At 43.6% G+C, this 144179-nt stretch overlaps 4 protein-coding genes across 22 annotated transcripts; 2 read left to right on the top strand and 2 right to left on the bottom strand.

Annotated features, from left to right (window-relative positions):
• Nucleotides 1-31549: 31549 nt before the first annotated feature.
• Nucleotides 31550-33571, top strand: COMTD1 (catechol-O-methyltransferase domain containing 1). Its single transcript, XM_055425381.2, has 7 exons — nucleotides 31550-31743; nucleotides 31889-32016; nucleotides 32259-32364; nucleotides 32453-32571; nucleotides 32672-32726; nucleotides 32980-33113; nucleotides 33319-33571. Exons 1-7 carry the CDS (start codon nucleotides 31650-31652, stop codon nucleotides 33469-33471), a joined length of 789 nt encoding a protein of 262 aa, XP_055281356.1. The 5' UTR covers nucleotides 31550-31649; the 3' UTR covers nucleotides 33472-33571.
• Nucleotides 33572-35978: 2407 nt separating this feature from the next.
• VDAC2 (voltage dependent anion channel 2) lies at nucleotides 35979-51041 on the bottom strand. The gene is made up of 10 exons (XM_055425380.2): nucleotides 50907-51041; nucleotides 50649-50703; nucleotides 49541-49609; nucleotides 48705-48754; nucleotides 44461-44613; nucleotides 44314-44366; nucleotides 43050-43277; nucleotides 41895-42045; nucleotides 37796-37853; nucleotides 35979-36544 (listed from the first exon to the last, which is right to left on the bottom strand). The coding sequence occupies exons 2-10, from the start codon at nucleotides 50677-50679 to the stop codon at nucleotides 36453-36455; spliced, it is 885 nt and encodes a 294-aa protein (XP_055281355.1). The 5' UTR covers nucleotides 50680-50703; nucleotides 50907-51041; the 3' UTR covers nucleotides 35979-36452.
• Nucleotides 51042-78612: 27571 nt separating this feature from the next.
• Nucleotides 78613-127679, bottom strand: SAMD8 (sterile alpha motif domain containing 8). The gene is made up of 6 exons (XM_055425379.2): nucleotides 127429-127679; nucleotides 103552-104141; nucleotides 92704-92799; nucleotides 89375-89492; nucleotides 83379-83529; nucleotides 78613-83198 (listed from the first exon to the last, which is right to left on the bottom strand). The coding sequence occupies exons 1-6, from the start codon at nucleotides 127600-127602 to the stop codon at nucleotides 82894-82896; spliced, it is 1434 nt and encodes a 477-aa protein (XP_055281354.2). The 5' UTR covers nucleotides 127603-127679; the 3' UTR covers nucleotides 78613-82893.
• A 1573-nt stretch (nucleotides 127680-129252) lies between these two features.
• LOC129555684 (dual specificity protein phosphatase 13B) lies at nucleotides 129253-142492 on the top strand. 19 transcript variants are annotated; one of them, XM_088842034.1, is made up of 10 exons: nucleotides 129259-129486; nucleotides 129613-129753; nucleotides 130308-130525; nucleotides 132001-132053; nucleotides 134655-134750; nucleotides 135833-135927; nucleotides 138603-138692; nucleotides 139561-139734; nucleotides 141139-141359; nucleotides 142047-142492. In XM_088842034.1, exons 1-10 carry the CDS (start codon nucleotides 129278-129280, stop codon nucleotides 142247-142249), a joined length of 1500 nt encoding a protein of 499 aa, XP_088698160.1. In that variant the 5' UTR covers nucleotides 129259-129277; the 3' UTR covers nucleotides 142250-142492. The 19 variants fall into 19 exon arrangements, with proteins under 19 accessions (XP_088698173.1, XP_088698160.1, XP_088698158.1 ...); XM_088842032.1 differs by having other exon boundaries at nucleotides 134655-134849; XM_055425375.2 differs by having other exon boundaries at nucleotides 129361-129486; nucleotides 129630-129753; nucleotides 134655-134849.
• Nucleotides 142493-144179: the final 1687 nt, after the last annotated feature.

The following is a 144179-nucleotide window of genomic DNA, read 5'->3' as shown; positions in this document are numbered from 1 at the left end:
ATCGAGATAAAATTCACATATCCCATGAGTATACTCATTGAAAGCATTCAATTCATTGCTTTTGGGTCGAGTCACAAAAATGTGCAACTATCACCAAGTCATTTCAGAACATTCACAGCATTGAACAAACAGATCCCCAAAGTTCTTACTACCCTCAAGTCTCTGTCCTGTCTCTTCCAGAAGGTTTCTGCAACTTTCATGCCAGTTTTCCTGTCCTGATACAAGTTCCCGTATCATTTATCATTTACACACACACACACACAGTGCCACCTCACTGGCCACCCCATCACAGAATGGTGATCTTCCAAGCCCAGACTCAGCAAGAGACCTGGAGGCAGGAAGCCGTGAGCACCAGGGGTCAAAAGGGAACCTTAAGTCATCCAGAGTTGAAAGAGGAAGTGAGAAATCCAGGGGGTGCTGAGGAAACTGGACCTGAGTGGGCCCCTAACACTGAAAGGGCTGCAGATGCCCCCATCCAGAAGGATGGGTGCCTCCCCCTCCGCCCTCCTCCCAGACAGGAAAGTCATCACCACCCCTTTCCTGTCCTCCTGCCCCGCTCCTGAGGCCTGCAAGTCACACGAGCCACTAAGCCCATCCAGTCACACCTTTCAAAGCAGTAGCTTCCTTTATTCGAAGACAAGAGACGTTTCCACCGTGGGCAGACGGGCCAGGAGCCCTTTCTCCTTCCTGTCCTCCCTTCCCAGGGAATCAATCTTCTTAAACTTTATCCTCCCAGAGACCATCTGGATGAAAACTGCTCAGGAAATTCATTTGGGTACTAAACCCAGCGCTCTCATCCATCTTACCCTGTCAGAGCCCAGCGCTTCAGCCTTAAAGAAACCTTACAGCTGGGGCCGCCACGGGCCTCCTGGCCACAGGAGCAAACCCTGCCTGCACTCAGAGCCACACCTTGCAGACATGTGAAACTGTAAACCACTTTGCAGTTGTGTCCAGCTCTCACCCTCCCTCTAGACCCTAGGTCTCACTCTGCTGTGTCACCCAATTGTAATATACAGAGAAGTAATGTGGTACAACGGGAAGAATGCACAGAGGCTCAGGGCTGGAACCGTTTTTGTCTGCTGTGTGACCTTGGCCAAGTGGCCTGATCTCTCTGAGTCTCAGTATCCTCATCAGTAAAATTACGGTTAATAACATATGGTTGTCATGCCCTCCTCCAGGGGATCTTCCCAACCCAGGGACCAAACCCATGTCTTTAATGTCTCCTGCATTGGCAGGCAGGTTCCTTACCACTAGCACCACCTGTGAAGCCTACTTTAATTCTCTTCAAAGTCCTTAAGTCTACCTAACATCAGTTCAGTTCAGTCGCTCAGTCGTGTCCGACTCTTTGCGACCCCATGAATCACAGCACGCCAGGCCTCCCTGTCCATCACCAACACCCGGAGTTCACTCAAACTCATGTCCATCGAGTCGGTGATGCCATCTAGCCATCTCATTCTCCGTTGTCCCCGTCTCCTCCCACCCCCAATCCCTCCTAGCATCAGACTCTTTTCCAGTGAGTCAACTCGTCTCACTGAGGTGGCCAAAGTATTGGAGTTTCAGCTTCAGCATCAGTCCTTCCAATGAACACCCAGGATTGATCTCCTTTAGAATGGACTGGTTGGATCTCCTTGCAGTCCAATGGACCCTCAAGAGTCTTCTCCAGCACCACAGTTCAAAAGCATCAATACTTCGGTGATCAGCTTTCTTCACAGTCCAACTCTCATATCCATACATGACCACGGGAAAAACCATAGCCTTGACTAGATGGACCTTGGTTGGCAAAGTAATATCTCTGCTTTTTAATATGCTATCTAGGTTGGTCATAACTTTCCTTCCATATTAGAGAGTAATGTGTTGACTGGCTGCCTCTCCTCCCCACTGGAATGTAAGTTCAGTGAGGGCAGGGACCATGTCTGTTTTAGTCTCCACTGTATCTCCAGTGCTGGAACAGTGCCAGGCTCATAAAAATCACTCAATAAACACTGAACCAATGGAGGAATAAATGGCTGAGTGCATGAACCAGTGCTCATCTCAGATGCTGGGGAAATAGGAGTTATTACTGTTGTTATTTGGAGGTGCTGAGAGAGGCATGAAGGGCCTGAACATTTGGGAAGAGGTGGACCTAAAGGGAAGAGAGCTCAGATGTGACTCAAAGCTACCTGCAGCCTGTCTGGAAGTCACACTCCACACACCATGACATCTGGCCAAGGCAGATATTGGTCCCCAAAGAACTCCTTGGCCTGAGAGGCCCTTGAGCCATACCCACTGCCTCCAGTGTCTTCTGGGAGCTGGGTCAGGGGAGGTAGGGGATTAGGATGGGCCTGGTCCTGAGGATGGACAGACCCTCCCACCCTCACCTGGACAAGACGGCCAGCTAGCCCTAGCGATGGGGTGGAGATAAGGCTCTGTCCCCTCAGGCAACCCAAGCAGCAGAAGGGACTGGTCACCAGAACTGAGTATGCGGTGGCCACCCAGACCAGATGGGGACCAGGCCAGGCCCAGGCGAAGGAACCAGAGGACAGGGTCATGAGTCTGTAGCCCTGAACTGTGCCCCCCAGGGTCTGGAGTTTCCCAGTTCAGAACAGGCTGGGCCTCAGAGTCACGGAAAAAAACAGCAGATCTGTGTGGAAAGCCCAGCTCCATCCCTTTAACCATGTGACCTCATTTAACCTCTCTGAGCCTCAGTGTCCCCATCTGTCAAGTGGAAATAATAATATCCACCTCAAGATGCTTATTAATAATAATAATAGTTATCAATCACTTGCCAGCAGTTTGCTATGTGCTGGGTGTTATATCATAGCCTTTGAGCCTCGAAACAGTCCTTTCATTTGGCATTTCTACTCCTACTTTACAGAGGAGGAAACTGAAGTTCAGAGAGGGTAATAAACAGCCAAAGGCACACAGCTGGGAAGAATCAGAGCTAAACTGCACCCAAATCTGCTGGTTGTAAAGCCCCATTTTAACTACCATCTGGAGCAGTGGTCCCCCACCTCCAAGATCTAATGCTCCATGATCTGAGGTGGAGCTGACGTAATAATAATAGAAATAAAGTGCACAATAAATGTGCTGCACTTGAATCATCCCAAAACTATCCCCCTACACCCTATCCATGGAAAAACTGTCCTCCATGAAACCAGTCCCCTGTGCCATAAACCACTAATCTAGAAGATGCACTTAAGCCCCCAGCACATGGCCAGGCACACAGATTCCCAATCAATGTGAATTTTCTTCTCCTCCTTTGAGCCTCCAATCTGGAGGCAGGTGAGCCCAGCTGTGAGGGCTGAAGGGGCAGGAAGCCATGTGGCTCTTAGGCTGGGCTGAAGCAACAGCAATAGCCCCTACCTCACTCTCAGCCAAGCACAAGCAGCCCATTTGGCTTCCTGCTTCCAGTGGGTTGCAGGAAACCCCTTCCCAACACCTCCTCCCCAGCCCGGGCAGGCTGGGGTCATCCCTTCAGAGGAAGTTCAGCCAGGTCAGGCCTGCCCCTTTCCCACAGCCCCAGAGTCACCCTCCACAGCTTTCCCACTCACCTCCAGGCCAAGAATCCCCCAAGGCCCCCACCCAGGGCCCATGGGGTTACGCTGCCATGGGTGTTGCTCCCTTGATAGGGGACAGCCTAGTTCACATACGACCCACACCAATAAATCAGGGAGGGGTGGGGTGGTAGGGAAATTCATAAATCCATATCAAACGGCCCCCAAATTATGACAGATGACATGGCAGTCATAAAATTGCACAAGCAAAACTCACCAAGTCATTAATTTCATGGCCGTAGAAAATAAACAGACACATTTTTTCGCAGCCCTAATAAATTTTTAAAAACTCAAAGAATGGTCCATCTGCTTCGAATAATTTTTAATTTCCTATTCTGTCTCATTCCCATTAGCTATTCCACTGAGATATTTGCTAAATTCTTTCATTTACCTCCTCCCATCTGTATTCAATTACCCTATTCCCAAATAGAGTGAGTTTTTGTTTCTCCTAAGCGCGGGACAAAATACCCCCGCCTGTACCTTAAAGCAAATGTTATGTGTGTTTTATTATCTGTTAGACCGTATGAGTCATTCTAACTCGATTGCTTGTGCAGAAAGGCTTGGAGAGCAATCTGATTTTGATGTTTTCTGGCTTGGGTGGAAAACACCTGCCCGATTCTCAAAGCTAATCTATTAACGTGGTAAATGCTGTAGCAGATGTTCCTGAGTGAGTGAGGGGCCGCGCTGGGCTGTGACCAGGCCCAGAGTGTCGGGCACACAGTGGAGATCAGAGGCCAGCGACACCACTGGGGGCTGAGCTGTCACAGTTTCCAGCTGGCCCCTGGACTCTGGTCGCCTGGTGTCTCCACACTGCCTCCTAGGACTCTCAGAGGCCACTCGAGACGGAAAGACATTTCAAGGTCATCTGCATCACCTCGACTAGACCCGTGTTTTTTATAGAAGACTGAGGCCCAGAGAGGAGGTGTGATTGCTCCAATCACAAAGCATACTGAAAAAGGAGAAAATCCTTAGAGGCTCTAGTGGTTACAGGGAGCTGAGACAGGGAGAGGGGCAGAATTCTGTGAGCACCTTTTTCACCAGTGCCTTCCACTCGTTTAGGGTCTTTTCTGTCTATAAGTCTTTGCAAGTCATCATTCCTCAAGGAGCTGGGCCAGGCGTATGATAACAGATGGGAAAACTAGGAAGCGAACTGAGGGGCCAAAGCCTTGTTGGGGCAGGAAGGAATGGGGGGAAGTTGGTTTCAACACAGTGATGCAGGGGAACCCACAAGCCCCAGGAACATGGATGTTCAGGCCAAGCTACAGACATGGGGAGGATTTGGGCTTAAACTCAACATAGCAGAAAACTGGAATCATGGCATCCGGTCCCATCACTTCATGGCAGATAGATGGGGAAACAATGAGAGACTTTATTTTCTTGGGCTCCAAAATCACTGTGAATAGAGACTGCAGCCATGAGGCTGGTAGGCACTTACTCCTTAGAGGAAAGGCTATAATAAACCTAGACAGCATATTAAAAAGCAGAGAAATTACTTTACTGACAGGGGTTCATCTAGTCAAAGCTATGGTTTTTCCAGCAGTCACATATGGATGTGGGAGCTGGACCATGAGGAAGGCTCAATACCGATGCTTTTGAACTGTGGTGTTGGAGAAGACTCTTGAGAGTCCCTTGGACTGCAAGGAGATCCAACCAGTTTATCCTAAAGGAAATCAGTACTGAATGTTCATTGGAAGGACTGATGCTGCGCTGAAACTCCAATGCTTTGGCCGACTCACTGGCAAAGACCCCAGTGCTGGGAAAGATTGAGGGCAGGAGGAGAAGGGGACAACAGAGGATGAGATAGTTGGACTCAATGGACATGAGTCTGAACAAGTTCTTGGAGTTGGTGATGGACAGGGAAGCCTGGCGTGCTGCAGTCCATGGGGTGGCAAAGAGTCAGACATGACTAAGTGACTGAACTGAACTGAAAGCCTCACAGGGCACAATCCAGGTAGATGCACTGTGAGTGTCCACAATCCCTGCAGGCCTCATTATCTCCATGGATGCTGGTGGCTTCTTACTATGGGCACCTGCAACACTGCCTGAGACCTTTCTCTGGGCTTGGATCATGGTCAATAGATCCCCAGGACAGGACAAAGGTACAGGGATTTGACACCTTCAGGAGCAGCCTTAACAATGATGAAGGGGAGCTGGTGTGTATCTACCCCAGCTTCCTTCCCTCTTGGATGTGACAGTTCTAAAACAAGTCTATACCAGTGATTCTCAACCATACAATTTTGCCTCCCAGAGGACATTTGGCAACATCTGAAGACATTTTGGTTGACTGGCTGCCACTGGCATCTAGCGGGTAGAGGCCAGGATGCTGCTGAACATCCAACAATGCCCAGGAAAGCTCCGTATAATCAAGAATTATCCAGCCCAACAGTCCATAAGGTCCCACAGAGATGGACATGACTGAAGTGACTTAGCATGCATGCATGCACATGTCAGTAGTGCTGAGGCTGAAAACAAGGAGAAAACAGTAGTTTTAAATTCATGGATACCAAATAATGTAAATCCCTTACCAGATATATTATTTTGAAATATTTTTTTACCATTCTATGGGTTGTCTTTTCTCTTTATTGATGTGGCCAAAGAATCACGAAAGTTTTTTAATTTTATTAATAAGTTCAATCTATCTCCCTGTTCTCTACCCTCTCATAAAGGTGCCCAGTGGAATTGAGTCCCAGATGCCCACAGCAATGACCAGCTCATTTAGACACAGTCTCCTGACTTCTCTCCCCTCCCTGGACCCTTTCCCCACTCCCCTTCCAGGACTTCCTGAGACCACCTCCCACATAACTGCTTTCACTCAAATCCTGGTCTTGCATGGTCTGCTGCTTGGGGCACCCAACTTAAGATCCTCCATTACTATAGTCCTGAGGACAATCTTGGAAGGGTCTTGAAGACTTGGGTTTCTATTTCAGTTATTTACACACTCAATACACACATCCAGTCCCAGTGACACCCATGCTGAACGTGACTTCTTGAGGACGCACACATGGGGGCACACCAGATCAGCTTGGTCAGGAATGTCCTTTGGTCCTACTCTCGTGGACCAACTGATTGGAGATATGCTCCTCTTGTAAAGAAATGCGAGACTTGATTCAGCGCAATCTCTGTCAGAATCCTAACTGACTTCTTTGTAGAAATTGGCAGGCTGATTCTCAAGTTTTTGTGGAATTATAAGGGACCAGGGATAGCCAAAACAAACTTGAAAAAGAACAACAAAGTAGGAGGACTCATACTTTATGAATTCAAAACTTGCTACAAGGCAACAGAAATCAAGATAGTGTGGAACTGCACAAGGCTAGATATACGAATCAAGGAACTAAAATTGAAAGTACAGATACATCCATATATCTATGGTCAACTGACTTTTGACAACAGTATAAAGATCAGTCAATGGAAAAAGCATAGTCTTTTCAACAAATGATGCCAGGACAATTGGATATCCACCATGCAAAAGAATGAACTTGAACCCTTACCTCACACCATATACAAAAATTAACCCAAAATGGGTCAAAGACCTAAATGTAGGAGCTAAAACTTTAAAACTCTTATCAGAAAACATAGGGGCAAATCTTCATAATATTGAATTTGGCAAAGTATTCTTAGATGCAACCCCAAAATAAGAAAAAAAGAGATAGATTGAACTTATTAATAAAATTAAAAAACTTTTCTGCTTCTATGGACACTATCAATAAAGAGAAAAGACAACCCATAGAATGGTAAAAAAAAATATTTCCAAATAATATTATATCTGGTAAGGGATTTACATTATTTGGTACCCATGAATTTAAAACTACTGTTTTCTCCTTGTAAGTTTAAATTGCATGCATTGACCCTCTATATCTGAAAAGATTACTTTTTGCCTCAAAGTCAGTCAATATTTTGTCTGATAGTAATATAACTATGCCTCTTCTCTTTTGGTTACTATTTTTCTAATAGTTTTTCACTCTTTTACTTCCAGTTTTTTATCTGTCCTCATGTTTTACATATGTCTCTGGTTAGTATTTTTCTGATAATTTTTCATTGTTTTACTTACAATTTTTTATATGTCCTCATGTTTTAGACATGTTTCATGTGAGGAGCACTTGGTTATTCTCTTTTTAATCTAATCTGATAGCACACAAATTTCAACTGGAGAGTTCAGTCTATTTATACTTACAGAGCTTACAAATATATTTGACCTTATTTCTATGATCTTGTTTTGTTTTTAATTTGTCCTGCTTCCTAAGAATTTATTTTCATCTTCTTTGCATTGGTGGTGGTGGTGGTTTAGTCGCTAAGTCATGTCCGACTCTTGCGATCCCATGGACTGTAGCCTGCCAGGCTCCTCTGTCCACGGGATTCTCCAGGCAAGAATACCAGAGTGGGTTGCCATTTTCTTCTCCCGGGGATCAAACCTGGGTCTCCCACACTGCAGACAGATGCTTTACCCTCTGAGCCATAAATATTTTTTAATTAAGGTATGTACGTTTTTTGACAGAAAGCTAATGCACACTTAACAGACTATCAGTCAGTTCAGTTGCTCAGTCGTGTCCGACCCTTTGTGACCCCATGAATCACAGCACGCCAGGCCTCCCTGTCCATCACCAGCTCCCAGAGTTCACTCAGATTCATGTCCATCGAGTCGGTCATGCCATCCATTCATCTCATTTTCTGTCGTCCCCATCTCCTCAAGCCCCGAATCCCTTCCAGCATCAGAGTCTTTTCAAGTGAGTCAACTCGTCGCATGAGGTGACCAAAGTATTGGAGTTTCAGTTTTAGCATCAGTCCTTCCAATGAACACCCAGGATTGATCTCTAGAATGGACTGGTTGGATCTCCTTGCAGTCCAAGTGTAAACCAAAAAAAATTTTTTTAGCTGCTCTGTGCTGCTTGTGGGATTTTAGTTCCCTGACTAGGGATGGAGCCCAGGCCTTCCACAGTGAAAGTGCCAAATCCTAACCACTGGACCACCAGGGAATTCCCAAAATATAACTTTTATATGCACTAGGAAACCAAAAAGTTTGTGTGACTTACTTTATTGAGGTATTTGCTTTACCTTCGTGGTGTGGAACTGAAGCTGCAACATCTCCAAGGTATGCCTATAAGTGAAAATGTCCTTATTTCTACCCTTATTATTATTTCTTGCATTTTTGTTGATTCACATGCTATAAAATTCACCCTTTGAAAGTGTACAATTAAGTGGCTTTAGTGTATTTGTAAGGTTTAACAAACCTCACCACTGGGACTTTCCTGGTGGTCCTGTGGTTAAGAATCCATCTTCCAATGCAAGGGATTCTAGTTCAATCCCTGGTCAGGGAACTAAGATCCCACATGCCATGGAGCAACTAAACCCAAGTGCCACAACTAGAGAAGTCCACGCATCACACCAAAGAGCTCCCACAGCCAAAAAACAAAACAAACAAAAAATCACTATCTAATTCTAGAACATGTCATCACCCAAAAAGAAAGCCCATGTTCATCAACTGTCACTCCACATTCAATTCCAGCCTCTGGTAACCACAGATCTACCTTCTGTCTCTATGAATTTGCCTATTCTGGACATTTTATAGAAATGAAATCATACAATTAGTGACCTTTTGTACCTGGCTTTTTTTGCTTAGCATAATGTTTTCAAGTTTCATCCATGCTATTGCATGGATCAGAATTTCATTCCTTTTTAATGCAAGTAATACCCTATTGTATGGATATATCACATTTTGCTTATCCATTCATGAAAAAGTGAAAGTGTTAGTCGTTCAGTTGTGTCTGACTCTTTGTGACCCCAAGAACTGTAGCCTGTCAAGCTCCTCTGTCCATAAAATCCTCCAGGCAAGAATACTGGAGTACAAAGCCATTTGCTTCTCCAGGGGATCTTCCAGAAATCAAACCAGAGACTCATGTACTGCAAGCAGATTCTTTACCGTCTGAGCCACCAGGTAAGCCCTTATCCATTCATAAACTGGTGTATATTTAGATTGTTTAGGTTGTTTCTACTTTTTCACTCTTATAAATAACACTGCTATGAACATTTGTGTACAAGTTTTTATATGGACATATATTTCAATTTTCTTTAGTACATACCCGGGATCTGGATTTATTCTTAAAAGATCAATTATCTTTTAAGAAATTATTTCAGTCTGATTAGGGACTGGGGTATATAGTCCTTGGTTGGTGTGAATTTTCAAAGTCCTTTAAAGTCATTATTATTCTTTCATTGTTACTATTTATACTATTATAACTAAGAGACTTTTAGTCTAATTTCTTCTAATTATAGAAGCTGTGAATGACACAATGTTTTTTTCAATCCATTGACCTCTAGGTTTTGGGCCCAGCACATTCCCATTGTACCCTCTCCTTATGGTACAATTTTTTTTTCTGTTGGATATTTTTAAGATCTCTATTTGCTATTGGTATTCTTTAATAAGAGTATGATGTATTTGTATATGGACTTCCGTTTACTTACCTTGATATTCTCTAGAATTGCTGAATCTGAAGATTCATGTTTTTTAATAATCACAGAAAATTCTCAGCTACTACCTCTTTGAACATCACCTCTCTCTCATTATTCCTCTAATCACTTTCTAAAAATCTTATTAGACATATATTATACCTTTTCATTCCATCTTCCATGTCTCTCAACCTTCTAACCTCTTCACATTTTCATTTTTCTTTCTGTGCTACATTATGATCTATCTTCCAGTTTACTAATTCCCTCTCCAGCTGTGTCTATTCTATCTAGCTGTTCCATTGAGTTTTTAATTTTATATGTGATATATTTAAATTCCCAGAATCTTTGTTTGGTTCTTTTTCAACTCTTCCTGGGCATGTTTATCATCCCTTGTTTCTTCCTTGTCTTTCTTGTGCCACAGAAGCTCAAGCTATAGACTGCCAATTAGGCAGATAATTAGTAGAAATTAGGTAGAAGTCCTCAAGGTGTCAGCAGTCTTATTTCCCTAGACTGAGGTTTCCAATTTGTTCCTGGCCTCTCAATTCCCTTATTTTCTTAAAGGTTCTTCCATTAACAGAAAACAATTTCAATTTTCAAAAATATTTTTTCTAGCATCCTTAGATGATTTGTAGCTGATATATTTATATATATATATATATCTTTCACCATCATATAGATTTTAAGTCCCTTTGTCCTTTTTCCAACACCCATGCTTTCAGAGACTATTAAGCATCTACTATATGCAGGTCAGGAAGCAACAGTTAGAACCGGACATGGAACAACAGACTGGTTCCAAATAGGAAAAGGTGTACGTCAAGGCTGTATATTGTCACCTTGCTTATTTAACTTATATGCAGAGTACATCATGAGGAACACTGGGCTGGAAGAAGCACAAGCTGGAATCAAGATTGCTGGGAGAAATATCAATAACCTCAGATATGCAGATGACACTACCCTTATGGCAGAAAGTGAAGAGGAACTCAAAAGCCTCTTGATGAAAGTGAAAGAGGAGAGTGAAAAGGTTGGCTTGAAGCTCAACATTCAGAAAACAAAGATCATGGCATCTGGTCCCATCACTTCATGGGAAATAGATGGAAAAACAGTGGAAACAGTGTCAGACTTTATTTTTTTGGGCTCCAAAATCACTGCGGATGCTGATTGCAGCCCTGAAATTAAAAGACGCTTGCTCCTTGGAAGGAAAGTTATGACCAACCTTGATAGTATATTAAAAAGCAGAGACATTACTTTGCCAACCAAGGTCCGTCTAGTCAAGGCAATGGTTTTTCCCGTGGTCATGTATGGATGTGAGAGTTGGACTGTGAAGAAAGCTGATCGCCGAAGAATCGATGCTTTTGAACTGTGGTGTTGGAGAAGACTCTTGAGAGTCCCTTATACTGCAAGGAGATCCAACCAGTCCATTCTAAAGGAGATCAATCCTGGATGTTCATTGGAGGGACTGATGCTAAAGCTGAAACTCCAATACTTTGGCCACCTCATGCGACGAGTTGACTCACTGGAAAAGACTCTGATGCTGGGAAAGGTTGGGGGTGGGAGGAGAAGGGGACGACGGAGAATGAGATGGCTGGATGGCATCACCGACTCTGTGGACATGAGTTTGAATGTACTCCGGGAGTTGGTGATGGACAGGGAGGCCTGGCGTGCTGTGATTCATGGGGTCGCGGAGAGTCGGACACGACTGAGCGACTGAACTGAACTGATGTGCCAAGAAGTGTGCTGGGAATTCAAGAGAGAGCAAGACAAGGCCCGTCCCTGCTCTCAGGGTTTCTTCTGGTCTATGGAGAAACTAGACACTTAACCAGGCAACTGTAGCCCACAGTCAATCAGACCTCTGATGGGGTAGGTGTTAGTAAACAAGTCCATGCTGATATACGTGGAGGCCAGGAACACTCTAATAATCACATTGATCCTCTTTAAATTCACAGTCAACATTTATTTAAGGGGGAGGAATACCTTACAAAGCAAAACTCAAGTTATTTTCCTACATTAGAAGGCAATAAGGTGACCTGTCTGGTGGTCCAATGGCTAAGACTCCAAGCTCCCCATGCAGGGACCTGGGTTCAACCCCTGGTCAGGGAATTAGATTTTGTATGCATGACTAAGAGTTTGCATGTTGCAACTAAAAAAGATTCTGCATCTCTCAGCAAGCAACAAGGATCAAACATGCTACAACTAAGACCCAGCACAGCCAAGTAAATAAATACTAAAAGGAAGAAAAAATCAACCATTTAACTTTCAAAAAAAAAAAAAGGCATTAGAGAAGCTGTCTGTTATCATGCAAGCACATGATGTTGCTGGAACATCCATCTTTTGTGAGGAGGATTCAGCCTCCACTGCAAGCTAATTAGAAAACTGATTATCTCAGCCACATACAGTAGCCTCATAGAGGGATGTTCTGGTAAATTACATTTCCACTGATGTTTTAGTTGCTTTCCTAGCCATCCCTTCATTCTCATGTTCTGAGTAAATACTGCTACATAATGAATAGGTTCAAAATAGTGGGTTTGGACTTTCCTGGTATTCCAGTGGTAAAGAATCTGCCTGTCAATGCAAGGGACATGAGTTCAATCCCTGGTCTGGGAAGATTTCACATGCTGCCAGGGCAACTAAGCTCATTTACCACAACTACTGAGCCCTTGCTCTGGAGCCTGTGAGTTCTAACTACTGAACCCACATGCCCTAGAGCCTGTGCTCAGCAACCAGAGAAGCCACCACAATGAGAAGCCTGCACACTGCAACTGGAGAGTAGCCCCAGCTTGCCAAAACTAGTGAAAGCCCACACACAGCTACAACGACCCAGCACAGCCAGAAATAAATAAATAAATAAATAATTTTTAAAAAATAATGGCTTAAAATGATAACTATATGTCATGGTTGAATTATACCCCCCCAAAAGAGATATGTACATCATGAGGAACGCTGGGCTGGAAGAAGCACAAGCTGGAATCAAGATTGCTGGGAGAAATATCAATAATCTCAGATATGCAGATGGCACCACCCTTATGGCAGAAAGTGGAGAGGAACTCAAAAGCCTCTTGATGAAAGTAAAGGAGGAGAGTGAAAAGGTTGGCTTGAAGCTCAACATTCAGAAAACAAAGATCATGGCATCTGGTCCCATCACTTCATGAGAGATGGATGGAAAAACAGTGGAAACAGTGTCAGACTTTGTTTTTTTGGGCTCCAAAATCACTGCAGATGCTGACTGCAGCCAGGAAATTGAAAGACGCTTACTCTTTGGAAGGAAAGTTATGATCAACCTTGATAATATATTAAAAAGCAGAGACATTACTTTGCCAACAAAGGTCCGTCTAGTTAAGGCTATGGTTTTTCCCGTGGTCATGTATGGATGTGAGAGTTGGACTGTGAAGAAAGCTGATTGCCGAAGAATTGACGCTTTTGAACTGTGGTGTTGGAGAAGACTCTTGAGACTCCCTTGTACCGCAAGGAGATCCAACCAGTCCATTCTAAGGGAGATCAATCCTGGGTGTTCATTGCTAAAACTGAAACTGCAATACTTTGGCCACCTCATGCAACGAGTTGACTCACTGGAAAAGACTCTGATGCTGGGAAAGGTTGGGGGCAGGAGGAGAAGGGGACGACGGAGAATGAGATGGCTGGATGGCATCACCGACTCTGTGGACATGAGTTTGAGTGAACTCCGGGAGTTGGTGATGGACAGGGAGGCCTGGCGTGCTGTGATTCATGGGGTCGCGGAGAGTCGGACACGACTGAGCGACTGAACTGAACTGAACTGAAAAGAGATATATTAAATTCTCAACCTCACTACTTCAGAATGTCATCTTATTTGAGAAACAGAGTCATTACAGATTTAATTAGTCAAGATGAAGTAATACTGGAATACTCGGAAAAGTAAAAAAGTGTTAGTTGCGCAGTCATGTCTGACTCTTTGCAACCCCACGGACTATAGCCTTCCAGGTTCCTCTGTCCATGGAATTCTCCAGGAAAAAAATACTTGGGTGGGTAGCCATTTCCTTCTCAGGGAAGCTTCCTGACCCAGGGATGGAACCTGGGTTTCCTACATGGCAGGCAGATCATTTATGTCTGTGCCAGGGACCCCTAATCAAATGTCACAGTGTCCTTTATATGGACACAGAGACACAGCGAGAACATAATGTGAAAATGGAAGCAGAGGTCAGAGTGATACATCCACAGGCCAAGAAAAGTAAGCACTACCTACAACCACCAGAAGCTAGGAGGAAGGCAAGAATGATTCTCCCTCAGAGCCCTCAGAAGGAACAAGCCAACACCTTGATTTTAGACCCGAGCCTCCAGTTTGTGGTCATTTGTGACCTACGCAGCCCTAGGAACCTCATATATGATCATTTCTTCCACTCACGGATCTGGAGGTTGCCTGGACTGCAGGCAGTTCTCACTCGGTCCATCATGCATCACAGGCAGAATGGCTGAGACTGGGGTCATCTCAAAGGCTTCCTCAAGTACATGTCTGACACCTGGGCAAAGGAGACTCAAACAGCTGGGGATGGATGAGTTGGGGGCCCTGAGGCACCTCTCTCATGCTATGTGGTCTCTGCACATGGCAGCCTCTGTAGAGATGGACTTCTTACAGGGCAGCTTTCAGCTCCAGGAGAAAGTTCCCAAGAGAATCTGGGAGATGCTACCTGGCCTTTTCTAACCAGCCTCAGAAGTCAGAGGACATCACCTCCATCACATTCTCTTCAAGGAGGGTCACCTAGGCTCAGGGTGAAGGGACCACTTCTTTATGAGAGGAGGGTCTAAGGACTCACAGACACTTTTTGAAGCCTCTGCACCAACTCAGTCAAGGGCACATCCAACCTGGGGGAGACAGCACGGTCTGCTTCCCTGAACCCCCAGGAACAAGGAGTTAGCCACATGAGCAGGGCGTGAGGCAGGCCCTGAGCCTCCAGCTGATGCCGCAGCACCGCCTCCTTCATCCTCACTCACAGCCTCCATGCCCGGCAGAGCCCAGGGCTCACTCATTCAGTCAAGGCTCGGCACCAGGTTCTGGAGAACAGACTCTGCCCAGAGAGCACCCAGGGCAAAGGTGACCCCCAGGCTCCTCGCCGCCCACACCCACAGGTGCTCTACGTTCCTGACAGAGGACCTTCTTTTACTCCTCAGTCTGGGGCCATTTCTGTCCCTGCCTTCCCCACGAATCCAGGGTAGACAGGAGGCCCCTCACACAGGGCTCCCCCCCAATACACACACATCAACCCCCGAGGTTTCACGGCTCAGTCTCAGGGTCTGGAGCAGTGATTCTTCCCCCAGATAACCCCAGCAGTGGCTCACCAATTCCTTATGTTCTGATGACTCTTTAAATTCTTCCCCCTACCCCACCCCACCTTCTTGTTCAGGAGACAAAGGCATTTCTGGTATTGCTGCTAATCAAGAAGGTTACTTTTCTGTCAAGGGAAATATCCAGCTTTCTGACCACTTAAAGTACTTAGTCTGAAATGCGCGCGCGCGCACACACACACACACACACACACACGCACGCATAAATGCCACCTGCCTTTCTTCAAGAGGCCTCTGCTCTCCAGAAAAGGCGAAACAAAGGTTTACCTAAGGTTGCATCACCCTGCCTCCAGTCCTGCCTCCACCCTCAGAGGACCCTCCACACCATCAGACTGGTCTGTGTGGGGACAGAAGGGCCCACTGACTGAGCATCCATTACAGGTCAGTGCTGAGCCATTTGTCCCAGCGAGGGAGGTGTCCCAGTCCACTCCATCACACGTGAAGAGGCTGAAGCTGGTGTGGGGGTGGGGGCGGGGGATGAACTAGTCTGTGTCTGAGCTGAGGTTCATTGCTATGCTTGTCTCAAAGTTTATCTCTAAAACCTGTCATCCTTCTTTCTTCCTCCCCCACTCCTCCTCAACGTCTGCCTCTGTCTCCCTCTCCTTCCATCCCTCTATTTCTGTTTCTGAGCTTTCTCTCTTGCACTGTAACCCCACATCCAAGAGACTAGAACTGTTTAGAGGCCAGAACCTTCTCCAAAATGGGTTCAGTCTTCCCCTTGTCCTTGGTACCAGAATCTGGCCACACTCCATTTGGCAAGGACAGTGGCTACCTGCCACCTCCTTCTCTCCACCCCACAAGGGACCTTTCCTGAATCTCCAAGCTGAGACCTAGGGTGGGTGCATAGAGAGAGAACGACCAAAGACCAGAATGGCAAGGGAGATTATTTCCAGTGGCCAGAGTACAATGGGACACACACAGTGGAGACAGGAGCTACATTTTCATCAATTATCAAAATTCCTCCCAACTTGAAAGCTCAAGCTGCCCTTTGCCAGCTGTGTGGCCTTAGCTATGTCACTCATCTGAGCCAATAATAATAATCCCTACTTTAGAAGATTGCTGTTATGATTCAATGAGATAAAGACTGTTGGTTTATTTGGAAAACTTTGGGCTGCAAATAAAAGAAAATTCAACCAGGACTTGCTTGAGCAACAAAGATAATCATTTCACATACTGAGATTCTAGAGGCAGTTTTCAGGTTTTGTGCAATGATTCAGAAATGCCATTTAAAATCAGTTTCTTTCTATATTTCTGCTTCACTATCATTAGATTTTTTTTTAAAAATGTATTTATTTGGCTGCATTGGGTCTTAGTTTCAATATGTGGGATCTTCATTGTGGCACACAGGTTTAGTTGCCCTAGAGCATGTGGAATTTGAGTTCCCTGACCAGGGATCAAACTGCATCCCTTGCACTGGAAGGTGGATTTTTAACCACTGGACCATCAGGGATGTCCCTCCTTGGCTTATTGTTTACATCTCATCTTGTTTCCTCATGATTGAAAGATAGCTGTTGCAGCTCCAGACATCACATACCATATTCAAAAAAGGGAAGAAGGGAAGGGGAATAATAATAAGTACTCCTGGGACTTCTCTGGTGGTCCAGAGGCTAAGAGTCCATGCTCCTTGGGTTCAATCCCTGGTTAGGGAACTAGATTCCCACATGCCACAACTAAAGATTCCACACGCCACAGCTAAAGATGCCACATGCCACAACAAAGACCCAGGACAGCCAAATAAACGAATATTTTTAAATAACAATAATAATATACACCCCTTCAGGTAATGGATGAAGGTGATCCAAGATCCCACCTTGAGACAGGTTTCACTTACTATGAAACTCATTCTCACCTCAGATGCTTCTGCCTTTTGAAAAAGCCTTCAGAGAAAAGTCCCCAATAGTAGGATTCAGCGGTAGTCCCCAGTGGTGGCCATTTTACACCACACCAACCAGTCATCAGCTGCGGTCTCCCCAGGTCACACCGGGTGGGCTGGCCTTAAGGCTCTCATTTGGCTGAAGACTCGTCTCCAGCAAAGGGGCAGCTGGGAGATGGGGAAACCAGTGGGTTAGAAGGAAAACAAGCAGGTCTCCTGCCCAGATTCCCGAGCCACCCCCAACATTCCCAGCCACAGAGTGCAGTGTGCAGGAGCAGAGATCCTCCCCCGCCGCAACCTTACTTTCCTGGTTCATAAACTGGGTGTGCAGGACAAAAGGGTCCTTTCCAGCTCTGCATGTCCAAGCTTCTGTGATTCTACTTCCACCTCACCCCACAGTTCCAACCAGGCAGTCCCCTTCCAGTGACGGATTCAGGTGACCCAAGGATCCCACCTTGAGAGAATCTGCCTGCAGCATGGTCATTTACATGAAACTCATTCTCAAGGTTTCCCTGGTGGTCCAGTGGATAAGAATCCGCCTGCCCGTGCAGGGGAAACGAGTTCAATCCCTGGGCCAGGAGAATCCCTCATGCTGCGAGGCAACTAAGCCTGTGTACCATGACATGACTCTAGAGCCCACGCTCCACAACAAGAGAAGCCACCACGATGAGAAGTCTGCGCACCACAACTAGCCCCCACTCTCCACAAGTACACAAAAGCCCTTGAGCAGTAACAAAGACCCAGGGCAGCCAATAATTACAAATGAAAAAAAAAAAAAAATAAGGAAACTCATTCTCATTGCAAATGCTTTTACATTTTGAAGAAGCCTTCAGAGAAAAGTCCCAATGGTAGAACCCCACAGACATGTGGCACTGGCTTCCTGGCACTTCAGGTCATATCGCAGACCTTCAGAGCTGGAAGGAACATGAGAGAGGCTCCCCTAAACCCCAGCTATACAAGCGGGGAAACTGAGGCCCAGAGTGGAGAAGTGATTTCCTCACTGTCGCACAGCAGAGCCAGGGCCAAGCATTCCTGACCCCAAGCCTCTTAGCACTCCAGGAGGAGTCCCCAGAATGGAAGGCTCTTTTTTGTGTATGGTGTTAGAGAGTGTTCTAATCTCATTCTCTTACCTTAACCCCCAAATGGATTAAAGACCTAAATGTAAGGCCGAACAATATAAAACTCTTAGAGGAAAACATAAAGACAGGACACTCTCTGACATAAATCGCAGTAAGATCTTTTCTGACCCACCTCCTAGACTAATGAGAATAAAAGCAAAAAATAAATAAATAGGACCTAATTAAACTTAAAATCGGAGAAGGCAATGGCAAGCCACTCCAGTACTCTTGCCTAGAAAATTCCATGGATGGAGGAGCCTGGTAGGCTGCAGTCCATGGGGTCGCTAAGGGTCGGACACGACTGAGCGACTTCACTTTCACTTTTCACTTTCACACATTGGAGAAGGAAATGGCAACCCACTCCAGTGTTCTTGCCTGGAGAATCCCAGGGACGGGGGAGCCTGGTGGGCTTCCGTCTATGGGGTCACACAGAGTCGGACACGACTGAAGTGACACAGCAGCAGCAGCAGCAGCAGCAGCAATTAAACTTAAAAGCTTTGGCACAGCACAGGAAACCATAAACAAGACAAAAAGACAACCCTCATAATGGGAGAAAATATTTGCAAATGAAGCGACTGACAAAGGATTAATCTCCAAAATATACAAACAGCTCATGCAGCTCAAAATCAAAAAACCCAATCAAAAAATGGGTGAAAGACCTAAATAAGCACTTCTCCAAAGAAGATATACAGATGGCCAACAAACATGTGAAAAGATGCTCAACATCACTTATTAGAGAAATGCAAATCAAAACTAAAATGAGATACCTCACACCAGTCAGAATAGCCATCATCACAAAATCTACAAACAATAAATGCTGGAGAGGGTGTGGAGGAAAGGGAACCTTCTGGTACTGCTGGTGGAAATGTAAATTGATACAGCCTCTATGGAAAACAGTTATGTAGGTTCCTTAAAAAACCAAAAATAGAACTACCATGAGACCCAGCAATCCCACTAATGGGCATATACCCAGAGAAAAGTGTAATTCAAAATGATACATGTACCCCAGTGTCCATAGCAGCACTATTTACAATAGCCAGGACATGGAAACAACCTAAACGTCCATCAACAGAAGACTGGATAACGATATATGCAATGGAATGTTACTCAGCCATAAAAAGAAATGAAATTGAGTCCCCTGTGGAGACGTGGCTGGACCTAGTCAACATACAGAATGAAGTAAGTCAGAAAGAGAGAAACAAGTACCGTATATTAACGCATACATGTGGGAACTGAAAAAACTGGTATAGACACTCTTATTCACAAAACAGAGACAGAGACACAGACGTGGAAAACAAACACGGACACCAAGGGGAGAGTAGGGGTAGGATGACTGGGAGATGGGGATTGACACCTATACACTACTGATGTGTGTGTTCGTCCCTCAGTTGTGCCTGGCTTTTTTGCAACCCCACGAACTGTAGCCCACCAGGCTCCTCTGTCCATGGAGTTCTCCAGGCAAGAATACTGGACTGGGTAGCCATTCCCTTCTCCAATACATTGTTGATACTAGGTATAAAACAGGTAACTAATGAGAATCTCCTAGTGTTGTTGTTTAGTTGCTAAGTCATGTCTGACTCTTTGCAACCCTATGGACTTCAGCACACCAGGCCTCCCTGTCCCTCACTACTGAAGAGCTCTGGAAACTCGACTCAGTGCTCCGTGGTAACCTAAATGGGAAGGAAATCCAAAAAAGAGGGGATATACGTATACATATAGCTGATTCACCTTTCTGTACAGTGGAAACTAACAACACTGTAAAGCAAACTAGACTCTGATAAAAAAAATTTTTTAAAAAGCTAAAAAACAAAAACAAATAAGAAAGGAGGGTTCAGACCCAGAGTCCCTGTCTCAGGAGGGTTCTTCAGAAGCAGAGCCTGAGTCCGGCATTCCCATTCAGATGATTTACAGCAGTGGGGGGCATGTAGGGTGAGAGTTGGTGGGGACAGGAAGAGGCTCTGAGGAACAGGGGAGTGAGGGAAGCAGGACAGGGGAGCAGTAAAAGCTAGGCCAGAACAGGGTCTCAGCTGGGGTTGAGCCATCGCCTGGTCCCTTCAAGGGTTCTGAACCCTTAAAAGCATCAGAGTTCATCCTACCTTGAGGCTCAGGGTGGCCTTTGGCACCACATCAGCCAGTCAGGGTCACAGTCTGTCCAGATCGTGCAGGGAGGCCGGGCCTTCCGGGAATGGCTCTTGTTAGGCTGAGGGCCCATCTCCAGGGAAGGGGCAGCTGGGAGTCATTAACAACAACTCTCTACAGCTGAGGGACAGGGAAACCAGAGAGTTGCTGCTGCTGCTGCTGCTAAGTCACTTCAATTGTGTCTGACTCTGTGCGACCCCGTAGATGGCAGCCCACCAGGCTCCGCCGTCCCTGGGATTCTCCAGGCAAGAACACTGGAGTGGGTTGCCATTTCCTTCTCCAGTGCATGGAAGTGAAAAGTGAAAATGAAGGCGCTCAGTTGTGTCCGACCTTCGCAACCCCATGGACTGCAGCCTACCAGGCTCCTTTATCCATGGGATTTTCCAGGCAAGAGTGCTGGAGTGGGTTGCCATTGCCTTCTCCGAACCAGAGAGTTAGGAGGGAAAAAAAGCAGATCTCCTTCCCAGATTCCTGATCCATTCCTGGCATTCCCAGCCACAGAGCGCAGTGTGCAGGAGCAGAGGCCCGTCCCTGTCATAACCTTACTTTCCCGGTTCATAAGATGGGTGTGCAGAACCAAAGGGTTCTTTCCGGCTCTGCATGTCCTAGCTTCTGTGATTCCACTTCCACCTCGCCCCACAGTTCCAACCAGACAGGCGCCCTGCCCCCCAGAGTCCCACTCGTCCAAGCAGTTGAACAATGAGTGAGACCAAAGTAGGGCATCCACTCAATCAGGCCTGAACCCCACAAGGCAGGTAAAGGCAACAGTTTCTTGGCGTGTGTACATCTCCAGCCTGCAGAGCGGGCCTGGGGAGTCAGTATTTCTTGAAATGTAAGTACCAAGACCACACTGGGTTGTCAGTGAATTCATTATCCCATTACGCAGACCTGAATTATTCAGCGCTCTTGAGGCTGCCTGAGGAATGTGCCCGAGCACAGTCGATGCAGCATTAGAGGGATGAATGGAGTCAGGCCCAGGGCATGGTTGGTGCCGGGGTGATGGATCTGCACCCAGAGAGGCTGCCAGGGCTTGCAGGCACAAAGCTGCTTGGCTGGCAGGACCTGGGCACTGGGTGTTCCTGGGGCCTGGGAAGGGAGTCACGTACATACCCATAGTCCTCCTCATTGCCTAGGAAACTGGCAGAGTGTATCTTCAGAGCCCTACCTGCTCCAAAGGGCCCAGGGACAGAAGATCCAAGCGCCACCTCTTCCTGGCTGTGTTACCTCCAGCAGGTCATTCACCTCGCTGAGTTTTAGTTTCTTTTTCTGTAAACAATACAGTGATGGTGCTGAGTCAATACCCACTCTCTCTTTTCAAGTTTAATGATAGAACTGATTTCTCAGTAAACATATTATCCTCTGGAATATAGACTATTTCCAGGCTCAAGTGTGGCCATGTGCCTAAGTACTAATCAAAAGGATGCGAGTACAATAGCCTATGAAACTTTGAAGAAGTGTCCTTAAAGGAAGGAGGTTAGTTCTATTTTGTCCCTTCCTTTTTCCTGAAAACTGGATTGAGGTGTGATGGCTGGAGTTCAAGCAGTCATCCTGTTCAATGAGAAGACACCACATGATGAGGATGACAGCACAGCAGAGGAGAAGCCCGAGTCCCAATTGACCCTGGAACCTCCTCTAAGTTGCATCTATATAAAACAGAAATCAACTTCTCTCTTAGATTTTTCTGTCTCTCACAGCCAAATCCAACCCTATCTTGTTGGGCAAATTCAAGGGTGAAATGAGACATTATAGGAAACTTGGCCACCTCAATAGGTATTTGGGCTTCCCTGGTGGCTCAGATGGTGAAGAATCTGCCTGCAGTGTGGGAGACCTGGCTTCGGCCTCTGAGTTGGGAAGATCCCCTGGAGGAGGGCACGGCAACACACTCCAATATTCTGCCTGGAGAATCCTCACGGACAGAGGAGCCTGGTGGGCCCCATGGGGCTGCAAAGAGCCAGACACCACTGCGTGAGTAAGCACAATGGCTGTTCTCCGCTAGGACACTCTCAGGGGTCAAGAACGATACGCCCTGAAACCAGAGAACCTGGGCTCAAACCTCAACTCTACCACTTACAAGCGGTGCACATGTGAACGTTGCTTAACCTCCCTGGGCTTCATCTTTCTCATCTGTAAGATGGGGATAAAAATGGGACCTTCCCCCTTATAAAATTTATGCGAGGATTAAGTGAGTTAATATGAAGTTAGGAGAAGTGACTGGCATACAGTGATTGCTATGTAAGTATCAGCAGTTAGGATCTTTTTTTACATATCCAAGTGGATTCCCTGCATAACTCAGGGACATGGGTCCCCAAAACATCTCCCAAAGCTTCACCTCAGTGTAGATTTTCCAGTCAAGGTGACTGTGTTCTCAGGGAAACAATGCCAGAAGTATACTGCAATTCAACCATGACATGAATGGCTTGAACTTGGGCTGGGCAGCAGAGTCTGAGGTCCTGATTTGGAGCCCACAAGAGCAACTGCTCTTTGAAATCCAGATGAAATTCTTATTCAGGAAGAGAGAGAGAAAAACAAAAGCCCATTATGGGCTGTGTACCCTGAACAGGTGTCTCTCCTCTGTGAGCTTCTGGGGAGTGGATTGAAGCAGCACCATGGACCAGCAGCACAAAGATCAGTGTGGAATATGGGGGGACCTCTCTGGATCTGAGGCATCAGGGAGTGGTGGGGACTGGGGCAAGGGCACATGACCCATGGGGGATGGGGGAGGCACTACACGGCACCTGCCAACCTGCCCTGCAGCAACATGGGCCCAGTGTTGGCAAATCTGCTGCTCTTTCAAAAGAAATGGAAATCAAATCTGAATTATATGTGAAGTTTCTGATTGTTTCATGTTGGCTCCATTCAAAGAAACAAAATACTGATCAAGGCAAACAGAGTATGTCTCCAGGGCAGCTCAGGGGCCACCAGAAGTCAACGAGCACTGAGAGGTCTCCATGCAATGCAGTTGGAATACCTGAGTCCCAGGCTCTGTGTCCGGGTGTCTTGGGGGAAGTGGGTATATGCTTGAGAGTGGGGGTGGAAGAAAGGGGCTCGTCATCCCCAGGGAGGCAGGTACCCAGACCCCTTGCCCCCTCCCCATCTGGGTTTAGGATGATGGCAGTGGGGTGGGCAGAGGCGGGAGGTTGCTCCGTGACCTCAGGTAATACTCTGACTCCCACAGCTCCAGGTCCCTCCTCTGAGAAACAGACTGGGAAGTCTGAAGCTCAGGCACGAGGCAGTGACCGTGGTCCACCTGCCCCTGTTGAGGTCCTGCCCCATGAGGGTCTCTGCATTCATGGCTTTGGGGATGCCTGGAGCTCCTTGGGATCTGTGTGTAGCTTGGACTGTTGACCCTGACTCTTTCCTCCCTGACCCATAATAGCCACACCCTTTGCCACATGATCTCACAGGGGCTGCCCCATGGAGGGTGTGGAGTACATACACTTGCCCGCCATGAGGAGCTTGGCCAAGTGACTTGCTGGGGCCGTGGGAGCATCAGCACAGCTGACTGAGGCAGAGGCTTTCAAAGCACCTGTGTGGTTGGCCTCTTGCACCTGTGCTGTCCTCTGGGAAAGAGCATCTTCAGGTAGCTGCTTGTTGCAGAAAGCAATGAAGTGAAGTGAAAGTCACTCAGTTGTGTCCGACTCTTTGCAACCCCATGGACTATACAGTCCATGGAATTCTCCAGGCCAGAATACTGGAGTGGGTAGCCTTTCGGTTCTCCAGGGAATCTTCCCAACCCAGGGATGGAACCCGGGTCTCCCGTATTGCAGGCGGATTCTTTACCAGCTGAACCACAAGGGAAGCCCAAGAATTCTGGAATGGGTAGCCTATCCCTTCTCCAGCGGATCTTCCCAACCCAGGAATTGAACCGGGGTCTCCTGCATTGCAGGTGGATTCTTTACCAACTGAGCTCTCAGGGAAACCCTGTTGCAGAAAGATGTGGACCCAAAACCTGAAGCAGAAGCAGTCCAGATGAGCCTCTGACCCAGGAGCTAGAAAAGCAGGTGGCCATTTTGGAAGTTGCTGAGACTTGGGGCTGGTGCACAACACCCTGCAGCAGAAACCTGACCGCTATGCTGGGAGGTCGTGGGCTTCCCCGACCCTGACCCCACCTGGTCCTCCACTGTCCTAGAAGCCCCTGCACCCTTGCATGTGTGCTAAGTTGCTCAATCGTGTCCAACTCTTTGGGACCCTATGGACTATAGCCTGCCAAGCTCCTCTGTCCATGGGATTCTCCAGGCAAGAATACTGGAGTGGGTTGCCATTTCCTTCCCCAAGGGATCTTCCCGACCCAGGGATGGAACCAGCATCCTGTGTCTCCTGCATTGGCAGGTGGGTTCTTTACCACCATTACCACCTGGGATGCACTGGCACTTCTGGCCGTGACACAAACAAAGAGACTCACTTTGGCATGGGGAGACCCCAAGCCATACAGAACTGGAACCAATCCCCACATCCTAGGTGTGAGACCCCAGATGGCCCCCATCTATAGAGGGTGGGTGATCATGCCTACCTCGCTGGGGATTAAGGGTGGGGGGCCTTGATGAGACACCACAAGCCTGCAGCAGGTGAGGGTGGGATGCCTGGTACTGGCATTTGCACTTGTCAGGTGAGAGAGGGATGGGGCAATCCCTCTGAGAAAACCCCCCCTGAGGAAAATGAGGTCTTACCTTGAAGAGCATGATTTCTAGTTCAGTGTGGAATCTGTAATTCTATCCTGAAAAAAAAAAAGCAAACGGTTATCTCAGCACCAACTGTCAACCACCCCTGGGCACAGACCATCCTGCTAGAGTGTCTGTATCAGTTAGGAAGGCTTTGAAAGTCAAATGAAAGAATATATAGCTAATCATTGTTTAAGCACAAAGGGCTCCATTTTCTCACATAACAAGGAGGCTAGAGGTAAGCAGCTGCTGGTGGTGGTTCAATTTCTGGGCAATGTCATCAAGGACCAGTCAGCAACCTCATTGTTTTTATTTATTTATTTTAACCTTTAACTTTGTTGCCTCATGGCCACAAGATAGCTGCTACAGTTTCAAGCATTTCATCTTTACACAGCATGGGACCATTCTCATGAAAACCCCTCTGAGCAGAGGCTCCACCACAGCCACCCTTGGCAGGAACAGACACCTCCACCTCCGTCACACTTATTGTCACACTCTCCTTCCAACCGCAGACTCACAAGTTACATTTGCATGTGAGTTGTGTGCAGTACATTTGATTGTGGGCACCAGGTCCCGTGCCTGCAGGGGAGTCTGGGACATGTGTATTTGTCTTAATTTAGGGAAGAAAGGACTCATGACATAGGCCACCATTTCAAGGTGGAGAGAGAAGAGCTGCAGGGTGACTTTTCTTTGCTGGTTCTCAAAAGGACCGCATGAAGTCTTCACCACCGGCCGGCTCCTGAGGATCAGCTGAGGTGTCTAGCAAAAGCCATGATGCCCAGGAATGGTTGTGATAGTGGCACCCCAGCCATCCCTCAAAAGAAAGCAGGTAATGCCATGAAACACACATCTGTCATCCACTGGGGACTCCTGGAGACACCCAAATGCCAGGTCCTGGGCTGAACCTATGAAATCATATCACAGGTCAATCCCTGGCACATGGTGGAAACCTCTCGAGAGAACTCAGTGAACTTCCCAGAGATACATGAGCGCTGGACTTGGGCCCAGTGATGAGATGATAAACCCTTATGTGCAGCTGAGATGGGGACAGGTTCACATCCTGGCTCTGCCATTTATAGGTCACCTGACTTCTGGGACCCTCAGTTTGCACATCTGGAAAATGGGGACAGTGCTAACTACGCTGAGAGGGTGGCTGTGAGAAACATGCCTACCGCCCATTCTGTCCATGCAATAGCAGGGAATCCTCGGTATTTAAATACCCAACACCGTGGTTCTCAAGGAAAGAGGGAAGAGAATCAGGAAGGGGTATTTTAATCGTTACAACAACTCTGAGAGGTTGGAGAGTGTGCTGAATTTTGCCACCCTCTCATTATCTCCACCACCACTATTACTCTCACGGTCGTCATCTTGAGCGGCAAGGAGGACTTTGCAGATGGAACTAGAGTCACTAACCAGCTCACCTTGAAATGGAGAGATTATCCTGGATGAGCTGGATGGGTCCCCAGGAATCACGTGAACCCTGTTCTGTTCTGTTCAGTCGCTCAGTCGTGTCCGACTCTTTGCGACCCCGTGGACTGTAGCCTACCAGGCTTCTCCGTCCATGGGATTCTCCAGGCAAGAATACTGGAGTGGGTTACCATTTCCTTCTCGAGGGGATCTTCCCGACCCAGGGATCGAACCCGGCTCTCCCACATTGGAGGCAGACGCTTTAACCTCTGAGTCACCAGGGAAGCCCATGAAAAGTAGAAAAGGAAGGCAGAATGAACTGAAGCACCAGAAGTATTCGAGGTGCCTTTGCTGGCCTTGAAAGAGAGGGGTTTTGTGAGAAGGGACTAAATTTGGCCAAGAACTGGAGACCTTGAAGGAGGGCCCAGAGCCCAAGCAGAGCTGCACCCACAGATGCCACCTTGCCTAGCACACGGTGAGACCCCAGGCAGAGGATCAGCCTGGCCTAGCCTGACTCCTGGCCTACAGAACCATGAGATTAAAAATGGCAAGCTTTTTTAAAGTCACAAGTATGTGATAGTTCATTACCCAGCACAGAACACTAAGACAGAAGGGTCATGCCCAATTTTCTAGCTGAGAAACTCTGAGCTCAGACAGACACAAAGTGAGCGGTGGACCAATCAGTGTTTGAACCCAAGTCCCTCTGACTTCAGAGCCCATGCTCTCCCTTCCCATTCAGCCTGTCCAGGAGAGGAAACAGGCATAGAAGAGAGGGCACTCCCAGCACTGGCTCCACAGCATCTCAACACAGAGGAGGCAAGAATATGCCATGGGGCCCCAGAGGCCCCTGACTCACGGTCTGTCTGCATCAGCCCACCCCACCCACCGCAGTCCCCAGAATCTGTGGAGTCACACGGACTCTGGGGGCTTTCGGAGTCACTTTTGGAGTCACTGTCCAGCAAAGTCACTGTATCACTCACCCAGCTGTGGTCAGACTCCAGGCCACAAGCTTCTCTGTGAAGAGGAGGCCCAAATACAGCAAGCCCCGGACAGAGGCCCACAGGCACCACCTCTGGGAGACCACAGCTGCTGGGGAAGAGCCCACAAGGGCAGGAAGAGGACTGAAGGGCCCCCGGGTGGAAGGAGGATTCCTGGGGCAGAGTCTTGGGACTGGGGGCCATCAGCCAGCCAGTGAGGCCTTTGTGGCCCTAACAGAATCCACTTCTGTGTCCTCATGTCTCTGATCTGTGTTCTAAATCAGAGGAAACAGTTGTCCTGTGGGCCAGATCAGACACGAAGACCAAAATGTATTCAGTTCAGCTGACACAGAACTTCAGAAAAAAAAAAAATCTAACCCAAATGTTTCAAATTGTGAGGTTTCACATTAAAAGCCAGATTTCCAACCTCTTTTGAAAAATCAGAAGCTCCGGTCGCAACGCGCACTACTTCCCACATGTCCATGCTGGCTGGAGCTGAGTGGCCACCACACCTTCTGATGGGGCGTGAGTTCTGGAGTGCCATAGTCCCTACTGCCCTCTGCTGCCCTCCATTTGCCTGCCTGCCTGACCCCTGAAGATAACTGAATTTCCAATCCTTTAGGCCCAACTTGATTCCATGACCTTACTCTTCTGCCCCTGCCCTGCCCAGTCCTGGGGGTCCCTAGGGGAAGGTGCCCAGCCTCTGTGATGTTAGCAGGGCCGGGAGATGGAGGAGTGCAGAAGCCTTTTTCAGATCCGTCTTTGTGAACAGCTGTTTCCAGTGACCCAATCTGGCTAAGAATTTGGCAAGGGTCAAACCCCTTGATTTCCTGATGTCAATCTGACAGCACATATGGGCACCCGTCCTCCCTACCCTCATGAGCCTGTGGGCACCTTGGTGCTTAATGCCGCAGTTGCACTTGGCCAAAAGGGCAACTGAGAGAGGCAGAAAAGACCCTCCCTCTCCCTCACCCCTGGGGGCAGCTGCCCACATCCATGTGGCCCTCTGGGGAGGCCCAGCTCCCACCGCCATCACTGGGGCCACCTCCAAGGAAAGTAATCAAAACCTACTTTGTCTTTAGCCCCCTGGTCTTCGAGGAAAAGGCACTCTAACAGTTTCAGAGGCGACACTTTGCTCCCCTCACTGTGAGCTGAGATACGGGCACTGTAATGGAAGAGACAAGAAATGAGTAGCGACTGGGGGAGGGAGTGGAAAAATTAAATTTTGCGTGATCAGCAAGGTTTCAAACAATCGCTCGCCAACTGAAGTGGGTGCCACGTCTATAAGTCATTCTGTTTTATAGACCATTAGGATCTCCAGAGAGAACCTGCATGGAGACCACTGCTTTTTGTTGAAATTAAAATGTCAGAGAAAAAGAAATAGAACAAAACAGGGAATCTGCAATTAATTACCAGGCCATAAAAATTCAATAATCAGGAGGCAGAGCAGCCGCAGGCCCAGAGGTATCAGAGCCAGCGTAACAAGAATGGAATACATTAATCTTTTCAAATTAGTTTTTTAATCTGACGGGGATATATGGTGACATGCCTCCCCTCTCCGGCTGCCCCCCACCTCCACAGGCTCCAGTCTGAAGCCAGGCTTGGGGAGGGAGGCTCTGGTGTGAGCTGGGGGGTTGCCCAAACCCAGACCCCCAGACAGGAAGGAGAGTGAGGGTTTGCAGGCCAGGCTGAGCCCAGGGCCCCAGTGCCACCTGGTTTGGTGGAGAGGTCTCAGTGGAGATGCCAGGAAAGCACTTCTTGGGAGTCTGGTTTCCTCTGGGTCAAAAGAGCTCACTGTGGGACCAGGGGGTCAAAGGGGTTAACAAATCAGGGCTGGGGAAGTAAGTGTGGAGAAGTAGTCTTTCTGAGCTTTGGTTTTCTCCTCCAGAAAATGGGAATAATATTTTGGCCACGTGATGCAAAGAGCTGACTCACTTGAAAAGACCCTGATGCTGGGAAAGATTGAGGGCAGGAGGAGAAGGGGACGACAGAGGATGAGATGGTTGGATGGCATCACCGACTCAATGGATATGGGTTTGGGTGGATTCTGGGAGTTGGTGATGGACAGGGAGGCCTGGCATGCTGCTGTTTATGGGGTCCCAAAGAGTCAGACAGGACTGAGTGACTGAACTGAGCTCACAAGGAGGCTAGATGATAGTGCCTGGTACTCAGTGAAATGCCCCTCACTGTTACTATGTGTACTGTCCTGACAGGCAGTTCTGGCAGCCAGGAGCCAGAGGCTTCCCCAGCTCTGTATTCAGAGTGCATTTATTTAGCACTTGCTGTGTGCTCAGCTGGGAGCTGGTGGCGGGGAAGAGAACAGTGGCCTCAGTCCTTACCCTGGAGAATAGTCAGGTCAGAGAAACATTTATGGGGACAAGCGGGATGCAAAAGATCAAAAGGCAAGGGGAAACGCACTACCCTTTCCAGCAGGCCGCTTGCCTGGCGATGGGGAACTGGGAGGAACTAGGAGGGCTGACTGGAACCCACCCAGCATCCAGACAACAGGCTCCTCCCTTAACCCCTCCGGGGGGGCAGCAGGCTGATTGGTTAAAGGATTAGCCCCACCCTTGGGTCTGTAAGGCGATCCCGCCCTCCACTCCTTGCGGTCTACCCACGTGCCCAGGCTCCCACATCTCTGGTCAGTTCTGGGCTCCGGGCCTCTTCAGTTCGCCCTGGTCTTCAGCCTCAGCCAAGCCGCCCCCGCACCAGCCCCGGAGCAAACCGGTCTCTGAGCCTTGCTGGGCCGAGCCTCGCCAGGGAAGCTCCCCACAGCGGAGCTTGTCTGCCCAGTGTGTTTTCCGAAGGGCTAGTGTCTGGGGACAGCCTTGGAGCAGCGGCCGATGGCATTTGACTCATTTAAATCTAACACTTATAGCCCACTAAGTGCCAGGCTCTGTGTGAATCTTTCACCTGGATTTTTTCACTTCATTCCCCCACCCCCACACCAGGGAGGTTGGGACTATTAAGAACCCCATTTTACAGAAGAGGAAATTGTGAAGCTGGGATTGCTCACCAGTTCCCTGTGGCTTGTGGTCTCTGGGCTCAGCGTCATGAACACAAGCCAGGATAGCTTCTCTCATTCGCCCACCCCATTCGGCACACAGCTGGTGCTCTCATCGCTGTTCAGCGGACAGTGTCCCTGCATCCCTGCTGAACAGACCTGCAAGGGGAACTCACCTGCCCTCTGATGTCCCCCTCCTCAAGATGTCTTCCCTCCAACAACTTGTGACCATAACTACGGCTACCATTTCTGGAGCACCTACTGTGTGCCAGGCTGTGTGATCTAGTGTCATTAATGTTAAGACAACGGTCCCAGTTTTACACAAAGGAAAAACAGAGGCTCAGAGAGACTGATGGGTAGGAGATCTCACACCCAAATCCAGCTGGAACCCAGGATTCTAGCTAAGGATGTTGTCTCAGCACCCCATCAACCGGACCTGCCCCAGGGCTCCTGAACCCCTATGGCTGTGTCCCCCCAAGACATACATTCCTTCAACCTGACATCCTTGGTGACTTCCCCCAAGAGGCCTCCTTTGATTCTCTCAGTCATTCCCAGGGCTCCTTTAATTTCTATCATTTTGTACCTGTTACTATCCTATTATACCGACAGTCTACTCACCCACTCACATATGCCCCAAGGGGTTCTCAGAAAAAACGGTAGCGATGAGGAAGAAGCATAGCCAGAAAGTGAAAGTGAAGTCGCTCAGTCGTGTCCGACTCTTTGAGACCTCATGAACTGTACCTGCCAGGCCCCTACATCCATGGGATTTTCCAGGCAAGATTACTGGAGTGGGTTGCCATTTCCTTCTCCAGGGGATTTTCCCAACCCAGGGATCGAACCTGGGTCTCCTGCATTGCAGGCACACTCTTTACTATCTGAGCCACTTCAAAATTTCATCTGGGACTTAGGCCCCTAGACCTCTGGCGTCGGGAGGGAGAAACCCAAACACCCGATGTAGTGCTTCCTCCCTGCCCGGCGCAGTTGCTAAAACGGCCACCAGATGACACCAGAACCCCTCGGGGCGGGGGCTTGCAGTAAGGCCATGTGGCCGCCAGATGGTGGTCGAGACCGCGGCTCCGAGGACACTGCCCCGGCAAGGCGGAGCCGCGAGGGCCCGCGGGTCTTGTGGCGGTCCCAGTAACTCCAGAGCAAGTGACCTGGACGCCAGCTGCCTCCGGCCCGCACCATGACCCATCCAGTGCCCCGAATCTCTGTGCCCGCCGCGCTGGCCCTGGGCTCGGCCGCACTGGGCGCTGCCTTCGCCAGCGGCCTCTTCCTGGGTGAGTAGAGCCGGGCCTTTGGTACCCAAGGCAAAGGCCTCGCGGGGAGGCGGGCGGGCGCAGAAGCGAGGCTGACTGCGGCTGAGGCTAACCCCTGGCACTCTGGAGACCCAGGCTCTGACCCGGCACCACCCCTCCCCGGCAGGGAGATGGTTCCCTCCTTGGCGATCCCGGCGAGAGAAGCGCCTGCTGCCCCCTGAGGACAGCCCCCTGTGGCAGTATCTGCTGAGCCGTTCCATGCGGGAGCACCCGGCGCTGCGGAGCCTGCGGCTGGTCAGCAGGGCAGGGAGCGGGACAGGGCGCCCAGCTCGGGCCGGGAGGGGCCCACGTGGCCGTGTGACCTTGGGCTGCGGCCGTGTCCCTTTCTGGGCTTCCGGGCTCCCCAGGCCGGGCACAGTGAGCGTTCGAAGGATCCACCCTTAAGCCACGCCCACAGCCACGCCCCTGGGGCTCTAAACTTAGGGCGCAGAGGGTGACTGGCAGCGCTAGTGCTACCCTCTCCTCCCTCGACGCAGCTGACCCTGGAGCAGCCGCAGGGGGATTCCATGATGACCCGTGAGCAGGCCCAGCTCTTGGCCAACCTGGCTCGCCTCATCAAGGCTAAGAAGGCACTGGACCTGGGTAGGCACACGGCCGGGGACACCGGAGACTGGAGTCACCGGGCTGTCACCCTACTCTGGTCTGAGCCTGTCCGTGTCCATTTCCCCAGGCACTTTCACAGGCTACTCAGCCCTAGCGTTGGCTTTGGCCCTTCCCCCGGCCGGGTGCGTAGTGACCTGCGAGGTGGACGCAGGGCCCCCCGAGCTGGGGCGTCCCCTGTGGAGGCAGGTAAGTGTCCCACACACCTGAGCCCTCGTCAGGCCCCTAGAGCCCGACCACTCCCAGCTCCGGGAGAAGGGACATGCTGACTCTGACCCCGCTCCTGCAGGCTGAAGAGGAGCACAAAATCGACCTTCGGTTGAAGCCCGCCCTGGAGACCCTGGGTGAGCAACGGAGTGGAAAGGGCCTGGGCGCCATTTCCCTAATGGGACCACCCGGCGCGAGCCAGTGACCCGGTCCGCCAGGCGGGCTTGAGCAGTGACAGCCCCCCGCCACCCGGTCCGCGGCCACATGCAGGGTGGCAGGCCGGCGCCCTCGAGTACCTGAATGGCCACAGCACCTGGGCCGGCCTGGGCGGGGGCTGCTGGCTGCTGGGGCCTGCGAACTCAGCCACCTCTGCCCCTCCTCCCCCGCAAGACGAGCTCCTGGCCGCGGGCGAGGCCGGCACCTTCGACGTCGCTGTTGTGGACGCCGATAAGGAAAACTGCACCGCCTACTATGAGCGGTGTCTGCAGCTGCTGCGACCTGGAGGTGTCCTCGCTGTGCTCAGTGTAAGGGGCAGCCCCCGGGGGTAGAAGAGACCCTCTTGGCCCGGGTGCATCTTTTCCTCTGGCTTCTCCTCGCTTTGGCGCTCCAAAACCACGCCTAGTCACTTAATCTCCTCCCCCAGGGATTCCAACTGAGTTCCCGGGCTTTCCATTCTGCCGTGCTCAGGCTCCCCAAGCCCCGCCCCCACAATGTCCCGCCCCTCCGCAGGTCCTGTGTCAGGGAGAGGTGTTGCAGCCTAAACCACAGGACAAGGCGGCCCAGTGTGTGCGAAACCTGAACGAGCGCATTCTGCGGGATGCCAGGGTCCACATCAGCCTCCTGCCCCTGGGCGACGGCCTCACCTTAGCCTTCAAGATCTAGGGCTGGCCCCTAGTGAGTGGCATCAAGGGAGGGGCCCTGGGAACCCTAGCCATTCCACACCTGCTTTGAATCTGACAATAAAGTGAGGCCTGGGACACGATCTTCTTGTGCTTCAGTGGTGTAGGGAGGGAAGGCCACTTCTTCACCAAAAGGGAACCTTTGGCCACAGATAATTCATCCCCTCCCTGGCACACTCCTGAGGACCCTCTGGCACCAGAGGGGCTGTGGCCTGACCACAGGAGCTTCCAGCTGACTGGAGGCAAGATATCAAGTTTTAACTGACCTGCCCACCATGCAACTGGTTAGAAACCCCAGATCCTCATGGAAATTTACCTCCAGGGGACTTAAGGGCTAGAAGATTGATAGAGGCCTCTTGGACTCCCTCTTTACATGGAGGAGAAGCAAATGAATGAAGTTACTGTTCAATGAAGCTAGGACACTAGTGGAGAACAAACTGGCATCTGGTGGCAGGAAAGGATCCTTGCACTGTGTATTGTTGCAGACTACACCAATTCTGCTAGCCATGTGCCCATGTCTTCACAAAACTGAACTTGGCTTCACCTGTGCAGTGGAGGCCCTAGTCAACATCACCTGAGACCAGGCCACTTGACTGAGGACTTCAGGGTTGACTGGAGTATATATATTCTGTCCTCCCCCGAAGTCCTGGAGGAACATAAGACATGGGATCACTGACCAGAGGTGTGAAGCAGACAGTCCAATAGGTAGGAAGCAATTTTTAACAAGTTCCTCAGAGGGAGACAAAGAGAATGTTAGGTTTTCTAAAAGCCTATGTAAGCTGAGGGGGAGAGGGAGCCAGGTGCTTCACTCTTCTGGTTTAAACCTGTTTACACCTCCCCAATCTGTAGGAAGATCTTACCTCTACACCACAAATGAAGATCAGGCTCGTATACGAAGTGTTCTTTCCACTAAAACCGCCTCAGGCTTCAGGCAAAAATAGCATCAGCCTAGAATACAATTAGGTTTTGCCACCACATTAGCCCTGAAGTAGAAGTAAACCTGGAAGAGGCTAAAACCAAGGCCACAGGAGCCTCATAAGCCCACAGCTGGCAACTTTCATAACCCTTTGGCGTCTCGGATATACCCTGTATTTCAGACAACCCTCAGGAACCTGGTTGAAAACCTATTTTCCTCTCTCCCAATCATAAAAGCATACTAGGATGCACATGGGTGAACAAGTCCATTTTACTATTAAGTATAGACACTCTCAATTTAGCTTGCAGACATCTTTTGTTTTTCTTCTTTCCTAGCAATACGTCCTGCATGACTCAAAATAAACTGGCTCAAATCCCAACTTATTGCCATGTCTTATAGAGTGGGCCATTCCAGCCAGTCCCTTAGGACAAACAGTAAAATCAGAGGGATCTCTTTCCCCCACATTCCATCTGTGTGGACAGCTTATCTGGGTTTCTCTTATCGGATTCTTCTTGACCTAGAAGTTTTCAGCATGTATCACTTTTTGGATAATGAGTCCAAGTACTACATTTTCTTATTTGTTCTCTGACTACAAACTATACCACAGATCTAGTATTATGAATGTGTTGAACAAAACTCTTCCCTAACCTTCAATGATGTTATATTGTTCCAACTCTCCTCCCATCAAAATTCCCCTTTTCTACTTTTCCAACCAGAATCATCTATTAACTGCTATTATTCAGTTCAAGTTCAGATTAAGGCCAATGGCTACCTAGCTTGAAGCCAATCTGCTCACAAACTTAGGCCCAAGCTTTTCAGTGTCTACCTGGAAAGAAATGAGTTAGACCTCTCACTGGGGCCCATACAGATTGTCTGGGTACTGACACTGTCTACTCCTTATTCCACTTCCCTACACCAAGTCCCATCGCACCTAACTAGAGCCTGGATCATTTCCATAGCAATAGCCCAAAGGGGTCAGAGAAGGCAATGGCACCCCACTCCAGTACTCTTTTGCCTGGAAAAACCCATGGATGGAGGAGCCTGGTAGGTTACAGTTCACGGGGTCGCTAAGAGTCGGACACGACTGAACAACTTCACTTTCACTTTCATGCATTAGAGAAGGAACTGGCAACCCACTCCAGTGTTCTTGCCTGGAGAATCCCAGGGATGGGGGGAGCCTGGTGGGCTGCCATCTATGGAGTCACACAGAGTCGGACACGACTGAAACAACTTAGCAGCAGCCCAAAGGGGTATGGTGTGTATATACAACCTTCAGCACCATCCCTTCGTTTCTCTTTCTTCACCACTTACTCACTAATCCTTCCTGCAGTTATTAATGATCCAATGTAATCTTATATGATTTCATATCTTCAGTTTGTAAATTTGTATATCTTCTTATTTTACTGTAGTCTAAACATTTTATGGAGTTATTCTTGGGTCAGAGGACTCTGTGGCACATATTTAAGAGCAAAATAAATGCTCACTGGAAAAATATAGTACTAGCTTGATATCCTACCAGGAATATTTGACCCTAGCTGCCAAGTTTTAACTCTGCAAATACTTGGAGTCATTAATAATGTATACTCATTTTATTCATAATTTGTAATGTTTCAGGATACTGAAAGTAATTCTAATGATGGTTGAATTTAACAAAAAATTTAACCTTAAGACATCCACTGATCCATCTCATTCAACGGCAATATTCAATGTTAAAAGGAACATAAAAACAAACATGCACACAACTGCACAGTTTTCATAAATGTCTATTTCATTATTGGTGGGTAGCGCATTTAACAGTTAAATACATTTAAATAATGTATAGGTGACTGCATGACTGCAGTATTGGTAACTAGATAGACAACCAATTCAACTAGAAACCAGCTAACAAGTAACTGTCTAAATATTTAAAATACAGCTCTTGTTTAGATCATCCTTTGTTCTGATCACCTTCGGGGGGTGGGGTGGTGGGAGAAGCCTGCTGGTCACACTGGAAATATATTAAGGCCAAATCTTCTGATACCCATTTCCAGAGGTTTCTTTCAGCTGAATTAAGCCTCCAATTCCAGGGCAAGCCCAAGTTTGTGGCCTCCAGCATTAATGCTCTTCCCATCTACCAGGGCAGACAGTGTAAGCTTCACACCTGTAAACAAAAGCAGACAACCATCATGTACCTGCAACAACTCATGGGAGTCAGCAGTCACCTCACAGCCTGTCACTTTTTCTCAGCTTGTCAGATGACCTATAGTGCCAGCCACCAGAGGGCACCTGAGAGTACCTGAGAGACCAGACAATTCATTTGGCACGATCCTGAGCAAGGAAAGCATCAAGTCACAGAGCATAAAAATGTTAATAAAGCTGAAACAGGAAAAAAAAAACCTCAAAATAGCTCTGAAAATACAATCATGTTCAATGCACTATCCAGACTAAAAGACAATCTGGACCTCAGGAAAGGAAAAGCTACAATTAAGACACATTTTGGGACAAGTAGGGAGATCTGCATATTTACCATATATTAGGTATTATTTTAAATATTTTAAATATTATTTTTAAACTGTTCATTTCTTTAGCTGTGAAAACGGTACTGTAGTTACGATGTCTTTAAAGTGATGCAGTTAAAAATGTCTTACTCTCATATGTATGCTAGGGCTGATGTGTCTGTATGTTTGCAAAATATACATTTAATTTGTAAGAATATGTGGGTAAAAAAAAGAGAAAAGATTATGTATACAGACAAGGAAGGAGAAAACAAACACGGTAAATGTTAGTAACTGGTCAATGTAGGGAAGATGAGTGTTCATGGCACCATTCTTTTCTTCAGGTTTCAGAACAGTCAAAGTATGGGGAAAAGGTTCCAAGTGCTTCAGAACCTTGCTATTCAAATGCTGGTTCAAGAACCAGTGACACTGGCATCACCTAGGAGCTTCTTAGAAAGACAGAACCCCATACCCCAGATCTATGTATTCTAATAAGATTCCCAAAGTGATTCAGGCACCCTTTATTAGAGAAGTACTGCTCTGGAAAACAAGCAAGGCTCAAATTATTACATAAAGTAAATGAGATTCTAGAGATCAAACAACCAAAGCAATGAGTGAATAATGACTGGAGAAATAAAAATTACTACATTTCAGGCACAAGTGAAGAAAGTAAATAACCAGTCTTGTGCTTATGAAGGACAATGTTAGCATGCTAAACCATTTAGGGAAATGTCATCATCGCTACAACTTCCAAATAGCCCAGCATTAAAAAAAATAATAATAATAAAATATTGTAGCAAAAGGTAAACGTGTTCACTGTACTTTTGTCAGTTCTGTATGTTTGAAAGGTTTACAAAAGAAGCTGAGAAATGAAAACTGATTTTGAAAATACTATCAAAACAATCCTTAAAACTTACCAGGCCTCAGAGTTTGAGTATAGCCCACTCCAATTAAACTAGAGTTGTTGACTTTTGCCTAAAATGCAAAAACAAATGTAAGACAAATTTTTGAATGGAGAGACAAAGGCCCTAGGTATTTCCCTATCATGCAATCAAGACATGTTCACTTTTCCATGTGAGATAATAAAATTTAATATTGTATTAAGTTAAGCAAAAACATTTTCATACTGTTCAAGCCAAGAATACTGAAGTGGTTTGCCATTCCCTTCTCCAGTGGACCACATTTTGTCAGAACTCTCTGCCATAACCTGTCCATCTTGGGTGGCCCTACATGGCATGGCTCATAGTTTTCTTGAGCTAGACAAGGCTGTTGTGGTCCATGATGTGATCAGTTTGGTTCCGTTCCATTCCGTCGCTCAGTCGTGTCTGACTCTTTGCGACCGCGTGGACTGTAGCCTACCGGGCTTCTCTCTCCATGGGATTCTCCAGGCAAGAATACTGGAGTGGGTTACCGTTTCCTTCTCCAGGGGATCTTCCAGACCCAGGGATCGAACCCGGGTCTCCCGCATTGGGGGCAGACGCTTTAACCGAGCCACCAGGGAAGCCCAAGATCAGTTCGGTTAGTTTTCTGTGATTGTGGTTTTCATTCTGTCTGCCCTCTGATGGATAAGGATAAGAGGCTTATGTAAGCTTCCTGATGGGAGAGACTGACTGAGGCGGGAAACTGGGTTTTGTTCTGATGAGTGGGCCATGTTCAGTAAATCTTTAATCCAATTTTCTATTGATGGGCGGGGCTGTGTTCCCTCCCTGTTGCTTGACCTGAGGCCAAACTATGGTGGAGGTAATGAAGATAATGGCAACCTCCTTCAAAAGGTCCCATGCACTGCTGCACTCAATGCCCTCAACCCTGCAGCAGGTCACCACCAACCCACGCCTCGGTCACAAAGGTCCGCCTAGTCAAAGCTATGGTTTTTCCAGTAGTCATGTATGGGTGTGAGAGTTGGACTCTAAAGAAAGCTGAGTGCCAAAGAATTGATGCTTTTGAACTATGGTGTTGAAGAAGACTCTTGAGAGTCCCATGGACTACAAGGAAATCCAACCAGTCAATCCTAAAGGAAATCAGTCCTGAATATTCATTGGAAGGACTGACGCTGAAGCTCCAATATTTTGGCCACCTGATGTGAAGAACTGACTCATTGGAAAAGACCCTGATGCTGGGAAAGATTGAAGGCAGGAGAAGGGGACGGCACAGGATGACATGGTTGGATGGCATCACCAACATGATGAACATGAGTTTGAGTAGGCTCCAGAAGTTGGTGATGGAGAGGGAAGCCTGGCGTGCTGCAGTCCATGGGGTCGCAAAGCCGGACACAACAGAACGACTGAACTGAACTGAAGCAAAAACCAGGCCCCACTTAATTCTTATCTACTAAACTCAAATTGTCAGCAGGACACAAAACTCTTGCCATCTTTGAGGATGTATCTACAGACCCTAAATTGTCCACAGAGCACAAAAGCCTAAGTACTCTCATAAAAATTGTTCTTGCTGAATCTAACACAACAAAACCACACCAGAATGTGAGCAATCGAAGTTTACCAGGCTCAGTAACTACACAACATGACATACACACCACCTTCAAAATATGGCATGTGTATAGTTTAAATTTGTAACTATGACACACACTACTTTCAAGGGTCTTCCTTAAGAATCTAAACCATGCATGTTCTAAATCTCCAAATGATAAGCACTTCCTCTGAAGAAAAACAGACTGACTACAACTTCTTGACCTCACTTTTTCCTACACCTCTCATGAACAAACCTGGGTCCTAGCAGCATATAACGAGACTGTGCTTCAGAAGATGTTCCAAAAGAACACTGTTGACCAGTCCAGATCCCTACCCTACCTGTACATTTCCACTATTTTAGGATTTTAGTCACAGATTTTCAAAGGCTACGAGGAATTCTGGAGAGCAAGACATGGACAGAAGCTACTAGCTCCATTCTCTCCCACTTTTAAGACCATTAGGCCACACCAGAGGTCTATGGCTATAATGGGATCATCTCATCCCAATCTCCATGGCCTAGGTTGCCTAGTCAGGTACCTTTGCTCTTCAGCATTTTGAGTGCCATGGAAACAAAAAGGTAACACGTAGTCTCTGACTTACAGGCAAAGGTCATGACAATAATGACACCTGTACTCACTTGGCACTATAGCCAAGTCTTCATGAGCCTCCAATGCCCATGTGAGTTAGTTATCTAAGGAAGAAATGCCCACCAGTAACCATCTTGTGCCAAAGCAATCAAGTGTGCTCAGTTGTTCAGTCATGTCCAACTCTTGGTGACCCTGTGGACTGCAGCCCGCCCAGCTCCATGGAATTTTTCTAGGTAACAATACTAGAGTGGGTTGCCCTTCCCTTCTTCAGGGGGTCTTCACAACCCAGGGGTCAAACTTGCATCTCCTGCATTAGCAGGCCGATTCTTTACCACTGCACCTCTTGGGAAGCCTGCCAAACAAATCAAGAGCCCAGACAATAAAATAGCTCCTACTATTTGAGGAATCAACCAAAAAACTGATGGAGCATTATGCAAGGCTTTGGGGGTGATGCTTGATTATGGTAACAGCAGCACAATTTAGGTGGGATATGCTAAATACATTTCCAAATTAATCCTCAGAAGTCATTCACTGATACACAAGTCCCAAGCTGCGTTCTTCCCATTATAGACTGTGAAAGAGTTGCATCTTCTGCTGGTATTAAACCTGTGAGGGTGCCAGAGACATACATTTGAAAAGAACAGCAATGCAGCTACCACAGCATAGTGTGAATCCTGAGGGTTTTACTGCTAAGGTGTAGTTAGAAACAGAGGGGGAAAATAAATGAATCACTATTTTGCCAATGGGAAAAGCATTCTGGGTGCTTGTCATTCTCTCTGATAACAACTCTGCTAAGAAACAAGAATAGGGTTAAAACTTAATTGCCTAAATTATTAAAACATATTGTCCCCAGGAATGAAGATCATTTTATGTAACAGAAGTAACTCTCATGAAGGTTTAATTCTCATCCCAGTACAAACAGTGCCTGACCTGTAACCAACCAACACACAGAAAAGTTGCTGATCTGCCTGAAATTGGAGCCGTTGCTCCACACCCTCAGACACTGCACTCCCTCCTACCACAATCCACTATGACTGAGGGAAGAAACAGCAGAGAGTCCAAGGACAAGACTAGGGTGGCCATGCAACTCAGTTAACCTGAGGTAAAGGGGAGGAAGTTCCTGTAGGACTTCCAGTGCTAACCCTGGGATAGTCGGTCCCAGGCAAAGCAAAACGAGCTACCTGGACACCCTAGACAGGAGGGAAATTGAAAGACTTGCATGTCTTTCAATGGACTTGCATGTCCAGTCCTGGACTATCCCTCCTTTCTTCCCTCCCTAGCAGTGGACTAAGTCCTTCTCCTCTACAAGCTTTAGTTTCTTCACCTGCAAAACAGCATGTGTACCACAGGCTGCTGAAACAAAATCAGAAGATATTTTGTAAACCATTAAAGTCAGACACAAAGTAACATAATACTACTAGTTCCCAACAAGAATAAGAACTGCCCAGGGCCCAAAACATTGGCATCCCTGGGCCTGGACAGGATTGGGGCTCATAGTTACCATATATACTATTTCAGTGGGCTTCCCAGGTGGCTCAGAAAGTAAAAAAATCTGCCTGCAATGCAGGAGATCTAGGTTTAATTCCTGGGTCGGGAAGATCCCCTCGAGAAAGGAACGGCAACAGTATTCTTACCTGGAGAATCCCATGGACAAAGGGCCTGACAGGCTACAGTCCATAGGGTCACAGAGGGTCAGACATGAATGAGCGACCAACACTTTCACTTTTCATACTACATCAGTAGCTTGGAAGTTAATTAAAACACACTCCTGCGGCCTGGATATCAAACATCTAACATTATATCCACAGAAAAACTAGCATTCCAAGCTCTAATCTCAATCTGTGTATAAACTGTGGTTCACAATTACAATTTTAACTACAGTTACAATTTTCAACACAATCTAATATACCCAAAGATTAAGTCCCACAATGAAAATCCCATTCTAAACCCACAAGAGTACTTACAGAAATGGAAGCAGTGGGATCCAATTGATATTTAGCTGCAATTCCAAAGCGAGTGCAGTTGGTTCCCGATGTCCAAGCAAGGTTTACTGAAGTGTCAAGATCTTCACATACTTTCTGATAAATTGATCCTCCAAACTCTGTACCATCATTGCTATGAGATATTTTAAATTAGTCCATCTAGACTGGACAATGTAATAATGCTAAGGCACATGGCTGACACTATAGCATTACATTTAAATAAAAGCCATTGCTTACACGTGTCTCTAGTGTTTCACTAAAAACTTTTTAAGTTTTAAAAACACGAATTGGTCAAATAAATCATGGTATATCCATTCAGCAGAATTACCATACAGCCACTAACAATCATTAAGAATACATAATGCTATAGGAAAATGATCATAATATATTAATGTAGTGGAGATCATAATATATTAATGTAAGGTTCTTTCTGGCATGTATTTTATTTACATACATATAAAAAGGTGAAACATCAAAGCATTAATAGTTAACAAAAATTATACATCTAGGTGGTGGGATTATGGACAATTCTGGTTTACTTCTTTTACTTCTGTTACATTATCAATGCATCATTTTCGTAGGGGAAAAAATTCTTTAAGTCCTTTCCACATATACATTTACTTTGGGTTAAGAAAAGACTATACACTTTAGGCAATCCTATCAAATGAGCACCTTACACATCACAATTTACTGAAAGCACTAGTACAATCTGGCGTATCTTAGCTTTTTTTTCCCTGGCCACAGTGTGCAGCTTGTGGGATCTCAGTTCCCCGCCCAGGGACTGAACTCAGGCCACGGCAGTGCAAGTGCCAAATCCTAACCAGTAGACTACCAAGGAAACCCCGTCTTAGCCTCTTCCAAAAATCCCAAAAATCCCAAGCGCGTCAAGCCTCATGTGAAATGAACGTTTACTCTCTCAGCACCAAAATTCAGAGTAACATTTTTTATACAGAGTAACATTTCTAATACAGAGTAACATTTCCATACACTTCTGAAAGGGGACTCAAGAAATGCCCAAAGATAATCTTTTTATGTTAGGAGAACTCCTTTAGGTTGTACCAAGATTCAGAGATGACAGGAGACAGCAACACCACTCTGAGGTCCCACATCATAATATCCCAAAAAAGAAATACTCACACATTAGTGTGTAGCTGGAAGTCCCCAGTCCTGTAGCCCACTGCAAAGTTATTCCTTGTCAGCTTTGATTTGGCACTGTCAAAGGTCATCTGGTACCCAGCAAGCCAGCCCTCATAACCGAAGACAGCCGAACCATGGATTGCAGGTCCAGCAAAATCAAAGTCAACATCACAACCAAGGTTTATACATTCCCTCTTGTAAGAAGACTTGATTTTACCACTTTTCTTTCTAGAAAAATAACAAACTGACTTAAAACTGATGCCAGTAAGAAAGATTTACAGACAGAGGGTAGGATTTACAAAACAGATTTAAATGAACCTCACTATAATGAGGAGAAGAGACACACTTCACTGTTTTATTGAGGTTCACTTTATAGTGCTTCCCCACACACACATAAATTAAGGGTTTACAGCAGTCCTGCATCAAGCAAATCTGTTGGTGTTTTTTCCAATAGCATTTGTTCACTTTGTGCCTCTGGGTCATGTTTTGGTAATTCTCACATTTCAAACATTTTTATTATTACTGTTTGTAACAGAGATCTGTGGTCACTGATCTTTTGATGTTACTACTGAAGGCTCAGATGAAGGTTGGCATTTTAAGTATTTTTAAGTTAAGGCATCAGTTCAGTCACTCAGTCGTGTCTGACTCTTTGCAACCCCATGGACTACAACACGCCAGGCTTTCCTCAAACTCAAGTCCATCGAGTCAGTGATGCCATCCAAATTAAGGTATGTATATTTGTTTTTCCCCCAACATAATGCTATTTTACACGTACTAGTCAATAATCTAGTGTAAATGGAACTTTTATATGCACTGGGAAACTAGAAAATCTGGAAGACTTGTTTTTTCACAATACTCATTTTACTACAGTGATTTGGAACCAAACTTCCAATATCTCTAAGGTATGCCTCCAAACGGGTAGCAAGATAATCATAAGAAGCTAAAAAAAAGACAAAAAAACCCCCCACAACTCAATGAACTAAAAGACAACGGCACCTGGGGTGACTACATTGCCACCAATATAGGAAGAATGCTTTGCAGAGCCGCTATCAGTCACAAAAACCTATTAAAAAAAAAAGTTCATTCCAAGTTAGTGCCACAATGATAAAAGGCAAACAGCTGAAGGCAAGCCAAGAACCATACTGCTCATGCTCCAAAGGCAGAAACAGAAATTTGCCAACACACGGGCATCTGAATATGCACCTTCCTTAAATACACTGAAGAAAGCTTTAAACTTAAAGCAGATAAAAATGTCTGTGCTTACCCTGTGTTTGGTGAAAAGGTAGTATCAAATGTCAGTTTCAAACCTTGGCAAATCTATTTCAAGAGAAAAAGATTTTTTCAGTTTATTTCCTTTTTGAAACACAAAAATAAAAATAATTAATACTAAAGCACATTTTCAAAATGTTACCTGGTCTTCAATGGCGATTTCTGTTCCCAGAGTGTTATCAGTGTTCCACTTTTCTGTGAAAGTCAGACCATACTCACACCATTTATATTTGGTCTCCAAGGTCCCAGTAACTTTACCAGTGTCTGTATTAGATGAACCAGATGTTGAGAATTCCTAACAAGACAATAAAAAAGTTCAGGAACTTTCTCGTAAGCCTACAACAGTAAACTTTCTAACTTACACAAACCCCACTGAAACCCTTAGTAATGCACTAATCCCTTTTTCTAGCTTCCCAAACACTCCTAACCCTCTGCTGCTGCTAAGTCATGTCAGTTGTGTCCGACTCTGTGCGACCCCATAGATGGCAGCCCACCAGGCTCCTCTGTCCCTGAGATTCTCCAGGCAATGCTACTGAGTAAATACAAGAGTGACAAACTAGCCTGTTAATTACCGACTACCATCTTGTTACCGCTGACATTTTCAACCAACAGATCAAAAGTTACTTGAATATGATTCTCAAGTGAACAACAAACTATAACGTTTTTAAGGATATTTCTGCTAAAGTGATTCTGAGTTTCAAAAAAAAAAAAAAATCAGTGGGAGGGGACAGGGATAGTGAATGGGTATTTTAGAACTGCTTCCAATCTACCTGATATTTAATGAAACACTAAATAGTTCAGTATGGCTAATCATAGACTCCATCCATTGAAATCAGTTTACACACAATTTACTACGAAATGGTCCCTGAAAATCCCTAAAAAGAAAGCACTCCACTGAAAGAATCTATGACACAAAGTTTTTAATTCTTTGGTAACCTCAATATTCTGTTTTTCTGACATAGTTTTCATCAGGTTCTATGCCTTTCCAATCACCTTTAACATTTTCAATTAAAAAAATTGGTGGAAGGAAAGTCCCTATAACTGGTTCATATCATCCATAATATAAACTATTTGAAATATATCATATAATCTTGTTTGTAGCAAATATAAATAACATGCCAATCCTTAACTTTACACCAACTGAAAAGGAAGGTATAATATGGAAAGAACTTACCAGAAATTTAAAATCTGCTACAGATAATCCAGAAATCTAATCTTTATGAGCTTAGTATACAGGCAAGCAGTTGAACTCTTCCAAGATAAAATACTAAAATGCCTTGAGGGTTCTAATTTGACTACCAATGTTATACTCTATATGGGAAAGCCAAATTTAAAAATGGCTGATCTGAACCTTTTAGAAATAAGAAGAGAATTTCAACCTGAAGTTGTGATACTTGCAGAATGCGGAAATATCCAAAACTGTATCCATCGGAGAAAAGACCAATCATCTTTCACTTACAAAACATCATTTGTGTAACTGCTGCTCTGCAGTGACACAGACTCAATTCTTTAGGTCTTCTATACTATCTCCTGAAATTAGACGCTTTCATTAACAGAAACTGAGTCAAAGCTTGGCACTCAATGCCCACAGTAAAAAGCACCAGATTGTGTTAGCAAAGAACACTGGATATAAAATTAGGAGACCTGATATCAAATTCTGGCTGGCATTTACTAAATGAGTAACATTAAGGAAGACACTTTTCCGGGTCTCAGTTATCGCAACTTAAAAAGTTTAAATCTCCTACCTCTGGAGGATTAAATGGGTCTGATTCTGTGAAAGTTTTGCATATTTTCACATGCTCTACACAAAAGGATATTAAAAAGCAGAGACATTACTTTGTCAACAAAGGTCCGTCTAGTCAAGGCTATCATTTTTCCAGTGGTCACATATGGATGTAAGAGTTGGACTCGAAAGAAAGCTGAGTGCAGAAGAATTGATGCTTTTGAACTGTGGTGCTGGAGAAGACTCTTGAGAGTCCCTTGGACTGCAAGGAGATCCAACCAGTCCATTCTAAAGGAGATCAGTCCTGGGTGTTCACTGGAAGGACTGATGTTGAAGCTGAAACTCCAATACTTTGGCCACCTGATGCGGAGAGCTGACTCATTTGAAAAGACCCTGATGCTGGGAAAGATTGAGGGCAGGAAGAGAAGGGGACGACAGAGGATGAGATGGTTGGATGGCATCACCGACTCAATGGACAGAGTTTGGTGATAGACATGGAGGCCTGGCGTGCTGCGATTCATGGGGATGCAAAGAGTCGGACACGACTGAGCGACTGAACTGAACACAAAAGGAATACATTATTAAAACAATATAAAATATATAGAGCTGTGTTCTAATAGATACTTGAAATGTAAGTATGTTTTAATATCTATTCTTAACCCTGAGTGACAATGATTAATTCTTGAGGTCCCACCCACTGCCACCCAACAGCCCATAGACTGAGCTATGTCTATATGTATATACATGCTGAGTACATGCCTAGGGAGTGCTCAAGACACAAAACGACGATCACACTATGATCTGGGACCAGAACTGGGTCAGATGACACCACCGGCAGAGCTTATATCTTTCATTCCTCATGAAGACACTTAGGCTTCTACATTCTGGGGTAACCTAGACATCTTTGCAATTCAGGTGAGAAAACAGAATCAGGCATTCATGGGACTACTTGGGGCCAGGTACCTATTTTAACATCAGTACAAGGTTTTTGAAATACATACATTAAATGTAAATTAAAACATGCTGTATCTAATCAAGCTTCTATAAACCCTTCATGTTCTTAAGTCTAATTTCATAAAATTCCTGTCCACAATAAGCCTTTTCTTTCAAACAAAGATTTTGATTTATTAAACAATCTAGTACTAGATATACTGCTCTGATTATTCCCCAGTATAAAGTTGATTTTGTCCCTTCAGCCAGCAAGTAAAATTTTAAACACTGGAACTGAATCTTCTACTTTTTTTAAGATGGGCTTTTGTGTTTCGCAACTTGTTTAAAAGGGGCCAACAAGTTAAAAGAATGAACACAAACAAACACCAAGTCACTGCTCTCTGTAAGCTGTTACCTTGGGCTAGTAACTCACTCATCCACACTGAATACTCAGGCTTCCTTTCTGACCAAAGAAACCAAATAGATGTATAAAACCCCAGTATCCAATATAAAACCCCAGAAATCCAAATCTAGGCATTAAGAAACTACAAAATTATTAATTTAAGTAAATACCAATTGCGTACACTAAGGGAGTTAACTACAGAAAGAATTTATCAAAATAATCAATAACATTCAATATGCACACACTATACCCATCCCCTAAAGAATCTCAAAAAATTTTAGTAGAAAAAAAATTACACAAAATTTAATTTTACTTTACTCTCTTTGAAGGAGTTTGTTAGGCAGAATCAAGACATCCAAATATCAAAGTATTAACCTCTTTGCTGCTGCTGCTAAGTCGCTTCAGTTGTGTCCAACTCTTTGCGACCCCATAGACAGCAGCCCACCAGGCTCCCCCGTCCCTGGGATTCTCCAGGCAAGAACACTGGAGTGAGTTGCCATTTCCTTCTCCAATGCATGAAAGTGAAATGTGAAAGTGAAGTCGCTCAGTCTCCTCCGACTCTTAGCGACCCCATGGACTGCAGCCTACCAGGCTACTCCGCTTACGGGATTTTCCAGGAAAGAGTACTGGAGTGGGTTGCCATTGCCTTCTCCATTAACCTCTTTAAAAATACTCAAATTTAAGACTCTCTAAATTCACAAAATACAAGTGGAAATTTCCCCCAAGGAGGGATGCTAGATTATAATCGTTATATAAATAATTAGTACACTCAAATTAAAAGTTATTGAATATTTTTATGCCCAGGACTCTTTTTTTCCTTTTTTCAAAAGATATTTATCTATCTATTCATTTGCCTGTATTGGGTCTCAGCTGCAGCATACAATATCCTCTTTTTAGTTACAGCATGCAGAATCCTTTAATTGTAGCATGTGGGATCTAGTTCCCTGACCAGGGATCAAACCCAGGTCCCCTGCACTGCGAACATGAAGTTTCAGTCATGAGACCATTAGGAAGTCCCCCTGAATGCTTTTCAAAGGTATTAAATGGGTTACAAAAAAGTTTAACAAGTTTCCTACCTTCAGGCTTGCAATCTTACTGAGGAAACAGAATACCACAAGGACTGTCTTTTCTGAATTTCTTGTGCATGGCAAAACACATGAAAATCAGAAATCTTATCTAAAGCCAAAATAAATCAAGATAAAATTCTCTTAAAATGAAATTATCTTTTGCCTCTTCTTTAAAATAAAATGGGTAGACATTTTATGACTATTTTATGTGTTGAAAAGTTACATAAAAGTTTGTCAGAACTTATCAAATACCTAACACTCACCACGCCGCTGCACGACTTTGTTTTCACATCCAGTTTCACCAACCCAAAACCTTCAAGTAGAAAGCAAAAAAGAACAAAATGATTCTTTTGTACAAAAAGATGCATACCAATGGTTGACTCGACATTAAAAAAAAAATTCACATATTTAGACAAAGATAAATATGTGTTAATACACAGTATTTAAATGAAAACGATTGTAATTATTCTATAAACTAACAAGGACACAACATCTCCAGGAAGTTTTGCCTAGTGTGTCAATGTGTATTTGGCACCCACCCTCAAAAAGGCTTTCAAATCATTTTTAACAAAGCAGGTACTAAAGAATGTTTTTCAAACCTAAATATCAGATCAGACAATCAATTCAATTTAAATATGAGAATTGTCAAAAACTTATTATAATACAGGCATTTACAACATTTGTCCCAAAGGCATACCGCACTTTGGGATTAATAATCTAAACAACTTCAAAAAAGCTAAAAGGATAAGGAGGGTGGGGTATGGAAGAAAATCTTCAAGAAAACCCAAATCTATTTGAAAAACCCCATAATCCTTTAGGAGTAACCACCATAATATCCAAAAACAGTAAAAAACATAATTCTAGTCAACCAAGGCCTAAACTGTATCATTGAAAGTAAAAGCATAATTTTTTTTTCCTTAAAGGTAAATTTCTTGAACTAAAGAATGAAAAAATGGAGAAAACTGGGATGGAGGGGGAATGTAGATTGTTATGGTACTCTTTCACCAGGAAAGTTATCTGAGGAAATTATTAATTTCACCAAGCAGTCCAAACTTACACATTTTCACTTCTAATCTAGAATTTTTTAAACAGTTCTTACCAAATCCTTTGTTGAAAATATCTCTGGCAGCTTTGCCAAGGTCAGCATATGATGGAGGAATACACATTGCTGGTGGGAAGAAACATTTCTGTATTAATGTCCTTGTTCTCCCAGTCTGCCCAAAAACTAGCTTAGAACCCACTGCTATCATTAAATCCAAGCAGGCCAACTTGGTTTTGAAACCACTAGAAGCTACAATAAAACTACATGAGGGAGATATCAGCACCAAAGGCTTATTTCTAAAATGGATCATAACAAACTTGGGAAACTCCCTCCAGACTGTCTATTCCTAAATTTACACAGGGCTTATAACCTCACTTCCTAGGACGGGACTAGTAGAAAAAATCGAACACATACACATATACGTAAAAATATATCTGCCAAAATTCACTGGAATGGGCCAATTTAACCAAATGAGATAAAATAAAATACTAAGACATGTCCCCTTCCCTCCCTCATTCATCCTTTAGTATCCGCACTGAGGCCAAAACAATATTCTAGAATGGAAAGAGAAAAGTAATTCATATTTGGGCAACCTAAACACTGGAACTTAGAAAAATGCAGCTATCTATGTTTAACTCAAGCGTCTGCATCAAATAAACATCCAATACACTTTAAACATATTAATATGACATTCAAGTCCTCGGCCAATGCTATGAGGCTTAAGGGCAAGCAATCTGAGCTCACCACACCAGCTCATTCATTCTACATAGCACGTCCACGCCCTTAGGAGCACATGTAATGACCTTGCGCTCTCAGAAGGGGGGTTACTACTTCCTCTAAAAAAGTGACCGGCCCAATCCTCCAAAGGCTGAATCCGACAATTAATAACTTTTTGCTTCTGAGTTCATCAAACGCACGTCCAAAAACTGAAGGTGAATGCGGCCACAGGCCAACTCCCCAGGCCTAGTCCCCCTATCCGAAATCCACGCCATTCACGCCCTCCTCCGCAGAGCCAAGGAAGTCAGACAGTGGACTGGATACCGAAAGGGGTGAGTTTACAAGCCCTTGGAAAGATTCGAGGAAAGAAGCTGCGGTTTTCTGGTCAACAGGCTTCGGCCGCCCGGACACCGCAGCCCCACCCCGCAGAGAACCCCGCTCGACTTACGCCGCGCGCAGTTCTGTCCGTAGGTCGCCATGGCGAGGCAGTGGGGAGAGGTGATCTGAGGGAGGGACAAGAAGTGCGGTCAGCGGTGGTCAAAAGCGAATCGAGGGGCCAGAAGGGGGTCTCGGAAATGGGGAAGAGGGGCCGCGGGGCAGCGCGGCCATCTTAGGGAGTCAGGGCCGACCCCGAGTCCGACTCGGGCGTCCTGCTTGGCCGCCGGGGCCTAGGCCTAGGGCCCGAGTGAGGCGGGCGTGGTGGTACCTGGTGGTCTCCGGGGGGGAAGGGGAGGCGCCGCTGCCGCTCCGCTAGCAGCTGAGGCCGCTCGGCTCGCTCGGCGTCGGGCTGCAGCTGCCGCGGCTGGAGGGCGAAGTGAAGGAGACACCGTTCCGCCCGCCGCAACCCTGTCCTCCCCCCGCCAGGACCCTGCCGCTGCCCTGGGGCTGTCCGCCGCGCCTGTCCCCGCAGCGCCGCCCGCTGCTCACTCCAACCTGCTCCGAAACGACCACGTGTCCCGAGCGCACCCGTTCCCCTGGGGTGGGCCGCCTCGGTACCTCGGCGGGGGCCAGAAAAGTAGAAGCTGCCGGACCTTGGGTCAGGCAGCGACGAGGGCAGCCCCAGAGGCGAGGGGGCGGGGAACGGCGGAGGCCGCGCGGGGGGTAACGCGCGGGCGGGGGATGGGGTGGAGGCCCCGCGCGCGCACGTCACGGGCGGGGCGGGGCGTCAGGCGCGTGCCTGCGCGGGGCTCGGCGCGACTGGGCGCGGCTGCACACCCCGCGGTCACGTACCACTCTCCAACTCCCTTTCTCCCCTGTGGTTCGCACACCCTGCAGAGCCAATCCCCAGTCTAGGAAGGAGTCAGCTGAGCACTACCTCTTTCACACCGAGCGTGTGCAGCGTGCGCTTCTGAAAAATCCTCTATGTCTCCTGGCCCAGGGAGAAAGGAGTGGAGCACAGGCGCACGTCCTGCCCCTCGGGCACTCCCTATCTTCGTCCCGCCTCCCACCGCGGTGTAATTGCCCTGCTGAGCAGCACTCGACGTGAGACGCTCTCTTGGGCTGCCCCTCCCTGAACAAACTTGAGCATGTCTCGGGGTGCCCCGCCTTGCCTCGGTCCCCCGCCCCCACCCGGGCTAAGGCCCCTAGGGTACCTTTTCTGCCTCCTCTGTCCCGGTTAGAGGTAAGACTGCCTTACACGCTCAGAGAAGTGAAGTCGCTCAGTTGTGACCGACTCTTTGCGACCCCATGGACTGTAGCCTACCAGGCTCCTCCATCCATGCGATTTTCCAGGCAATAGTACTGGAGTGGGTTGCCATTTCCTTCTCCAGGGGATCTTACCGACCCAGGGATCGAACCCGGGTCTCCCTCATTGTAGGCAGACGCTTTACCGTCTGAACCACCAGGGAAGTACAACTAAAGATGTTTTAATGAATCAATCCTGCTGGAAATTTTAGGAAACATGCTGACCAAGCATTAGAACGCTGCACTCAAGTTCACTGGGTGTGCAAGAAGAGTGGGAAGAACCAAGGGAATAAGAAAAAATGAGCCGTCTAAGATCCAATACTTTGGCCACCTCATGCGAAGAGCTGACTCACTGGAAAAGACTCTGATGCTGGGTGGGATTGGGGGCAGGAGGAGAAGGGGACGACAGAGAATGAGATGGCTGGATGGCATCACCGACTCGATGGAGGTGGGTTTGAGTGAACTCCGGGAGTTGGTGATGGACAGGGAGGCCTGGTGTGCTGTGATTCGTGGGGTCGCAAAGAGTCGGACACGACTGAGCGACTGAACTGAATGAGATGTAAGTAGAGTCAGTTTAGGCTTCGGAATCTATCGCCATTATCCGCAATTGTACCCCAGCTTCTTTTAAGTTTAAATGAGATGAAGTGGTCTTTAATAGCCACTAACTACTCATGAGACGAGTTGACTCACTGGAAAAGACTCTGATGCTGGGAAAGGTTGGGGGCAGGAGGAGAAGGGGACGACGGAGAATGAGATGGCTGGATGGCATCACCGACTCTGTGGACATGAGTTTGAGTGAGCTCCGGGAGTTGGTGATGGACAGGGAGGCCTGACGTGCTGTGATTCATGGGGTCGCGGAGAGTCGGACACGACTGAGTGACTGATCTGATCTGATCTGAACTACCATAGACGATGAGCAAAATTTTTTTCCTTCCCAGACTCTGGCTCTGAAAGTCACCTCTGCTCAAATGCTGCCAAGGTTCCATATCCTCCTAAACCAGGAAAAATGGATAATTACATAGGCTTCCTCAATGCAAACCTGAATAAAAAGCTGCAGGCTATTGGATTTCCCTTCTAGAGCAACCCCAACCAGCAGTCTTGCTTCGTCGTGGTTGGGATTACTCATTGTAAAGGGTTAGAATAAGAGTCTTTGCTGGTAAGAGTTCAAGCACTAGAAGAAGTGAAGTGAAAGTCGTTCAGTCGTGTCCGCCTCTTTGCAACCCCATGGATTGTATACTCCATGGAATTCTCCAGGCCAGAATACTGGACTGGATAGCCTTTTCCTTCTCCAGAGGATCTTCTCAACCCAGAGATTGAACTCAGGTCTCCCATATTGCAGGTGGATTCTTTACCAGCTGAGCCACAAGGGAAGCCCAAGCACCAGAAGCACTGGTTAATTCCTTCATTCAAGCACAAACAGGTTGGTCTGAAATCAGCCTGGTTCCACAAGGAATTGGTCTGCTCGGGCCATGTTTGATGCTACTGTGAGGCTCCTGGCAGAGAATGCCATCCCATCACAACTGCAGCATAATACACCGCCTCCCAGAGAAACCTAGACTCTGCTCAGGTACCTTTGTTACTTACAGTAGGGCTTATTCACTCTGTGAACTGTCTAGCATTTATAACCCCCAAAGAATTTTACTCTGCCACATAACATAGATTTGAGGCTTCACCCTCTACAACTCCAAGGAATGTACACAATACATAATAACCAGGAGCAGAATCATGGCAATTTATTTCAAAGTTGTATTCAGTAAATATGTCTGAGTGTTCACATCCAAAGCCCTTTGGATCAAAGCATCAGTAGCAGCCACCACTTGTGTCACTCACAAGGGAAGCAAAGTCCATTCAGACACAGCTCCTCCTCTCAAGGTACTTAACAGTCCAGCATGTGGCAAGGTGTCAAGAACTGGGAAGAGTTCAAGATTTTCTCTGGGTGTAAGCTAGCAGGTTAGCCTGCCATAGTTTCACAGGTTCACAGATGCTGGCGAAAGACTTGAAACTCGAAGGTCAGACAAAGGACTTTATTACTTACGGCTCAGTATGCGGCATAAGGTCTGTGTTCACATCAGTTCTCCTTGCCTTCCATGTTCCACCGAGGTAATGCTAATCACCCTAGGTAGAAACTGCATACCATGTGTTTGTGTCACAGTTGAGGAATTCTAAGCTTAGAAAACCTCCTTCTTTTTAAGGAGCTGCTAACGGCCACCTCATGCGACGAGTTGACTCACTGGTAAAGACTCTGATGCTGGGAGGGATTGCGGGCAGGAGGAGAAGGGGACGACAGAGAATGAGATGGCTGGATGGCATCACCGACTCGATGGACATGAGTTTGAGTGAACTCCGGGAGTTGGTGATGGACAGGGAGGCCTGGCGTGCTGTGATTCATGGGGTCACAGAGTCGGACACGACTGAGCTGAACTGAACTGAACCTGCCCAACCTTTGTCCAAGAGACATACATTACATTATTATACTTCAATGGAAATAAAATCTGCCTCTTGTCCCAGAATAAGTTACTACCCCTCTCTCCCAAGACTGTTTGCTATGCAAACATTCTTGAGGAGATAGTTTTAGATAAAAGCTGTCACTCATAAGACACATAGAAATAAAATGGAAAATTGTCCTACAAATTAGGATGGAGAGTTCAAAAGTTGCAAGCACGATGCTAAACATAAGCAAAGAGAATTATGAGCACAGTCAGGCTGAGGAGACTCTTGCACTAAAGTTTGAAAGTAGGCCTTATCAAAAGTGGAAAGCCAACATATCAAGGAAAGAAAAATTCTAGAAAGAGGCATATGCAAAGTCATACAGGAACTTGAAATGGCAAGAATTGTTTGGAAACCACAAGTAATTAAGTAAAGCTGGAAAAGCCTATAGAAAAAGTTGCAGGATTAGTCTAAAGATACTGGCTGGAGGTGAATGCCTAAGGTCCTGAAAGCAGCAATTGAGGAGGAGCGTAGGGTGCCTGGGCGCAACAGCTTTGACTTGAGCAGTTGTGAGGACAATGGTGCCACTCACTGTTGGAAGGACTGTGGGAAAGAGGGACAGGTGTGAGGATCAAGAGGATGATTCCGTTTCAAATAGAGGAGCCAGGGACCAGCAACTCTAACCAGAGTTTTCCTATAAGCAGTTACAAAGCCCAGGGAAAAGGTCTGGATAGGAGGCATTGGCATGAAAATTTTAGTTTTAATTATGATTCAGATACACAGATGACACCACCCTTATAGCAGAAAGTGAAGAGGCACTAAAGAGCCTCTTGATGAAAGTGAAAGAGAAGAGTGAAAAAGTTGGCTTAAAACTCAGCATTCAAAAAACTAAGATCATGGCATCTGGCTGCATCAGTTCATGGCAAATAGATGGGGAAACAATGGAAACAGTGAGGGACTTTGATTTTTTGGGCTCCAAAATCACTGCAGATGGTGACTGCAACCATGAAATTAAAAGACACTTGCTCCTTGGAAGAAAATCTATGACCAACCTAGACAGCATATTAAAAACCAGAGACATCACCTTGCAACAAAGGTCTGTCTAGTCAAAGCTTTTCCAGTAGTCATGTATGGACGTGAGAGTTGGACCATAAAGAAGGATGAATGCCAAAGAATTGATGCTTTTGAACTGTGGTGTTGGAGAAGATTCTTGAGAGTCCCTTGGACAGCAGGGAGATCCAACCAGTCAATTCTAAAGGAAATCAGTCCTGAATATTCATTGGAAGGACTGATGCTGAAGCTGAAACTCCAATACTTTGGCCACCTGATGTGAAGAACTGACTCATTGGAAAAGATTCTGATGCTGGGAAAGATTGAAGGCGGGAATAGAGGGGGACGACAGAGTTGGTCAGATGGTATCACCAACTCAATGGGCGTGAGTTTGGGCAAGATTTGGGAGTTGGTGGATGGACAGGGTAGCCTGGGGTGCTGCAGTCCATGGGGTCACAAAGAATCACACATAATTGAGCAACTGAGCTGAACTGAATTGAGACACAACCAGTGGAATCCTACAATGTTTGTCCTTTCATGTCTGCCTTATTTGCCTTTGGATAGTATCTTCAAGGTTCACCATGTTTTAGCATATGTCAGAACCTTTCTCATTTTTAAGGCTAAGTAATATTCCATTGTATGTATGAATTGACTGGCTGAATTATAGGTGTGACTAAAGTCAGTAAGCAATGTGATAGGAATAAACTAGTAGAAATCTTAGAATTGGTTGTTTCAGGGAAAAGCTAATGAAGAAAACTGACAAAGACTGGCCAGGTTAAAAAAAAATACTTAAGGGGAAGTACTTTCTTGGAAGCCTCAATGGGAGAGGGGGTGCTGAGCAGTGTCACATCCTGAGGAGTGGTCAAGTGAGGTCAAGACTGACTATTACTATTACTGTGTAACCAATCACCCCGAAACTTAATAGCTTCAAACAACGAGCATTTTAGTACCTGAAACTTCCCATGGGTTAAAAATTAAGCTTAGCTGAGTAGTTCTGGCTCAGGGCCTCCCATGAGGTTTTACCTGGGCCTAGTCATTTGAAGGGTTGATTGTGCTAACAGATTGGCTTCCAAGGTGGCTCCCTTGTACAGCTCTTGGTAAGAAGCCTCCACTCCTCACCACATGGCTCTTTGCATAGAGCGACTGCTTGAGTGTCTTCCTGACAAAGCCCCTGGTTCCTCCCAGAGCCAGTGATCCCAAAGAGAGACAAAAACCACAATTTCTTACATGATCCCACCTCAGAAATCGTACTGTCACTTCTGCCTTATTCTATTTGTTAGAAGTGAGTTAACTAAGACCAGCCCACCCTTAAGGCAAGAGAAATTTGTCTCTTCCTTTTGAAAGCAGTGTCAAAGAATTTGTGTATATATTTTAAACTATCATAGTCAACACTCTGATCACATTACATTTCTTCTACACAGAAAATACACTGCTGCTGCTGCAGCTGCTAAGTCACTTCAGTCGTGTCCGACTCTGTGTGACCCCATAGACGGAAGCCCACCAGGCTCACCTGTCCCTAGGATTCTCTAGGCAAGAAAACTGGAGTGGGTCACCATTTCCTTCTCCAATGCATGAAAGTGAAAAGTGAAAATGAAGTCACTCAGTTGTGTCCGACCCTTAGCGACCCCATGGACTGTAGCCTACCAGGCTCCTCCATCCATGGGATTTTCTAGGCAAGAGTACTGGAGTGGCTTGCCATTGCCTTCTCCGGAAAATACACTAACTCCCTCCTAAAACCTCCCTCAAATCTCCACATTAACAGTATCAGCAAGAGGCTACTCTGGTGTAGTTTCTTTAAGTACAGCAGTTCCAGTACAGTTCCCCTTAATCTGAAGATCTATGAACTAAAGAGAAGTTGCCTACTCCCACACATACACATATCCAACACACACAGAGTAGGTTAGGCACACAGAAACTGCTAAAGAAATCCCTGGTCAAAGGGGGGAAACAGGACATACAGTGGAGTCCACAGCAGTTCTGAAATCCCACCGGGCCAATCGTTCCTTTATTACGACTCAGTCCTGTTCCTGACCGTGCCAGATGACGTCACAAGGGGAGAGCCAGCCCTAGATGTGCACTTTGTCTTCCTGCCCCAGGAAGGAAGTGTGAGGGGACACACAAGCTCCATCCTCCCTCACATAGCTCACTCCTTGACCATCTCATAGCAGTGTGTCACTGGCAGTTCAATCCATGCTCCAGAGAAACAACTCTGAGGACAAAGTCCATGCAGGCCCCAGAAGCAGTCCTAGGGCTGTTTCAACAGGGAAAATTGAGCTTCTGTATTCAGAGTTTGGTCTGGATATGAAGAGGGTGAGCATGGCTTTGATGGCTTTGGTGAGCGTGTTTCCTTGGCCCTGCAGACTCCTCACCCTGGAGGAATAGGCACAATCTGAGAAGGGTTAGAGTGTTGTTGTTGTTCAGTTCCTAAGTCGTGTCTGACTCTTTATGACCCCATGGACTGCAGCATGCTAGGCTTCCCTGTCCTCCATTATCTCCTGGAGTTTGCTCAAACTCATGTCCATTGAATCCGTGATGCTATCTAACCATCTCCTCCTCTGCCACCCTCTTTTCCTTTTGCCTTCAATCTTCCCCAGCATCAGGGTCTTTTCCAATGAATTGGCTCTTCGCATCCAGTAGCCAAAGTATTGGAGCTTCAGTATCAGTCCTTTCAATGAATATTCAGGGTTAATTTCCTTTAGGATTGACTGGTTTGGGTTAGAGTGGAGCCCCCTCAACTATGAGGCTCAGGTTGGGGGCTCCTCTTGCTCAGGTTTAAGGGATAGGCACTGGGAATCTTTATGCAATTGAAACACACATTTATTGAGGTGAGACAAGTGAAAGAGACAGAAAGAACCCTAAGCTGTGATTATGGTTAGAATGTGGAATGTCGGAATCTAAGATTTAGCAGTGGAGCGGCCTGGGTGGTGAGCGGCCATGGAAGGATGAAGTAGAAGTGAAGTTCCCTGGAGTTGAAGGTGGTCAAGGACAGGTGAGGCTTGGTGGTTGGAGCTGTTCGCTCCCCACACACCCAACATACAATGGTGGAAGAGGTCCAAGTTGCTGGCAGGGATACAGAAGTTACTAGAATGTTCCAAGGATTAGTAGTAGGGAGGAAAACTGAGTCAGGTCCCAAAGTCCTCAGGGAACACAGGAAGCTGGTCATAAAGGATGGCCACAGGAAAGAATGGTAGAACTGATGGCACAAATCTCAAAGGAGATGATTTTATAATAGGGAGGAGGAATTAAGACTGTGGCCACCCTTCCTGTCCCCAGGTGCGGCCCAAGGATGTTGGACAACATAGGAAAATGAGTAGTTTTCCTTGGGATATGCTGTATCAATGGGAAATGGTGGTTTTTTGCTATGGTGAGCAGAGTGAACCTGAGGACTTAGGGCAGTTTGTTTATAATGGAACAAGGTTCTAGAGGGCTCCGTGGGATGGGGAGGCAGGAAAGGTAGCAGTGGGAGGACATACCAGGAAGTAGGAAGCACAGACAGGACTGAGATGGAAACCAAGGAGAGCACAGATGGACAGAGGGACTTAAAATGCTTGGGGGACCCGCAGCTGGGGGTGAGGGTCATCTTAGGATCGACTGCTCTCAAAAGTCAGGCCGGTACCTGTTGCACATAAAGGACTGTGTGCCTGGTTTTGTGCATGCAACACTGAGGCTGCCATTCTCAGGCACACTGAAACATGAAAACCTCTGATCTGCACTGTCCATCAAGTCCCAGCAGTCCCTGGAGGAAAAGAAAAAAAGTGTTAGTCGCTCAGTCAAGTCTGACTCTTTCCAACCCCATGGACTGTAGCTCACCAGGCTCCTCTGTCCATGAGATTCTCCAGGCAGGAATATTGGAGTGGGTAGCCATTTCCTTCTCCAGGAGATCTTCCCAACCTAGGGACTGAACCCAGGTCTCCTGCATTGCAGGCAGATTCTTTACCATCTGAGCCACCAGGGAAACCCTGATGGGAAAAGAGAAGCATTCTAAAGCTCTCCGGACGCATGCCCTGTGGATCCCATTCTGATTTAGTATATAGTATAAAATGTGATGATTAAAACAGGTAGTAGAGTCATAGCTTAACAGTCAGGACACAATTAAGTGCAAGTTTCATGCTGTTCCTCTCAACTGATATCCCAGTGGTCTGGGTTCTGGGTTGGTATAGAGACTGATATAAAAGAACTTTGCTATTTGTCATCCAGTCAGCAACCTGTGGTCTTGACCAGAGTTCTAATTAGAGCCCTGATGAAACAGTTTAGTTTCTTGAAAAAGTTCACACCTTCCTCTGTAAGAAACTTTAGCCCAAAGTGACAGGAAAAATGCAGACTCCTGGTCAAGAAACTTCAGTGGCTCCCATTTATCTGTTGGATAAGGTCCCCAGTATAAGGAAGATGGACCACGATCCTACTCTCCTTCATCACAGTCATGTTTCCCTCCTGCTGCCTGTACTAAAAATCAAGTCACATATTCCCAAATCACAGTGCTTTTAGTAACATGGTCTTTGCTCTTCAGCCACCTGGAATGCTTCCTGTCCTCACCATTTTTGAGTTAAACCCTCTGAATCTTTTTAAAGCCCAACTCAAATGTATTCCCACCAGTTTTTCTTGACCTACCTGTTAAACACGTTCATTTTCCTCCCTCTGAAATTCTATGGCATTGTTTATCTTATGGCATAACATATTCCATATCCCCCAATATTTTATTATGAAAATGTTCATACATGCAGGAAAGATGAAAGATTGTTTAGTGAACCCCAACATATCTGCTACTTAGATTCTACAATTATCACTATGCTATATTTGCTTTATCCCATATCTTTCCATATATCCATTCACCAACCCATCTTCCCTTTTTGATGCATTTCAAAGTCAGTTGCAGACATTAGTATACTTCACTCCTAAATCCTGTAGCATACCTACAATATTTGTGTTTTTCTTTAAAGTAAAATTTACCAATATATCACGTTTTTTAAAAAATATTCTTCCTCCTACCTTTCCTATCAAACTCTTTAATGGTGGGAATCATTTCTTACTTTATCCGCCCACCCAGTATCTAATAGTGACACTAGAAAGGATGCAAAAAGAAAGCGAAAGTGTAGTCGTTCAGTCATGTCTGACTCTGTGACCCCATGGACTGTAGCCTGCCAGGCTCCTCCATCCAGGGGATTTTCCAGGCAAGCATACTGGAGTGGGTTGCCATTTTCTTCTCCTTGGGAATTTCCCCAACCAAGGGATCAAATCCGGGTCTCCTGCATTGTGGGCAGACTCTTTACTGTCTGAGCCACCAGGGAGTCCCTAGAAAGGATAAACACAATCAAGATAATCACAGCTAACATATATCAAGCACTTCCTTTGTGTCAGGTACTGTTCTAAACACTTCATATGCTTTATTTAATTCTTAAAATAACCCTATGAACACAGGTACTATAAAGAGGCCTGTTATACCTGTTACAAATGAGAAAAACAAGCCTATAGAGGTTAGGTAACTAGCCCAGTACACACAGATAGCTTTACCTGCTGGAGACAAAATTTAAACCCAGCTGTGAATCAGGGCACACGCTCTTAACCATTCACATTCTGTCCCCATTGTCAAAACCTTACCCCTTGCAGGAGACTAACCATATATATGGAATGTTCGAAGAGCCCACTGCTTTGGACCGGCCTTGTCATGGCCCATTAACAGAGATAGCTGCCTTCAAAAATTTTCCCTGGCGTGAGCTCCATAATGAATGTAAAAGGGGAGAGGGAAGCTAGCTTGTCCATGGTCTTGTCACTGAGTCACCAAGAATGTCTCATGACACATCCCACGGCTGCCTCTGTCTACTGTGTGGCTGCCCTGTGTCTCTGGGGCTGGTGTAACAGGCAGTGAAAGGAGGATGAGGGAGAATTCGGAGGCCTAGGAAAGTCACAAGGGCAGCTTAGCTGGCTGCTGCCTGGACACTCAGTACAGAGGGAAGCCAGGAAGAACAATAGGCCATTATTTCTGGCTGTAGGAGGCTGGTCAGTTTGATACTGGGTGAACCCACCACCCCTCCCACCAATTTCGGTTCTCCTAGACCTTGGATTCGAAGTAAAGCAACTGTATTCCAAATGATTCACATGCTGTTTCTGGAGACAGGGGGCAATCCCAGGACGGGTTATGGCAGTAAGTAATCAGCGATGAACTTTGATGGTCACTCTTGCTGTAGTCACCACTGCACACCACTGCCAGATAATACAACTTGAGTGCAGATTCCCTTCTTCAGACCCCTCTCTAAAGCAGCCCAGGTTAGATACAGGTTGAAGCCCTTCACCATATGGCCCATACCTAAGTATCTAAGAAATCACAGAGTTTTGTTGAATACTAATTACACAGACCATTAATAAAATTTACATACACAGAGCTCTGTAGTCAAATAGGTTTGGGAACTGCTGTATTAAACCAAGGTTAACTCATTTCTTCAAGTGGAGCTTTACAGAGCTTTAAATTATTGTGCATGATGAGTCTCTGAAAGGAGAAAAGAACATGTTCCAGTTTTTTTTTTTTCAACAAGGATATTGAGAACCTAGTGTTCCATTGAAAGTGTGCTATCTCAAATGTCATTCTTAACATAGCTACCCCTGAAATTTAACCAGTTTTTCTAAGGCTATAATGGCAGCCATGGAAATGTAACTGTTCATATCTGCTGCTGTGAGGAGCATGGCAGATTCACTGCTCTAGCTCCAGTGAAGCCACACAAGCTGCTGCTGATGACCAAGCATGACAGGGGTATTCATGCAGGTCCATCCCTGCAAAACACGGGACTCCTCTCACAAGATGCCCCTTTGACCTTGGCGAAACTTCCTTAGAGGTGTATTGCCACCTGGAACTCTTCCTACCCTGTCTTCTTCCTGTATCAAAATCTGAAGCTGCTTCTGCTTTTTGTTCTTTGTCTGTCTCCGGAATATCCCTCAGCAAACCTCTTGTACTTTTAATTCCAACTTGGCATCTGCTGCTCAGAGTATGTAAACTGGCAAACCTATTTCAAATGTGTTTCTAAAGCCTTTCCAGATTCAGCTCCTCCTTGGAATCTCACATCACTTTCATGGCATCTGCTTTTTATGGTCTGCACTGAGAGGCCTCCTGATACAGAAAGGAAGCTCACAGCCTCTAGAAGACAGCATCCCAGGTTCAAATCCCAACTCTGTCACTTGCTAGTAGTATAACCTCAAGGAATTTCTCCAACAAGCTGCAAAATGGGGGGATTATACCACTATTTTTCAAGGCTTATAAGAATTAAATGAAAAATTACACTTAAACCGCTGAGCATATAGCAGGTACTCAACAGACTCAATGGTAATAATGGTTTATAGTCATTTGTCTTTTTTATACTTTCCTTATCAGGTTTATAAAGTCTTGAGGATGGACAGTGTAATCTTTAACTCCCCTGAAGAGCCTTATTCAGAGTGAACTAACAAATAGCTGTTAAACTGAGTGGAAAAAAAACGATTCCTTGCAGAAAGAAAGGGGCATCTCAGGGAAAAGGGGCAGAAGAGCCAATTAGGAAAGTCAACCAATGGTACTAGAAATGTAAATATTTGGAATACATAGTACAGGTATAAGATAGGACATGTTTATATAATATATAAAAATATACATATATAAAAGAATCATGATTTCAGAAATAACTGCCTATGAGAGAGCCAGGAAGTCTAAAGGTGTGCTCCCAGGCTCTTGTGCATAGGTTGGCACTCTGAGCCCTGTGAACACAATCACGAAGAGCTATTTTAGCAGTAAAAACCTCATACCCACGCTTAGTGCAACCAGGAAGAAATGGAAGAAAAGTGAAAGAAGGCAATTGCAAAGATTGATAATAGTAAGCATCATGTCAAAGCATGGACACAGAACACAGAGAACCAGGGTGGGCTTTCCTGCCTAGCTCAGAGCACTGCCTTCTCATTCAGTACATGGTATCAGGTCGTGTTGGTTTTAAGGTTTCCCCATGGACCCTGACTTGGTAGGGGAAATTTCACACAGCACAGCAGCGGTAGCCCCTCAAAGTAACCTGTTGTGGGGTTGGTGTGGGAGGAAGCTACTGGAATTCTTAGATCTTCTGCCTGTGTGCTCAACTGTGGCTCTGCATCTGGGGAGGCTCAGGAAAGGGCATAATCTGTCCCACGAGTTCATTGTTGCTCTTTGATGGGAGGGGAGGCCTTCACACTAGCCTCAGCTCTTCCTAAAACCTCACTGTGCTGTGCTGTGCTTAGTCCCTCAGTAGTGTCCGCCTCTTTGTGACCCCATGGACTGTAGCCCGCCAGGCACTTCTGCCCATGGGGATTCTCTAGGCAAGAATACTGGAGTGGGTTGCCATGCCCTCCTCCAGGGGATCTTCCCAACCCAGGGATCGAACCCAGGTCTCCCGCATTGCAGGCAGATTTTCTACCATCTGAGCCACCAGGGAAGCCCAAAACCTCATTAATTCTTGAAACCCAACTCTAGTATATTTGAGCCAACAGCAGAAAAGCTGTAGGTAGCAGCCTAAGGGGGACAGGCCAGCACTAGTGGCCTCTTTCCTCCCCCAGTAGGCAAGTGTGTTCATCTGTAGCAAGGTTTCTTCCCTTCAAACAGGATGACCTCTATGGCCCATCTAAGGCCTCCCAATGCCCCATGAAAAAGTTCTACACATGATATGTATATAGAAGTAAGCAATTGGCAGGAAGGGGAATCACCAGCAGGGGTGCCTGTTAAAGGAGTGAGGGCTGCTGCTACATATGTTCGCTTACAAGGAAAAACCATCAAGCTCATGCATTTCAAATCTAGAAGCCGAAGTGTACCAAGGACATCTTCACTGCCTTCAAAACAGCACCCATTTTCTTTGCGCTTTCAGCGATTTTATGAGACAAGCTACAACGAAACTTTTTTTTTTCTTTTTTTACCAAACACTATTTGAATGAATCACTCTGCCCTCTGCAGTGCCAAGGATTTCATGTATAGTTAATTCAGATTAACTAGGTCCAGCTGACAAGAGTTGGTTTGACTGAATCATAAAGCATATTAAAAGAAATTCAGTTTTATTACCTTTAGGAATCTAGTGGGACTGTGCTAATAAATTGTTCCTCAGTATAGGTCTTAAGGGAAATCTGTTTTAATGAACAAATGAGAATATTTTCTAATTCGGTCATCAATTGTGTATATGGAAATACTTGAAATGCTTGCTCTTGCTTATGTGGCAGGATTTCAGTTGAACAAATCCCGTGTTTATAAGTGGTATAAAATGAACTACGCAAATTGGTATTCCTTCACAAATTAGTGCAGTCCCAATTAACAAAGCAATGAAATGAAGTTACTGTACTCAACACTCAGAAGGAACACTCAGGTTTCATATCGGATATTCTTCCGGCTGGAGTAGGTGGCAGGGGGGGATCTCTATTCTTTCAGATTTTGTAACACACATTCCTTCTTCTCTCCCCTCCTTCCTCAAATGTTTATTAAGCAACTAGTATCTGTGAGACACTGTGCCAAAGACTAAGTAGAGATCAACATTCTCACAGTCTAGAAAGAGAGACGACATGAACAAGTATTGTAAAGTGCTGCCTGCGCAAGAATTGCTCTATGAACAGAGGACGGTGGGGTTAAGAAGGGACTGTCCTGAAAGCATCAGGAAGGCTTCAGAATTCAAAGGATTCTTAACAGTAGAAGGTGTGTGTGTGTGCAGCAGACAAGAAGGGGAAGGGCACTGCATAAGGAAGGAATGCCCAGGCGTGAACACGTAACATGGCATGTGCAGCAAACTGCAAATGGTATGACAAGGATGGAAATGACCACAGATGGGATGTTAGGGGAGGAGGCAGCAGCAAGAGGGGTTTCCTAGCAAGGCCAGGCTGGAGAGGTCAGCTGAGGCCAGATCACAAGCTACCAGACATTGCCTGCTCAGGCTCTACCTCCTTCATGAAAATACAAGTGTGAAATGATACACATAGAAAGTCCAGATTAAGGGAGGGGCATGGGCTGGCTGTCCTCAGTATTAGGTCCATATCACAACTGGAATAAATATCATATTTAGGATGATGGGGAGCATCAATGAAATAAGAATAAATCTGGACCCTATTGCTTCACCCTGTCACAGGCAGAAATCTAAACTTATGATTTCTTAATTAAAAAATTTTGACAGCATATGTGTTGGTCCTTTGCAGTTCAGTTCAGTTCAGTCGCCCAGTTGTGTCCGACTCTTTGCGACCCCATGAACAGCAGCACACCAGGCCTTCTTGTCCATCACCAACTTGCAGAGTCCACCCAAACCCATGTCCATTGAGTCAGTGATGCCATCCAACCATCTCATTCTCTGTTGTCCCCTTCTCTTCCTGCCCTCAATCTTTCCCAGCATCAGCGTCTTTTCAAATGAGTCAGCTCTCCGCATCAGGTGGCCAAAGTATTGGAGTTTCAGCTTCAACATCAGTCCTTCCAATGAACACCCAGGACTGATCTCCTTTAGGATGGACTGGTTGGGTCTCCTTGCAGTCCAAGGGACTCTCAAGAGTCTTCTCCAACACTACAGTTCAAAAGCATCAATTCTTCTGAGCTCAGCTTTCTTTATAGTCCAACTCTCATATCCATACATGACTACTGGAAAAACCATAGCCTTGACTAGACGGATTTTGTTGAGTAATGTCTCTGCTTTTTAATATGCTGTCTAGGTTGGTCGTAATTTTCCTTCCAAGGAGCAAGTGTCTTTTAATTTCATGGCTGCAATCAGCATCTGCAGTGATTTTGGAGCCCAGAAAAATAAAGTCAGTCACTATTTCCACTGTTTCGCCATCTATTTGCCATGAAGTGATGGGACCGGATGCCATGATCTTAGTTTTCTGAATGTTGAGCTTTAAGCCAACCTTTTCACTCTCTTCTTTCACTTTCAAGAGACTTTTTAGTTCCTCTTCACTTTCTGCTGTAAGGGTGGTGTCATCTGCATATCTGAGGTTATTGATATTTCTCCCAGCAATCTTGATTCCAGTTTGTGCTTCCTCCATCCCAGCGTTTCTCATGATGTACTCTGCATATAATTTAAATAAGCAAGGTGACAATATACGTACTCCTTTTCCTATTTGGAACCAGTCTGTTGTTCCAATTCTAACTGTTGTTTCCTGACCTGTATACAGGTTTCTCAAGAGGCAGGTAAGGTGGTCTGGTATTCCCATCTCTTTCAGAATTTTCCACAGTTTATTGTGATCTACACAGTCAAAGGCTTTGGCATAGTCAACAAAGCAGAAATAGGTATTTTTCTGGAAATCTCTTGCTTTTTTGATGATCCAGCGGATGTTAGCAATTTGATCTCTGGTTCCTCTGCTTTTTCTAAAACCAGCTTGAATATATGGAAGTTCATGGTTCACGTATTGCTGAAGCCTGGCTTGGAGAATTTTGAGCATTACTTTACTAGTGTGTGAGATGAGTGCAATTGTGCGGTAGTTTGAGCATTCTTTGGCATTGTCTTTCTTTGGGATTGGAATGAAAACTGACCTTTTCCAGTCCTGTGGCCACTGCTGAGTTTTCCAAATTTGCTGACATATTGACTGCAGCACTTTCACAGCATCATCTTTTAGAATTTGAAATAGCTCAACTGAATTCCATCACCTCCACTAGCTTTGTTCATAGTGATGCTTCCTAAGGCCCACCTGCCTTCACATTCCAGGATGTCCAGCTCTAGGTGAGTGGGAGTGATCACACCTTCATGATTATCTGGGTAGTGAAGATCTGTTTTGTATAGTTCTTCTGTGTATTCTTGCCACCTCTTCTTAATATCTTCTGCTTCTGTTAGGTCCATACCATTTCTGTCCTTTATTGAGCCTGTCTTTGCATGAAATTTTCCCTTGGTATCTCTGATTTTCTTGAAGAGATCTCTAGTCTTTCCCATTCTATTGTTTTCCTCTATTTCTTTGCACTGATCGCTGAGGAAGACTTTCTTATCTCTCCTTTCTATTTTTTGGAACTCTGCATTCAAATGGGTCCTTTTAATTCCAGGCAAAACCAAGCAACAGTGCACCAATGACTCACCAGTGAGATTCCACTTAAAATACAACAGCCTCAGAGCCAAGACCAGCCTTGTGAAAACAGACTTCAGGACAGTATGGAACTGGGTATTGGCCAAGAATCCTGGAAAAACACACTCTGAGCTGTTAAAGATGTAGAGTCAGGGCTTTCAAGACATAGAAGACCAATGGGAGGGGGCTTTAGAAATAAAATGTAAGGTATATGGGTTGTCAACTGCCACAGAACAAACCATACGGAAACTTAGTGGCTTAAAACAGTTATGTCTATGACTCTACGCACTGACTGGTCAGTTCTTCTGGTCTCCCTTGGGCTTACTTACGCAGCTGCATGGGTGAGGTGGGGAGTAAACTCAGCTGGGACATCTTGGCTAGTGGGGCCTCTCTCACCTCACAAAATCTTTCATCCCAGGCTCCTTTGTGGGATGGCAGTTTCAAGTCAGCATCCCAAGAGGGTGAAAGTGGTAGCTTCCACAGTCACATAACAGCAAATCTACCACATTTTATTAGTGAAAGCAAGTCACAGACAGAGCACCTTCAAGGGCTGGGGAAACAGACTTTGTGTCTCAATGGATGAAACAGTGAAGTCACAGAACAAAAGCTCAGGCACTCTACCACAGAGGACTTGGTGACATGGCAAAAACACCTGTATGATGTGGGGTGAGTGCAGAAGGGCTGAAAAGCAAGAAAACCAAGAAAACCTTCCCCAGGCTCCGGACCATGCAGAGACAGAACACTGGAAAAACTGAGTGGCTGAGTGGACAAACTTCTGCAGATTCAACCAAAGCCTTCAGAGAGTGCAATTGAGAGCATAATCTAACAGAACGGCCAAATAGGGCCAGCAAGAGAGCCCTGTATCAATAGGGCTTACTGCTCACCCACACACCCTGCTCAACCACACACCTTAACTCTCCAATAGAACTCACTTTTAGGGAGGTTTGGTTCGAGAATGGTAATTTGCCGAGTAATAGTATAACCTCAGGACATCCCTGATGGCGCAATGGATAGGAATCTGCCTGCCAATACAGGGGACATGGGTTCTATCCCTAGTCTGGGAAGATTTCACATGTCATGGAGCAACTAAGCCCGTGTGCCACAAATACTGAGCTTGTGTTTGCTAAGACCCATAAGCCGCAACTACTGAAGCCTGAGAACCTAGAGCCTGTGCTCTGCAACAAAAAATGTCACTGCAATGAGAAGTCAGTGCACTGCAACTAGATAGTAGCCTCTGCTCTCTGCAATTAGAGAAAGCCATGAAATTAAAAGATGCTTGCTCCTTGGAAGAAAAGTTATGACCAACCTAGACAGCATCTAGTTAAATACCTTTGATAAGGTGGGTATCATTTTCCAGTTTCAAAGTACTTTCACAATATGAGCTCCCTGGATCCTTATAATCATGATGATGAAGCTATATTACACTTATGATGTTCCAAGTACTGTTTTATATCTTTTGCATGTATTAACTCATCCGTCCGTCCGTTCCGTCGCTCAGTCGTGTCCGACTCTTTGCGACCCCGTGGACTGTAGCCTACCAGGCTTCTCCGTCCATGGGATTCTCCAGGCAAGAATACTGGAGTGGGTTACCGTTTCCTTCTCCAGGGAATCTTCCCGACCCAGGGATTGAACCCGGGTCTTCCGCATTGGACGCAGACACTTTAACCTCTGAGCCACCAGGGAAGCCCGTATTAACTCATAAATACTCATAATAACCCTAGAGGGTAAGTACTGTCATCAGCTGAAAACTGAGAGACAAAGAGGCTTAGGAACTTCACAAGGTTAACACGGCTAATAATTAGAGGAGCCAAGATTTGAATCCAGGCACTTGGCTTCAGAGCCCATGCCCTTAAACCACTGTACTATTCTGCCTTCCACTATATCAAAGGAGGAAACTAAGACAGAATGGTTTGGTGACTTGCCCAAACTCACCCACAGTCTCACTACATCAAAACTAGAAAACAGAACAAAGTTCCTTCCCCTCTAAGTCAAGACCTATTACAGTGTTATAGTTGAGCTTATCAGCCTTTTCTATTTTAAATAATTTTCCCAACAGGAAGAAATATAAAGGATGAGAGGTGGAGCCCAGAGTGGGAAGCCAAAGGCAGTACTCATCCTGAATATACTCTAAAACATGCTACCCTATGGCTGGGAAATGAAAGTGTAATGCATTTTATACATGTTGATATTTTCCTTGAGAAGACAATGGCTACCCTTAAGTATAGAAGCAGAGGAAGGATGAAGCTATGAAAATGGGAACTCTTAGTAAACTAACCCCAGAAACTAGTTCCCAGGAAAAGGGGTTTGGCAAAGGGAGAGCCCAGGGAGTTTATGCTTCCAGTGCCAATGCACGAAGGCACCAGGCAGTGTGCAGGGAGCGACGGCACAAACACGTTACTTTGCTCTCAGATGTCATTCACCCCCACTCAACTACTGCCCAGGAGAAGGCACTTCCTCTCCCCAGTGCCTACATTAGAAGCCCAGTCTGTTGCTTTCCCTTTGAAGGCCTCCCTGAGAATGCAGTTACCAATTTCCAGGACCTATCAAATGGGCTATCCCTCTCTACCAAGCCTTGGTCCACTCCAAGGCTTAACCCAAGTTAACCCATCCCATCCCCTGGGATGCTGCAACTCAGAAACTCCTGACTTAGAGTGGCAGGGTTGTGGTAAGGCTAGACTCTCTAGCTCTGGCCAATGAGAACAAACTATTTTATCAAGACTAGGTCTCTCTCATCTCCAAGTCTTATCATCATTGCAGATGTTTTCCTCCCTAAGTGTTCCCCATGGACACTTAGGATTCAGAATATTGTCAGTTGCTTTGTGAACTGGTACGTTATCTGCTCTTGAATATCATGACATAATTGGGTTAGCAGATCTATTTCTGGCCACCAGAGAAACAAGAGTTCAAGGTGGAAAGGGGAAGGATAAAACTGTCCCTGTTCATGGATGACAAGACTACCTATGTAAAAAATCCTAAGCAATCTACAAAAGAACTTCTAGAACTAGTACGTGAGTTTGGCAAAGTCACAAGATAAAAGATCAACATCCCCAAATTAAATGTGTTTATATATACTAGTAATATACAATCAGAAATAAAAATTAAAAGATGAAATGGGGGAATAAAAAGCTAAATATGATGTTTAGGGCTTCCCCAGTGGCTCAGCAGGTAAAGAATCTGCTTGCAATGCAGGAGACACAGGAGATGAGGGTTTGATCCGTGGGTCGGGAAGATCCCTGGAGGAGGAAATGGCAACCCACTCCAGTATCCTTGCCTGGAGAATTCCATGGACAGAGGAGCCTGGCAGGCAACATTCCATGGAGTTGCCAAGAGTCTGACACCTAAGCAACCAAGTACAAAGATAATGCTTACAATCTTCAGTGAACTTTCATATCCACCTAAGAGGAGGGAACGAGGGAGCTTTGTGAACACCTGTATTCTCACCCCACCCAATCATGAAATGCTCTCAGGGAAGGGCACCCAGCTTTGAAAATAGGCTTTTCAGGTGATTGACTCCAAAGAGAGAACCAATCCGGGAGCATTTGCATTACCTGGAAACCTGTCAGAAATGCAAGTTCTGCATTGCCCCATCAGTGGAATCAAACTCAGAAGGTAGGATCTAGCGTGTTGTAACAGTCTATCGCACTTTGTTCCAGACAGCGACTTCCGCAGTTCATTCTCTGCCTGTGACAGAAGCACACTGGCTGCTGAAGTGTGCAGCGCCCTCTGCTGCTGCCCAGCTGCAAAGGCCAACCTCTGAACTAAAAACAAGGTGCTCATCACTCTAGTTTGATGGCCTGTGAAGTTTTTTATTCAAGTGAAAAGAAAAATCCTGTTTCCTACCACATCCACTGTGGCTTCATCCCACTGTAGCATTTCTGAGCTCAGAGTGCATTCTCCTATGGCTCTGCTGAAGTTTTCATTTCCTTCTGCATCCTTCATTCTTCTGTGCTCCTGCTAAAGGACCCCAGAAGAGCTTGGTGAAACTGTCCCCAAGGCCAGGCAAGTTGCCCCATAAAGAAAAAGGTGGTGGATGAGGACTTCCCTGCCTTAGCCCAAGGGCAATGTCACTTTCACTACAATGACTTAGCGGGAAACAGAAGTCTCTCCCCTAAACAAAACCAAAATCTCTCAGTGGCTTCCTGTAACACTGGAAACAAAAATCTAGTTTGCACCAGGGCCTTTGAAGCCTTCATGATTACAGCCCTGGCTACTTCTCTAAGTTCATTTCTAATCACCCTTTCACTTCTCACTCTTAAGCCAAACTGGCCTTATAATTGTTTGCAGAACATGCCAAGCCTGCCCCAGAGGCCAGCGCTGTTGCTGTTCCCTCCCTCTTAGATATCCCTCCCTCCTAGATATGGATCCTTCCTCATTTTTTTCATGCCTCTGTGCAAGTCACCTCTGCAGGCCTTTTAGTGCCATCAGACAACAAATGCTTCATTTCTTTCATCATGGATGTGTGTGTAACAGAAAGACAATACTACTTTTGGCTACCTAGAAAGTCAGTTCCCACCAGCCGAAGACCACCAGGAACACACGTTAGTCAAAGTTAGTTTTCTAAATTAAACTCCCTGTAGCAAGAGAGACTGAACAGCATGCAGAAGAGTGGGGAATCTCAGTAAGAGGGTTTTAGGAGGGACTTGTACAGGATTTGGGCTTGTGTTAGGTGATGTTACAGAGGGTTCAAGAAAACAAAAAGGGTACTATGTCAGATTGAGTGTTTTCAGAAAGCTGGAGCAATTCAGTATCTTATTAACTAGTTTTCTATTTTTTCCCCGACACCAAGGGGAATCTTAGTTTCCTCTTGTGGGGATCTTAGTTTCTGACCAGGGATCGAACCCATGCCCCCTACAGTAGGAGTGTGGTCTCTTAACCATTGGACCACTAGGGAGGTCCCTCATAGTTACTAGTATTAATCAGGAAAGGGGGGTGTATTACTATTTTGTGGTGCACAGTGTTCACTCAGGCTGAATTATGACTAAAGAAGGCCCTTCATGTTCATGCAGAGTCCTCATCTGCTATTGCTCTTCTGTAACATTATATTCAGTGAAAGTGTTAGTCGTTCAGTTATTTCTGACTCTTTATGACCCCATGGACTGTAGTAGCCCGCCAAGCTCCTCTGTCCATGGAATTCTATAGGCAGAACTGAAGTGGGTTGCAATTCCCTTCTCCAGGGGCTCTTCCTGACCTAGGGATCAAAGCTGGGTCTCCTCCATTGCAGGCGGCAGCTTTACTGCCCGAGCCATCAGGGAATACTGTTGTAACTAAGCTAATTGACAGCTAACAGGGGTGCTTTTTTCTTTCTCATATATTTCATGGTCTGGAAAGTATGTGTCCTGAAGGCAAGGACTTTGTTTTGCTTAGCACTGAAGCACAGTGCTTAAACATTATTTGGCATATAGTAGATGTTCAATAAACGTTGGATAAATATTCTTTCAAAACATTTTGCATACCTCAGGTCCAACACATCTACAATGCAGCCCTATATCTGGGACAGGTAAATTTGAGCCCTGCAATGTCTCGTAAGTGATGGTAGAGCCAACAGCAGCCGCTGGTGGGCAGACAATAATAACAGTTACATTTTACAGATATTTAGGACAAGGAGACCAACTGGGTCCTCTGGACTGTCCCTCAGACCAGACAGGACTTAGCTTCCATCAGTTCTCAGGGAAGATCATTACCATGAAAAACCCTACTCCAATGATAAACAACGCCAAGTTAAATACTATGCTACAAATAGAATGGGAGAAACACTCAACTTAATGATCATCTTTCTTTTCCCATCCAACATCTTATAGCAATATGTACTATATTTTAGCAAAATATAGGACATAATCTGTGATTTAGTTAATCTTCCAGAAAGATTTGCATGCTAATAAAGTTGTCACCATTCTACCATTTCCTTATTATACTGCAATTTAAAAATAATTTTGCAGCTTGTTTACACAGAAAGGGAATTGAGGTACCATTTTTAAACTGATCAAGTTGGGAAAAATACAAAAGTTCAGTAGTATTTTATTTTGGCAATGGTGTGGATCAATAGACAAACTCATACATTGCTAGTGGAAAAATAAACTGGTACAACTTCTGTTGAGGTCAATCTGACAATATCTAACAAGACTTAAAGTGCACAAAACCTGACCCAAAAACTTTCCTTTTAGCAATTCTACAGAGAAATTTGTATGCAGGTTAAGTAACATGTTATTTACTGCAGCGTTGTTTGAATGGTAAACAATCTAAATGTCTATATCTCAGGGAATGAGTAATAAATTACAGTATCTATGCAATGGGGAGAACACTAAGAGAAAAGTTCCCCTTGACACTGGGGAGATGGCCTGGTAACCATCAGCCAGAACCTGATGTGACTAGAAACTGGTCTGGCACTCACAGCTAGGCTTTACTGTTTTCCTGCTAAACACAAAAAATTTCCCAGAACATCAACATCAGACGAGATATGAGACCATGACAGATCAAGTGAAAACAAGACTATTTAGCAATGGTGTCTGAACACATATAAAAACATGAATATTATTGTAACTACAAACACAATCAAACATCCCTCTATCCTGGCTGATATGAGTGGCTGCTGCTTCTTTATCAATTAACATTAGCCTCAATTCATTCCCCCTGCCTTACTGTTAGGATTTATTTTAAAACACACAATCAAAGAAGTGCTCCAGCATCCTGAACACATCTAATCCACAGCAAATATGAATTTCCTTAAAACTTGCCCCTTAAACCAACTAATCTAAACCCCAGTCCGATAAGTTCTTTCCAACACACTCCAATTGAGATGCCCTGTAGTTCCCGATGGTGTGTGTTCTTACTCACTGTAATGAGCAATAAGCTCTATTCATCCAACTAAGGTGTGTCCCTAGAGGGGAAGGCATTGGCACATGTGAAGCGAAATAAGCATGGTGCAAAACCATGCATATGTGTGCATATATATGTATATGCTGCAATTTGCATAAAACAATGCAAAGCCAATTTAAAAAATATATTGTATATGCATAGAAAATAGCTCAGGAAAAATTCAGTAAAAACGGTCGTCTCCTGGAAGGAGAACTAAAGGCTGGGGCACAGGGGTGGGAAGGAGTCTTCAGTATACACAGTTTGTTACCATGTTCACAATTTATTTACTTGAAATTAATAACTTTTAAAAATAAGAGTAAGAGGCTTCCTTGGTGGCTCAGTGGTAAAGAATCCACCCTCCAATGCAGGAGACATGGACTTGATCCCTGATTTGGAAAGACCCCACATGGAGCAGAGCAGTTAAGTCTGTGCACCACAACCACTGAGCCTGCGCTCTAGCCCAGAAACCACAACTACCGCAGCCCATTCTCCGCAACAAGAGAAGTCACCACAGTGAGAAGCCTCAGTACCACAACTAGGGAAAAGCACGCATGGCAATGAAGACCCACCACAACCAACAGACAATCTTTTAAAAAAAGACTAAGAATCACAGGCACTGCTGTGGGGTCAATACTGAAGAAAGTTCAGAATGCTGCCTGGACAGTTAGGTGTATCACATTTCTGCACATCTGCAGGTGAGATTGCCACCATGTTCAAGTCCTCAAACTGCATCCTTACTGCCAAAATGCTCTCCAACTAAGCCTCCAGAATCAGTCTTTGTGGAAAAATAGGATCAAATTTCATGTACTCTGACGTCTTATTGATGAAGGCAGCTGATGAGTCTGTTTATCAAAAAACCATTAGGTAGGGAATGAATTGAGGCTAATGTTAATTGATAAAGAAGCAGCAGCCACTCATATCAGCCAGGATAGAGGGATGTTTGATCGTGTCACACTGGTCAGAATGGCTACCATCAAAAAGTCCACAAATAATAAATGCTGAAGAAGATGTGGACAAAAGGGAACACTTCTACACTGCTGGTGGGAATGTAAGCTGGCACAGCCACTATGAAGAACAGTATGGAGGTTCCTTAAAAAATGAAAAATAGAACTACCATATAATCCTGCAATCCCATTCAAAGGCATTTATCTGGAGAAAACCATACTTTGAAAATCTGCACACACCCCAATGTTCACTGCAGCACTACTTATAATAGCCAAGACATGGACACAACCTAAATGCACTGACACAATAAGAGAAAGAAAACATGGTACATATATACAATGGAATTTTACTCAGCCATAAAAAAGAATGAAACAATGACATTTGCAACAATATGGGTGGACCTAGAGATGGTCATACGAAGTGAGGTCAAAGAAAAGACAAGTATCATATGGTATTAGTCACATGTAGAATCTAATTTTAAAAATGATACAAATGAACTTATTTACAAAACAGAAATAAAGCCACAGACACAGAAAACAAATTTATGGTTAGCCAAGCTGAAACTCCAATACTTTGGCCACCTCATGCGAAGAGTTAACTCACTGGAAAAGACCTGATGCTGGGAGGGATTGGGGGCAGGAGGAGAAAGGGATGACAGAGAATGAGGTGGCTGGATGGCATCACTGACTCGATGGAGGTGGGTTTGAGTGAACTCCGGGAGTTGGTGATGGACAGGGAGGCCTGGCGTGCTGTGTTTCATGGGGTCGCAAAGAGTCTGATTCGACTGAGTGACTGAACTGAACTGAATTGAAAGAGAAAATGTGGGGTGGTGAGAGATGAACTGGGAGCTTGGGATTGACATACACATACTACTATATATGGAATAATCAGCCAATATTCTGTTGTAACCTATATGGGTAAAGAACCTGAAAAAAAAGAATATACATAAAACTGAATCACTTTGCTGTACACCTGAAACACAATGTTATAAATCAACTATATTCCAACTAAAAAATATTAGGTACAAGTATTCTCTTTAGATTGGGATACAAGGCTCTTACAACTGAAATATGAACAGGTACGTCAAGGTGGTTTTGTATCTCTGGCTCTCTTGGGGAGCCCTGTGAACTGAGTACGTAATAGCATTTAAATATCACGGTACTCCAGCAGCTCTTTTTCTAAGTTACAGCTGAGGGTGATCACTGAGCTCCTCTGAGGCATTCTCTTATGGCAGCACCATCCTCAAGTTTCCAGAGTTGGCTCCCACACCACTTAATACTGGGCAGTTCAGCATTTCAATAGGTTAGGTGCACTGGCACAAGACAGACCATTTTGGATACAAAGTATACCATATCCTACATTCACATAACACCAGCCGACAGCCGTGGGCAGCTCATTTGTTTGGTGTCTTGATCTTCCCTGACTGGGGACAAAGGCCTCCTACAAACTGTGCCTAGTCCTGGTTCCCCGACCTACCTTAGGGTCTCTCTGGCCTTTCATCTCCAGTGATTTTTTTGTGTACTTTCCATCATCTTTCCTTTCTTTTAGACTTATACTTCTGCCCTTTACTAACTCCTGCTTCACAGAATTACTCATACCTGTCCAAACAATTTAGACCCTGGCAACAGTCATTCCTAATGCTTCCATTTAAAATAAAATCATATACCCTGTCAACAATTTCCAAACATATTCTCAAATAAATCCAATTTTTTGCATCACAGTTAGAGCCCTCTAAACCTTTCATCACACCCTAATGGATTTATCCTTCAAGGAGGGTTCAGTTCAAGGTTCACAGGTTTAGTGAATTTTTCTTGGATCCTCAGTCCCCAGTGAGCCATTCCTCTCCCACGCTACTACTAAATGAAGAGAGTAAACTCTTCTACTGCCTCAGTGGTTTCCAAACATTTACTTCCATTATTCTCAACCCTTTTTTCAAGGGATAGCCAAATATGTAAAACACCAACACTGGAGGAGCTCAGTGATCACCCTCAGCTGTAACTTAGAGCTACTGGAGTAGCGTGATATTTAAATGCTATTATGTACTCAGTTCACAGAGCTCCCCAAGTTGGGGAGCTTCAACTCCCTTCCAGTACCTGAGATGTTCACCCAGGCAGTTTTAAAATACTGCTCTATTCTGCCAATGAATGCTGTTAGTTCCATTTTTAGGTCATCTTAACCTAAGATTATTAACTCCCTAGAGTACAGGCCCTGTGTTACTGACCTAAATTCAAGTAATAGTTCAGTATGATATACCAAGTACTGAGTCCTTAAGGCTATAATACTTTCATAATCTGGCTCTTAACACAGCCTATGAGGTAGGCACTTCCCCCTATATTTTACACATAAGGTTAAGTGAAGCTGGAAGAAAAGGCCCAATTTAATCTGCAGCAGAGCTTCAACCCATACTTAGGTCCTCAGAGTCTAAATCCACCACATCTTCCATTCTACCAAGCTGCCTCTCAGTCTGTTTTGGACAATTCTTTTCCAGAGTCCCCAAGATACCAGCTGGTGCCAGCACCAGAGAGGCTACATTAGTATTGATCATGAACACAGTCATGAATTAATAAACTCACATGGTCCTGTTGGAGAAGGAAATGCAACCCACTCCAGTATTCTTGCCAGGAGAATCCCAGGGACAGAGGAGCCTGGTGGGCTGCCGTCTATCAGGTCGCAGAGTCGGACACGACTGAAGCGACTTAACATGCATGCATGCATGCATTGGAGAAGGAAATGGCAACCCACTCCAGTATTCTTGCCTGGAGAATCTCAGGGACAGAGGAGCCTGGTGGGCTGCCGTCTGTGGGGTCGCACAGAGTCGGACATGACTGACGCGACTTAGCAGCGGCATGGTCCTGTGACAATACTGTTCCCAAAGTTGGCTCCCACACCACTTACTGCAGGGCAGTTCAGCATTTCAATAGGTTAGGTGCATGGGCACAAGACAGACCATTTTGGATACAAAGTATATCATATCCTACATTCACATTACACCAGCCAACAGCAGTGGGCAACTCATTTGTTTGGTGTTTCCATGGCTCTGAGTTGCTGGGCTACCCCTAACAACTATTTTCTCTTTTCCTATTTATCATTATCTCCAAAGCTGATCCAACAGGATGATGGTACCTTCCTATAAAATCTACAATTAAACCCAAAACCAACAAACACAAACTTTAATGTGCCCAGGAATAAGTAGCTGTTTGCTTCCCATTCCTCCTTCTCAACTTAATCTACAATTATTCTTAAACCATCAGGAATATTACTTTTCTTTCCCTAGTTGCAGAAAAGAAAGGAGAAAGGGCAAATGGCTTATCTAATGGACAACTAAGAAGTAGTACATGCCAGGGACTAGACAATACATTAGTATTTAAAGTTGCAGGACCCAATCATTTGCAAAAATAAAAAATTCACTTTATAAAAAATAAAGAAGCTGCATTAGTAATGCAAAGACATTTAAAGAAGAGACTACAATCCAATTTTCAAATGTTTTATTTTTAGTGTTTTTAAACATTTTAATACAACAAAGATATAAAATAATATATATTAGTTAAATCTGGATTTAATTTAGAATTGAGATATTTACTTATATACAATACTGTGCTTCAAGGTATGGCTACCACAGAAACTTTCACATCTTCAAGTAATACTAGTTTCTCTGCACATTGGGTGACATTTAGGTAGAATTCATAGAACAAAACATGCCCATTTAGCCCAAGCTAATTTTGCTTCCCCCATTAAGTACCAGTCTCCACTTCTTTTGTTTCATATCAGAAATACTTCAATTGTCCTAACAAGTCACAGATTCTTTGAATAAGAAATTATTAAAATTGAACATTTTAAAGATGGTATTACTAACGGGTAAGAATGCTTCACTAGTTCAGACAACCCAGTAGTTCAGATTGAAACAGAGCTGAAATAACAGCAAAGTTAACATAATATTCCTCTCCTTCCATATTAGATACAAAACTTTATGCATAAACATGGAGTACACAGAGAAAAAGTCCTTGGCTAATATAAGGTAGAACCATAGTCTAAAAAAATTAACTTTTGGGGAAGCTGAATTATGGCTTATAGATCGCACAGATGTTTTAATTCAACTTAATGCAAAATAATAGGCCACATTTTAGTTACTTGAAATTGGTGGTCTTTGCTGGGGGTGAGGAATAAGCGAGAGGGGCACCAAAACCTATTTCCATAGTAATTTCAGTCATTCAAAGCTACTAAAAGAGAAGGAAAAAACCCTCAACCTCTTTCCTTTCTCACTGGTCACTTGTAGCAACAGTCTGACTTTTGATGTTACTAACAATTTCCTCTATCGCAGTAAGGGGTAATTCAGATTAAACATTTCACAAATGCACACTGTAATGGCCAAGTAAAGATGGCATTAAAGTTGACATGCTTTGTTGGCTCTGAAACTCTCTAAATGAAACCAATACTGTTTAAGAAAGCCATGGGACTATTCTAAAAAAGAGTTATCCTATCTCAAATGCCTGCAAAGAACTGGAAAATGATTGTTATTATAATTACTTTTAGTAAGGGATAATTTAAGTCTACAAGAAGACAATCAAAGAACTAAATTTATTCAGTTAAAGAATTTAAAACAAGAATATGGTTAATGTTCTAAAACATTACGGGACAAGAACTTTAAAAAAGTTTACTATGAAACTGACAATGAAATTGCTTTTTTACTGAATACAGTCAAAGTAGGTTAATGTTATGAATATCACTTTGAATATAAATTAACACTTTCCAAACAGGTGTCCTCAAAACACAAGGTCTCATATTAGCTATAAAAGGATTTGGCACCTCTGTCCTTATTATTTCAAGTAAGAATTTTAAGCAGGTACAGGGTAGGGAAGAATGCCACTTGCAGTGCCAGAGTTACATTATCAGCAGGTCTCTAGCGTGGAGTTCTTCCTGTGAACAGTCCACACTCCTTTAACTGATTGGTTCTGTGGCTGAGTTCACTACGTTCTGAATTAAAGTGATACTAATAAATAGACCCAGCATACGGAAGGTGTTTTTTTTACCCAAGCAATTCTGGCTACAGAGGACTATCAAGAAGATAGGCATGTTGAAAATTCTGCAGCATAGCCAAAAAAAGTTTCTCCCAAATTATGTTGTGATAATAGCAAACTTGCCTTCTTCTAAACCTGATATTCTCTATAAACTGCAACTAACCTTCAGTAACACTGTCCTGCAAGGAATTTAAAAAAAAGAATAAAAGGTAATGCTGCTCCTAAGAAGACAGAAATTGCATGGAAGACTTTCAGTATAACCTCCAGTTTGCATCCCTGAACAAAAAATTGCCTTGGTTCCCTCTATATTGAAGTCTCAGTGTTTAATGAGGTGAACCTCTCACATGTTTGGAACTGCATACAAGGTAAAATATCTGTAGATCTAAGGCATGCAGCTTCTCTACCTAGCCACAGTCACAGTCAAAATGTAAATTCTACTTTCACTATGGTTTTAACAAACTTGTTACAAGAAAAAAGATACAAAGACAAAATCTGGAAATTTCTGGACAAAATAATAAGTAACAAAAATATAAGTTTTATATTAAAAAAAGAAATGGAAAAGAATGTTGTCTCAAAGTTTTCCAAGGAAGAGACCTGGAGATGATTAATGTATGTAAACACTGCCGTGTAATAGTTATAATAATAAATTATAAACTTAGCTTACCTTTTCTTCAAAACATATATGGTAAAAGGAAGGCTGGGAAGTTATTTTATACTTCTCATTGCAGTCTGCTGTTAGGCAGTATCAATAGCTCTGCAAAGTTAGTTGTAATTTTTTTTTTCTCAAATAAAATCCATATGAAGAAAAGAAGACTGCTATTAGGAAATTTACCATTAAGTATTCAACATTCTTGAATTAATGATGCCACGGAATTTTTCCAAACATTTTTCCAAAAGCCAACATCAGTCCCTTCCTAGCTAAATTCAGGCTGCTTCTGTCATTTGGAAAAAGTGGATGTTATGTATCTTTTGAATTCAAGGGTCAAACTACTCTAACTGCATAGGAAACATCCTTCAACCTTCATGATTATGCAATTTCCTTGGATGAAATGTTGGCATTTTCATCCCCAGAATATGACAGAATCAACAATTTAAGGTATTATCAGATTCTAAAGTATGAGATTTAAAAGCATAGTAAAACTAAATTATCTCGTGACATTTTCTCAAGTGAAAAATAAAAAAACAATATTCAGAGAAGACCCAAACTGGGGTCACTCAGCACTAGCTGAAACTTGCTAGCATTATATTTGTTTCCTGCCCAATCCACTCAGGCTCCTCTATAACTTATAGGGGGTGGTAATATGACTCAAAGTGCAAAAATAAAATATTTCACTATATAAACAGCATGTATTTCTGCTAAGTGGCCTAATTTTAGACCTTAATATGCCAGCACCTTTTCTAAGTCCTTGCTTTAAAACTGAATGCAAAACTACACAATTAATATTCCAAGTGGCTAAGCTCATGAATTGGGGTTCAACTTCTAATTCTAGAACCATCCTACTATCAGAACTACTGTACAAAATTATTAAAAGTTTAAGTGACAAAGGTTATCACAGAGGTCAAATTACTTAAGGTACTAAATTTCTAGTGTTGTAAACAGCAACTAAGTTACATTATTCCTGACTGCCAAATTAAAGCTAAATAGAAAGAATGTATGTACACATTGTATTTAAAAATAAAAAACAACAAAACCTTTTCATATCCAAATATGTCTGAGGCTGCTTAGTTCTGATGGTCAAAATGAGAAATTTCAAAAACCAAATAGTTATATTATGCCTGCAACCTGTTATAAATTTCAGAAAGAGAAAAATTTGCATGCAAACATCCCCATTTAAGAACATAAGAACTTTATCTTAACATCTGATAAAAACTCTCATTTTGCTCATTAAATAATATCATTAAAAAGCATAAAATTGGCCTGTCATCTATCCAGCTAACAGTCACAGCACAAAGTTATCATCACTAAAATTAAGCCAATTTTATTTTTATGGATGCAGACATTTTTTCTCTCATGAATACTTACTGATGATCATACTAAACCCTTAGAACAAAAACAGAACTGAACCTTGTTAATTTTGGTGAAAAAATGCCAGCGTTATATTTGTACTTTGTCATCTTATGTAATATGGCCTCTCTCATTCTCGTTTCAAGGATCCTGGTATATTCAGTATACTTTTCTTACACACAGTTCAGAAGGCAAAAATTAATTTGTCAGTAAAATGGATCACTTTCCAGAGTTGCATTTTTTTAGAAAGACACAGAGATTAGTTCAAAGAACAAGTACTGCTCATTGGGTAGGGGTTTTTCCTTTGAAGAAAATAAGAAGCCTAACAAATTATTAGTATTCTTCTCAATATTTCTTGCGTAGAGTCCTACTGGAACTTTTTTTTTTTCTTTTTACATCTTTCAACCAGCAAACTGCTTAAGTTGATTAGCTTAAGTTCAATAGGCAAATACTCAAAAGATAAAGCTAAGAGCCTGACTTCAATCATAATATTAAGTCTGCCTAAAGAGAAGGGGCAGAAAACATCTACTTAAACTTCTGTTTGCCAGACAGGTAAGGACTCTTGATTGTTCTTGTTTGCTTGCTATGGTCACAGCCTTGCTGAGGACACAGAACTTTGTCAACATACAGGCAAAAAAGCAAGACATTCAGGAACAACCTGGGAGGAGAAAACAAAGTTACTTTCAAAAATGACTGCATCTTTAGTCATGAGCCCATTACAAAGACAGTCTTCATCCAATTAGTCTTTTCATTATTGCTGGTTTTGAAAATGGCCAACAATATTCATTTGGGACTGTACCATTAACATTGCATTCAAAAAAAGAAAACATGGGAAACCAAATTCTTGCTCTCCTACTCTGCTGATATGCTCTGGTATTGGCTAGAGTATGGTAGTACAAAAAGAGTCTCGTTGTGATATAAAAGGCAATAAACACATCAATGGAATAATGTTCATGGGCAGCCAAAATGAAGAAGATTCCAAAGAGGTTGAGAACCCAAGATAAAGTGTGCAAGAAATTCCAGCTTCTTGGTGTATCTGAGAAAAGGACAGAAAGATCATTTTAAAATCATTTCTTCCAACATTTCTTCCAATGTTTCTCAGTCATACGTTTCCTAGATCTGTTTTTCCCATTCTTCATAGAATTTGACACCCTTCCCACAGCCTCCTATACAGCTAGTCATTTGCTTTGTAGAGAAGCACTAAAGAGATACTTACATTCAGTGACAAAGAAATTCAGCATAGTTAGGACGACTGTGTGGCCACTGAACATGTAATCTCCACAAGTGTGAACGCCAGTTAGGGTCATACCAAAGCCACTCCAAATGGCAAAGGCCCGGTGTAATTTCTCCCATACACTGCCATATACCTATAAAGAAAGCTAAGAATTAGTGTTTCAAATGCTGAGGGCAACAGAGGCTCTTACAACTCCCACTGAAATTCAAAGACTGAATGACAGATCTAAGCAAAATCAACCAGACTCCCACTGTAATTAATTGCATAATAATAATGTAAATAATTGGTGGTCAAAGCTTGGCTGTACTCAGAAATATTCTTGTAATTTAATGAAATCAATAACCTCCCAGGTGGCTCATGGTGAAGAATCTGCCTGCCAATGCAGGAAATGCAAGAGACGCAGGTTTGATTCTGGGGCTGGGAAGATCCCCTGAAGTAGGAAATGCAACCCATTCCTCCAGTATTCTTGCCAGTAGAATCCCATGGACAGAAGAGCCTGGAAGGCTATAGCCCATGCGGTCACAGAGTCAGATATGACCAAGCAACTGAGCACACATACAGTGAAATCAATGCAATTCAAACTTCTCTACTAGGACTTCCTTACAATGAAACGGTTGTTGTCGTTTAGTCGCGCAGTCATGTCTGACTCTCTGTGACCCCATGAACTGCAGCACACCAGGCTTCCCTGTTCTACACTATCTCCCAGAGTTTGCTCAAGTTCATGTCCATTGAGTTAATGATGCTATCCAACCATCTCATCTTCCCTTCTCCTTTTGCCTTCAATCTTTTCCAGAATCAGGGTCTTTTCCAATGAATCAGCTCTTCGTATCAGGTGGCCAAAGTATTGGAGCTTCAGCTTTGATCAGTCCTTCCAATGAATATTCAGGACTGATTTCCTTGAGGATTCACTGGTTTGATCTCCGTGCAGTCCAAGGGACTCTCAAGTCTTCTCCAGCACCACAGTTCAAAAGCATCAATTCTTCGGAGCTCAGCTTTCTTTATAGTCCAACTCTCACATCCATACATGACTACTGGAAAAACCATAGATTTGACTTTGATTGGCAAAGTAACGTATCTGCTTTTTAATATGCTGTCTAGGTTTGTCATAGCTTTTCTTTCAAGAAGCAAGTGTCTTTTAATTTCATGACTGCAGGCACCATCTGCAGTGATTTCAGAGGCCAAGAAAATAAAGTCTGCCACTGTTTTACTGTCTCCCCATCTATCTGCCATGAAATGATGGGATGGGATGCCATGATCTTAATTTTTTGAATGCTGAGTTTTAAGCCAGCTTTTTCACTCTCCTTTTTCACCTTCATCAAGAGGCTCTTTAGTTCCTCCTCACTTTCTGCCATTAGGGTAGTGTCATCTGTATATCTGAGGTTATTGATATTTCTCCAAGCAATATTGATTCCAGCTGTGCTTCATCCAGCCTGGCATTTCACATGATGTACTCTGCATAGAAGTTAAATAAGCAGGGTGACAATATACAGCCTTGACGTACTCCTTTCCCAATTTGGAACCAGTCCGTTGTTCCATGTCCGATTCTAATTGTTGCTTCTTGATCTGCATACAGGTTTCTCAGGAGGCAGGTAAGGTGGTCTGGTATTCCCATCTCTTTAAGAATTTTCCAGTTTGTTATGATCCACACAGTCAAAGGCTTTGGAGCAGTCGATAAAGCAGTGATGTTTTTCTGGAATTCTGTTGCTTTTTCTATGATCCAATGGAAATTAAAAGCTTACTACAGCATAAAAGCATTGCCAAGTTGTATACCCTATAACACAGCAGTATTTGCTTGCCTGTTCTTGCCAATAAGAAACAGGCTATGACAGAGATAATGGCTACCATTCAATATCCACTCTCCCTTCTTCGTAGTAACAGTTCTAAAATCAATTAGAAGAGGTGATGAATTCAACTTTAACACTGCATTTCTCATCCTTCCTTGCAGCTAGGTGGGGCTAAGTGACTAAGTTCTGTACAGTAAGATGGAAAGTGGAAGTATAGAAGATTTCTGGGAAGGCTACTTATCAATGAAAGAGGCAACAGCTTGCAGGAAGTCTTCTTTACCTTTCCTTCTTCCAGCCTACAACTCAGACATGACAGTTAAAGCTCTGGCAGTCACCATGGCTACAAAGTGGCCTTGAGGATGCAAGCCAAGTGTTAGGACAGGAGGGCAGAAAGGCAGAAGAATCATGGGTTTTTGATAACTCCATAAAGTTACCAAACACCTGACCTAAAGTACCTACTTTCAGACTTCTCTTATGAGAGAGAATAAATCATTGCTTGTTTTTTAAACTACAGCCACCATAAAGCTCCTGTTATTAGTAGCCAAATCTAATCCCAACCCCACACATAAAACTTAAAAAAGGAACCCATTTTGAGGAAGAGTTTGAGCAATGGTCACTTTTTTAAAAAGGCATTTAACACATAATAACAATATAAAAAATGGCTGTAATTTTATCTGCATTTCTATGTGCAGCATGCTACTATATGCTTTTATGTTACTGCATTTAATTTCCACAAAAATTTTATGAACTGATTTAACTGTGTAGATTAGGAAACTGGCTTCAGAGAGGTAATACAGCTAATAAGTAATAAAGATGTGAACAGAGGGAGCCCAGTTCTAGAGCCCTATATCTCAAAGATTCTATGGTCAATGAACAGAGGAACAACCTCATTAGAATCGCCATTTCATTAGAAATCTCACCTGATTATACACTACCCAGTTTCCCCCTTCTGTCTCAGTTGATGGCAGGAGAAGGAGAGAAATTTATTATCAGAGAAAAGGAAAGGAGATACTAAAATACACATAGTTTTCTTATTTCCATGACCTCTAATGAGAATAGGGTTAGAGATATTACACAAGTGAGAGTAAAAAAATGAAGCAGTGAAAAACAGATTGCTAGGAAAATATCTCAGCCAAAAACAGGAAACAAGTGATGCCAGTTAAAAAAAAATAAATTATTACACAACACTGTAAATCAACTATACTGCAATAAATTAAAGAAAAATACTATAGGACAAAAAAGAAAAGCAATTATTGCCCAATTACTTGTCTCCCTATCCTTTCCAATCATAAAATGCCCCAAATATCTTTCCAGAAAAATAAATACTGAAACACAAAAGAATGAATTTAGACATTTTGATGAAAAATTTGCTTTAACTGTTTCTTTCCTTTGCATCACTAAATTAAAAAAAAAAAAAACAGGCATGTTCTTGGTTCTGTCTCCAAACCCACTACTTTTGGAAATGAGATCTCAAGCAATTACTTTATTACAATGTAAAAGCCCTACGGAGTTCATTGTAAGGGATTTGACTGATAGATAATATTATCTTAACTTTCTAATTTTAATGACTGCTGCAAATACAGGTCAATAAATAGGTTATATTATAATTCAAAGCAATTAATAGTATTTAGGGCAGATCTGAATAGGTATACCCACATTAAGCTAACTGATAATGAAAAACTGTCATTAGAGACAGAGAAAGGGCTGTCCATACTGTAGAGGGATGGTATCTAATTTATTTTTGTAACACATGTTGCAGCCCTATGCATATATATCCTTTTCTTTAGTGGCTGACCTGCAATTAAATTCCTCAGCTACAGGGAATTCTCCTTTCACTGTAACAAGCTTACTTATTTTTTCTTTTAAATCTCTTCTAATTGATTTGGGGGAACTTGTTCTATCTCTCCTTCACACTGTGCACAGAAACTCAGCAGATTTTCTAACTAAAGAATGTCACTTGCATCCAGTTGTACAAGAATTAAGTTATTAGCCACTGTAGTCCCTGACCTTCAACATACCCTGAAAGGACATCAGTACAGATACCAGGAATGAGGTACTCTGTGCTCTGCGAAAATAGACAGAATAGACCTTCAGGACAGTTCCCCCCGACACCAGGAGAAAATTTTATGAATCCAATTTCTTGCACCCATACTTAGAAAAGCACTAAAATCATTGACTGAGACATCTGTTCCTCATGCCTAGCAGCAACTTTCTACCAAGCTGTGTGGCTTGATCACCTTCTCCAAGATCAATATGCTGACTGCTTCCCTTACTTCTTTAGCATAGTTCCTAAGAGGCTGGTCTCAAACTCAAAGCTCTCACACTGCATTTTTATTTCAGTCAAGAGATTAAAGATTTAAATTTAAAATATAAGACCATAAAAGTCTCAGATATCATCTTTCCTTAATCAGAATGACAGTGACTCCAAAAGTTGATAAAATGTAGCACTGGCAGTGTGATGGGAAAAGTGACATGCACAGTGTGGTGACAGCAGTGAAAAACCAGTCTTTTCTGTTGAAAATGTCAGCAATATGTATCACAATTGTTATGTTCTTTAACTTCATAACTCCACCTCCAGGAATTTATCTTAAAACTATTAAATAAGTGAAAAAACATGTTTGTGATAGCATTATTTATAAAGAGATTTGAAAATAACCTAAATGCATGCCACTTGGACAGTGATAAATCGTACAATGGAATACTTTGCAGCTATTAAAAAGATGAGGTATAATTATATGTATTTTTTCAGAAAAAGTAAACAACACATTGTTAATTAAAACATAAGCTGAAGTACAATGTCTGCAATACAATCCAATCTTTTGTTTAAAAAGCATCTATCTATACAAACTTGTGTGAATGTGTAAGCATGGTTAAAAACAGTCTATGTGGCTATATAAACAACTTTTAACAGTATTATTTATGGGGTGGGGTGAAAGAAGAGGGAATTTTTAATTTACATATTTTTATAAAATTTGCAATTTTACAATAAGTTTATGTAACTTGGTAACTAGAAGTACTTTCCCTTTTTGGGAAGAAAAAAAAGAAGAAGAAACAAAAGCATCTTTTACCTTAAAAAAATAAAAGATTTCCTTTACACTAAATTGTAAATGTCATTACCCCTTCCTCCTTTCTTACTGGTCAGTCTCCTTATACCTTGAGAAAGTTTATACACCCTTCAGCTCAGGGCTATATTTTCAGGTCTTGATCTCCTTTGGCTGCTTAATCTTCCTTCCTCAGCATTTCAGCTATTTATATTGCAGTAGAAGAACTGACACTTAATTTGTTTTACACTTTACAAACAACATTAAAATAACAAGAAACATGTTAGTATATTATTAAAATATTTGGGAACACATAACTAAAGCATGGAGGCTTAGAAAAGAAGGCTAACAAATCCTTTTGTACAAATTTAATGAGTCACAACAGCCAATTTTGTATACAAAGCACAAATGATCTTCAGGATTTTAAAAAAATTTTTTAATAATTCATTACTTTGTTTTGTTCCCATCTGTATAAGCTATCCTCTCTCAATTTAGCCAGAAGAGAAGGTATGTCTACAGTATACCAAAACAACCTATAAAGTATAAAACAAAAACAAAAAAATCAGCCATTATTTAAATATATCTCCGAAAGAGTAAAGTTGAGAGTAGTGGGTACTATATTTTAAATGGAATATGGTTGAACTGCATCACTTTTTTTTTTTTAAATACTTTTATTTGGCTGCGCCGGGTCTTAGCTGTGGTGTGGTGGGATCTAGTTCCACGACCAGAGATCAAACCCGTGCCCCCTGCAGTGGAAGCAGAGTCTTAAACACTGTACCACCAAGGGAAGTCCCCGCAACACTTTTTAAAGAGGAGTGAAGACAGTGAAAGGTCTGGAGTCATATAATATGAGTAACTAAAGACGCTGAGGATGGTGGGAAAGGAAAATGATAATTGAAAGCTACTTTTTTTCTGTAGCTCTACAGCACTGGACTAGTTAGGATCAATGGATAGAAGTAACAGGGAGGCAGATTCTGACTTAAGACTTTTACCAAATTATTTCTACACTTTTATTACCGGTATCAAAAATGCTAAAAAGCACATTTTATTAATAATATTAAAAGCAAAATCTAAGCCTTAGTTCATACATACATCTAAGTCATCAACACACTAAGAGTAAGAGAGAAGAATGATAAAGAAGATAGCAGGCTACCTTTCCAGTACACTGAAGGTGCTGTCCTGGCACGGAGAGGGAGGTCACAAACATGGTAAAGCAGCGAAGCAAGAAGACAGTGCCCATCAGACTACAAAGCCTTCGCAGAAGTATGGACCTGTGAACAGAGTGACCAAAAAGGAAGAAAGATCAGAAGAAAACAAACCAAAATATCCCCAGGCTTACTTCGAGGGAGAACAAGCAGGAAAACCATTAGATTATTTGAAGACAGAAATCTTAGAGACCATGTAACAGAAGTGTCCAACAGGACCTTCCACAATGATGGAAATGGACTATTTCTGCACTGTCCAACACACCATCTATATGTGGCGATTGAGCATCTGAAATGTACAAGCTAGGAACTTAATTTTATTTCATTTTCACTAAATTAAATTTGAACAGCTACATGTGGCTAGCACCTGCCATGTTGGACAGTGCAGACCTAACAGCATCATTTTATTGTAAGAAAATATGACTAAGAGAAAGCAAAAGTCACACAAGAAAGAAGTAAGACAGTCCCTGCCTGACACTTCGCTTAGTGTTAGTTTTATTACTCATATACTGTCATAACTTATTTACTTAATGAGAAGTAAAGTTAAATATGTGATTCTAGGGAATTTTTTTGCTCATTAATGACCCTGTAAATTGGTTAATAACTATATAATAAACTCTTTAATTTCTCTTAAATTTAAGCTATAAAATACTGTTTTTTAATACTAAGTTTTACATTAAGCACATCTCTAACAAAAACTTTAAACAGCATAAAATCACTTGTACTGTTAATTTTTTTTAATGTCTTAAGTACAGAGATTCTTAAGAAGATTCTTAAGTACAGAGACTTTGCTTATACATTTTTAAAATGCTCCTCCCACCCACCCTCAAAAAAAGTACTGAACACAAGGTTAGGTAAGTTTCAAACTGCAGTGTGTACACCTGGGATGGAGACCAGGAATCTGCATTTATTTTAATTTTTTTCACTTCAAATATACTTCTGCTTTATTGTCTTTCTCCTCTCCTCAAGGAACTCTAATTATCCATAAGTTAAACCTTTTTCAGGCTACCCCCTCAGTATTCCCAAATATTTAATCTATTTTCTATCCTTAAAAATATATTTTCTTCAAATTATCTTCTGATTCATTAATCCCCTCTTCTGCTGGATTCAACCAGATGTCACACTCATTACTGAATTCTCAATTTCATGGATTTTAAAAAGTGTGTTTGCTTCTAGAGTTTCCATTTTATTCTGTTAAAATTATCTTGAACATAGTCAGCAGGGGCTTTCCTGGTGGCTTCCCTGGTGGCTCAGACGGTACAGAATCTGCCTGCAATGCAGGAGACTGTTTGATCCCTGGGTTGGGAAGATCCCCTGGAGAAGCGAATGGCAACCTACTCCAGTATTCTTGCCTGGGAAATTCCATGGACAGAGGAACTTGGCTACAGTCCACCGGGTCGCAAAGAGTTGGAGACGAGTGAGCTACTTATACTAGTCAGCAGAATTACTTTAAAGTCTGTATCTGGTACCTCCATTTTCTGGATCTACTGTGGGTCTATTCCATTATTTATTGTTTCTCTTCAATTTTGATCATATTCTCTTACATACTTGTGTGCTTTTTATTATTAGTTATTTACTTGAGTGCCAGATATGTATATAAAAATTTTTAGAATTAAATTTATTGATAGGTCTATACTGTTTTCCCAAACAGAGATTTGACATCTCTTTTGGCAGGTAGTTAAGGGATTTAACAATCTGGGGTCACTTTAATACAATTTTAGAAACTGAAATTATTTCAAACTAGGTTTCGTCTCTGCAAGATCTGCTTCATTTCTGGTTCACTACTGAAGCTGTGGTGCTACAAAAAAGAAGAAAAGATAAGAAAGAGAACTAACACTGAATGGAGAGGGTCCCAACTCAAAGCGGGGGGATTCTACCATTTCCTACTGTTCTTTACAGGCCCTGCTCTCCAACGTTCTGAGAAACCACAGGAGCCTAAATTGAATACACTACCATCCAGAGAAGAACTGAATTTGTTGAGACTCAGTTAGCACTACTGACTTGAGAACACTCTAGCCCATTCCAGGATCCACAGTTTAACTTGGGAGTTTTCCTATCAGCCACTCAACTTTGTTACATACCTAAGGCTTAATCTCCTTATCTCAGCTTTGGCAATACAACTAGTGTAACCCTGCTTTTTTCAGAGATGCATATTCATTCCTCTGATTTTACATCATAGGTTATGTTTTCTTTGTTTTCTTCTTCACGTGTATGTGTGTTTGGGATCTTTGGGATTTTCCTGTCTTCCTGCAAACTCAGTGATGCAATAAAAATTTCTTAACGCAAGATTTATGGAGAATTTTCTTATCATGTGGTGGAAAGTCAAGAGCAAAGGTTTCTGCCTTCTTTCTTCCAAGTTATCATTTTGTGAGGTTTTTGAAGAGGATAACAAGGAACCTGGATTTTAACGAGAGCCCAGGTGATTCTAATGAAAGTGGCACAAAGACCACACTTTGAGAAACACTTTGTTTGACTAAATAAACATCAAAACTTGTATTTAGTTGCTGCACTTTGCCAAACCTACCAAGGTTCCTATATAAATTCAACTCTTGTTTTGAAAGAGTTGATCAATTCAGATCTACAGGGTCTTGTGAGAAAAAGTCAAATCAGAAAGTAGCAGTGATACATGTGTTTTTAAACCACCTCTGGTTTTAAGCAATCCAGTTATAAATATTCCTGCAGAGTAAAAGAGAATGAAGTGCAATATGGCCTAAAAGTGTGACAAGAATAGCAATCATCAACTTTTCTTTTCACCTTCAAAGCACTGAAATAACTGCTGCTTAGGAGTGAAAGCCCATTGCTGTGGTTTACCTTAAGCAACTCCTGGTGAGGAGAAAGAATAAAAAAAAAAAAAAAATCAAGCAAATGTCCCTATTCTTCTTCAGTGTCCAAAGACAACAGATAGCAGATCCACAAACTGTCAGTTCTTTAATTTTTTCTTTACTATGACTTAATCCTTGGAGGGGTCCCAACCCTTCTATAGACAGTGACATTTCCAATTTGCTTACAGAGAAAGGTAAGGCTAGATTTGGACTGTTAGTAGTCAGCCCATGGCTATATAGCACCATCTTTCCCTGCAAAATATACTTAGAATATTACTAAATATATAGGTACTACCTCAGGTAGACTCCTTTGCTGATCAAACCCAAAATTTTTTTCTGTACCAATATCTGTAATGTTATAATAACTAGAAAAGGAAATTGAGAAACAAGGTTTGATGACCTTTATGTAAGATAATCAAAACATTTTCAATCTTGTAATTAAATAAGAGAGGTACCTGTGCTTGTGAAGAAGAAGAACCAGGAGCCAAATATAGCACAGAATCATGCCACATACTTCTGTCATGGCAAAGGCCCATGGAATTCTGGGAACGCTGGAAAGGAAGAAAGTTACATTTTTGGATTGACATGAAGTACATGTATGCAAATGGTGCCACCCTTTTCAATAAGATACTCTTCTAATAATGACCTTAAAAGTATTTTCTTTAACTGTTACCTCTGTTAGAGATAGTATCTGGAGAACCTGAGGAAAAAACTATTTCATGAAATAGTTTTATGAAACTATTTGAACCTCTCTGTTGTCTGTGATTCCCAGTTATGGTTCTCTGTAGGGAAGTAACAGCTCTTTTCGCCTTCCCCACAGCATGACAGACTCAGATATAGGACTGCTCCCAAAAGAGAAGGGGTGGAAAGGCTCACTTCTTAAATGATATGCATTTCAGAATCCACACTGTCAGGACTTGAACTACTCTTTTTTTGTTTGTTTAGTGTATTTTGTTTTCAAATTAAATAAAGTTTTTGTTTTCTTTTACTCCTTTTTTTGTCTCTCTCTGTCCTCCTTCGTTTTATATTTGTTTCTTCTGTCTTTTCCATTGATCACTCTTTCCTTACTAAATCCACAGCGCCTGTGATTACCCACCAGTAAAAGACGTGTCACTTTTCTCAATTAAAAAGAAAGAAGGGGGTGGGGAGAAGAAGAGGAAGAAAAAGAAGAACAAGGAAGAAAAATAAAGGAGGAGGAATGAGAAGTGTGGTGGAGGAAGAAGACGGAAATGAATTAGTCCAAATAGGTCATCACTGAATGGTAAGATTATTGATAGTTTTATTTTTATTCTTTGTTAATTTACATTAAAATTTTCTATACTATGGCACATTAATTTTATAACTAAGGAACTAAAGGTATTTTTAAAAAGAAAACACGAAATCTGAAAGATATTAACAGTCTACTCAAACATTATTCAGAGTAACTGAAAAGAGACAATCATCTTCATTCAGGGACTCATCTTTTACCTATTACTTCAGAAAAAAAGATTCTTCTTGTGTATTTTTAATCTGTTGTTACCTTATTTATCTGGCATTATGGGAAAAAGGGTTATTTCACATAATACAAATTTTCAGATAAAAGATTCCTTTAAATAAATGACTTCTAAAAACTTAAAATTTTTAAAACGATTTTTAAAAAGGTATATATATGTGTGTATATATATATATATATGGGCTTCCTTGGTGGCTCAGATAGTAAAGAATCCACCTGAAATGTAGGCGACCTGGGCTCGATCCCAGAGTAGGGAAGATCCCCTGGAGGAGGGCATGGCAACCCACTCCAGTATTCTTGGCTGGAGAATCCCCATGGACAGAGTAGCCTGGTGGGCTATAGTTCATGGAGTCCCAAAGTCAGACACAACTGAGCAACAAAGCACACAGTTTTTGTGGTAAAAGTAAGTTTTCTGCCTCACCCTCAGTCTAAATGTAATTCTTGCTCCCCAAAGGCAATCACTTTCATTCTTGTGTTTTATTTGACATTGTATCTTCAAGTAACACACACAAAAGCACATACAAATACACACATACATTCTCTTTCTCTCCCATGCTTTCAATATTATTTCATAATTTTGTTTCAAATAATTTTTGGCTTTTACTTAATGTAAAATTTTAAGTGTGGTTCATAGTTAAGTTAATGGAAGACAATCTCTCGTACAACTTCTTAAAATTCTCTGGAGCTAGTAACTTTTTGTTCTGTTTCTTGGGTGCCTATCACCAATTCACCTCCAGACTAGATATATCAGGAAATTGAGAATTGAGATAGAGAAATCTATCCAAGAGCTCCTTCTTTAGAAAGCCCGCATTTTCTACTTGTTCTGCATGGCATTTCTTAGAGTAAAACTTAACCCTCATCTTGGGAATTCTTCTTTTCTATATTGGATCCACTATTTCCTGAATCCCATGTCCTCCTCTTTCTCAATTTACTTCTTAGTTTTGATGCAGTGTATCCTTGAATTATTTTCTCAGATGAGGAACTAGAGGATGAACTTGTTTTTAATGTCAAATTTACTGAGATTTAATTTACAGAAATTCACCATTTTTAGCTATAGAGTTCCATCAGTTTTGACAAACGTTCAGTCGTGCAATCACTACAATAAAGATACAGAATATTTTCATCACTCCAAAAACTTCTCTGTGTCCCTTCACTGTAGTCAATCTCCTTTACTTTCAGCTGTGGGGCAATCACTGATCTGACTTCCAGTTCCTACAGGTTTGCCTTTTCTATAATGGCATATAAAGGCAATCACACAATGTTTGTCCAAACACCTTTTGTATCTGGCTATTTTCACTTAATACATTTTAGATTCATCCATGTAATTGTGTGTACAATTCTTTGTCCACAATTTCCTTATCCATTCACAAGCTATGGGTATTCTGGGCTATTTCCAGGTTTGGGTGAATATGAACAGGTCTTTGCATGGACATATGTTTTCATTTTTCTTGGGCAAATACCTAGGAATGACATCATTGATTTCAATGTTAAGAATATGTTTAACTTCTTAAGAAACTATCAAGACCTTCCCTGGTGGCTCAATGGTAGAGAATCTGCCTGCCAGTGCAGGAGACAGGGGTTCAATTCCTGATCTGGGAAGATCCCACATGCTGTGGAGCTACTAAGTTCATGTGCCCCAACTACTGAGCCTGTGCCCTGGAGCAGGGGACCCGCAACTGTTGAGCCCATGTGCCACAACCTATTAATACTCAAGTCAGTGCACCCTCCAGTATCTACAGTCCTTTTCTCTTCTGCAGGTTTTCCAAGGAGAGGAATTCGTTCCCTTGCTTGGAGGATTGGGGCTGGTATGACTGGGGATGGGAAGTTAGTCTGGCTACTTAAGGAAGGGAGCTTGAAGTCTTGTGATCAGTCCATAGATTTATAGTTAATCACCTTGAAAATACAATGAAAACATGCACCTTTGTTCTCATCTGGGAATGGTGTCCCCGAGTCCAGAGACCCTCACATCAACTATGTTCGAGAACAAACTACCTGTCTTCAGCTGCAGTAGAACAGGTCTTAAATAGATTTTTAACCAGTTCTCCCATATTTAGCTCCTATCTATACCCTGTCTTGAGAGATGCTTGATGCCTCTTGTTTTGAAAGTTTTTCTGGAGCACCGCAGTACGAATAAACTCACCTCTTAGGCACAGATAGTCCTCAATCTCACAATAGGCACTTAGCTTTCTACTTTACAAATTTTCATTATTATCACTGCTTCTGCCTTCATTGGATTATTGGGAACCCCCATCTTCACTTTTTCCTGTTTGTTTTTTAGTGAAGCATTGTAAAGAAACTGTCAAATGTGATTTCAATCTCATATGTATTTTGATGCAAGGCTTTCTAAAGTGCAATATACATGTTATTCCTTTTTTTCTGGATAGAATTTAATTTTCTTTCATAATTCAGAGTCATTACCATGAACACAGATTATTACACTGGACAAGGTAATGACCTCAGGGACTACTGAGAAATGAAAGGCAGTTAAGCCCAGATTGATGTGATTTTTTCATTATTTATGTGTGCTTTTTACAGTGCTTCTGTTTCCTCCCTTGTTATTATGGTTATTAGCTATCTCTCTTCACATGTAAGTGGGCCTGCCTCTAAAAGCATCTGTTTCCTAATTTTTTGTTTATGATATGCTGAAGCTCTTGGAATTGTGTCAAGTAAGCTTGACACAACAAAGATCACTATGAAAGTGATTAGGAATGTTCCCAAGGGAAAATCACAGAGTAGAGGGGAAATGAGATCAGGAAGGCAAGGAAGCAAGGCAAGGGTAAAACATCAAGCAAACTTCTGTGGTAAACTCAGGCAAGGGTAACTCTGGCTCAATTCTGTGGGGAATCTCCCAGTGCAGGTCCAACCTAAAAGTTGTCCTAACTTAGGCAAAGAGAAATGAAATACATACACCCCACCTCACATCATCGGTTAAGAGCTGATGCTTAAGGGATGTAAAGTTCCAAGCTTGTTTGGTTCTCTTTTGAAGCAGGCAAAGTGTATCCCAGCAGCCCAAGAGCAGTCCCCTAACAAAGACACACAACTGCTGGATGCTGGGAATATAAATGTGCAAGAAAATGGAAAAGCGATCCAAGAGGATATAGAAGGAATGCTGACAGCTCCTGCTACCATTCTCCTGTGAATGAAGTTTAGATATTTAAGAGCACGAGGCTTTGTAGCTGGTGGCACTACAGCATGTTAGGCAAAATCTGGTTTCAAATCCCCATTGCAAACTGAAAACATATGTCTATACACAACTTTGTATATGAATGTTCGTAGCAGAAGTATCAATAGTATCAATAGTTCAAAAGTGAATACAACTCAAACATTCATCAATTAATGAATGGATAAGCTAAATGAAGTATATCCATACAATGAAATAATATTCTGTAATAAAAAAGAATGGTGTACAGATGCATACTACTCATATGGATGAATCTTAGAAACAGTATTTTAAATTAAAGAAGCCAGACACAAAGTAAAGCCACATGTTGTTTACGGCCATTATATGAAATGTCCAGAACAGACAAATCCATAGAAAGTAGATTCTGCTTGCCAGAGCCTAGAGGAAGGAGGGAAATGGGGTGTGACTGATAATATGAATTTATTTAGGGTGTTAAAAATGTTCTGGAAGTAGTGGTGATGGCCGCACAACTTTATAAATATGCTAAAACCCACTCGATTGTACACTTTAAAATAAAATCCTCATGATCATTTCCCCTCTTTTTTCTCATTATGCCTTGTTATAGTCATCTACAGAACCTCAGCATTCATTCTCTGATTTGAGATTTTAGTTTTTGGTTCAATATCACTCTCTCCAAAGTTTCTTTTGTTGTGATATTTGTGCTTCTCACTCTTTTTACTTTTCCTCCAACTTCTTTTACTCTACTTCAGTGACCTACACCCACTGTTATAAACTGGATCTTGTCATCACCAAGATTATTCTTCACAGCTGAAGGTCAAGAATCCTATACTAATCAACATTTCTTGTTTTTCCATCTTACTCCTCCTAGTTCTCCAACTTTAATAATTCTGAGACCCAAAATTCATAGATCTTAACAACACTTCCTCTGTCCTTCACCTACTTCACATCCTCCCATCCCTCCTTATCCACCGAAGTCTATAGTCAGTCATTATACTCACTCTTTCCTCTTCTCCCTTTATTGTACTGCCCAGCAGTTTTGACCCCCCTGAAATCCAACTATCTACCTATTCTATACCTGTATCTGTGCAGTTGAGTGGTGAAAACACAAAGTCAACTTATTAGCTTCAAGCAGGCCTTTAGTGCTGCTGCTGCATCACACAAGTCTATTCATTCACAGACAGCCATTTCACACTTATCCTTTCTCCTCAATCCTCTGACCTTCTCTCTCTTCTAAATCTGTTTTCAGAGAAGATAAAGACAATCAGCAGAGTACTTCCTCATGCTCTACCAACACAACTGGCAATCTTATATCTGTTTCCATATTTTCTATCCTCCCCTGTTATGAATGAATAGATCATGTCACTAAGACCCGCCTCGCCCACCTACAAGATCCAACCCCTTGTTATCTACTTAAGGACATTACTCCATCAATTATACCCTCTCATATCCTTTCCCTTTGGAGAAGGCAATGGCAAGCCACTCCAGTACTATTGCCTAGAAAATCCCATGGATGGAGGAGCCTGGTAGGCTGCAGTCCGTGGGGTCGCTAAGGGTCGGACACAACTGAGCGACTTCACTTTCACGTTTCACTTTCACACACTGGAGAAGGAAATAGCAACCCACTCCAGTATTCTTGCCTGGAGAATCCCAGGGACAAGGGAGCCTGGTGGGCTTCCGTCTATGGGGTCACACAGAGTCGGACACGACTGAAGTGACTTAGCAGCAGCAGCATATCCTTTCCCTTAAATTGGGTCATTCCCATCATCAATACAACAGACACGCTATACAACATAGTCCATCCAAAATAAAACCCTGGTGACTCCTCTCCAAGCTACAGCTCCATTTCTCTGCTGCCCTTACAGAAAAACTTTTAGGGGTCTGTAAGACTTGATTGTTTCCAGTTTCTCTCCTCCCATTTTCCTCCTGTCTCTCAACATCATTTCTTTGCCCTTCCCCTTTTTTTAACTTTGAAAAATTCTGATCATAACAAAAAAAAAACTTTAAAGAATAAACACTTAATATTCTTATTTAATTTATTGATTGTTTACAATAACATTTCCCCACATTTGCTTTATTTCTCTCTTTCTATACATACCTACATGCACACATACACACACTTTCTCTCTCTACGAGACTAAATCTTTCCTGAAAAGTTGCAAACATTATGACACTTCTCCTCTAAACACTTCAACATATATGTCCTAAGATCAAGGGTACCTTCTTCATAACCCAATACACTATTATACCCAGGAAACTGTAACACTTAGTGTTATATTGTATCATTTGATATTCAATCTATATTCAAATTTTCCTAATTATCCCTAAAATGTTCTTACAGCAGAATTTTTTTTCTTGATCAAGGATCCAATCAAAGTTCATGTGCTGTGCTTGGTTTTGGCTCTACAACTTCTCTTATAATTCCCTTGAGGAACTCCTTCCTGGTTTTGTTTATCACTATGGGTTCATAGATTCTTACTCAGTATATTATAATTCATTACCATCATTATGCTTCTTGATGTTCTGACTGTCCTAATTTGATTAGTGGGAGCCCCTTAAAACCAGATCATATGTTATTTTCATAGATTTCCATTGGTTTCCACTTCCTTGCTTTATGGCATAAGATCTATTTCAGGCTCATTTTATGCTTACCATGCTCCAAACTTAAAATCAGCCATTTCTCTAAGGAGTCCTGGTCTGTTCCTTTAGTAGAGATTGGAATTTAGAAACCATGATCTGGATGCCCATGGTGCTTCACTGCTACTGAGTTTTTCTTACAAACCATTTCATTATCAGTTCACAGAAATCTTCCTCATTCTTTTCTATGATTAGATAGTACTTTATTGTGTAAGTATCAGTTCAATTCAGTCGCTCAGTCGTGTCCGACTCTTTGCAACCCCATGAATCACAGCATGCCAGGCCTCCCTGTCCATCACGAACTCCCGGAGTTCACTCAAACTCATATCCATCAAGTCGGTGATGCCATCCAGTCATCCCATTCTCTGTCGTCCCCTTCTCCTCCCGCCCCCAATCCCTCCCAGCATCAGAGTCTTTTCCAATGAGTCAACTCTTTGCATGAGGTGGCCAAAGTATTGCAGTTTCAGCTTTAGCATCAGTCCTTCCAATGAACACCCAGGATTGATCTCCTTTAGAATGGACTGGTTGGATCTCCTTGCAGTCCAAGGGACTCTCAAGAGTCTTCTCCAACACCACAGTTCAAAAGCATCAATTCTTTGGCACTCAGCTTTCTTCACAGTCCAACTCTCACATCCATACATGACCACTGGAAAAACCATAGCCTTGACTAGACGGACCTTGGTTGGCAAAGTAATGTCTCTGCTTTTTAATATGCTATCCAGGTTGGTCATAACTTTCCTTCCAAGGAGTAAGCGTCTTTTAATTTCATGGCTGCAATCAGCATCTGCAGTGATTTTGGAGCCCAAAAAAATGAAGTCTGACACTGTTTCCACTGTTTCCCCATCTATTTTCCATGAAGTGACACCACAGTATATTCAACCAGTTTTCTGTGGATAGGCATTTACAGTATTTCCAATATTTATAACTTTTACACATAATGTCACAATGAATAACTTTGTACATATGCTGCTTCATATGTGTGGAGATATACCTTTGGGTATATTCCAGTCTCACATTCTCTCTTGAATCCACTACAATCAGGCTTTTGCCCTTGTCAAGCTCAACAGTCATTTAACCTCATCTTACTTGACCCCTCTGTAGCATCTGACACAGCTAATTATAAATTATTCCTGTCTTCTAAAAATACTTAACAAACAAACAAACAAACTTGGCTTCCAGAATACTCTCTTGCTCTCTCTGTCCTGACTTCCTCAGTCTTCTTCTTTACTGGTTTTGACTTACTTTTCTGACCTCTAGATATTATACTTATTCTTGGGATCAATCTTCAATCTTCTTTCTTTCCTTTCTAATCTCACTACCTAGGAGATATTAACCAATTTTCATGGCTTTACTTATGCTCTTACTCCCAAATTTCAGCCCAGACTCTCTGAACTCTAACTCATCATCCCATCCCTTACTTGACATCTGATTTGGTGAAAAACATACCTCAAACATGACAAGTCTAAAACCAAACCCTCACTTTTCTCTCCAAGAAGTTGGAAGTCTTTCCACAATCTTCCCACCTCTATAAAGGGCAACTTCATCCTTCCAGATGCTCAAGTCAAAAATCTTGGAATAATCCTTGAATTCTCTTTTTCCTACACCTTACATGCAAGTCCATAAGCAAATCTTGTAGCAAACACACACACACATATGTATGTGTGTACCACTACTATCCTAATCCAATCTACTTCATCTGTGTCTAGATGAATTCCAATAACTTAACCTCTGCTTTCCCATCCACATCCTCACGCTATTCTCAATACAACCACCATGAGAGTGCCCTTTTAAAATGGGCGTTAGATCACTCTACTCTTATCCTAAATGCTTTTCTTTCCTTTTCACTTAGAATGAAAGCTCAAGTCCTGACAACTGTCAACAAGTATATATACAGTCTGGATTCCTGTATGCTCTTAGATCTCATCTCCAACTGTTCTCCCCATCTCTCAATTGGTGTTCCTTAAACATACTAAGCCTACTAACAATTCAGCACTCTTGCACCCTGCTGTTTCTTCTGCCTAGAGTACTCTTATCCACATGCTGTCTTCTTTACTTCCTTAGGGTTGTCTGTTGGAAAAATTGTGTACGATAAAACAGGGAAGGAGATATGGGGATCTAACAGTTTCTTAAACAGCTTTCATTCAGTTCTCTCTCTTTTTTTAGCATCACCCTTTCACCTAAAGTATCCAGAGCTTTGAGAAATCTGCAACATAGATTGGGTTGTTTCTCAGTTTTCCTGATGGCTGCTTTAGAATTAGGTTACTTTAACTCTGCTTGTTGCTACTCACCCATCTGCTTTCAAACTTTCAAAAATGTATGGTTCTTTTCTCCTCTCTTATCTGCCCTTTCCTTGTGTTTATAACTTAAGACCAACAAACATAACTTCTTCACTATGCTTTTTGTCAGGGTGTTGGAGAAGACTCTTGAGAGTCCCTTGTACTGCAGGGAGATCCAACCAGTCCATTCTAAAGGAGATCAGTCCTGGGTGTTCATTGGAAGGACTGATGCTAAAACTGAAACTGCAATACTTTGGCCACCTCATGCGACGAGTTGACTCACTGGAAAAGACTCTGATGCTGGGAAAGGTTGGGGGCGGGAGGAGAAGGGGACGACCGAGAATGAGATGGCTGGATGGCATCACTGACTCTGTGGACATGAGTTTGAGTGAACTCCGGGAGTTGGTGATGGACAGGGAGGCCTGGCGTGCTGTGATTCATGGGGTCGCGGAGAGTCGGACACGACTGAGCGACTGAACTGAACTGAACTGAGAGAGAATAAAATGTGATATATGCGTCATTCTGCCACCTAAAAAACCCATATACTATAAGGCACTTTCAGAAGGGTACAATATTTTATAAAAACAATTAAGATAGCAATACAAACTAAAAAGATGTTTTAAAATCACAAATATAAAAACTAATAGTTTTAAGTTTTGTTCTATTCTTATTTTTCATTTAATATACTGTATTCTTTTTTATGCATTCAGTATTTATAAACCAACAGAATACTATCAACAATCAGGTTGTAGCATCTGTGATAATTCTAATTTATTTGATGATACAGGAGACTTCCCCATATTTTTAGAAAAGCAAAACCCTGTTCATCTTTAAAAAAAATAATAATAACAAGATGCTGATTGTAGCCATGAAATTAAAAGACACTTACTCCTTGGAAGGAAAGTTATGACCAACCTTGATAGTATATTAAAAAGCAGAGACATTACTTTGCCAACCAAGGTGGTCTAGTCAAGGCTATGGTTTTTCCTGTGGTCATGTATGGATGTGAGAGTTGGACTGTGAAGAAAGCTGAGTGCCGAAGAATTGATGCTTTTGAACTGTGGTGTTGGAGAAGACTCTTGAGAGTCCCTTGGACTGCAAGGAGATCCAACCAGTCCATTCTAAAGGAGATCAATCCTGGGTGTTCATTGGAAGGACTGATGATAAAACTGAAACTGCAATACTTTGGCCACCTCATGCGATGAGTTGACTCATTGGAAAAGACTCTGATGCTGGGAAAGGTTGGGGGCGGGAGGAGAAGGGGACGACAGAGAATGAGATGGCTGGATGGCATCACCGACTCGATGGACATGAGTTTGAGTGAACTCCGGGAGTTGGTGATGGACAGGGAGTCCTGGCATGCTGTGATTCATGGGGTCGCGGAGAGTTGGACACGACTGAGCGACTGAACTGAACTGAATTCCATTTATTACAAATAACATTCCAGGAAACCCTTTTAAAGTTCCCAAGGAGCTATATAACATAAATATAGAAAATATTACAGCTATAACATAGAAAAATAGAAATATAACATAGAAAAATAAAATAAGGAGTGGTTCTTTCTACTCATCTAGACTTAAGGTCTAGTTTAAGGGTAAAAGGCAATTCCAAAGAATATCTTTACATATTACCAGATAAAGTAAATGGAAAGTATATATTAACCAAAGCAAGAGTAATAAACAACCTAATTGTCATGAATATATTTTCACTGCTATTATAGCTATCCTCTACAAATTTGCTAACTAGAAAGAAAACTTACCTGTCTAAGAATATATCTGGGAGTGGTGGATAGGTCTGCATGTCAGGCACTCGCTCGTGGACAATAACCATTATGAAAGATGTAAATCCAAATACTATGAAAACATATATACAACTCAGTACGGTCTTCCAATACTCTGGGTCCAATCTTCGAATAGAATGTTTGTTTTTACCATTCACATACTGGTACTGATCAGAATTCAAATCAGTGATAGGTCCATCGCAGTCATGTGAAGGCTCCCCATTACAGAGCCACTCTGCACTCTGAAGAGCACTGATAAATGGAGTCATGGGACTCATGGGACTGTCACTGTTGTATCCCATCTCTTCTAAAACATCAATATGTATTTTCTGCAATTTTCGGACTGAAAGCATTAACCTTTTAATGTCCCCTAAGACTTTGATTTCCAAAGGAGGAGATCGGAGATCATATTCAGTCAATGTAAGCAATGTGATTCCATCAAGTCGGTGCTTGTTGCATAAAACATCCACATACTCAAAAAAGCCTTCATCCTTCAGCCAAACAGCTACATGCTTGGTAGTCCAGCGGCGAATGCAGAGTTGATTAGGACCAGCCATTTCTTCAACTGTCTGTCAAGGGAAAATAGGAAAATTAACAAAAACTCAACATGCCCTAACAACTTCTTTGAAGATCAAATACACATAAATATACCAGAAACAGTTATTCATCTACACTGCTATATTGGCTTCTGGACAAGAAAAAAGAAAATTATTCATTAATGAGTAGTTTTCAACAGATTAACATTCTAACAAGTTTATACACATAAATTCAGTAGCAGAGGAAAAGCTAATGACCAAACATTTTTATAAAATGTTTTTTGGTAATATTTTACAAATGGCTTTCCCATACCATAGCAGGCCATAACTTAATTACAAAAAGTCTACTGGTGAGAACAATTGAGAAAAATAACTCAACACTTTCATAAAATGAAATATACAGAAAGATTTGTCATACGTGAAAATAAATCAAATTTTAGAAATCTTCACGTTTGAGGAATAAATATCTCTCCTGCCTCCAAATCATGGATCACTGCCTTGTCGTGCTGAAGTGGCTTGAATAACTCAATGAAGCTATGAGTCATGCCATGCAGGGCCACCCAAAACAGACGGTCACAGTGGAGAATTCTGACAAAACGTGGTCCACTGGAGGAGGGAATGGCAAACCACTCCAGTATTCTTGCCATGAGAACCCCATAAACTATAAAAAGGCAAAAAGATATGATGCCAAAAGATGAGCTCCCCAGCTCAGAAGGAAGAGCAAAAGGCAATTACTAACAGCTCTGAACAGCCGACTCAATGGAAAAACGCTGATGCTGGGAAAGACTGAAGGCAGAAGCAGAAGAGGGCGACAGAGGATGAAATGATTGGATGGCATCACTGATTCAATCGACATGAACTTGGGCAAACTCTGAGAGATGGTAAGGGACAGGGAGGCCGGGTGCGCTACAGTCCATGCGGTCACAAAGAGTTGGACACAACTTGGCAACTGAACAGCTACTGACTCCAAAAAGAAAAAAAAACCGCAAAGGTAGATGGAAAACTAATTTCAGGAAACCCCTTAAGATTAAACATATTTCTATCTACTATACAAATAATTTCTACAATAGATATAAAATCTTTACTAGATATAAATATCTTAACAGCTCATTTCTTTCTATACCTTGAATATTCCATTACAGAACTTATAAGGAATTTCCTTCTTAAAATATCATTGTAATTTAGTGATAAAACACTTCAATGCCCACAAATGTGAGGGGCCATATTTTACACTGCAATTATAGTATTTCTTTCTCTTTTTTTTGTGGCCACACCACACAGCTTGTGGGCTCTTCGTTCCTGACCAGGGGCTGAATCTGAGTCCTCAGCAGTGAAAGTGCTGTGTCCTAACCACTGGACCTCCAAGGAATTCCCTATACTGCAATTATAAAAGCAATGTACCATTTCAAAAAGTACTAATAATTTTTACTACTTTGATCCCAGTTCTGTTTATGTTCTTTTTCCATTTTAAAGTGTTTAGTAACTTGGGCCTATATCAGGCTTCTAAACTTTTATCAGATACATGGGAGACAAAGGCTTACATGGAAAAAACCTAGTTCCCTAAAGTACTTTCTCAACAACTAAAGTCAGTGGGTTTTCTGACATTTTCCGGATCACTAAAGACCATATTTTCTTCTGAGATTTTTTTAAAAACACAGTAGGTAAACTTTAAAGCATTAAAAAAGAAGAAGAAGAAAGAATGACACAACAAATACTCATGTGCCCACTACCCAGCTTGGAAAAAAAAAAAAAAATCACACAGTTCTAATACATATGTTCCATTTCTTAATTTGAACAGTAGTTATACACTGAAAATTCATCAATCCATATACTTATAAGATACACTTTACATGTGTTAAACTTGATTTTAAAGTTTTAAAAACTAAAACAAAACATCAATATCCTTCTCTCCTCCCAGATGTAGTAACTCCTGGTTTTAGTGCTTATCATTCCTTTATCATAAGCATTTTTGGCTATGAAAACTTTCTATGCTTCCTTATGCGGAGGAAAGTAAAAAGCTGCTATTTCTGCATTCTTCTATCCAACACAAACTCTTGCCACGAATACTTATAATTATCTGAAAAAGGCAGATACTCAACTACATAAGTACTTTTGACACCATCAAAAATATTCAGCCAACAAGAAACATGCTCATTAAATGCTTATATTTTGATTACTACAAAGCAAACCTAGTTTTTGGAAACCTTAAATCAGTGTTTCCAAACAAAGCTTTTAATAGTATAAAGCCACAATAGCTTTCCAGTCTTAATCTTTTTACCTACAATATAGCATTCACCACCCCAAAAGACAGGGAATTATGATTTATTCACTTCAACTCATGGAATTTACACACATTGATGTATATAATTTTATATCACTTATTAAATATATATAGCTCCATTTTAAATGATTTTGCTATGTTTTAATCCGTATAGACAGCCAGATGGCTTCAAGGTATTTCCCCAAGGTATTCTCTGAATAAATTATTTCAACCCTGAATACCCAACAAGTGCACGCTATGAACTCTGCAACAATTACAATGTAAAAAGTATGAGAGGCTCATCTCACACAAAATAAGGTCAGATTCCTTCTGTTATTTTATTTCTATTTCACTTTCTCATTTTTCTAACAGCTTACCACCAGTGGGTTCCAAGTCACTCCCATCCTTTTAGCCTTGTTCTTCAGTAGAGTTTCATTTCATACACTGCTCAAAATGATCTCTCTCGTATTTTTTTTTCTGTCTTGTATCACCTCCAATCTGGCTAACAATCTGTTCTTTATATCCTCAATTTAACTAACAAACAGGCTTTGATGCTGGTGTTTCAGCTGCTAGAAAATATGAGTTATCGTACAAGAAAGCTTGTTAGAAGTCTTTGAACCTGCTGTGGCAATGCCCTAAAAGCATGACACACTGCCCTGTTATACTTCATCAGGTCATGGCATGCCCTTTAATTCTATACTGCTACATACAGTTAGAGGCCCACATTTAGTTAACACTGTGAAAACCTGCACTAAAGAGGTATATTAAAAGATGATAAAAGGCTTCAGGACAACATAATATTTTTGTTGTACCACAGGACCTACAGGGAACAGGAAACTTTTAATGAAGAATATGACAGCTATAGATTTCATACAAATATACAGAATGAAGAAATTAGTAAACATTTCAGAATACTTTGTTTTAATCAATAATTAATATGAATCAACTATCAGTTAAAGGGACTTCTGTTTCTAACCAAGATGCAATAAGAGAAACCAGATTTACTTTTCCACCTGAAACAGCCAAAATATAGACAAAATATATGGAGAGAAAACCAGTTTCAAAACAGCGGGCACAAGACAACAAGGAGATCCTTGGGAGGAGGAAACAAGGTGAGCCCTACTGCCCCTGCCATGTATGAGTGGTGCAGGATATAAACTGGGTAAGGCCCAGCAGACTACGTGAGTTGTGATGGAAGTGAGAGTCTAAGGAAATCAAGGTGGTTAGTGTACACGGGATAGAATAATAGAGAGGAGAAAGACAGAGAACTTGTTATAGACTGAATGCTTATATTCCTATATTGAAATTCTGACTCCTAGTGGGATAGTATTAGGAGGTGATTAGGTCATTAAGGCTGAATCCTCATGAACAGAATTAATGCCCTTATATACCCCAGAGAGTTCTCTCAGCTGTTCTGCCATGTAAAGACACAGATAAAAGAAGACCACCTATGAAGTAGACCTCATAGACACCAAATCTGCTGGCACTTTGATCTTGGATTACTTGGCCTCCAGATCCATGAGAAATAGATATGTTAAGGCACTCAGCCTACTGTATTTTTGTTATAACACTGTACATACACTAAGATGGAACTCAAGATTTGCAAAGGATCTCCCTTGAACAGGCAGCTGAATGCTGATCAACACTTGTATGTGAGGAAACCAAACAAAACTGAAAAAAGAATCACCCAGAAAGATTAGAGGTCATAATGTCTAGTACTCACACAAGATCACTAAAAGCGCCTACCGCAAATAACCAGGCTGGGGAAAAAAAAATCTCATGATTCATGGGGCACTGGGCAGAGTACACAGCAAGATCTTTCCATAGTAGAAATGCATAATCAACCTTAAAACAGGAGCTCTCAACTGGGGGCAACTGGCACCCCAAAACATCTGGCAATTTCTGGAGATATTTTTGGTTGTCACAGCTAGGGGCTCATCTAAAGACTAGAGACTAGGGATACTGTTAACTCTGGAATGCATAGGACAGTCCCTCACAATGCTGATATGGAGAAATCCTGCCCTAAACCTAAACATGTCTCTGGTTCAGCCAAACATATCATAAAAGCAGAATCAAAAGGATCAGAGTGTTTTCAAGTAATTTAATTACATCCCTCAACAAAGCAGGAGAATATTAATAGGAATACAAAAGTATTCAGCACCCAACGGGTAAAAATCACTATGTCTGGGAACCAATCAAAGATGACCAGGCATGCCGAGAAGTAGGAAAACTCACCTACAACATGTAGAAAATCAACTGAAATTGACCCAGAAGAGACACAGATAATAAAATTATCAGGCAAGGATGTTAGCACGGATATGATAACTGTATTACATATGTTCAAAAAGTGAAACAGAGATAAGGACACATAACATCCAACTCAAACTTCTAGAAATCAAATTGCAAAGATATGTAATAAACACATTGGATGGGATTAATAGCCGATTAGATAATGTTGAGGCATACTAACTTGAAGACATAACAATATGAATTATTCAAAATGAAACACAGGAAAAAGGAGAGCTTTTAAAAATGAAGGGAACATTATTCAGTCTTTAAAAGGAATCTTGAAGACCTTGTGCTAAATGAAATAAGTCAAACACAAAAGGACAAATGTTGTATGATTCACTTTAGATGAGGTACCAGAACAGTCAAATTCATAGAGACAGAAAGCAGATAGTAGTTTCCAGGGACTGAGCAATAGGAGACAAAGGGGAATTACTGTTTAATGGGTACAAAGGTTTCATTTGGGAGGATGAAAAAGTTCTGGAAATGGATTGTAGTAATGGGTGCAGAACAATGTTAATGTCCTTAATGCCACTGAATCATGGATTTCAAAATGATTAAAATATAAGTTTGCTATGTATATTTTACCATGATTAAAAAAAAAGAAAAAGAAACAAAATGGAAAGAATATCAGTGAGAGATGGGACAACTTCAGACCGTCTAATAGATGCATTTATGTAGTCCTGAAAGGAGGAGACAGAAGAGGACAGGAAAAAACATTTTGAAGTACCAATGGCCAACATTTTTCAAAATTTGGTGAAAACTATAAAGTCATATCCAAACTCTCAATAAGCTCCAAACATTAGACCCACACAGAAGCAAGGAATCTTTCTGAATTCATTCCATGAGGCCATTATTATCCTGATGCCAAAACTAGACATGACACTGCAAAAAAATTATAGCCTGACAGGCCTTAAAAACATAGAAGGAAAAATCTGAAACATATCTTAGCAAATCAAACTCATTAATATTTTAAAAGGATTCAAATTTTATATACGAAAGCATTCATATTTTACGGCAAGACAAGAAAAATTTAAACATAAAATTTTAAAAAATTTTCTTCTCTGCCTTTGGCCTCTTCTCCCTTCACCACCAAGAACTGCATATCTGCATTGTGCATCAACCAAGCCTCCCCCATTGGCAGAAACACCTGTTCAGCCATAAAGTGCAACATTCTTCTAGCACCAATAAGACAACTCCTTAAAAGATAACATTTCTTCTTTATCTTGTTAGGGGCCACAAGACTTTTAGATCTGGAGTATTAAACTGTCAATAATATGTCATTTAATGTACAGCCCTCTGTCTAAAAAAAAAAAAAAACAAATACACAAAAACTTATGTAACTATGCCTACACTTCTAATTGGTAGAACAGCTCTGAGAGCTTTCTGACCTGCTGTTTTTGGGTTATAATCTCCAGTTCGGCTCAAATAAAATTTTCCATTTCTTTCTTAGATCGACTGATTTTCACTGACATGCATCAATTCTCACCAAATTTGGTCTATAAATTCCATGCAATCCCAATCAAAATCCCAACAAGTTTCTTTGTAGATACTGATAAACTTATTTCAAAAGCTTATATGGAAATGCAAAGGACACAGAATAACAAAACAAGCTTGAAAAAGAATAAAATTAGATAACTAATTACAAGACTGACTCATTGGAAAAGACCCTGATGCTGGGAAAGATTGAAGGCAGGAGGAGAAGGGGACGACAGAGGATGAGATGGTTTCATGGCATCACCGACTCAATGGACATGAGTTTGAGTAAGCTCCGGGAGTTGGTAATGGACAGGGAAGCCTGGCGTGCTGCAGTCTATAGGGTCACAAAGAGACACGACTGAGCCACTGAACTGAGTACTGGCATAAAAATAAATCAATGGAATAGAACAGAGAATTGAGAAACAGACCTACATATTTATGGATATATAATTTTCTACAGTTGTGCACAGGCAATTCAGTGGAGAAAGAACAGTCTTTTCATCAAATGCTATTAGATAAAATGAATATCCATATGCAAAAACATTAATCCATACCTCTCACCACATATAAAAATTAACTTCAATGGATATAGACCTAAGGTAAAATCTAAAACTAGAAAACTTCTAAAAGAAAATATATGAGAAAATCTTTTTGAATTTAGGTTAAGCAAAGATTTCTTAGATATGACAACAAAAACAAAATCCTTAAGAGAACAAGTTGATAAACTGGACTTCATTTGCCTAGTTAGGTGACTTAAGGACATAATTTTATGGTTTTTACTCTACAAATTTCTGCATTGTTTTGATCTGTTAAAGTATATACTTCTATAAGAAAGACAGAAAAATATATAGAAGAACAATGTTGAAGAACACTGAAATTATAATTTCAAAATTACCCCTGCCCCAAGAACTACTACTTGTAATTTTTAAATTTATCTTTCACACATAGTATTTTTTATACAGAAAATTTCTACAGAGAAATCAAGCCACATGTAATACATTTTTACTTAACATTGTTGCAAGAGTCCTGTCTAATGTCATCAAACTATCTTTTAAGGACATTCCATTGTATGTCTATACAATAATCTGCCGATTTCCCAATGCTGGCAACTGTTCACAATTTTATTACTATTACAAACAGTACTGCAGTGTCTTTGGTTAGATTTCTAGAAGTAGAGTAACAGAATCAAAAAAATTCTGACATGTTATTTGGACACTAACTCCTAGGTAGTCATTAAAGCCTGATCCACATCAAAAAGCTTGATCTACATCAAAAAGCACTGCATGCAAAGCATGGTACCTGTTCAAATGTTAATTGGTACATAAAGGAAAGATCTCAACTTGAGACACAATTTAAAAGAAGTTTATTTTGAAATCATGAGCAATTAAGAAATTAGTTATCAAAGGTCAATACAAGGCACTGAGAACACAGTCCACTCATGCAGAATCGTACCATCAACAGGCATTAGTCAAACTTAGTTCCAACTCATAGATAATACATAAACTAAAGTATCTGACTGTTCTGTACAGATATATTATCTTTTGGATGGACTCTGACAAATTTTTGAAACGTATTCAAAAATTCAATTTTCAGCATATCAACTCGTTCATTTACTAGCATATTTATATTTCTCTCCAAATTTAGTTTACATTGATTAGAGATTTCAACAGCTTGACAGCAAAAGAGTTCATTATTTCCTATGATCTTATCTCCATACTTAACACAATGAAAACAGCTTTCATAAACACAAGAACTTTAAATCTGGTATTTTTTTAAGTCTTTATTAAATTTGTTACAATACTGCTTATGTTTTTGCTTTTTTGGTCATGAGGCATATGTGATCTTAGCTTACCAACCAGGGATCAAACCTGCAACCAGTGCATTGGAAGACAAAGTCTTAACCACTGGGCCACCAGGGAAGTCCTCCCAAAATCTGGTATTTCTTAACAGAAGCATACCTATTCATTAATCAATGAGTGGTATGCATTCCACTGAAGTGATAAGCACTAAATTATTATCTTCACAATAATATAAATAACTCAGTTATGAATACTATATTAAAACTGTAAATACTACGTATATTAGGTGTAACAAACCAAGCACAATCAGTCCAGAACTACAAAAAGAGCCAATGTCTATCAACAAACTCTTTCCCTATTCTGCCTCACTAAAGCTATTTGTTTTGCCCTACCCTATCTCTGTGACTGACCAGCTACAGGACAATCTGGCCACTACTGGAAATGACGACTTGACACAAGGAGTATTACCATCTGTGAATCACCACTGACTCAGTGTCTGGGACAAATACGATGAATTGGCACTCAGCATCCTTTCCAATCTCCCTCCTGTTGATTTTTGTACTAGAGGTTAAAAAACTAAAATTATCCTCCAGGATCCCTTGCCACTAAGGTTCTAAATGTGAATTAAGTTCAGCCAACTATATCCTCTGACATGAGATGTGGAAAAGTGACGTTGAAAGCTGAGCTTTTCTGTACACCAGTGTTGAATCAGATCTCAGAGAAAGTTTTGGCTGAAGTAGAAAAGAACAGCTTTATTGCTTTCCCAGGCAAAATGGGAAACAGCAGGCTAATGCCCTCAAAACCATCTGTCCCAACTTGGGGAAGACAGTGAGAAATTTAACAGTAATTGTCCAAGAGGGTGTGATCAGCTCCTAGACATTCTTTTGATAGGTTGATGGTGAGGTAAGTAGTAGTCAGCATCATCAACCTTCAGGTCCAACTGGTCTGGGGTCTACATGCTTGTGGACAGAATATCATTGTTAATCATTAACTTCTCCCACCTGGAGGAAGTTTCAGTATCTGCAAAATAGCTCAAAGATGATATTGTGTGTATCCTTTGATAGGGAAACAGGACCTTGCCCCAAGGCTGCTCTGGACTATTTGTTTCTCCCTGATCTCCCATCCCTTTCCTAATTAACAACTGTTTGAATCTGCCCACTGGGACTCAGGGAAGGTGATGGAGGATGAATGAAGGCTGTTTCCTATAATCAAAGAAATGCGGGACACAGAAGGGCTTTGTGCCCAGGAACCCCACAGGGACCCCTGCACAGTATCAAAAGCAGAAAGTGAAGTAGGGGCCAAATTTTTCTGAAGTTTGGTATCCACAAGAAAGATTATGGAAATGCTGGGTGTGAGGGTGTCTGTAATTCTCCAGTTTCCAATCACTCACTCACTTTTTGTCAGGAAGCAGATGCAGCTGTAGAGTAGCAGTACTGGCTTTCTAATGCCTGCATCACACATATATATATAATGATATGTTTCTTCTGTGTGTGTGTGTGTTAAACTATAAATACCTGAAATTTTATTGTTTCAATCATTTTTAAGTGCACAGCACTTCTTCAGTGGAATTAAGTGCATTTACACTGTTATTCAATCATTAACCAGCATTTATTTTTAAAACTTTTCCATCATGCCAAATGAAAACTCCCCATTGTTTCCTCCTGCATGCTGCTGTCAACCATTCTATTTTCTGTCTCTATTAATACAACCAGTATCCAGAAAAATGTCTACTTCTGCTCTATTGACTATGTCAAAGCCTTTGACTGTGTGGATCATAATAAACTTAAAATTCTTAAAGAATTTTAAGAAAATTCCTAAAAAGATGGGAATACCAGACCACCTTACCTGCCTCCTGAGAAACCTGTATGCAGGTCAAGAAGCAACAGTTAGAACCAGACATGGAACAACAGACTGGTTTCAAATTGGGGAAAGCAGTATGTCAAGGCTGTATACTGTCACTCTGCTTATTTAACTTCCATTCAGAGTACATCATGTGAAATGCCAGGCTGGATGAAGCACAAGCTGGAACCAAGATTGCCAAGAGAAATATCAATAACCTCAGATATGCAGATGACACCATCCTTATGGCACAAAGTGAAGAGCTAAAGACTCTCTTGATGAAAGTGAAAGAGGAGAGTGAAAAAGTTCGCCTAAAGCTCAACATTCAGAAAACTAAGATCATGGCATCCAGTTCCATCACTTCATGGCAAATAGATGGGGAAACAATTGAAACAGTGACAGACTTTATTTTTGGGGGCTCCAAAATCACTGCAGATGGTGACTGCAGCCTTGAAATTAAAAGACTCTTGCTCCTTGAAAGAAAAGGTACAACAAACCTGGATAGCATATTAAAAAGCAGAGACATTACTTTACCAACAAAGGTCCATCTAGTCAAAGCGATTGTTTTTCCAGTAGTCGTGTATGGATGTGAGAACTGGACTGTAAAGAAAGCTGAGCACTGAAGAATTGATGGTTTTGAACTGTGGTGTTGGGAGAAAACTCTTGAGAATCCCTTGGACTGCAAGGAGGTCAAACCAATCCATTCTAAAGGAAATCAGTCCTGAATATTCCTTGGAAGGACGGATGCTGAAGCTGAAGCTCCAATACTTTGGCCACCTGATGCGAAGAAATGACTCATTGGAAAAGACTCTGATGCTGGTAAAGATTGAAAGCAGGAGTAGAAGGGGACGACAGAGGATGAGATGGCTGGATGGCATCACTGACTCAATGAACATGAATCTGGGCAAGCTCCAGGAGTTGGTGGATGGACATGGAAGCCTGGCGTGCTTCAGTCCATGGGGTTGCAAAGAGCTGGACACGACTGAGCAACTGAACTGCACTGAACTGAGACACAACCAGTGGAATCCTACAATGTTTGTCCTTTCATGTCTGCCTTATTCTCCTTTGCATAATATCTTCAAGGTTCTCCATGTTTTAGCATATGTCAGAAACTTTCTCATTTCTAAGGCTAAATAATATTCCATTGGATGTATATATCACATTTTGTTTATTCATTCATCCATCAATGGACACTTGGGTTGCTTTTAGTTCTTGGCTATTGTGAATAATGCTGCTATGAACATGAGTATATACAAATATCTGTTCAAGTCTTGCTTTCACTTCTTTTGAGTATACATCCAGATGTGGAATTGCTGGGTCATTTGATTAACTGCTTAATTTTTTCAGGAATCATACCATTCTCAAAGCAGTTGCATCATTTTACATTCCCAAGAGCAACACACAAGTGTTTTAATTTTCCACATCCCTTACTAACACTTGTGTGGTTTTGTTTTTTTTTTTTGGTTTTAATAATAGTCCTCCTAATGGGTATGACTGATGCTAAAGCTGAAACTCCAATACTTTGGCCACCTCATGCAACAAGTTGACTCACTGGAAAAGAGTCTGACGCTGGGAGGGATTGGGGGTGGGAGGAGACGGGGATGACAGAGAATGAGATGGCTGGATGGCATCACCGACTCGATGGACATGAGTTTGAGTGAACTCTGGGAATTGGTGATGGACAGGGAGGCCTGGCGTGCTGTGATTCATGGGGTCGCAGAGAGTCGGACACGACTGAGTGACTGAACTGAACTGAATGGGTATGAAGTGGTATCTCCTGTAATTTTTATTTGATTTCCATTAATGACTAGGGATGTTAAGCATCTTCTTATCTGCTTTCTGGGCAACTGTATACATTCTTTAGAGAAATGTCTATTCAAGTCTTTTGCTCATTTTTGAATCGGTCTGTTATGGTTGTCGTTCGAATGGTGTGCTCTTAAACTAACAGTTTCATACTGGCCTTCTGATACCCCAATATTTACCTTTGCTAACTACAGCAAAGGTAGCACTCCTCTAGCAGGCTTGTTCAAAGTCATTCCTGGACTTCCTTGGTTGTCCAGTGGCTAAGACTCTGCAGCTCCCAATGTAGGGGTCCAGGTTTGATCCCAGGTCAGGGAACTAGATCCCACAAGCTACAACTAAAGGGTTTGCATGCCACAACTAAAAGATCCTACATTCCACAATTAAGATCTGGCACAGACAAAATGAAAAACAAAACAATAGACAAAAAAAAAACAAAACAATAGACAAAAAAAAAACAAAACAATAGACAAAAAAAACACAAAACATTCTTAGCAGCCCAGTCCACAGGCTAGTTTCTCCATTGTAACTGAACCCTGACTGAATATAATCATTTTGGCCCTTCAGTCTTTCAAGTTGTCATCTTTCAAAGCAAGTAAAGTACCCAAAGTTAAAGGCTTCAAACTAACTCATAAGGTCCACAATCCGGTAAAAATCTAGGTAAGGCAAATACCTTTATGCTGTTTCCTGTAATTTCCTGGTAAATTAATTAAGAAGGATATGGTTTTATCTGCTCTTCTTATTAAATTTATATACCATTATCTTTGGAATGAATGACATGTTTTATTACAATAGGCTATTCAACTATTTTTTCCTCTACCAAGAACACTGTGTCAGTAGAAAAGGACTTATATTAATAAAATGTCCCATTAAAAATGTAAATAAAGCAAATATTCAGATCTGGCCATTTCATCTATTAGTTAGGTTCAACAATATCAAGAATAAGAAAATACACAAACACCACAGTGAAAAATAAAGAAAGGAGAAAAAGGAAAGTAAGAATATATAATAAACAACAAAAAAATATCTAATACCTAGGACAGCAAGGAAGTTTAGTGGGTTTTTGTTAAATTATTTTTGTTTTATTTTTACAGAAGGTAGTATGGATTACTAAGAACACTACTAAGGTCTGTGTGATTAGCACATAATTGGTTCTCAATAAGTATTATTAAATGAATGTGCAAAAAAGTAGCAGTAATCAAAATAACTGAACTCAATTCCCAAAGCCTTTTTGAACAAGGTCATTTAAAAAAACAAAATGAAATCCTGTCTTTAGATTGGTTATTTCGTTGTTGAAAGTATACACTCTTAAAAAGATTTAAATTTTTCCTTTTATTTATGCCTATTTTAATTACAAAATTTTATTACAAATTCTTCAGGACTTCAGAATAGTTTTAGATCAAGAAATTCAGAATGTCTAATTCCCAAGAGACAACCCCTGGTCACTAACTTAGTAAATTCACAAGGAACCAGGATCTGGTATTCAGTCTTGAAGCTTCAAAATCTGACCTTGTCAGTAACTCTAAAGTTCATCAAAACCAAGGGAGACTTAACAGCAAAATCACAACCAGAAAGCAGACACTAGACAAGTGTCTAGAGCGAACGCTCAAACACCTTGTCTCAGACACAACCTTATAATTTGGATATATCTAGAAGGCTGATTTAGTAAGCAGAATGTTACTTGTAGAGTAAGTAATCAGAACAAGGAAAAACAGATGCTATTAAGCAAAATTTAAGCCAGACTCTTATGAGACCTAAAGTACCATCTGTGCCACACAGAGAGTACCTATCTAGAAAAGGCTGTTTATATCTCCCAGTTTGTTTGTCTCTCTTCTACACAGTGCAGGATATAAAAAGCCGAATCTGACTCCTCCTCTGCCTATGCGCTAAGTAAACTGTATATATGATGGCTTTCAACCCTGGCTATACATGAGAATAATCTAAATTTTAAAAACATGTCTGTACTAACAATCCCCATGCCCCACTATAGGACAAGTGAGTAGGAATCTCTCAGGATAGAGGAGCTTTACACCTATACATTTTTAAAAGTTCTCCAAGTGATTCTGATATGTACCAAGAGTTTCAAAGCACTATGTTACATCGCTCAATCTAATTCTGTTTGTTCTTCTACTTCTGGCTTGAATTAACTAATCTTCGAGGTGACTGTACACACATCTTATTTGACCTATTATACACTGGCTGATTTTACGTTGAGTTGTTATCTCTCTTATAATCTACACAACACAACTGGATAAAATATAAACATATACACGAGCTTCCCTGAGCCGATAAAGAATCCGCCTGCAATGTGGGAGACCTGGGTTCAATCCCTGGGTTGGGAAGAACCCCTGGAGGAAGGCATGGCAACCCACTCCAGTATTCTTGCCTGAAGAATCCCCATGGACAGAGGAGCCTGGAGGGCTGCAATGCAGTCCATGGGGTTGCAAAGAGTCGGACATGACTGAGTAAGCATAGCACAGCATGATAAGCACAATAAGGCATCCAATCAGTGGTACTGGGATATGGTGGGCAAGATATTTGGGTACAAGACACTTGACATCCGTAGTGTTAATCCTTAAAAATAACATGCCCACCCTCTGCTCTGTCAAAAATCTGCATATAACCAGCCCTCCAAATGGGCAGTTCCTTCATACCCATGGTTCTGCATCCAGGGATTTGACCAACTGCAGATCGTGTAGTACTGCAGTTATTTACTACTGAAAAAAATCCACAAATAAGTGCCCCTGTACAATTCAAACTCTTGTTGCTCAAGGGTCAACTATATACCCTAACTCACTCCCTTTAATTCTAAACTCTGTTCAGTGTATTTTCAGGAAGTAATAACATACCTGTTAAATACATTAGCTAACATTTAAGGCAGTTACAAAGTGCCAGCATGTTCTAAATACTTTATTAATATGCTCAAATAACCTCTCAACAACCACATAAATAGATATTATCTTTCTCATTTTACAGATAACTGAAACAGAGAAACTTGTACTAGTAACTAGTACAAATAAGACTCCAACCTAGATAGACAATCTGATTTCAAAGTCCATCTGCTTATTCATTACACCACACCATCTCACATGAGCTAAGGGTGCATGTACTTTTGTAGAGCTTGATGCTTATAAATATTGAATATTTTCTAGTTATCAGCAGAAGAATTTATCAAAGGTCTTCAGTTACATCAAAGGTTACATTAATGAGGCACTTCCCTGGCAGTTCAGTGGTTAATACTTTGCCTTCCAACTCAGGGGGTGCAGGTTCTATGCCTGGTCAGCAAGCTAAGATCCCACAGGCCTCATGGCCAAAAAACCAAAACAGAAACAAGCAATTTTGTAACAAATTCAATAAAGACTAAAAATGGCCCACATCAAAAAAAAAAAAATCTTAAAAAATGATTACAGTAATGAGACTGCCTAATGATGAGGGCTTTCTGAATCACAAATTTTGCACTGTTCACTCTCAAACATTTACTGTCTGCTGTATAGAGATGTCAGATAGGATGGCACTGGGGACACAGTCTTAAGATGCCCTCTTGTTACATTTGTTCATCAACTGGATATTCACTGTGCATATACTATCTGAAGGCATACTAGGCAATGTGGCATTTACCTAGATAAATCTGAAACAGATCCTACCCTCAAAGATTTTACAGGTGGGTATTGAAGAAAGTCATTTCTTAAACAGATAAAAGGAATTACAGCTGCTAGTTCTTTATATCTATTATCTCATTTAACCCTCTGAAGAATGCTAATAAAGTGGCTAATTATGTAACTTGCTAAAAATAAAAAAGAGAATTGGAAAGAGGTTATTTCCTGTTGGTGAGATCACAGAAGAGTTCTTGGAAGTAACATTTGAGCTGAGACTTTAAAAACTGGGCAGAGATGGAGAAAAAGTACACTAGCAGAGAAAACTACAGGAGCAAAGGTATTAAGACAGAAAACAATTGAGAACTGTTAGTATTCTTAGGGCACAGGGAATAGTAGTACAGTAAGTTGAAAATATATACTAGGGACAGATAATGGAAACTTTGGTCAAATTGAGAATATTCTACAGATAATGGAGAACCACTAGAGATTGTTGAAAAAGAGGATGATATAATCAGAGTGTGCTTTAGAAAGAATACTTGTCAGAAGAGTGTAAAATGATTATGAGGGTTGAAGTTAGGATGAAAAGAAACAAAAACGAGCAAAAGACATGAAGAGGCGTGTTATTAAAGAGGATATATGAATGGCAGATAAGCACATGAAAAGATGTTCAGCATCACCAGCTACTGCGGAAATGAAAATTAAGACTATTTTGAGATATCACTGATATCTATACCTACTAGAATAGCTTAAATAAATTTTGTAAAAAGGAAATTATGGCAGGAATGCAGAGAAACTGGATCTCTCACACACTGCTGGTGACAAAGTAAAATTATATAGCCATGCTGGAAAATAGTTTGGCAATCTCTTAAAGAGCTGAACATAAATTTATCATATGACCTAGCAACTGTACTCTTGGGCACTTATCCCAGACAAATGAAAACTTATGTCCACACAAACACCTATACACAAGTGTCCCTAGCTTCATTACTTGCAATTGCTGAGACATATAAAAATAAAATATACTACAATATATGAATGGTTAAACTGTGATGCATCCATACTATGGAAAACATGGCAATAAAACCTTGGATATACACACGAGGAGGAGTCTCAAGGGCATCATGCTGAGCGAAAAAAGTAAATCTTAAAACCTCACATTCTGTATGATTTCATTTGTCCTCAAAATGACAAAATTATACTGATATAAAACAGTACAGAGGTTAAATGTTACCTGTCAGGGGTTAGAGAGAGTTTGTTGAGGGATGGGGCTAACTCAAGGAAGATCTTCACAGTGATGAAATATTTCCATGTCTTGAGTAGATTAATGGTTACAGAAATCTGCTGAGGATAAAATGACATACCTATACACACACTGAGTCAGTGTCAATTTCCTAATCTTAATATAGTGCTATAATTATGCAAGATGTGACCACTGAAAGTACATGGGATCCTTCTGTACTGTTTACAGCTTCCTATGAATCTATAATTATTTCAAAATAAAAAATTAAAAAAAAATTTTAAAGGAGAAAGTGTCCTAAAAAGCACACAGCACTTGTAGCATATGTATATATTTAAAAATAAATAAAATACCAAGCTATCAATAATTACTCCTCCAGTGGACGCTTTCTTTCTCTATATCAAATATTTCTAAAATTTCTAAATTTTATACAATAAGCATGTTGCGATACTTGATAATCAGGGAGAAAAAGTTCTTTTAAGAAAATAAAAACAATATCATTTCTCATTTGTTTGAAGCATATCACACAAACAGATATGACTTGAAAATTAAGAAAATAAGTTCAACTCAATTATTAACGCAACCATACACACACATACTAAATAAAAGAAACAGCAAGAAGACCAAGATAATAAAGAGATCTGACCACAAACCCAGCTCCATTATCCACTAACAGTGTGACTTTGGAAGATGACTGAAACTTTGTGTTTCAACAGATCAAGAGATTTCAAAAAGAATAATCAGAAATATTAAAATCATGTTTTGTGTCAGGATGAAAGAATTCTTACAATGTTAGAACTGGAAGTGACCGGCAAGATCTAGTACAATTTCTTAATTTACAGCTTAAGAAACCAGAGCTAGAGAGTTAAATATTTCAGACAGCTATTCCACCACAGAATCTGATATAAAAACCACAAAGCATAGTAGTTAAGAGTAGGGACTCTTGGGAGTTTCCTGGTTGTCTACCGGTTAGGATTACAGGCTTTCACTACTGTGGCCCAGGATCAGTCCCTGGTCAGGTAAGTGGGATCCTTCTTTTTTCCCCCCCGAAAAGAAAAAAATGTATTGGCTCTGTAATCAAACTGCCTGGGTTCAAACTGTGGATTTACCATTCACAAGCTACAAGCTATGTGATCTTACAGAAGTTACTTAACATTTTTGGGAGTCACTATTTTTATATGTAAAATGAGAATACTAGTTCTTTACTCCACAGGCTTGTTGTAAAGAATACAAGGACTAATACAAGTAATGCATTTGTAGTAATGTGTGACAAAGAGAAATTCTCAGTAAATGTAAGCTGGTATTGCCCCCATCAACTCCGCTGTTTGCTGCTGTTGCCCTACACCTGAAATTAAATCATTAGGATCAGCCATCTATCAACTCATAATCAAACCCACTCTTAACTCTTGAAATCTTTTTGTTAACACAAGAGAAATGAGTATTTGAAAACAAATTTTACAAAGGTTTTACTCAAGGTGGAATTATCTTTAAGGGAAACAATAATGCAATTAAGTAACAAAAACTGAAAAACAAGGTAACAATACAATAGTGATTCCAGCTAACCAATGCAGAATTCTACATGTCAACATGAGTTTCTCAAACATTTATTTAATATCAAATTTAACTAAACAAAAATATTTCAACAAGAACATACCACTCACCAACGTATTTTAAAAGTATGTCATAGGTTGATGTAATTGATTACTGCTGACACCAAAAGAACTTCTATACTATGACAATTTGGGAATTATACTGGGAAAATTTCCTAAAGTGACAGGCACCAATAAGTGGAAAGACACAAACCACTCCCCTGGTCTTAATTACACAAACACATAAGAGACCTAAATGGCTTCTCATTTATCATTATGCAGTTTTTTAGACAAAATGAAGACATTATCAACAAAATAAAACCTTCACTTGTCATGTGTTTTACAGAACCAAAGTCTTTGTTCAGATGGTGATTGTAGTGATTTAAATATACTGAATTTTTCTTACAGAATGAAATAATGCCATCTGAAGTTACATAGACAGACCTAGAGATTATTATACCAAAGTAAATCAGAAATAAACGTCACGATACTACTTATATATGTAACATAAAATATAAAACAAATGAACTTAATTTACAAAACAGAAACAGAGTCACAGACATAGAGAACAGACTTGTGGATGCCAAGGCAGAGGAGGGAGCAGTGGATCGGGAGTTTGGAAATAGCAGACAATTACATATAGAATGGATAAACAAAAAGGCACTACTGTATAGCATAGGAAACTATATTCAGTATCCTGTAATAAACCATAATGGAATATATAAATAAATAAGTAGGCTGGATTTTTCTTGTAGTTTCACTAGATTGTGCGTGTGTATTCCTGCGCATGTGTGTACAAAATATTCCAAAATACTGGAGTACAGCTGTCTGAAATAACTCTCCACTTTAAATATCATACATTGTCTTCAAAAACCACACATTTAAATGTCCCTAAAGGAATTTAGAACGACTGATGAAATTTGGTTCATAAATATATCTGCTGTTTTAGGAAATTATTCATGATTTTGTATCCAGTAAATTTTTTTAAAAATTACCATTTCCAAGTGATATATAAAATCTAAAAAATAATACCCATATCCCAAGACAAAAAATGGGGAAGAGATTTTTAATTTTATGAAGTTAATCTATTCTCCTTAAAGCAATTATACATTACAGTTGCACTCACACTAAAATAAGCTTAAATCCAACTTTATCTAATAAAGTTTATTTAATATGCATAATAGAGACAAATTATACCAGTGTGCAGATCCATAAACCAGAGCATAAAAGTAATTTTTATGAAAGCAAACCAAAATGTAAGAGGACAAGATTTACTTTGGTCATTTAGCTCTCAGTTTATAGTATTTGGGACTATGCAGCTTTTAAAAAATCCCATTAAAAATTTTTAATCCTAAATTAAAAGCTTTTCATTGAGCAAACAAAAAACTATTATTTTCTCTTTACAGTTATCAAAACATAGTTTGTTTCTTCAGTTCATTTCAGTTCAGTCACTCAGTCGTGTCCGACTCTTTGCGACCCCATGAATCACAGCACGCCAGGCCTCCCTGTCCATCACCAGCTCCTGGAGTTCACTCAAACTCATGTCCACCGAGTCGGTGATGCCGTCCAGCCATCTCATCCTCTGTCGTCCCCTCTCCTCCTGCCCCCCATCTCTCCCAGCATCAGAGTCTTTTCCAGTGAGTCAACTCGTCGCATGAGGTGGCCAAAGTATTGGAGTTTCAGTTTTAGCATCAGTAAGCACCATTTCCAAGTATCTATGAATCTACTATAATTACAAAACAGTTTCAAAGACCCAGAACCACTTACTACCATTTTTGAAACATTAGCAGTAATTTTTAAAAATTTATTTATTCGTAATTGGAGGATAATTGCTTTCAATGTTGTGTTGGTTTCTGCCATGCGTCAACACGCATCAGCCACATGTGTCCTCTCCCTCTTGAACCTCTCTCCTCATCTCAGCCCCTGCGGTGTCACAGAGCACTGAATTTGAGCTCTCTGCATCACACAGCAAATTCCCACTGGCTATCTGTTTTACATATGGTAGTATTTATGTCTCAGTGCTACTCTCCCAATTTCTCTCCTTTCCCCACTGTGTCCACAAGTCTGTTCACTATGTTTATGCTTCCACTGCTGCCCTGCATATAGGTTCATCAGTGTCATCTTTCCAGATTCCATATATACACGTTGATATATGACAATTCTTTTCTCTTTCTGACTTACTTCACTCTGTACCAGCAGTGATTTTTTTTTACCCTTCTGCTATATCCCACTCCTGGGCAGTAGAATCTAGGGCAACATATTTGAAATACATTAAATTGCCTCTTCAGTTACATTATCACTCTCTTGGCTGCACTTCAGCCCCAGACCATGCACTGTTATCTACCGTTATTAAAAAAGTTGTCATGTTTTTGTCAGAACACAAAAGTTTTCTGACTCCAACTTGCATTTAAATGAAGACTTCCACAACATTCTTCTAAGGTACATATCATAAAGCACTATTTAATGGTGAAACTCTATGCTGAAACTACTATGACCAAGTTTCCTAGTTTCTACTATCCTAAGCAAAAGCCAAGATACACTTACATTATGTTACATTATGCAGTGAGGTGATTTTATTACTAATAGGGTGCAGAATTTAGTGAAGGAACAAAACATTTCATATATAGAAGCCTAAAGTCAGGGATATTAAGATCCACTGATGATGGTGCCATGTGTACGGGAGGAGAGGGTACAGGTACATCACAAATCGATATCCACATATGCAGATGGTAAATTACCAGACAATAAAAAAGGCAGCATACAAACACCGAAATGTTCTCAAAGGATGCCTAAGTTAACCTGATTTCTCAAAGCCAAGAGAAGCACAAACACATAAATAAGAATCACTGTCATGAATAACAGCCATGCTAAGTACGTCCTACTGTTAACAACATAGTTTTGTATCGGGCCTAGAGGTAAGAATTTTGGAACAATAACTAGTTAATATGGTCGCTGTTACAAGACAAAATAATAATATTCACTAGAACATCTGTGATTCAACAGTTTTCCCAAAACAATGTTCAAATTTCAATTCTAAGAAAAGTCATGAAAATGTCTCTAAATCATCTACGGCAAAGTTTTGAAAAAGCACTGAGGATCTAGTGATTAACAAAATAAAAATGCTTACGAGGAATTGTGCAGTGAGTCTTTGCAGAATGGCCAAGATGCTACTGAAATAAAAAATGATTATCTAAATATATCTGCATGTTCTGCCATTGAAATCATAATGGCTTATTTGGGAGTAACACATATTGTCTTGCCTAAGAGAAACTGCTCTACCATAAAAATGATTTTACTTACAACTAAGTGGCTGTGAAAATTGCCAAGGCTAAACAAAGACAAAATAACTATTAGGCACACTAATATATTAACTGTACAACTTCCTCTAAAAGTTCCTTTAATTCTGCACTAACGTTAAGATGTAATCTTAATAGAGTTCTTATACTTCAGTTCAGTGCAGCAAATTTTTACATGCCAAGACTTTTATTTAGAGCTAAATACGAAGACAAGATCTCTAGAGAATCTCAGTTTAGTTTAGTGAGGGTAAACAAACATAAATAAACAACAGTATATACACTTTCTCAATTATATTAATTTGAAGAAAAAGGAGCTAATTTTTTAACAATAGCTAAAAGCAAGGCTAAGAATTCATCTCTCCTTTGAAGAAATAATTATCAGTCCACTGAGCATTTGAAGATATGACATATAGTGTATACACATACACTAATTTAGTAACTAGCTGCAATAAGTAAATCATCATCTCACTGAGATTAAACTGTTAAGATACCCATTTAGACTAGAAATATTTGATTAAAACTTTGTTTTGAAATGCCAACAACTTTGTAAACCTATAACTGTATAAAAAGTTGTAAGACAACATATGAGACATGGCTAGTCAAACACTTCACCAAACCATGCTATTCAACAATTACAAAAAATATATATATATAGATATGGTAATCATTATTTTTCTGGCACAATCATGGTTTTGGTACTATGTCTTCCATACAGTAAAAGGCATCTGTGTACCCACCTATCCCAGTTCTGTTAACTGCCAGCTACAAGCATCCTCTATTCTTACTCTAGATAACTCTACTAAAAGTATTATTTATACAGTATCTGCAAAGTATGGGTCCTGCAAATCTGTCAAGGGTACCCTTCCAGTTTTCAAGAGATAACTCCAATTCTGGAGTCATGGGAGAGAGAAAGGTCTGGTAGTCTCCTGGACTGTGGTGATTTCATACAGTTTTATCTACTTTTTTAGGTAGCTAAAACCAGACACTTTTAACCCAGACACTTGCAGTGACCATATTTTTACCTCGTGACCAGTATGTGTCAACTCAAACTATCAAGAGTGAAACCAGTCAGTACTGAGTATCTGCAAAATCTAAGTGTCCAAACTCGTTTCGACTTTTTCTTTTTTTTTAATAAAGGTAAAGTATTATTTTTTTTTAAAGATTACCTAAACTTGTCAGGTATTTAAGGCAAAACTTAAATTTAAGTAAAATGCAAACAAAAAAAGAGAAACACGCTATCACTGTTAGAATAAATTCAAAGGATTTATCTTTATATTCAGAATCACTCCTTTCACTATCTTTTCCAAACATCACTTCCTTTTCACTACTTCTCCTAGTCCTTTGGGCAAATCAGTGTTGAAGAACACCCTTCTCACCCCAGATTCTTATAAGGACTCACTGTCCACAAACGAGAAAGCTCCATAATCCAAGTATATTACCCCAGAGAAATTCCATGCTATGAAAGACACCTGTGAAAATGCCAAAGCCCTAAATTAGAGCCCCCAAGGGCTCCTTTTCTGTCTTGACCCCATTTCTCTCTTTCTGGTCTTTCAGGCCAGACGACTTGCCACCTGAGAGCCCCTTCCTCTTCAAACCTAAATCCTTCCCCTAATTAGTACCAGCCCCTTAGGTCAGCAATCTCGTCAGTGCCACCGCAGTTCCTTCTCTCTCGCCAAGTGGGAACATCGACCCTGGATCTGCTCCTCTGATCCCTCTTCCCACTGCCAAACCGCAGGGCATCTCCCCCTCCGGTCCTACATTCCCGGGGGACCCTTCGGCCTTTCCCCCACTTTCACCCGGCTTTCCAAAACCTGCATGCCCTGCCTCTTCAAGGCCACATCTCCCTCAGCCTCCACACCCTCTCGCTCGCCCCTCCACACCCTCTCGCTCGCCCCTCGGCCTCTACTTACCCCTCAGTCTGGGGCCATCGTCACCCGTCTCAGGGCCTCGGCTCAACCACCTCCATTTCCCTCAGATTCCGTTCCAGAGGGGATTCCACGCTCCCTCAACCGTCCCCCACGGCCCCTCCGAATTCTGTCCACGGCCCCCGCACCCGCCTCCATCCCCGACCGCCCCGCTCGCCCCTGCTGCGCGCGCCCACCCCGCCGTCCCCTCTCCTCCACCTCAGCTGCTGCTCACCTCCCGGGTCCGAGTCGGGCTCCCCGGACCCGCCTCCGAGCCGGCGTCCGAGCCGCTGTCGGAGTCCGGTACCCTCCGGGCCTCCCCGGAGAGAGACGCCTCGAGCGGTGGGGGCGGAGCCCGGGTCGGCGAGCCGGAGCGGAGGCTGGGGCGGTGGCGGCTGCGCGCAGGCATCGCTGCGGCCCGGCCCCGGCCGCGCTCTCGGCCGCGCCGGCAGCCGCTCAAATCCGAACCGGAACTGCTTCGCGAGGCGGGGGCCCCACCGACGGGAGGCGGAGCCAAAGGTGCGGCCAAAGCCGGAAGAGGCCCGGGGCTCACGACGCGCGTGAGGGTGGGACGGCGAGCAGAAGCGGCCGCAAGGAAACCCGAGAGAGCGTGCATTTGGTCCAGAGCTAAGGAGATGAGAGCGGAGGCGCTAGTACAGGCGGGGCCGGGCCCGTGGGATTCGTAAATTGGGGGCAAGAGGGGCTTTTCCCTAATTCCTTTGCAGGGAGCCAGCTCCTCTCCAAGAGCCAACCTCCAGTCATCATTATTACCGTTTATTGCCCCTTTACTCTCTATCCTTATGCCAAATGCCATATAACTATATCACTTAATCCTTGTTCCACCTCTGCAGAGTATCACAACAGAGAAGGGCCAAGCAACTTTGCCTCAGGTTAGGCAGTTAATATGTGCCGAAGCCAGTATTCCTACTGAGGTCTAACTTCAGAACCTATGCTCTTCTCGCTTTACTCTACTACCCAACCTGGAAGGAAGCCCCCACCTCAGGCCTAGCAGTGGCATAAACCAAGTCCAAAACCGCCTTCGACCTGGGCTCCAGCTCCCTCTTCACCTTGCTTCCTCGGGCGGTGCAAGGCAGGTTTCAGTGCCTCTGATGGGAGTGGGGCCAGATTCTGGGGTGGACATGAGTGCAACCTGCTTCCATGGAATGCCCTGGTATGGCCTTTACCCTCAAACCAGACTCAAAGCCAAGTGCAACTGGGAGCCTCCCCACTACAGCTCGTGCCCCGCCACAAAGCCTTCATGAAGGCATCTGAGAGTGGGCAAGACATCTCACTTCAGCCTACAAGGAGCTCTGGCAGAAGGACAAATACAGACCTTTCTCTGTTTTTGCTGTGAGAACAAAAGCCCTTATAGGCAGAGGAATCTCCTTCCCACCCAAAAATATTTTTGATGGCAGCCCTTTCTTTGGCTCTTCAGAAGGTCAAGGGAAACATTCATCTCTTCCTTCTGCCTCTCTGGCACACATGGCCCATTTTAGCCTTCTCTTTTGAGAAATCAGCCATCTTCATAACTGAACTATTGTTCAAACTTTCCCCCACAAACCCTGTGGGCACCCTTTAGATGAGGTCCTCCAGGCCTCCTCTCCACATTTCTCAGACTCTGTAACTCAGGAAACTTCCCCTGAGTCCCATAATCCAGAAGCTCATCCAACAGTCATACAGTTTCCACTTAGTATGTGACCCACCCAAACCTGAAGAACTTTTCCCATCATGCATACTTGGAGCCAACCACCTCCTCTGCACCCTGGATCTCCACCTTAACTCAGTCCTCAGAACCAAATAGCCTTATACAGGACTCTAAATCTATTAACATCTACTGTGTGTTAGACTCAGAGTATCTTTTGTTTCAGCTAATCCTTATAATTCTCCTTACTTGAGAGATAAAGAAACTGAGGCTGAGAGGTAGAGTGACTTGCAGAGATATATCTGATTCCCTGTTGTCAGGCAGTTTCAGGCTAGGGAGTGACTTGGGGAGGAAAACGTCCTGTTTTCTCTCGAGGCCCCTGAGATTTGCTGAGTCACTTGCTGCTGTCTCACCTGTTCCTGCCAGTCTCTGGGAAGGAGGAATGACACTGGAGAGGCAGAGAGGAGTGACCACAGAGACAGAGGGGTGGGTGGGCTGGCCCATGGCGGAGTCCTCGCTCCCACAGCCGAGGGGAGATGCCGAAGCCACGCCTTGCCCCAGCGTCCTGGAACTGGAGGAGCTCCTGAGGGCAGGGAAGGTTTCTTCCAGCCACGTGGATGAAGTTTGGCCCAACCTTTACATAGGAGATGCGTGAGTGGTAGTTGGCTGAAGGGACATGGGGGTGAGGACAAGGAGAGACAGTTCTTGGGATCTTTACCAGAGATGGGGGGTTGGGGTGAGAGAAAGGGCAACTGGTTCTCCTCTGGGTTTCCCAAGCCAGGGACTTTCTCCAGGCCCCCTTCGTGCTAGGAACAGTGCAGTGATCAGGTGCAGCCACCAGAGGGAGCAGGAACTTTGCCTGCCTGAAAGAAGGGCGCTCCCAAAGGTTCCCAGTCTTCTGGCACATCAGGAAAACTGGTGGGTCTTGGGGCAGGGGGAGAGGGCGGGCAGGGGGAGAGGGGGGGCTAGGAGAGAACAAAGGACGGGGAATCGTGGTGATTTGGGGTGAGAGATGGGGTGGACAGAGAGCTCCCCTTTCCGGTTCCAGCCTTCCTCCTCTGGACACAGACTGGGTGAGGAAGGCTGACTGGAGGTGAATCAAGGAAGGTGTCACCTTTAAATATTTGCAGATTAGAAGCAGGTATGAGGTAGTGGCCAGGAAGAGCCGGATGTGCAGGGCAGCGCATGGAGCAAGAAGGGAGGTGCAGCCGGGTCCTAGGGCTGAAGCAATCCTTTCCTTCCTGTCCCAGCCATGGCAGGGGCGGATTGCCTCAGGAAGCAAAGAGAGGCTAAAGCTACATCCCCGTACTTCCAGCTCACCTACCAGAAAGCTCCTGGGTGGGGCTGTGAGCCGTGAACCCCACAAGTTCCTCTGGCTCCTTCTGGACCCTAATGGATTCATCGCTCTAAAGCAGGGGACCAGACAACGCCTCCTTCCCAGACCTCATGGCTCCCCTTCCTCCCCTCCCTAGGGCCACAGCAAATAACCGCTTTGAGCTATGGAAGCTGGGCATCACCCACGTGCTGAATGCCGCCCACGGGGGCCTCTACTGTCAGGGCAGCCCTGACTTCTATGGCAGCAGTGTGAGCTACCTGGGGGTGCCAGCCCACGACCTTCCTGAGTTCGACATCAGTGCCTACTTCTCCTCTGCAGCTGACTTCATCCACCGTGCCCTTAGCACGCCTGGGGGTAGGACCTGGCATCTGAACCCATATCCTACCCAGCTCAGTCATGGGGGGATGTCCAGTTTCCCCTTTAACATCAGTGCCCTCCCACCTCTAGTTTTTAAAAAGTCATCATGTTTCTAAAATCCCCTGCTCAGTGTCCCAGCACTTTATCCAGTAGCATTGCTCCACAGACACGGAAAGGGAGGCCTGAAGTACAAGGTCATGCCCGGAGTTAGAAGCAGCCCTGGGGCTGGAAGCCAGGTCTCCCAAACAATAAAACAGTTCTTTCTCTGCATCACTCAGCCTTGGGAGATTGCCATCTGGTATCTAGATGTCTGGTTTCTGCCCCAAAGTACTTTCAAGTGGAAAAAAAATTCTTCTAATACCTGGGGTGCAACAAAGGAGCCTGGGGAAGCTGCTTTGTGTTCATCCTGGGTGAGAGCGCTGCCTCTTGCTACCCGACCCTGGATGAGCCAGTGTCCCTCTCTGGACCTCAGTTTCTCATCTGTGTCATGGGAAAAACAAGACTGTGGCTCATAGCACTTTTCAATCCAAAGCATCCTGACCTTCATTTTTCTTCACCCATTCATTCATCAGCTATTTATTATCTTCTCTGTGACAGGCATGGAGCTAGATAAGGGACACTAGATACTTGCCTTAAGCAACGCAAGGTCCCTGGTGGAAAGATATTCAAAATGTGAAGTATTAAATCTGAGCGCTACTCAGATGAGTGGGTAAAAGTGAAGAGTGATGGGAGCACAGGACAGGGTCCTGGATTCAGAGGATCAGGAAGTTGGGGGGAATTCCCTCTACAACAGTATTCATTGGGCCCCATGCAAAAAGGATGAGCTGCTTTGTGATTCAAGTGATACCATGAGTGATCAGGAAGCCGTGTCTCAGTGGAATCCTGACAAATGAGTAGTAGATGTTAGTCAGACCGAGAGAAGGGAAAAACTTTTACAAGTAGTTGAAAGAGCATGTGGAAAGGCTGGAGGCCAGGGACCATGATAACTTCAAGGGACTGCATGTTACCCAGTATTTCCAGAGCTGAGAGCTGGGGTGAGCCAGCCTGCGATGAGGCTGCAGGGTCAGCAGGGCCAGCCCACAGAGAGTCCTAGAAGCCGTGTTCCGGTGTGTGTACCCCATCCCAAGGGTAGGCATAAGAGGTGCTGATATACCCACTTGACAGATCGGGAAATGGAGGCCCATACATGTTGAGTGATCTGCCGAGAGTCACAGAATACACCCAAAGCAGAGCAAGGGAAGGAGCTTGGGTCCCCACCTCAGCCACTGGGTGGACTGGCTGGTGGGAAAGGGTCTTTCAGCAGGATGTCTTCCTCAGCCAAGGTCCTGGTGCACTGCGTGGTAGGGGTGAGCCGCTCCGCCACACTGGTCCTGGCCTACCTCATGCTGCGCCAGCAGCTCTCCCTGCGCCAGGCAGTGATCACCGTGAGGGAGCGCCGATGGGTCTTCCCCAACAGAGGTTTCCTCCACCAGCTCTGCCGGCTGGACCAGCAGCTGCGGGGTGCAGGCCGGAGCTGAGGGGCCAGGTGAGGGTTGGGCAGGGCATGAGGGGCCAAGGCTGGGTGCAGTGAGAAGTGAAAGGTCAGGTGAGGGCTGGGCAGAGGGCAAGGGTACAAGTAGAATAAGGAGTTGGGTGAGGCCTGGCAGAGGACATGAGTGAGAGCAGTTCAGAGGTTGGGTTTCAGGGCTGAGCGGGGCTGGAAGAGAGGGTTGAAAGGGGCTTGGCCCATTCCCCAAGCTTTACTGGGCTGCCCTCACCAATCCTAGGCCTGGCTCAGGTAACTTGATCGTCAGTCCCTCCCCCTACTCCCAGCCCACCCACAGATTCTTCAGAGCCAGAGAAGGTGGAAAGGCTGGGAAAGAAAAGGGTGGGAAGCATAAAATGGAAGAGGTGAGGCCTTCCAAACTGGTTCTGGTGCTGACCTGCCCTACCTCCTTGGCCAAAAGCCTGTGGGGTTCACCTGAACCCCACCAAGATAGGAGCACAGCCGGTCCTGTACCTGAGGGCTGTCTGGCCCTTCCCACACCTCTGCACACCCTCCCCTCAGGTCTGGATCCCAGTCCTTGGTGAAACCTGTGGCTGCAGCTATTGCTGCAAGTTTAGTTAATTATCATGTCAGCCCCGCGCATCCATTCCCACCATGGAGAAAGAGAACAGGTGCTCCTGCCACTGGCCACAGCCTCCTCACACAAGCCCTGCTTGATACAAAGTTCTCCTGTCACCACACCCTTCAGTTCTTTGCCTTGGACTCAGCACCCCACTCTCTACCTTCATACCCCACCCAGTGTGACCTCAGAGATCTACAGAAGGACCCTCCCTAACCCCTCTCCCTCTCGGATTCTGGGGACCCCACAGGACATAAAGCCTTCCCGAAGTCTCTCCATTTACCTTCTGCCTCCTCCTGTTCCATGTTCAGTGCATCTGGAGCAAAAGCCCTCAGTCCTTAAGCTGCATAAAAGGGACAGATCACCAGTATCTCCTCTGCCCAAGCCACCTCCCTCCTGCTAGAGGCCCCAGTGTCCCCAGCTGCCCAGTAGAAGGAGCTTGGCTCCCCCAGCAGCAATGGTGCATCTCAGGCTCCCAGCCCACAGATGGTTGCCAAGGTGCTGCTATAATTTCTTTGGCGTCAGCTCTGTTGACGCTCAACTGTGAGAGGAGGCAGGGGTGTCTCTTCCTGGGGATGGAGAGGCTGTGGGGGGCCCCAGATTGTGAGGCAGCTGCAGAATGCCCACTGCCCTTCTTCTCCCACCATACCCGTGTTGGGGCTGTCCCTGACTGGCTCCAACAGCTCATCTTCCTTATACTCACACTCCCACTGAGGGAAGGTTAAGCCTCCAGAGATGCTCTCCATTTCCCCTATCCCACCTCCAGCTTCTGCTACCCATACTGTTCCTTCCTTCATCTCTCCTCAGCCCTGACTTTGGCTGTGCCCCACCACCCACTGGCTCAGAAGGGCTGCCAGCTGGAAGTGGGACAGTGTCCTGGGCTCTTCTGGGAGTTAGGAGAGTAGCAGCTTTCTCCTCCTGCCAGAGCCTCCCTGGGGCATGAGTGAATCTCCCCCTGCCCACCACCCATAAGAGCTGCTTTTGTCTCTGAATGCATAACCAGCCTGACCAAGGGGGAGCACATGAGCAACATCAACCCTTTCCCATGTGCTGTTAGGAGAATGAGCATCTTGGGGTTGGGAATTGGGGCAAGAAGGAGGTCTCGGTTAGTTTGAGAGTGAATGCCATGAAAGAAAGAAGGGTTATAGCTGGGGTTGGGATTAGGCCTACGGCGAAGCTGCGTGGGAAACTGTTGTGGGGAGTTCTGCAGGTGTGGGAGCCGAGAGGGGGATGGGAAGAGCATCTTCCCATCTTGCTCATTCCTCTAGGCAGGTTTTGGGAACTGGGACAACAGCACACCTCTGATCATGCCCAGTCACCCCAGTTCCTCAGCCTGGGGCCTTACATCCTCTGTCCTCAGACCTCTGCAGTCTTCTTTACAGGCAGCTGGCTTTGGGGGAGTCAGTTGGGCTATTGCTATTGCTAAGTCACTTCAGTCGTGTCCGACTCTGTGTGACCCCATAGACGGCAGCCCACCAGGCTCCGCCGTCCCTGGGATTCTCCAGGCAAGAACACTGGAGTGGGTTGCCATGTCCTTCTCCAATGTGTGAAAGTGAAAAGTGAAAGTGAGGTTGCTCAGTCATGTCTGACTTGTAGTGACCCCATGGACTGCAGCCTACCAGGCTCCTCCGTCCGTGGGTGTTTCCAGGCAAGAGGACTGGAGTGGGCTGCCATTGCCTTCTAGCCTTGCACAATTCCTGGGGCTACATCCACAAAATAGTCTGTGAAGCTGGGTCCCCCAAGAGTTGTGCAGTGAGCAACCTGTGTGACTGTATACAGTCGTCCTAGGGCTGAGGACTCAGAGGTGAGGGGGCTTTGGGGAGAGGTCATCTCTCTTCAAGAGCCTTGGGCCCCAGGCTTGCCTCTTTATCTCTTTTGGCGCCCATAACCCACTTGATCTTACACAGAGGCTCAAGGCAGAAGCAGGTTTAGCTGGCAGCTCTTGTCCCTGCCCTGGTGAGTCCCGGCCAATCTGAGCCTCAGCTTACCTGCCTGTAACATGGAGTGCATTTCTCCCCCAGAGCTGTGCCTTACTCCCTGCTATGGGGCTCTGCCACTTTGCCCTGGCCCTGCTGGTGCTGCTGGAGGTTGTGGCCCAGGTGGACACCCAGGAGATGGTAAGAGCCCAGTGTGGCGCCTGCCCTAGAGCCTGCACCTCCATCAACTTCCTCCTGCTGCCCGCACTCCCTCTCAGCCACGGCCTCCCATTCTCACAGGTGGGAAGGGGCTGCCCTCTCAGCCAGGCCCCAAGGACTCCTCTCCCAGGGGCTTTAATCCCCTAGGAGCAAGGGGACATGGGAGTGGGAGGGGTGGTTCTAAGTATTCCTGATAGCCTGTGGCCACAGCTGCCTCCATCAGCCCTCGCCAGGGCTCAGGGAGCCGCAGTAAGGACTGAGCCCAGCTTGCTGGAGAAGGAGGCGTGGCTGCAGGTAATCATCTCTGTGGCGGTCATCTGGGGGTGTGAGTGGAGAAGAGTACTGAAGCATGGGTATATGAGGAGGGTCTCTGAAGGGTGGGGAGTATTCTTAATAGACCCAAACCCAAGGTCTCTAACAGAGCCGTCAGCCTTGGAAGGGACTTTAAAGGGACGGTGAGGTCTGCTCCAGGAATGTCTTCTGGGGGAGGGAAGAGGTTCGCAGAGAACAGGGTGGTTTCCAGACGCACAGTTTCTGACTGTAGGCCGGGCCTGTTCCAAAGACCTGCTTTGAACTCCACTTACATCTTTGTCTGTCTTTCTGCCCACATTTCCCTCAGCCTGATCTTCTGGATCTTAATCCTGGGCCAGTCCTATAATCTTTGGCTCCCAGCAAGGGCCCCCTGGGCCTGGGTTCTGATGTCCTCAGTGCTGCCAGTTGGGATGTGATTTGGCTGTTCTCTTCCCCACTCTCCCCCATGGAGACGCCTTCTCGCTTTAACTTTCTGCCCATACTCCACGTGCTCCCCATGAAGACCAATGGACTTTCCCAAATGGTTTATTCCGTCTCCCATCTTCCTGCCCCAAGATCCATATCCACATCCACACACGCCATAGGCAGACCCCCTTGCTGGACTGCCTCTACTCCCAGCACGGCCAGGTGCCTGGCTGGGCTTGGCACTGACCGTGCCAGGGGACCCGTGGGTGAGTTGGGAGTGGCAGGGGGAGGCCAGAGGAGGGGAGTGACACATCATGCTTTATAATTAAACCCCAATCAAAAAATAGAAGCAGCATCAAGTGTGCAGAGACAGGCGTCTGAAAGCTGGGAGCAAAAAGTACCCGTCAGAGAAGACCGCAGCCTGGGCCAAATACCCCCACAGGTGGGTGAGTGCCCCCACTCTGGGGGCTGCAGAGCATGCTGGGTAAAGAGGGCCAGGACACCTGTGCCTGCGTGTGTCGGGGGTGGGAGAGGCGGCTGCACTGGATTAGCGGAGGGACTGGGTCGGAGACAGAGGCACAGATGAAGCCTAGTAATCAGATCAACCTGGGCTTGAATCCTGGCTCCTGTGCTTATTGGCTGTGTGACCTTGGGCACAGAGCTTAATCTTTCTGAGCCTTAGTTTCCTCAACTGTAAAAATGGGGATGATAAATGTTATCTGCCTCATAAGGGTGCTGTGAGAATTCAGTGAGAAAAATTTAAGCCTTCAGCTCTGTCTGATACAAAGCATATCCTTAGTGGTAAATATAATAACCATTACTGGACAGAGAAAGAAAAATTAAGGAACACGAAGAGATCGAGACCAAGCCTCACTGTCCCATGGGATATGGCTGAGGCTTCAAAGGGTAAGAGCAATGATAATAAGAGTAAGATGCACCGTTTATTGGGCATCTACCAGGAGGCAGACCCTGGGGGAGGTGCCCTAAACACTTCCATGTCTCATGGCATTCTCACAGCAGCCTCACTGAGAAAACTGGCTCAGAGAAGACCACACAGATCCCAGCTCCAGACCTGAGAACTTGGCCCAGGTCTGCCCTCCTCCAAGGCCAGCACGCAGTGAAGGGTCACAGGCAGCTCACCACTGGCCACCTGCCTGCCACCCTCCCCAAGGCTGCCTTCGCCAGACTCTTCACTTGTCCTGCCCTGAGCTCTCTGGCCCCACCTCTCCTGTGGCCACAGTCCCATGTGGTCTGCCTGGAGGAGGAGGAGAGAGTGAGCAGGAGGGAAGACCAGGAAGGGGTGGATGGCAAACGCTGCTCCCCTGCCCTGTGGAGGCCTGAGCCTTGGTCTGAGGCTGCGGCATGTGGGGTGGCGTGCTGGGGGGCTGTGGGAGAGCATGAGCTCCTCTGAGGGGGGTGGAGACAGAGGCACTGGCGGCAGCAACGTAGAGGGGACGAGAGGCACAAAGGCGGAAAACAGGTGTCTGAACTTGTAAACAGCAGCAACTCAAGAGCAGGAAGAGCACTGCCCACAGAGGCAGCTGCTCAGCTTAGGGGGAGACACAGGAAGGAGGCAGCAGGGGCGCCAGAGGGAGAGGGGTGCAGAGCCGGGCAGAGCCTATCCCTGCCGGACATTGGGCCCCCGTCTGCAGCGACGTCACCCTGAACGCACCCGATCTTGTCTGGACATCGGGCCCAGGTGTCACCCTAAGATGCAGGAGGAGGGGTCAGGCAGGACTCTCAGTCTAGATCTGGGGATGGCAGAAACCAGGGGCTGCTGCAGCCACCGACTTCCCTTCTGTGGGTGTGCCCAGGGCTCTAAGGATGAGTCGCTGGGTGGGGGCTGGGCCTGACTGGCTGACAAGGTGGGCTGGACCCTCGCAGGATAGAGCAGACACATAGGTGGTATATCCACGAGCATCGGGTGTGAGGTCCAAGGTGAGGCCTCCTAAGTTCAAGGAAAAGGCCCCCTTCTCCAGACCTCGGCCTAGGCCCTGAGGAGGCTGAGGCTGGGCTGTGGCCTAGCAGCTCTCATCACCGACCCCTCTGCTGGCTCCTCCATCTCCCAGGAGCCTCCAGGAGGAGCAGGGACAAGTTCTGTCTCAGCAGGAGTTTGCGGTCCCAGGCACAGCTGAGCTGCAAGACACCCACTGGACACTGGGTGGCGGCCTTACCCCACACCAAGCTCAGAGGCCTGCAGCTGTGCCTGCAAGGCTTCCCGAAGCCCCGTCCACCCCACCTGGGACTCCTGCAGCCCCAGCTGGTAGCTCGAGACCCGTGTGGCTGTTGACCTCTCCCCACTCCAACAATATACACTTCGCTCTACCCTGTAGTTTCTGCAAACCCAGCCACTCCTCTCTCATTCTCTCCAGAAACTTCTTAAAGCAGGCAAGGCCAGTATCTTTAAGATAAGGAAGAGAAATCATGGCCCAGACAGGAGCTAAGACTTGCTCTTGACCTCAGAATGAGCTGCGGTTTGGCTCTCTGTGCTGTTTCTAAAGTTCTTTTCCCACCACTTCACGTAGCCTCCCATCTCCCTGGGGAGTTCCAGGGCCAAGAGCCTTTAATCCCAAAGAGACACCAAGCAGAGAGGGGTCCAGAGGTGTGGAAGGACTGCACTTCAGTTCACAGTGGCCTGGGTCTGCTCTCAGGCCCCACCCCCACCGGTTCCAAGGGAAGGACCTGGAATTCTAGCCGCTTCACAGCGTTTGTGTTCCAGGCGGAACCTGCCCTGGCCTCGTTCTGCTCACGTGCTGAGTCCTATCCCTGCACCCACTCCCCCACTCCTGGCCCCAGACCATGACATAGGTAGGTGGCAAGCCATTCAGCCTGCCCTGAGGGGTCACAGTGGGGAATGAAAGGGAAAGCTGGGTCTTCGCTTCCGCCCTGCCCTCCCACTGCCCGCTGGGTGAGCCTGGCCAAGCCGGTGGCCTCCTGGGTGCCCATTTCTCTTCCTGGTCCTGGCACTGCCTACCATGGAACAAAGAAGTTCTTCCCAGTGTGTACCTTCCCCAGTTATTGGTTGAAGGGGCCAGCGCCAGTTAGCCAAGAGAGGCACTCCTTCCCAGCCCAGCACCAGACCCGGGTTCTGGTGCCACTGACATCCCAGATCTGCAGGGTCTCGGATTCCCTCAGCCAGCTGACTCCTGACACAAGCCACCCCACCGGAGTGAGGCCTGACCTGCAGCACTGGCCTGAGTCACAGGGGTAAGGAGGAAAATCCCAGGGCCTATAGGCAGACATGGAGCAGCTACAGCAGGCTCCCCTGTAGAGAAAGATGGGTTAGCAACCACTCTGGAGTCCTCAAAGTGGGTAATGCGAAGGCTGGGGGATGGAACTGAAGGCACACAGTGTGGGACTGAAACCCTAGCCTTGCTCCTTAGTGACCACTCAACTTTGAGCATCACTTAAGAAATTATTCTCTCTGGCCTTCAGCTTCCTCCTGTGTAAAATAGGGACCTTCCACAAATGAGGCCCCAGCGCCCAAGAGGCATCAGCACATTCAGCAGGGAAGTCAACAAGGGTCAGTTCATAGCCCAGGCTCCTCAACTCCAGAGATGGGCTCTGACCTTCAAGCACCTGAAAGTGGGAAGGGATGGGAGCCTAAGGACCAGCCCTAGAAGCAGCAGAGAAACAGGGCTTGAGATGAGCTGTCTGGTTGTAGGGGTCTAAGTTCCTTTGGTGGGTCACAGCCATCTGGAGTTCTCATCCTTACAAACTCCCAAGTAACCAGAAACATACGGGGTGGGGTCTGCACTGGACTAGTTGCTACAAACAGGTAGCTTTGACGGTTCCTTGAACAAAGTTTCCAACACCAGGGGCTTCTGGAGAAGAGTAAGGGAGAGGGCTTCCTGGCTCCACAGCGGTGATAAGGGGTTGGCTCCTGATTTCCTGCGAAAAGGGTCTAGGCCTCAGCCCCAGTTGAGCTGGTTAGTAACCTCATCTGAAATAACTGAGGCCCTTCTGAAGTACCCCAGTGGCACCTGGGCAATGCACCATGCCTGGGCCTCCGTGTCAGCTGGACCCACCTGTGGGGAGCCTGCTACTTGCCACTGCAGTGTCCACTCTGTTCTAGGATGGACTCGTTGCAAAAGCAGGACCTCCGGAGGCCCAAGATCCATGGGTCAGTCCGGGTGTCCCCCTACCAGCCACCCACGCTGGCCTCACTGCAGCGCTTACTGTGGGTCCATCGGGCTGCCATGTTGAACCACGTCAATGAAGTCTGGCCCAACCTCTTCCTGGGAGATGCGTAAGTACGATCCATGGTGGGGGTTGGGGGCAGCAGAAGGGGACCCTCTCCCAGAGCCTGTAAGGAGCAGAGCTGGCATCCTCTTTGCCTCCGACCATCTCTTTTCACATTTATTTCCTTTTACACTGTTACTACTTTGTGGAACTAGAACATATCCAAGAAAGTGCATAAAGCCTCAGTTTCAGCCCCTAGGTCAAGAAATAAGACATTACTTGTGCTTGGAAGCCTCCACCGAACCCTTCTCAGCATACCCTTTTCCCCTGTAGATAACCACAGAGTACTGAAACAGTTATTTCCTTGCTTTTCTTTAGTTTCACCACTTGTGTTACTTTTGCCTACCTTTTAAAGTGACAGGAATAGAGTCACGTTGTGTATTTTGTACCTGGCGTCATTTGCTCAAAATTGGGAGATGCCAGCAATATGTGTAGCATACAGTTTTGCTATATATTATTCATTTGCATGTAAATATCACAGTTTATCTATTCTGCTTGAATTGTTTCCACTGTGGGGCTATTATAAACAGAAACTCTAAAAGCATTCTAGTACATGTACCCTGGGAACCACACACGTTTCTCTAGGATGCGTATATAGAGTGTGCAGTGTGAGTCATTTTCCCTAAAAGCTGTATTAAAATTTAGAACATATGGATGAATATATGTGGATGTTAGAAGTTTTCTTTAATATTTAGAAAATATAGATCAATAGCTTATTAACAATATGGCAAATATGTATCTCCCCTACATGCACAGATAGCCAGTTGTAAAATCCTTGTTGACTTAAACAAAAATGCATACACACATACATACATAAATGCTTTTTCACAGTTCTTTTTTAACAAAAACGGTATCACTTTATAATCTCATTTTGTAATCTGCTTTATATAGGAAACTTTTTAAATGGAACTGCACAACATACTTTAAAAGCATACTTTTAAACGACATTCTGGCTTGTTATCCTGTTCTTTTCATAGGTTCGCAGTATAGTACCAACACCTTTTCTTCTTCACCTGCACCTATCTGCCACATTTTAGTGGTTGTGCAGTATTTCATCCAGCTGTATCAATAGTCAATCTCCTCCTATAGGCTGATTCTCCCCACCCCCTGCTTTTTCTCTGTCTTAAATATCGCTAGATACAGTTTACATTTGTCTGTGAGCACATTTGGAATTCTTTAAGTTCCTAGGAGGCTGGGGCAAGTGTACATTTTTGAGGCTTCTAATGCATGTGGCTGAATTGCCCTCCAGAAAAGTTGGCCCGAGTGAAATGGAGCCCCTTCACCCAGACCAGTTCACTGATTCCAGGCTCTACCCTTGGAAGAGGTCAGCAGAGGAGACCAAGGGGTGAATTCCAGCGCAGCTGGGGCAGACTTAGTGAGCTCTACCCCGCCTCCTCCTGTGCCCCTCCAGGTACGTGGCCCGGGACAAGAACAAGCTGACCCAGCTGGGCATCACCCATGTTGTGAATGTCGCCGCAGGCAAGTTTCAGGTGGACACAGGTGCCAAGTTCTACCGCGGAATGCCCTTGGAGTACTATGGCATCGAGGCTGATGACAACCCCTTCTTTGACCTCAGTGTCTACTTTCTGCCTGTTGCTCGATACATCCGAAGTGCCCTCAGTGTTCCCCAAGGTCAGATGCTGGGGAAGGAATGGGAATGGAGAAGGGTGCAGGCAGGATCTGGGGTTATCTGCTTTTCCAATACATGGATGGTGGGGTCCTTTAGCAACCCTCCCACCCCAGGGGGCTCACTACTAGCATTTAGTGAACAGTCCCTGCAGGGGGGAACCTCACCCTTGAAACTAACAATCATAGATATAACTAAGGTCCAATGTGGTCATCGGAGTAACCATATCCCTCAGTAGGAGGCCAGGTGTTGGGCAGAAGGTCCAAGACCTAGCAAGGGCTCTAGAGTGGGTTCCTCTAAGATGAGGCCTTGGTGTAGAGCTGCAGGGGCAGGGGAGAGGGCAGGATTGAGGACAGGGAGGTAGGTGGACACCCCTGTAATCTGATGCAAACCCAGGGGACTCCAGGAGTACTGACCCTCACCATACTAGAGTTGCAAAGGACGCCAGTTGCAAAGGAAGCACTTTGGACCAGGAGAAGGGAATCCCAGCTGCTAACCTTAGCCCTGCCACTAACATGCTATGTGACCTTGAGCGGGTCCCTTTCCTTTCGGGCCTCAGCTGCGCCACATGACAGTGAGGACAGTGTCAGTATTCCGCGATGCTGTGATAGGTGGGCAGAAGCATCTCTGATTCCCTCAGGGGCGGGCGGTGTGAGGACGGGTACCTGATGCTAGGCTGGGTCTCCCCACAGGCCGCGTGCTGGTACACTGTGCCATGGGGGTGAGCCGCTCTGCCACAGTTGTCCTGGCCTTCCTCATGATCTGCGAGAACATGACGCTTGTGGAGGCCATCCAGACAGTGCAGGCCCACCGCGATATCTGCCCCAACTCAGGCTTCCTCCGGCAGCTCCAGGTCCTGGACAACAGACTGGGGCGGGAGACGGGGCGGCTCTGACCTGGTGGGCAGCCGGGAATCCTGACCCTCTGGCCGGCATGGCCCACCTAACCAGCCTGCACCTGGGGGCCTTGTTTCCGGTGACCTTGAGATGTAGATAGCAAGTGGGAGCTTAGCTGAGGCAGAGGCAGGGAGAGCTGGTGGTGACCTTTAGCAGGTGGATTTTCCCTGACCCAATCCAAAGATTCTTTATGCAAAAGAGAGTTCAGTCTGTCTCTATAATAAAAGGTTCATCATAATAAAGACTTCATCTTCTGGTGAAGGTTCATCTTCTGGTGGTGTGTGGGGCAGTGACTCACTCCTAGGATGGTGGTGAGGTTCCAGAAGGCTCGACAACCTATGATGGCAGTCTAGAGACAGAGTCTGAGTCCACTGTCTGAATAGAGACCAAAGTTTGAGGCATCACCATCCTTCACATGCCTGCCCTGTATCAAAAACCGACTGTCAAAACGTGCTGTGCAAACATGCTGGTATCTCCTGAACCCAGGCAGTCTTTTCATCTCCATTCTGCTTTCAGAAGCACTGACTGAAATCACAGAAACCTAATAGAGGCTTTAAACAAGAGGGTAGGAGATACGCCAAAATTCTTGGTGAAGGATGGTTATATGATAGGGCAACATTGGCTTTGAGTCTCTTACTTCTTGTGCTCTAATAAAATAAAACGGTGCAAAAAGCCCCTGAGTTCCTCACCTGTACGTGAGGTATTTATGAGGATTAGATGAGCTGTCATTCCTTTTACCTCTCTGCTGGTTCCTGTGTAGCCCTTGCCTCCTCCAGCTGACCCTTGCGGAATGTCCAGGTCTCTTGAGAGTTCTGGCCTCTGCGTCTTCTCTCCCTCTGTGTTCTCACTCCTTGGGGGAGGGAGGAGGTCCTCTTGCTCCCACAGCCTCAGGTCACATCTCTAGGCTTATGACTCTCAGACCCCTATGGCAGCCCAATTTTCTTTTCTGAGCTCAAAAACCTCAGTATACTACTGGCTACCTTCATCTGAATGCTGCACTTGAATTTCAAACTGAACTTTTCATCACCTCCCACCCAGACCCATTCCTCTTCCTAGTTACCATTTTAGTGAAGGGTTTTGACAGGCATTATCACCCAAGCCAGTGGTGGGTGTCACCCTGGATTCCTGCCTTTCTTCCAGTTGGCCTACCAATTCTTTCTCCTAAAGCGAGCTCGGATCTGCTCATTTAGCTTCATCTTTGCCGACTACCCAAATTCAAGCCACCTCACCTCTCACCTGGCTTCCTGCTCAGCCCGACGGTCTCTCTGCCTCTAGCCTTGCCCCTCCCAATCTCCATGCAGGCCCCAGACATCTTACTAAAATGAAAATCTGATCATATCACTCTAAACACTTACAGCCCCCCCAAAGACAGACAGCTTGACAAAGTATAAAGATTCTTCATTTTCTGAGAATTTCTCACGTCTCCAGACACTTCTCTTCTAATTCTGTTCTCATACGTGCCATGTAATTAAGAAATGCTAAATCCACCTGCACTTTCCAGAAATGTTCCACTCTCTTACCTCTTGGTGCTTTAAACATGCTTCAGGTTGCACTGCCTGAATGCATATCCTCACACATTTTCACTGGGGTCTCTTTGAGATGTCTCAGTTTAGATGTCACTTCTGGGGAGCCCCCGGACCCTGCAAGCCTCAGTGAAGTGTTCTTCCTCAAGCTACCAAAATGTCCATCCAGCCCTTGTGTGTCACCTGTCATCTGAATTATAAGTGCCTGGTGCTCTGTCATTCTTTTCCAGCTGGCAATCTCTCACCAGGCTTTCTCTGGGCTCAAGGACCCCAAGACTCCCAACCTCTCTGGCTGTAACCCTACCTTCAGGGAGAGTTCTGTGTTACTGTGCCCTCTCTACGGGGGCCACAGAGGGAGTGGATCCCCACCTGGCCCCAGGACTGGGCCTGCCTCCACAGGGGACCT

Source organism: Moschus berezovskii, chromosome 12, assembly GCF_049115385.1.
Source record: "Moschus berezovskii isolate FMDL1 chromosome 12, NW_MosBer_1.0, whole genome shotgun sequence".
NCBI lineage: Eukaryota > Metazoa > Chordata > Mammalia > Artiodactyla > Moschidae > Moschus > Moschus berezovskii.
Note: the sequence above shows the minus strand (reverse complement) of the source record. Positions and strands in the feature narration are given on the sequence as shown.

Bases quoted from the DNA above. Each gene is read 5' to 3' on its own strand.
- LOC129555684 (XM_088842032.1), top strand. From the start codon at position 129,278: ATGACACTGGAGAGGCAGAGAGGAGTGACCACAGAGACAGAGGGGTGG. The intron at 135,928-138,602 runs GTGGGTGAGTGC...CCAGATCTGCAG, and splicing joins TGGGCCAAATACCCCCACAG to GGTCTCGGATTCCCTCAGCC. The intron at 139,735-141,138 runs GTAAGTACGATC...GTGCCCCTCCAG, and splicing joins AACCTCTTCCTGGGAGATGC to GTACGTGGCCCGGGACAAGA.
- VDAC2 (XM_055425380.2), bottom strand. From the start codon at position 50,679: ATGGCGACCTACGGACAGAACTGCGCGCGGC. The intron at 44,614-48,704 runs GTGAGTGTTAGG...TTGTCTTGTTAG, and splicing joins CAAAGTCGTGCAGCGGCGTG to GAATTCTCAACATCTGGTTC. The intron at 43,278-44,313 runs GTAAGCACAGAC...TTATTTTTCTAG, and splicing joins ACCTTTTCACCAAACACAGG to AAAGAAAAGTGGTAAAATCA.
- SAMD8 (XM_055425379.2), bottom strand. From the start codon at position 127,602: ATGCCTGCGCGCAGCCGCCACCGCCCCAGCCTCCGCTCCGGCTCGCCG. The intron at 92,800-103,551 runs GTAAGTTTTCTT...CTTCCTTTCCAG, and splicing joins CCAGATATATTCTTAGACAG to CGTTCCCAGAATTCCATGGG. The intron at 83,199-83,378 runs GTAAGTATCTCT...TCCTTTTCTCAG, and splicing joins GAATTTCTTTGTCACTGAAT to ATACACCAAGAAGCTGGAAT.
- COMTD1 (XM_055425381.2), top strand. From the start codon at position 31,650: ATGACCCATCCAGTGCCCCGAATCTCTGTGCCCGCCGCGCTGGCCCTG. The intron at 32,017-32,258 runs GTCAGCAGGGCA...CCCTCGACGCAG, and splicing joins CGCTGCGGAGCCTGCGGCTG to CTGACCCTGGAGCAGCCGCA. The intron at 32,727-32,979 runs GTGAGCAACGGA...CTCCCCCGCAAG, and splicing joins GCCCGCCCTGGAGACCCTGG to ACGAGCTCCTGGCCGCGGGC.